At 42.2% G+C, this 144,179-nt stretch overlaps 3 protein-coding genes, 1 long non-coding RNA gene and 1 pseudogene across 4 annotated transcripts; 2 read left to right on the top strand and 3 right to left on the bottom strand.

Annotated features, from left to right (window-relative positions):
- Window positions 1–11,756: 11,756 nt before the first annotated feature.
- On the bottom strand, window positions 11,757–17,205 carry LOC134037927 (von Willebrand factor A domain-containing protein 3A-like). Its single transcript, XM_062483500.1, has 6 exons — window positions 17,090–17,205; window positions 14,381–14,520; window positions 13,917–14,044; window positions 13,623–13,677; window positions 12,040–12,141; window positions 11,757–11,863 (listed from the first exon to the last, which is right to left on the bottom strand). Exons 1-5 carry the CDS (start codon window positions 17,109–17,111, stop codon window positions 12,109–12,111), a joined length of 378 nt encoding a protein of 125 aa, XP_062339484.1. The 5' UTR covers window positions 17,112–17,205; the 3' UTR covers window positions 11,757–11,863; window positions 12,040–12,108.
- Window positions 17,206–36,878: 19,673 nt separating this feature from the next.
- LOC134037922 (uncharacterized) lies at window positions 36,879–37,972 on the top strand. Its single transcript, XR_009932604.1, has 3 exons — window positions 36,879–36,997; window positions 37,637–37,783; window positions 37,912–37,972. It is a non-coding gene; the product is annotated as an uncharacterized LOC134037922 (long non-coding RNA).
- A 5,797-nt stretch (window positions 37,973–43,769) lies between these two features.
- On the top strand, window positions 43,770–47,560 carry LOC134037054 (uncharacterized protein K02A2.6-like; annotated as a pseudogene).
- A 2,887-nt stretch (window positions 47,561–50,447) lies between these two features.
- mosmoa (modulator of smoothened a) lies at window positions 50,448–91,648 on the bottom strand. Its single transcript, XM_062453985.1, has 3 exons — window positions 90,743–91,648; window positions 74,731–74,943; window positions 50,448–56,096 (listed from the first exon to the last, which is right to left on the bottom strand). The coding sequence occupies exons 1-3, from the start codon at window positions 90,846–90,848 to the stop codon at window positions 55,912–55,914; spliced, it is 504 nt and encodes a 167-aa protein (XP_062309969.1). The 5' UTR covers window positions 90,849–91,648; the 3' UTR covers window positions 50,448–55,911.
- Window positions 91,649–91,865: 217 nt separating this feature from the next.
- Window positions 91,866–129,656, bottom strand: LOC134013924 (cytochrome b-c1 complex subunit 2, mitochondrial). Its single transcript, XM_062453701.1, has 14 exons — window positions 129,480–129,656; window positions 125,324–125,419; window positions 121,858–122,007; window positions 120,844–120,908; window positions 120,649–120,705; window positions 111,362–111,486; window positions 111,071–111,168; window positions 110,549–110,606; window positions 100,967–101,062; window positions 100,607–100,806; window positions 97,573–97,653; window positions 97,392–97,468; window positions 93,527–93,680; window positions 91,866–92,764 (listed from the first exon to the last, which is right to left on the bottom strand). The coding sequence occupies exons 1-14, from the start codon at window positions 129,510–129,512 to the stop codon at window positions 92,681–92,683; spliced, it is 1,374 nt and encodes a 457-aa protein (XP_062309685.1). The 5' UTR covers window positions 129,513–129,656; the 3' UTR covers window positions 91,866–92,680.
- Window positions 129,657–144,179: the final 14,523 nt, after the last annotated feature.

The following is a 144,179-nucleotide window of genomic DNA, read 5'->3' as shown; positions in this document are numbered from 1 at the left end:
CTGTTAGTCTGTATGTATACTAACATTGTCTTGGTCTTGTAATACTAACCTCCCGCTCTAAGCCTGTACCTTGACGTGGTGAGTGGGCTTTAAACTAAAACAGGCTCTCTGTTGTTGTTGTTTTTTTGTGAACTTTGTTTCACTAACACTAATCCATCTTCGTCAAACGAGTGGAAGGACGGGGACCAAACCCACATCTACCCTTTGGCTAAGTATCACCTTCTAATTTAACTCAGTTATTGTGCCAGTTTCCCAGTCATAACCCTGTATTAACAATGTGTATGTCACCCATCTCTGTTTGCATCTCTCATAGACCTCGCAGGAAAGTTACATGCCCTCTACTGTCTCCTCAATCTCTAACGGTGATGCTGCCATCTCAACAAATGCTCACACTCCCAAATCAGGGAACTGAGAAGGGAGCACAGGTTTGATTGTCTCTACCAAATGGCACTTTTCACCACCTACACTTCCCTATCTCAATGTATCATTATTAAAATGCCATGCTGTCACCATTATTCATCCTCCAAAATGGCAAACACATTAACTCATATTTCCCTTCCCAAGTCTTCCAGTCAACTATACTGATCATCTTTAAAATACCTTCTCTCTGCCATCAAGACAGTATGTGTGCCAAGCTACCTCAATATTATTTAGGTACATGTCTCATTTCCAATGGTTAGGGTAGTGTTCTAACGTTTCCAATAAGCAAATAAAATGCCAATTTATAAATTAAAGGCCTAATTTACTTAAGCCAAATATTGTTGCAATGCTAGATTTTAGTTTGGACACACTAGTTTCCAGCTTGTGCATGGATGTGTATTGGGGCGTTGAGTGCCAGACAAATGGCATTTAGAGAAGGGGGTAGGGGTCTTGGCTTTGCCACTTGCGGCCATGGAGACCTCAGGATTGGCTAGAACTCTTTTGGTTCATTAATTCAGAATACACCTTTCGCGAGTCTCGAAAAACGTTCACATACCTGAGTAGAGTACTTGGAATACCTGCGCATTGACATTTATAGAACAAACGGTTAAAACGGATATATTAAGGTAAGCTTAAAACATTGTTTAATATAATTTTCATTAAATGTGTTTAACAAATCTCGAGACATGGACTTGAACACACGCGAGCAGGGTTTGTTTAGTATTGAGATTATAGGCCTATCCTTATCTTCTGTAGTTCACGATATAACGATGACACCACAACATGACTACACTGGAAAAATTGCGCAGCGACATCAGCAAAATGTATATACCGTATTTCTTCGAATAAAGGCCGCCCTCGAATAAACGCCGCCCTCGAATAAACGCTGCACCAAAAATTAACGTTGTGTAATAAACGCCGCCCTCGAATAAACGCTGCACCAAAAAAATCTAAAAAAGGGTTACTTAATTGGTTAAATTCAACCCCAGTATTTATTACACATGTATACCTTTCTGCACAGCTTTCTGTTTGAAAGCTAACGTGTATGAATGTTTAGGCATGCTGCTTCAGATTTCTACACAATGTAGAACACTTGTATTTGAGACAGTTGTATCACCAACGCACACCTAATTGATAGCCAATGAGAAAGGCAGTTGCCGCACTCATAGACAAACAAATAATAGACAAGGAGGTCAGCGGTAGTAGTCTAAATAAAACCTGCGATTTTAGCTGCATGATTCATTTGTCACAATGCCAGCAACAAAGTTGTCTATGGCTGCACTGCAGCTACAATTCACGAAATCTCTCTTACTAATTAAACGCCGCCCTCGAATAAACGCCGCCCTCAAATAAACGGCGCTTCAAAAATGAACGTGATTTAATCATTGTGAGAATGCTTCTCACTATTGCTTTTCAACTTCTCAGTTCTTCCGCCGTTTTTTGGCCTTTAACTCGTTCTGCATACTTTAACCGATTCCTACAACTTTTGTATCAAAACGTTCAGCTCCTTCAGGAGATGATGGCTATGACTTTTGGTATTTCTCACTTTTATACTTTTTAAGACATTAAGGTTTTTGTGCAAATTATTCTCCCATTAAAAGTAATGGTAAATCCTTTCAAATCATTAAAAAGCTTCCTCCTCTTTCAAACGTAACTACTTCAGCTTACTTTTAGCTAGAGACACCATTCAACCTTTAAAATGTTCACAAGACATTCAGCTATTCCCAAATGATTCAGCTTTTTCAAATGTTCAGCCAATTTTGAATTATGACAGTTTGAAATACATTAAAATGTTTGCTCCTTCTTGATTTTTATGAATGAGCAGCAAGCAGAGTGTCACTCTGCTTGCTGCTCTTTTTCTGATATTCAACTAATTTGTCAAACAAATTCCTCTAACGTTCATATAGTTTAACTTACAGAAACAAGTTATACCTTAAAATGTAGGAAACATTGTCCTCTTTCAGCCAATGTAACTACTAAAGAGCTCACATTTACAGATTTTCAGCTATGAGCCTTGAAGCGAGAGCAGCCTTTCAAATTCTCTCACTAACTTCAATGGAGAGGTGAGTAAAATCAATCAGAGAAAGCAAGAAGGAACACGATTTTGAAACTGCCGATAGAGTCGTATTTCTGACCGCACAGACATATAAAGGACATCTCTGGTTTCGGCAGAGTCTTGGGTCTCGGAAAATATCCTTATATTTTGGATTGGACGTACAGTTTTGCGCCTAGGTTAACTTGTTTGAGGTGTGGATTCTAGCTACATTTCTCTTATTCTCTGCCCTCAGCGCGTTAGCAATCATAGCTGCACCATCACCGTAACGACAGACACGCACCACTCAGTCTCTCACACAGGTGATTGGTACGTTTACTTGACCATGAGAAACACGATTACTAGCAATTGTCGGTTTATGCCAATAATACGATTACTCCGTTTACATGTGTAATTAGTTATGCGATTACTCAATAAACACGTCTACATGATTCTTTTTTATTAATCGTTGTATGCTCCACGGACAAAACTTGCACCATCATCCTTCTGCAACAAAGTGTCGCCGTGTCTTCCTGTATCGGCCCTACTGCTGTATGTTTCATTCCATCAACACATTGAATCCAACTAAGAAAGCCGAGTAAACGCATAGGCTACATCTGCTACTGCTAATACTATCCCAACTATAATTTAATCTGTTAAAACGATAATATTCTTGTTACGACTAGCTAGCCTACTTCTTCTTCTGTTTAACAGTTCAGCTTTCAGCTTCTCCCACATTGTAGGCTATTTTAGCTCTTAGCTTTGTTAAGATGATGCAGTTCAGCTTCCACACTGCCTCTTTTGTGTGACTCACACATTTTTGAAATTAATTTCAGCTTGCGGGTATTTTCTCATTTCTCACTATTATACTTTTTAAAATATTAAGGTTTTTGTGCAAATTATTCTCCCTTTAAAAGTAATGCTAAATCCTTTCAAATCATTGTTGGAATGCTGCTCCAGCCCCTTTCAAAAATACCTTTCGGTTGCTTTGAAGCTTCAGCGTATAAATTTCTACTAAATTTTCACTATTTTCAGCTTTTTTAGCATGGTCAGCTATCCCCATTCAGGTTTTCAGCATTCTCACTGCTGTTTCGCAGGAACAGCCTTTTCTAGTTATTATTATTATTGTTGGAATGCTGCTTCAGCATTCCAAGTATTGTTCTTTGAATCTTTATTCAACTTATTTTTATTATTATTATTTATCTTCTATTTCTTCCGTGGCACCTTTCATCGCCTTCACATCTTCAGCTATTAAAACCGTTCAGCTATCAAAAAATTCAGCAGTTTCAGGCCATGGGTGCTATGACTTTTCAGCTTTGTACCTATTATGCTTGAATTAATATAAATCAATATTCATAATATTCTTTACATGGGTTTCCAATGGAGTTTTCTTTCAAATCCTCTCAAACTTCTTTAAACTTCTTCAACTTCCAAATCCTTCTTCTTCCTCAATCTTTCAGCTAAAGCCACCATTTAAACTTTAAAATGTTGACAAAACCCTAAACTATTTTTAAATAATTCAGCTTTTTGATATCTATTCAACTTTTTTCAATATCACTGATTATGTTTCATGACTTTTTCAAGTCGTTTCTGAGATTTACATGGGTGTTTACGTGAAACTCTAGAGTGCAGACTGAAACGCTTAGAGTGGAGGGCAGCTTCGGATGTCGTTGAAAAAATATTTCTAGTTTGCCAGCATTGCCACAATTTTCGCTCTTCATGCTTAATTTTTGGATCAATAGATAGCTAATTTTGTGCTGGTCGTAGACAGTTGTCTGTTGAATCCAACAGATGTACACATTTGTTCAGAGCCCCACGAAAGCGAGACAAAGTCCAACTCTCGCCCCATAGAGACCAATGCAAATCTGGTGACAAAATCGTCAGAGAAAGCAAAAAGAACAAGATTTTGAAACTGCCGGTAGAGTCGTATTTCTGACCGCACAGAAATATGAAGGACATCTCTGGTTTCGGCAGAGTCTTGGGTCTCGGAAAATATCCTTATTTTTTGGATTGGACGTATAGTTTTGCGTCTAGGTCAACTTGTTTGAGGTGTGGATGCTAGGTAAATGTTTGTTTTTCTCTCTGCCTAGCTCGTTAGCCATCACAGCTGCGCCATCACCGTGGCAACCAAACAAACACGCAACAGGAAAGAAAAAGGAACACGTTTTCGAAACTGCAGGTAGAGTCGTATTTCTGACTGCACAGACATATAAAGAATATCTCTGGTTATATCTCTTGTTTAGGCAGAGTCTTGGGTCTCGGAAAATATCCTTATTTTTTGGATTGGACGTATAGTTTTGCGTCTAGGTTAACTTGTTTGAGGTGTGGATTCTAGCTACATTAGTTATTCTCTCTGCCCAGCTCGTTAGCGATCACAGCTGCTCCATCGCCGTGGCTACCAAACAAACAAGCACCAGGAAAGCAGAAGGAACACGTTTTTGAAACTGCAGGTAGAGTCGTATTTCTGACTGCACAGACATATAAAGAATATCTCTGGTTTCGGCAGAGTCTTGGGTCTCGGAAAATATCCTTAGATTTTGGATTGGACGTACAGTTTTGCGTCTAGGTTATCTTGTTTGAGGTGTGGATTCTAGCTACCTTTCTCTTATTCTCTGCCCACAGCGCGTTAGCAATCATAGCTGCACCATCACTGTAACGACAGACACGCGCCACTTAGTCTCTCACACAGGTGATTGGTAGGTTTACTTGACCATGAGAAACCCGATTACTAGCAATTGTCGGTTTATGCCAATAATACGATTACTCCGTTTACATGTGTAATTAGTTATGCGATTACTCAATAAACGCGTCTACATTTACATTTATTCATTTAGCAGACGCTTTTATCCAAAGCGACTTCCAAGAGAGAGCTTTACAAAGTGCATAGGTCACTGATCATAACAACGAGATAGCCACAAAACATTGCGAGTAGCCAAAACAAGAAGCACACATTGTGAACAACCAAAAATAAGTGCCAAAGGGAAGAACCATAAGAGCATGTAGTTAAACAAGTTACAATTAAACAACATGAACTGCTATAAGTGCAAGTGTACCTGTGGAAAAAGCAAGCAACAATAATAAAAACAATATATCACAGCGAGTACAAAAATTTAAGTCAGTTACCACTAACCACAAGAGCAACAAGTCTCTAAGCAAGAGTCATTGTGATCCTTGAGGAAACTAACATCGGGTCAAGCGAACCATTCCTAAGTACCGTTGTACTCCCGGAACAAGTGCGTCTTGAGCCTTTTCTTGAAGGTGGAGAGACAGTCAGTGTCTCTGATGGAGGTGGGGAGTTGATTCCACCACTGGGGGGCCAGACAGGAGAAGAGCTTGTGTTGGGACCGGGCGGTCTTGAGCGGTGGGACAACCAGGCGGTTGTCTGAAGAAGACCGTAGGTGACGGGTGGGGGTGTAAGGCTGCAGGAGAGACTTGATGTAGACGGGTGCAGTCCCGTTCACTGCTCGGAAGGTCTACATGATTCTTTTTTATTAATCGTTGTATGCTCCACGGACAAAACTTGCACCATCATCCTTCTGCAACAAAGTGTCGCCGTGTCTTCCTGTATCGGCCCTACTGCTGTATGTTTCATTCCATCAACACATTGAATCCTACTAAGAAAGCCTAGTAAACGCACTCAATGCGCACATCTGCTACTGCTATTACTATCCCAACTATAATTTCAGCTGATAAGACTATAATATTCTTTTTATGACTAGCTAGCCTAGGCCTATTTCTTCTTCTGTTTAACAGTTCAGCTTTAAGCTTCTCCCGCATTGTATTTCAGCTCTTAGCGTTGTTAGATGATGCAGTTCAGTTTCCACACTGCCTCTTTTGTGTGACTCACACATGTCTTGACATTCATTTCAGCTTGTGGGTATTTTCTCATTTCTGTATTTTCTGCAATTTAAGAAAAATAATTTCATCTTTCAGCATTCCAACGCATTTTCAGCAGGAAATGCCTTTCTAGTTATTAAATCAACTTCTTAGTTCTTCCGCCGTTTTGTGGCCTTTAACTAGTTCTGCATACTTTCACCGATTCCTACAATTCTTGTATCAAAACATTCAGCTCCTTCAGGAGATGTTGGCTATGACTTTTGGTATTTCTCACTTTTATACTTTTTAAGACATTAAGGTTTTTGTGCAAATTATTCTCCCATTAAAAGTAATGGTAAATCCTTTCAAATCATTAAAAATCTTCCTCCTCTTTCAAACGTAACTACTTCAGCATACTTTCAGCTAGAGACACCATTCAACCTTTAAAATGTTCACAAGACATTCAGCTATTCCCAAATGATTCAGCTTTTTCAAATATTCAGCCAAATTTGAATTATGACAGTTTGAAATACATTAAAATGTTTGCTCCTTCTTGATTTTTATGAATGAGCAGCAAGCAGAGTGGCACACTGCTGGCTGCTCTTTTTCTGATATTCAACTAAATTGTCAAACAAATTCCTCTAACGTTCATATAGTTTAACTTACAGAAACAAGTTATACCTTAAAATGTAGGAAAAATTGTCCTCTTCCAGCCAATGTAACTACTAAAGAGCTCACATTTACAGATTTTCAGCTATGAGCCTTGAAGCGAGAGCAGCCTTTCAAATTCTCTCACTAACTTCAATGGAGAGGTGGGTAAAATTCGTCAGTGAAAGCGAAAGAAACAAGATTTTGAAACTGCCGGTAGAGTCGTATTTCTGACCGCACAGACATATAAAGGACATCTCTGGTTTCGGCAGAGTCTTGGGTCTTGGAAAATATCCTTATATTTTGGATTGGACGTATAGTTTTGCGTCTAGGTCAACTTGTTTGAGGTGTGGATTCTAGCTACCTTTCTCTTATTCTCTGCCCACAGCGCGTTAGCAATCATAGCTGCACCATCACCGTAACGACAGACACGCGCCACTTAGTCTCTCACACAGGTGATTGGTACGTTTACTTGACCATGAGAAACCCGATTACTAGCAATTGTCGGTTTATGCCAATAATACGATTACTCCGTTTACATGTGTAATTAGTTATGCGATTACTCAATAAACGCGTCTACATGATTCTTTTTTATTAATCGTTGTATGCTCCACGGACAAAACTTGCACCATCATCCTTCTGCAACAAAGTGTCGCCGTGTCTTCCTGTATCGGCTCTACTGCTGTATGTTTCATTCCATCAACACATTGAATCCTACTAAGAAAGCCGAGTAAACGCATAGGCTACATCTGCTACTGCTAATACTATCCTATACTATAATTTCATCTGTTAAAACGATAATATTCTTGTTACGACTAGCTAGCCTACTTCTTCTGTTTAACAGTTCAGCTTTCAGCTTCTCCCGCATTGTAGGCTACTTTAGCTCTTAGCTTTGTTAAGATGATGCAGTTCAGCTTCCACACTGCCTCTTTTGTGTGACTCACACATTTTTGAAATTCATTTCAGCTTGCGGGTATTTTCTCATTTCTCACTTTAATACTTTTTAAAATATTAAGGTTTTTGTGCAAATTATTCTCCCTTTAAAAGTAATGGTAAATCCTTTCAAATCATTGTTGGAATGCTGCTCCAGCCCCTTTCAAAAATACTTTTCGGTTGCTTTGAAGCTTCAGCTTATAACTTTCTACTAAATTTTCACTATTTCAGCTTTTTTAGCATGGTCAGCTATCCCATTCAGGTTTTCAGCATTCTCACTGCTGTTTCGCAGGAACAGCTTTTTCTAGTTTATTATTATTTTCGCCCCCCTAAGGATCAGTCAATATTTGGACTACATACACAACGGCGGTGTCAAAAGGTTCGTCTTGTTAGCGATTGCGTTGGTTGTATTTTTATTTACGTTCCGTTGCATGGTTTAAGTAGAAATTGCGTTTTTGTGGTGAAAAGTGAAGCTAACGGTGGCTAATTTGCTAGCCACAGTCACTGACGTTACTAACGTCACTACGTCACGAAAACACGCGTGACTACCTGTAGCAGAACATTCGTTTCGCATCTGTTAACTTGGGGGATAGCTAGGCTAACTATAGCTTTACTGCAAGGCAGCTGCAGAAACGCCACAAGCAAAGAGGCCAGGGTGATAACTATTTACAAATTTTACTTTGTGATGTGAAACACAATTATGAAATGTAATGTACAATATTAGCTGATATTATTAAGGAAGTAGGCCCACATCTACTTTCGGAAACGGTAGTCTACTATTTCACTGAAGCATTAGCATGGCATTAGCCTCTGTTGCCCGGGCAACACATACCACAGTGGTCTATGATGCATCTGTTTTCAATCGTTAAAATAAACATTCCTCACAAATACATTTTCTTTGTAGGATTTATTATGACATTACATTACAAGTAAACGATTTGTTGGTGAAATTATCATTACCTGTGGTTTCAAACCAGTGTTGCTCATTGCAAAAAAGATGCTTTTAAATCTATGTAATATTTATACATAATAAGTAGGCCCTATGCATTTTTATATAAAATATACAGGAATATCAGTTGTAAAAATTGCATTAAAATCCCTGTACAACCGACGCAAGCAAGCACACCCTACAATTTCCCCAGAAATTGTACCCTCTCTAGTTGGGTGTGCTCAAGCCTTCGGCGAGAGCACAACCTTTGTTCTCTCACATATATATTATTATTTATTTATTGTTTATTTTCGCCCCCCTAAAACTCAGTCAATATTTGGCCTACATACACAACGGCGGTGTCAAAAGGTTCGTCTTGGTAGCGATTGCGTTGCTTCTATTGGAATTTACGTTCCGTTGCATGGTTTGGGCTTAAGTTAAGTTTTTGTGGCGAAAAGTGAAGCTAACGGTGGCTAATTTGCTAGCCACAGTCACTGACGTTACTAACGTCACTACGTCACTAACGTCACGAAAACACGCGTGACTACCTGTAGCAGAACATTCGTTTCGCATCTGTTAACTTGGGGGATAGCTAGGCTAACTATAGCTTTACTGCAAGGCAGCTGCAGGAACGCCACAAGCAAAGAGGCCAGGGTGATAACTATTTACTAATTTTACTTTGTGATATGACACACAATTGTGATGTGTAATGTACAATATTAGCTGATATTATTAATGAAGTAAGCCCACATCTACTTTCGGAAACGGTAGTCTACTATTTCACTGAAATATTAGCATCATGACATTAGCCTCTGTTGCCCGGGCAACACATACTACAGTGGTCTATGATGTATCTGTTTTCAATCGTTAAAATAAACATTCCTCACATATACATTTTCGTTGTAGGATTTATTATGACATTAGATTACAAGTAAACGATTTGTGGGTGAAATTATCATTACCTGTGGTTTCAATCCAGTGTATCACTGCAATGCTGTAGCCTACGCGAGACACACGACAAAAACATCTACAGTACACAGCTGTTTAGGAAGTCAAACGGCGACAGAACATGTTCGGCACTCCCCTTACTTAAATCAAAAGTCTATCTAACTACTAACCTGAACTTCATTGCTACAGCCTAAACTTTGTCAATCTGTTCATGAAAATAATTAATTTCAGCCTAAACCGTACAACTGAACGTTTAATCGAATTCAACCAACGCAATCGCTACCGAGAGGAACACAGCAGTAGTCTAGTACTGTACCGTAGTAGTAGAATTTACCGGGACAGCTTCTCCACACGGCTATATCGCATTTTGCGTTGTTACCTTACAATGATCGCTACCAGTGAGCTTTTTATGAATGAGCGATTTTCCACTAAATAAATGTCAAGCTTATTTACGTTTTGGGGGGCATATTTTCAGTTAGCAGATGGTACTGTTTGAATCGCGATTCCATCTTCTACTGCCGGGAGCGTCGTAGAATAATCTTCAAAGGGGGTTCTTGAATGAATGCAATGAGTAGGCTAAATGCATGAAAATATCACGAGAAGGGAAAAACTTTAAAGAAGAGATTAGGTCAATTTGTACACCGGTCTGCCAAATTTATTCGTTTTGATTCAACGATGAGGCTGCCTCTTGCAGGGGAAATGAGAAGACATCCATTTCATTCTACACTTCACTCGTATTTTCAGTTGTAAATGAGCAGCAAAAAAAAATGCTTTTAAATCTATGTAATCTTTATAAATAATAAGTATGCATTTTTATATAAAATACAGAAATATCAGTTGTAAAAATTTAATTAAAAAACGGACCCCTGTGCAACCGACGCAAGCAAGCACACCCTACAATTTCCCCAGAAATTGTACCCTCTCTAGTTTCTATTACAATTGAAATAGTTTGGGGAATGGTAGTCTTATTTTCTTATTTATCTTTTGACTAAACTTGTCTCACCAAAGACAATAGAAAATCAGTGCACTTGTATTGAAGTATTGTATTTGTATTCAAATTACAAATGTTATTGTCTTAACCCTTGTGCTGCCTTCGGGTCACATGACCCAAAGGTTCATAACAAACCATCGTTGTGTTTACCCAATTTTACCCAATACAAAAACAATTATAAAAATAATTTTCTTTTAACCTTCGCATGTGGGGGGTCTGAGACAGCCCAACGGTTAAAAGAAAATGCTTCACTTTGTTTTTGTAGGCGGTAAAGTTGTCGCAATACGACGGTGGGTCACAATGACTGATGGGTCAGAATGACCCGAAGATAACACAAGGGTTAATTTCATACTAATGCAAACGAAAACCACGCATTTCGACTCATCTGAAATAACACAAGGAATATTCAATCGAAATTAATACCCCTACTAAAAAATAAACAGAAGGATGAAGATAAAACAAACTGTGGGGACAGTGCTGGTGTCTGCGCAGTGGGACTATGTTACCCAGGAGCCTCAATGCTCTGCCCCACCTACTAAAGTACCCAGGAGCTTCTCCCCTTCAGCTCCCTCATGTTGCTGGTGTCTGGGCCATGGGGCTGCATACCCAGAAGCCTGTCCCCCAGCACCATGCTGCATAACAACACAACCCCTCTGACATCCACAAGGGGAGAATGCTCAAGTGGAAGTGGTAAACTCAGCGGTTTATAATGCTGCTTATGAATAATGGGTGCTTTCATTTGAAGGACATGTGTCAGCAATAACATCCTGACGATGAATTCAGGAGTTTGAATGTTTAGTGTAAAGTGCTCTGAATCAGGCATGCCATAACTCATAACTGATCTACAGTTAGGTTAGTTCATGAGTAATTAAGTAGGATTTTTGTTGAACCGTCAACTGTGTCCGCATTTGCACCATTACCTCAAGCCAATATTATTATGCTGTAGAATGATTGTATCTCAAAACCATCCAGTTACCTAGCTAGCTCATTGTGACTTTTAACCCCAATCTGACCTCCTGAAAGTGACCTTTCTTTCTCACCTGAAGGGATTGACATCTACGGGGCTGTCCCAAAGACTGTTGGTCTCAGTGCCAAAGGACAGCAGGTACAGCTGCCTCTTACAAATGAGCTGCTCCTCAATCAGGACCTGGCGAGAACACACACGTATGCACGCACACACACACACACACACACACACACACACAAAGAAATATTGTTCAAGTGTGTTGTTCAAGTGTTTTTCTGTGGAAAAGCATCTAACTCAAGCGCAGTTGTTGAAGATATTGACTATGAAGACAACAGGACACGCACACAGTCACCTACCAGAAGGTTCACCTGTAGATCAGCTAGTCTCTCCTCTGTGCAGTTGGCATCAGAAACATCAACAATGACTCAGACTCTAGACCCTTTTACCAGCCCAAACACCTGGCACACATAATACATTACAGCTGAAGAACCAGTGTAACCTATAGTTGTTTTTTTCCTTTTTTTCTTCTTCATTGTGCTTTTCAAATAAAAGAAAGTAAACATTAGATAAGACACCTGACATGTCGGTCCGTGTACTTTGCGGCCAATGGATTTTTGTTTAGAAATAGGAAAACGGAAAACTACCCATTTTCCGTTTTTTGTTTCGATAATAGAAAACGAAAAACGAAAAAACAACCCGTTATCTGATTTTCTTTGATGTGCTTAAACATGGAAATCGGGAATTAAAATAGTGTGTGGAAATCTCCTTTCTCAATTTTGCATAGATTTTAGTGTTGTGACCCGGAAGTTGCTCCCACGAGCTTGACAGTCACATATTCAGGATGTCAGCAGAGGACGCGCTGCCATTTGTATGGAAGCAAATCAGTGACATAATGTTTTGAATTTTAAAAGGCATTGAATACTTTGAATAATTTAAACAACACAGAATTCACATATTTCAATGAAAAAAAAAAAATCTGACACAAAAATTCAAGACTCGGAAATTCAGGTAATCATTGTAATCAATAGGAAATCATTGTTTCAATATGATTGGTATGAAAAGGGCATTGTGTTTGTGAATGATGTTATAGATGTCTGGTAACCTTTTGTAATATATAGCTTTCTTCGACAAATATAATTTAAACTGTACTTATAGAGAATACAACAAGATCTGTAAAGCAATACCGATACCATTATTACAGTTAGTTCAAAGCACATTGTTATATGTAAGAATAAGACCCTTACCAACTTTACCAAATGTTTTTATTAATGATTGTACTTTATTTTACAGTAAATGTAATAATACATATATTAGTGATGCTTTGAAATCTAACTATTTTTTTGATAACAGAGGATTGTGTGTACAGGTTCCGAATATGGTTGCATTGTCCATAAAAAAAAAACTAACATTTAAAATTCATTAAATGGCCCATTTCCCCAAAAGTCAAAGAGACTCACTTTAAAATAATTTACAAAATATATCCGGTCGCTGACTTTCTTAGAAAAATATTCAAATTTGGTGTAGAACCTTCTTTATTTTGTGAGGTGGCTGATGAGACTCTGGAACCATGCTTCAGTCCGATGTAATCCAATTTTGCATTGAGGCTCGATTGCTCTGTGAGCAATTTTATCGTTCATCTGCTCTGCTATGCGCCCTCTGCTGACATCCTGAATATGTGACTGTCAAGCTCGTGGGAGCAACTTCGGGGTCACAACACAAAAATCTACGCAAAATTGAGAAAGGAGATTTCCACACAATATTTTAATTCCCGATTTCCATGTTTAAGCACATCAAAGAAAATCAGATAACGGGTCTTTTTTTTTTTCTGTTTTCCTATTTCTAAATGGTAGTCGGAAAACAGCTCGTTTCCCAATTTTGGTTTTCTTATTTCAAAACGAAAATCCATTGGCCGCAAAGTACACGGACCCATGTCCTGTACCTTCATGCTTCCTTGGTTGAGCCACCTCATCTTACCATGGTACAACTCAAAGGCCCTGTAGAAAGTGCACGTATACATGAAAAGGCACACTACAGTATTTTTCTGACAAGTTCTGTGCATTTAGTACTCACTGGTAGAGCTCAGATTCAAATTCTCTGACCACATTGTCGCTGATTTCTAGCTGTCTAGTAAGGCTTCCATCACTTCTAGCTCTGCAACCAAAACACACAGCATAATGTAGGAGACGTAAGATTGTGCAGATATACTTGATGGCACAAAGAGCCACACACTTACAGGGTATTGATGGTCCCTTGATAGCGGAGCTGTGAAAGGGAAAGCCCAATGCTCTGGAGACTGTGGGTCTGGAGCCAATCAGAAGAGCTCTTCCACTTGCCCGAGTGACCTTGTGACCTATGTAGTCTCTGGGTTACAGGCAGCACAAACATTACAGACAGTTCAGTCAGAGTATTATACTGCTGCAGGTCAGGTTCTACATTTGTTAAATGGAACTCTGTAAACTGTATTCAAGCATTCTATCACAGACAAGATAGCAACAAGTGTGCAACAGTACATAAATACCAAACCTAGATTTATCCTCTAACTCAGTTCATCTGGCATCTAGTTGTGCATCAAATAAGACACACCACACATCAATTGACTCTTGTAAGAAGCATGTACAAGCCTTCTTACTAACGTTGTAACATTGTCTAGATATGATAGTTATTGAGGTTAAGGTACTACATCTTGCCCCATCTCACCAGAAGGTCTTGTGTGTGATTCACACTGGTGGTGACCAGTTGACCATCATCATAAAAAGGAGAAGACATAGGGGGGTCTTCAGCCCAGGGAGGGCTCTGACAGAATGAGGAACTGGCTGCTTCCATTATACTCCCAGAAACTATACAGATCACAGAGAAACAGTTAGGTCCATAAATATTTGGACATTGACACAATTTTCATCATTTTGGCTCTGTATACCACCACAATGGATTTGAAATGAAACAATCAAGATGTGCTTTAAGTGCAGACTTTCAGCTTTAATTTCAGGGTATTTACATCCAAATCAGGTGAACGGTGTAGGAATTACAATACATTTTATATGTGGCCCCCCCCTTTTTAAGGGACCAAAAGTAATTGGACAATTGGCTGCTCAGCTGTTCCATGGCCAGGTGTATGTTATTCCCTCATGGGAGTTCGTTATTTCATTGACAAGGAGCAGATAAAAGGTCTAGAGTTCATTTCAAGTATGGTATTTGTGTTTGGAATCTGTTGCTGTCAACTCTCAATATGAAGTCCAAAGAGCTGTCACCATCAGTGAAGCAAGCCATCGTTAGGCTGAAAAATCTAAACAAACCTATCAGAGAGATAGCAAAAACATTAGGTGTGGCTCAATCAACTGTTTGGTACATTCTTAAAAAGAAAGAACGCACTGGTGAGCTCAGCAACACCAAAAGACCCGGAAGACCACGGAAAACAACTGTGGTGGATGACAGAAGAATTCTTTCCCTGGTGAAGAAAAACCCCTTCACAACAGTTGGCCAGATCAAGAACACTCTCCAGGAGGTAGGCGTATCTGTGTCAAAGTCAACAATTAAGAGAAGACTTCACCAGAGTAAATACAGAGGGTTCACCACAAGATGTAAACCATTGGTGAGTCTCAAAAACAGGAAGACCAGATTAGAGTTTGCCAAAAAACATCTGAAAGACCCTGTACAGTTCTGGAACAACATCCTATGGACAGATGAGACCAAGATCAACTTGTACCTGAATGATGGGAAGAGAAGAGTATGGAGAAGGGAAGGAACTGCTCATGATCCAAAGCATACCACCTCATCAGTGAAGCATGGTGGAGGTAGTGTTATGGCGTGGGCATGTATGGCTGCCAATGGAACTGGTTCCCTTGTATTTATCGATGATGTGACTGCTGACAAAAGCAGTAGGATGAATTCTGAAGTGTTTCTGGCAATATTATCTGCTCAGATTCAGCCAAATGCTTCAGAACTCATAGGACGGCGCTTCACAGTGCAGATGGACAATGACCCGAAGCATACTGCGAAAGCAACCAAAGAGTTTTTTTAAGGCAAAGAAGTGGAATGTTCTGCAATGGCCAAGTCAATCACCTGACCTAAATCCAATTGAGCATGCATTTCACTTGCTAAAGACAAAACTGAAGGGAAAATGCCCCAAGAACAAGCAGCAACTGAAGACAGTTGCAGTAGAGGCCTGGCAGAGCATCACCAGGGACGAAACCCAGCGTCTGGTGATGTCTATGGGTTCCAGACTTCAGGCTGTCATTGACTGCAAAGGATTTGCAACCAAGTATTAAAAGTGACAATTAGATTTATGATTATGTTAGTTTGTCCAATTACTTTTGGTCCCTTAAAAAGGGGGGGGCCACATATAAAATGTATTGTAATTCCTACACCGTTCACCTGATTTGGATGTAAATACCCTGAAATTAAAGCTGAAAGTCTGCACTTAAAGCACATCTTGATTGTTTCATTTCAAATCCATTGTGGTGGTATACAGAGCCAAAATGATGAAAATTGTGTCAATGTCCAAATATTTATGGACCTAACTGTATGTCTCACAAAAGCTCCATTGAAACGGTTGATATGAGAAGTAACAGTTTGTCCAGGCATCTGTGTATGGATGTTTGTGATAGAGTGAGTGTAATTTACCCATTTTAAGTGACTTTGTAGGACTGTTTCTACAGTAAATATTCTAGATAAAGGACTCAGGTTGAACCGTTTTGGGTCAGAATCCTTTAAGTGGTCCAGTTTAACAGATTTAGGTAGAGCTAAACATATAAGGATTTTGATGAAACCCAATAGGCTACAATAGTGTAGTGAGTGCATGGCTTACTAAGAGCAGTCTAGGCCTGCACCATTTTAGTCACGTTAACAGGCAGAAAGGGTCAAATTGATCTCGTCTTTCTCTTTCGGTGGTCTGTCTAAGGACTATTGTGACTATGGCAGTGGAAAGGGAGTCAAAATAAATAAACAAATTCACATTATAAGAAAAGAATATCAATAGTGCTAATGTTACAGTGCTGATTTGCACAACAGTCCCGCATGTCTACAGTTTTAAGTAAACTCTATTAGCAGCGAATTTCGTTTGATATCAGTGCATAACACTACTTTGGAGATATCGATTCGTGCTAGATGACGTACCCGTAACCAAGTGGCGTCCCATTTCTTAGGGATATGTAGCCCTTACCCCTCAGTTTCGAGGGCCAAGGGCTAGGGGTAAACTAAGGGCTAGGGGTAAGGGTAAGGGGTAAGGGGGAGTAAATGTTGTCTGCAAGTCTGAACATGAATATGTGATTGCATAGGCCTATTGATATATCAATAAGCTCTACCTGCACATCGGCTACGTTAGGCTATATCCAGTTTCAGAGTAGCTTGAGCTTGTCACAAGGTGAAAAATTTCAGAAATTTGAAAATAACCTATCGTTTCCTACATACCTTCCATTTCCCGTGTTCTCATATGATTTTAATAAAACTATGTTGACAAAATGCTTAGAAGAGAAAATTCCAGGCCCCCTCTCCAATGTTTCACATCTCCAGGGAAACGGAACGATAAGACAAGGCAGCCGCATGGGGGCGCATTGTCGAGGCATAGATCTCTAAAGTCCAAAGAGAAAGTCTTTTATCGACAGATGAATGCAGGAAAATGGGAGCAAATAACCTACGGATGAGAGTGGGTCCAATGCCTTCAGGTTAGACCAATGAACCAGCTGTAGACACATTTCAATTGAGCAAAAATAAAAACAAGATGGTAATCAGCTAACCATAAAAAACTAATAACATTTACACTTTAACTATATGTTGTAAACTTCCACAATTGTATGTTGTTTACCAAATATTATTTGGTACCTTAAAGATCCTGTAAAGTAAATTCCATGATTTGCTTCTCAGTACATTATATACGTGTGAAATGAGTTCCTTAAAGCATGTGCAAAGCGCGAAAACGCTGTCGCACTGAAATGTGGAGTTAGACCGTAGAACATTTTCTCTTCCGTTTTCAGCTCAGGTTTTGTAATAGGCCATAAGGTGAACTTGGAAAAAGTGGCTAGAAAGTGATTTTCGTTCCCACACCTGGGCACTACTTTTTAAATGCATTCTTTGCATAGATAACACCCTTATGGACTTTGTTAAAAGTTCTCCGCAAAATATCCTGCAGTTTTTCGTCACGATCCATAAATGTATAGAATTGTAAATGTAAAAAAATATATTATAAAAATATTATTCTACTTTACGGATTGGCACCAAGCAAAATTAAACATACACATAGTAAATTTAGCGAAACTGTGATGTTTTATACATCAACATTTTCAGTAGGCACAGTGTTATCAGGCACAGTGTTGTGTTATCACAGAAAGATAAAAAGAAAGAAGCACACTGGCCCAAGTTGGCTGAAATGAGTCAAAATGCCACCCCGTCCCCCTTAATTCTGAATAATGCCCAAATTTGACAATTCTACATTAGATTAATTACAGCTCAAAATCTGCCTAAAATACAACACAGCGCATCTTTACTCATCAGTATCATCCCTAATCATCAGTAACATCTTTACTCATCAGTATCATCCCTAATCATCAGCATCATCCCTAATCATCAGTATCATCCCTAATCATCAGTATCATCCCTAATCATCAGTATCATCTTCACTCATCAGTATCATCCCTAATCATCAGTATCATCTTTACTCATCAGTATCATACTTTATCATCAGTATCATCCCTAATCATCAGTATCATCCCTACTCATCAGTATCATCCCTAATCATCAGTATCATCCCTAATCATCAGTATAATCTTTACTCATCAGTATCATCCCTAATCATCAGTATCATCTTTCCTCATCAGTATCATCCCTACTCATCAGTATCATCCCTAATCATCAGTATCATCTTTCCTCATCAGTATCATCCCTAATCATCAGTATCATACCTAATCATCAGTATCATCTTTCCTCGTCAGTATCATCCCTACTCATCAGTATCATCCCTAATCATCAGTATCATCCCTAAGCATCAGTATCATCCCTAAGCATCAGTATCATCCCTATCGCTATATTCAGAGCTGTCATCCCATGTAGCCCTTTCCTCTGTTTCCTCGGTACAGTTGGGTACAATTTTGGCACCGATAAATCAGTACAAGAAAGTCTTGCAGACATACAGGAACATCTTCCAGACTCACATTTGCCTTGCTTGCAACTGCAGTGGACTACCTGCAACACACTTTCAGGGGCAGGATTTCTAGTCAAGTTCAAGTTCAAGTCTTTTATTGTCAGATGCACAGAACAACACAGGGTCAGACTGGGCACTGAAATTCTTAGGACAAGGCAACGCAAAGCAACCTGGCATAACATAACATATAAGTACACAGAACATAGATTACATCTATGATAAGCAGAAATATAATAAACTTCTTAATATATAATAATATACAATATTCAATACAGTATACGTTCGTTCGTTATCTGCCGCTTGTCCGGGAGTCAGGTCGCGGGGGCAGCAACCTAAGCAGGGAGGCCCAGACTTCCCTCTCCCCAGCCACTTCCACCAGCTCTTCCTGGGGGACCCCGAGGCGTTCCCAGGCCAGCCGAGAGACATATTCCCTCCAGTGTGTCCTGGGTCTTCCCCGGGGCCTCTTCCCAGTGGGACGTGCCCAGAACACCTCACCAGGGAGGCGTCCAGGAGGCATCCTGATCAGATGCCCGAGCCACCTCAGCTGGCTCCTCCTCTCGGTTCTACTCTGAGCCCCTCCCTCACGAGCTTCTCACCCTATCTCTAAGGGAGAGCCCGGACACCCTGCGTAGAAAGCTCATTTCGGCCGCTTGTATTCGCGATCTCTTTCTTTCGGTCACTACCCACAGTTCGTAACCATAGGTGAGGGTAGGAACGTAGATCGACTGGTAAATAGAGAGCTTCGCCTTTCGACACAGCTCCTTCTTCACCACGACGGACCGATGCAGAGCCTGCATCACTGCGGACGCCGCACCGATCCGCCTGTCGATCTCGCGCTCAATTCTTCCCTCACTCGTGAACAAGACCCCGAGATACTTGAACTCCTCCGCTTGGGTCAAGATCTCCTCCCTGACCCAGAGATTGCACTCCACCCTTTTCCGGTCGACAACCATGGCCTCAGATTTGTAGGTGCTGATTCGCATCCCAGCCGCTTCGCATTCGGTTCTCCAGTGAGAGCTGAAGGCCGCGGCCCGATGAAGCCAACAGGACCACATCATCTGCAAAAAGCAGCGACCCAATCCTGAGGTCACCAAACCGGACCTCCTCAACGCCCTGGCTGCGCCTAGAAATTCTGTCCATATAAGTTATGAACAGAATCGGTGACAAAGGGCAGCCCTGGCGGAGTCCAACCCTCACCGGGAACAAGTTCGTCTTACTACAGGCAATGCGGACCAAACTCTGGCACCGGTCGTACAGGGACCGGACAGCCCCGATCAGGGAATCCGGTACACCGTACTCTCTGAGCACCCCCCACATGAGCCCCAGAGGGACACGGTCGAACGCCTTTTCCAAATCCACAAAACATGTGTATACTGGTTGGGCGAACTCCCATGTATCCTCCAGGACTCTGCCGAGGGTATAGAGCTGGTCCACTGTTCCACGGCCAGGACGAAAACCACATTGCTCCTCCTGAATCCGAGGTTCGACAATCCGACGGACCCTCCGCTCCAGGACCCCTGAATAGACTTTCCCAGAGAGGCTGTGGAGTGTGATCCCCCTAAAGTTGGAGCACACCCTCTGGTCCCCCTTTTTAAAGAGGGGAACCACCACCCCGGTCTGCCAGTCCAGAGGCACTGTCCCCGATGTCCACGCGATGTTGCAGAGTCGTGTCAACCAAGACAGCCCTACAACATCCAGAGCCTTAAGGAACTCCGGGCGGACCTCATCCACCCCAGGGGCCCCTGGAGATTTTCAACCACCTCGGCGACCTCAGCCCCAGCGATAGAAGGGCCCCCCCCCCCCCCCCCCCCCGATGTCCCCAGACTCTGCCTATACGTCGGAAAGCGTGTTGGTGGAATTAAGGAGGTCTTCGAAGTATGCCTTCCACCGATCCAGGACGTCCCCCGTCAAGGTCAGCAGCGCACCATCCCCACCATATACAGTGTTGACAGTGCACTGCTTCCCCCTCCTGAGTTGCCGGATGGTGGTCCAGAACCTTTTCGAAGCCGTTCGGAAGTCATTCTCCATGGCCTCGCCGAACTCCTCCCATGCCCGGGTTTTTGTTTCCGCAACCGCCAAAGCCGCGTTCCGCTTGGCCTGCCGGTACACATCAGCTGCCTCTGGAGTCCTACCAGCCAATAAAGTCCAATAGGCCTCCTTCTTCAGCTTGACGGCATCCCTCACCTCCGGAGTCTACCACCGGGTTCGAGGGTTACCACCGCGACATGCACCGACCGCATTGCGGCCGCAGCCTAGGTGACCCGCGTCCGGGCAAGGGCAGCTTTGTTAGCATTGTTGTTTTTCTTCATGGTGAGTTTTTTGAGCCACGCTTTGTCTGGTCTTTCACCTGGAACCTGTTTGCCTTGGGTGACCCTACCAGGGGCATAAAGCCCCCGACAACATAGCTTCCAGGATCATTATGACACGCAAACCCCTCCACCGCGATAAGGTGGTGACTCAGGGAAGGGTATTCAATACAGTATACTAAACCTCTAAATACACAATACACATAAAAACCTATACTTACCTTATAAACCTATACTAACCTCAACCTTCAGAACGCAGCGGCCCGTCTGGTCTTCAATCTACCCAGACGTTCCCATGTTACCCCGCTCCTCATCTCCCTCCACTGGCTTCCCATCAGTATCCGTATCAGATTCAAGACTCTGGTACTGACCTTCCGAGCGGTGAACGGGACTGCACCAGACTACATCAAGCCTCTCCTCCAGCCTTACAGCAGCACCCCCCCCCCCCCCCCCCGCCACATACGGTCTTCTTCTGACAACCGTCTGGTGGTCCCACTGCTCAAGACCGCCCGGTCCCAACACAAGCTCTTCTCCTGTCTGGCCCCCAATGGTGGAATCAACTCCCCACCTTCATCAGGGACACTGACTGTCTCCCCACCTTCAAGAAAAGGCTCAAGACGCACTTGTTCCGGGAGTACAACGGCACTTAGGAATGCTTGGCTGGACCTGATGTTAGTTTCCTCCAGGATCACAATGGCTCTTATTGAGAGACTTGTTGCTCTTAGTTAGTTGGTAGTTTTAAATTCTTGTACTCGCTGTAAAATATTTTACTCTTTATTATTTTTCTACAGGTACACTTGCACTTTTTGAGTTTCATGTTGTTTAATTGTAACTTGTTTAACCCTGAAAGACCACATTTTCATTAGCCTGGCTCTGCCCTCCTACGTACTTCCGCTCAATTTTGATTTTGCTTCTGTACTAGGTCTGGCCATGAGGTACGTAAGTCAGATGTCTCCTGTAGATTGTCTACCGGCGAATCAGCGAACAGAGAGAGTGGCTGAGAACGATGACGTTGATGTCGTACGCTAGTTTGTGTTGTAGTTCCGTAATGGCGGCGGAGAAAGATGCGAGCGAAGCCATTCGGTCTGTTGTGGCAACACTGCCGAATATCTATAAACTAAAGCCGGAGCAAGAACAAGTTTTGCTGAGTTTTGTTGGTGGCCATGATGTTGTGGCCCCCCTCCCCACGGGGTTCGGAAACAGTTTGATTTTCAAGCTACGGCAGCTAGCTCTGTTACAGTAGTGGTGAAGGAATTGGCGAACGCTAGCAATTGGTTATGGCAGATCAGAGTGGCTCTGGGCAGATCCAATAGTTTTAAACTTCAACAGAGTACCCGCCTACAAGGAAGTCAACGCTTTTCAATGGAGCGAGGCCAGACTGCACAAGGCAGATACTGTTTGTGGAATGCTTTGGAGGATGGTTGTTCAGGGACAAGTGTAAATGTTTTGGAATGTGGGGGTTGCATGTATGGTGCATTGTTCAGGGACAGGTGTGAATGTTCTGCAATATGGGGATGTAAGAGGTCTGGGAGGTTGTATCTTCCTTTTAGAATGTTAAGTAGAGAGCACATTAGGCTAGCCAGTCAGTATTGTGTGCCTTCAGTGGAATTTATTGCATGAATAAGATTCATTTGCATTGGAATTAGGTATACTTGAACATACTCTACCTATTATTTCCATTTCAGAATGACACCAGCAAGGAGAGTTTACTTCAGTATGCATGATGTCATTGATGCTACCCACCTCCAAAATGGAGAAAGTGATGTTGACATGGAATCAGACACCAGTGATTCGAGTGATGAGCAGGTGGTTGAAAATGTTGAGGAAGTGGAAAAAGAGAATCAGAGACCCACTGATTGTCCAACTAATGACGATGATGGTAAGGACATTGAGCAAACCAACACAAGCCAACCAAACCACAACATATGCGCTGTCAAGTGATATGACAACAGGGCAGTCACACTTGTGTCATCCTTTGCTGGCATTGATCCTGTGCAAAAGATGCAATGCTGGAACAAAGCCACCAAATCTTACATTGAAGTTGAGAGACCTCATATTGTGGGTGCATACAACAAATACATGGGCGGTGTGGATTTGCTGGACTCATTTGGAGCCAAATACAAGTTCCTCATGAAATTGCGCCGCTGATAGTTACATCTTCTGGCACACTATTATCATCGCTGTGATCAACGCCTGTCTCCTCTACAAACGGGACTGCAAGGCTCTCACTATTCCCAAGAAAAAGATGTTGAACAGGAGACTGTTTCAGGCGCAACTAGCTTCCTCTCTCATCCTGACAAACACAGCTGTCAACACATCAAGGAGAGGGTGGCCATCTTCAGCCAGTGGGAGCCCTTTGACATCGATAACTGTGACACCTCAGAGACCTGTGACTGCTCAGAAGAGACTATCCTCAGGTAATGGGGACCACCAAATGGGTCCCAGCCAAGAGGGCATGTGAACCACCAACGGATGTGTGCAGGGACATGGTCGCACATTTCCGGGGAAGACAACGAGAGGACGCTGCAGACACTGCATAAAAGGATATTCTAATACGCTCTGCAGAAAGTGCAATCTCCATCTCTGCTTTTCAGAGTAAAGGAACTGCTTTTGGGACTACCATTGCACGTGAACAATTGACCCCGGGGTCTTTGAAGTTTTCATTCTGTTTTTATAATATTTATCCAGTTTTTTTTTTTTCATAAATTCTGAGTCATCCAAATATGAGTGTTGGGTGATTATTATTAATGAAATGTACTGTTAAAGTGCTATGTAAGCAATCCACACTCCAAATTAACCGTTAGTTGTGTTGTGTATTTGTTCTTACAGTTTGAGAGCAAATGCTGAAATTCTGCTCCCAACTAGGCCCAACGTTGCATTATTACAACGTTTCCCTAAAAACGTAAAAAACATTTTTTGAATGAATCATTCTTTATCTTCATCAGAAGACTCTCACAACATCATCTGCCAAAAAAAAGAAGAAAAATTGACATTTTTATGTTTGGGTCTTACAGGGTTAACTGCATGCTCTTATGGTTTTTCCTTTTGGCACTTATTTGGTTTTTCACAGTGTATGCTTCTTGTTTTGGCTGCTCGCAATGTTTGGGGCTATCTCGTTGTTATGATCAGTGACCTATGCTCTTTTGTAAAGCTCTCTCTTGGAAGTCTTTGGATAAAAGTGTCTGCTAAATGCATAAATGTAAATGTAACCTAAGTAGAGGTGGGCCGTTATCGGCGTTAACGCGTTGCGTTAACGTGAGACTCTTATCGGGCGTTTAAAAAAAAATATATCGCCGTTAATTTATTCTCAATGTTGGGTTGGGAGCTGGGTCTATACTACGCAAGCTATGATGACTTTCACCTTGATATTTTAGCACGGATGTATACCTAGCCGAATTGCACTGTAGGGTGCGAGAACGAGTCTTCGAACCTGTGTGTATGCCTTGTGTATGAAATTATCACATCAAACGTGACGTGCTAACATGGATGCAGCTATGAAGCCGCCTGGTTGGCTTCAGGGAAAATGTATTTTTAAGAAGCTTCCCAATGGAAACCTCGACAAGACTAAGGTTGTTTGCACCTTGTGCTATGCGGAATTAGTTTGCTGTAGGAGTTCTTCCAGTCTGAAATACCACCTAAACGCAAAGCATCCCTTAGCTAATGCGGAAGATGCCGGGCCAAGCACTGATGTAGCGCAGGGGAAGAGTCGTCGTCAAACTACGATGTTTGAGTGCAACTGAGGCAAGCCCGTCAGCACAGCTCTATCAGCCAAGCTAACTAATTTAATAAACACAAGTACATCTTATTGAACATAATTTATTTTCATCACCAATTATCATAGTAGAACAGCTTTCTCAAGCAGTTTGTGATGCATTTTGGAAACAGGAGATGAGCTCCTGGTCTAATGCGCCACCTGGCTTGAGAAACCCGTTCTCAAAGACTTACTTTTAGTCATTATTAGTCATATATTAGTCATTATTTGGGTAGCACACATATTCTGAATGCCTTCGGCGGAATTCAAATGAGCCATTTTAATCTAGATTGAAATGATAGAAATGGAGACATGAAACATGGTGAAATTGATGAGGGGACTGACCCAGGGTTCTAAATTAACACCCGGCAACCCGCCAAATGCGGGTTAAAATTCATTTTGGCGGGTGTTAATAAAAACTCACTAGCCAGTTTGGCCGGTGATACATGAGGCATTACATGAATGATACATACATTGACCATTCACGCTGCTCATTATTCTTATTTTTAGATATATTTTATTTTATATTTAAATTGTTGTATTCTTAGATTGTTTAGTTCTTAGAAATAGTTAAACTTTTGTACTTTTACTTAATTTAAGATCTGTATATGTTTAGTGTTTTGCACCTCCCTGCCACAGTAAATTCTGTGTTTGTATAACATACATGGCGAATAAACCGAATTCTGATTCTGATAAGGCTTTGTTCTCGGCATGGTTCTCGGTCATTTATCCCCCTGACAGTACTTCCTAAGTTTCCCATGAACACTGTGCCGTAATGCTACGTGATAACGTTTTATACGGCCATTGCCTGCGCGCAGTTAGAAGTGAAACCAGCGCGAGAAACCGTGGAAACGAACGGAGCGTCCACCAGAAAACACAAGGAAGTAAAACGAAGCATAGAGGATCATTGGAGGTAATAAGAGCTAGCTAGAGTAGTAAAGTAAAAAGTTAACGTTAACTTAATACGGCGGTGGTTAGGACAAACTTCTGGGAGCGAGAAGAGGAACGAGGCAGGGGATGAGGATATTGATAGCACTACTTTTGTAAGGATTGCCGCATGTAGTCTACGCGAAAGAAAAATTATGTTGCTTACTGACAGTCTTCTGTAATGTAAAAACACTGTTCTTATTAAATAGTATATTAGGTCGGTTTAATTAATAATAATAATAATAATTTTTTATAGCGCTTTTCTCAATACCCAAAGTTGCTTTACAAGTGTGAGGAAGCAGAACAAGACAACAGTAAAATATAAAGACAAAGGATTGAACAAAACAGACAAACAGAATATTATACAGAAAAAGAAAACTAACATATAAGTCTAATAGTGGAGGGGAGGGAGCAGGGGATGTTCAGGTGAAGGCGAGGTTGAAAAGGTGAGTTTTGAGGGATTTTTTAAATAGTGCTATATTGGGAGCCAGACAGATATGGAGAGGGAGGTCATTCCAGAGGGAGGGTGCGGCAGCAGAGAAGGCCCTGTCACCCCAGGTCCGGTGCTTAGTCCTGATGGTTTTTAGAGTGTTTGCGCCGGCGGACCTGAGGCAACGGGTAGGGGCGTGCTTAATGGCTGCTTAGGACAAAAACGTTACTGTAAATGCATGGGCAGGAGTCAATCTCATGACGCGAATGGACGTTTTAGCCATTTACAATAAATTGTGTCCTTACTTAGTCACGTGTTGGTGATTTCAGATTTTTCACACCCTTGCATCATACTTCTGTGCTTTGTTTTACTTCATTTTATGTGTTTTTCATGGCAACAATATTAATAAAATGATCAAATGCATTCAGTGAAACTCATAATTGTTCTTATTTTCAACAGAAATAATTTGGCAAGTGGAAATTCTGGCTTCACCAGCCAATAAAAAAAGTTCATTTAGAACCCTGGACTGACCCCAAAGAGTGTGCCAAATTTCACAACTTCTGACAATACGGTTCTAGGGGCTGCCATAGACTCCCATGGCAGAAGAAGATGTATAAATATAGCTGCAAGTGATGAAGAATTATCAACACTGTTTGTAAGGATGAGATCTCTCAGCAGGCAGGCCGGAAAGAGTCACGACAATTATAAAAAGGGTTGACTCGGTTTTATTAGCTCGACGTCGGATCATGCCACCAATCCACAAGAGTGGCTAGCATGAGTGAGAAAACATGTCTCTCAGAAGTCCTTTGTGTTGGCTGGACTGTACAAATATAGTTACCACCACAACATCTCCTTAAACGGTACACATTCCACAACTTGATGCACAGAAGAAACAACACACAGGTGATGCGGTCATCAATCATTGCTTGTACTATTCTCTGCATCTTGCACTTAACCTAAGTTGACCAGAGCACATTCCTTGATCTATATGTGTATTGTCCAAGGCCTGCTCCGTGACCTCTTGACCACAGCAAGAGACAACCTCACACATGTATAGAAAATCTGCGTATCACTGTTGTAATTATGAAGATGGAGAAATTATCATGGTTTATATGATTGGTATAGAACCACTTAATCACCTTTTTCACTTTTATATGCTATATTATTGAAAACCAGATGCAAAGCTGTTGATGGATTAGAATTGCCACTAAAACTTAGAAGAAATAAAGGCCAAATGTGGAAGTCCAGATACATGGGTTTGAGTGCCAGAGAGAGAAGTATGTGTGTAGGCCTCTCCCATGAAGGACTACAAGGCCCAGATATTGAGAACTACAAGCGCCTGAGATCAGGGGACAGATTTATGTCCTTAAACTCAGTGTCCCTGTGCAGCTGGGCGGCAAGGCCTCTCGAGGGCCCTGGAAGGGGAAGATAGAGGACAAGTACTGGCAATGTAAATTTTGTGACCATTGACCAACCGGGTGTCAAATACATAAATGCATCTGTGACCAGAGATAATGTACCAATGACAAAATATCATAAAATAATGGAGAGTACATATGCAAATGTTCGGAGAAAAATTCCAGTCTGATCTCGAGACCACTCTCACGTTTTTGGGAATCAATCCTTTGTGTTAGATTCGAATAAACACTTTGCATCTTACTTTGCTGCCGTTTCCGTGCTGTTTTAAAACTTGGATTATTGGATAAAAACTTGGATTATTGAACCACGACACAAGCAGCAATGAAGTGGCCAAGCAGTCAAATGACCCAGAAAACATTTTAGACATCCTCAGAACAGGGTTCCGAGTGCATGCAGCAAGTTTGGTGTGAATCCATCAAAGATTTGCTGAGATACGACCCAACTTCCTGTTTACTGGCTTAACGGCACATTTTGATTGGCTGTACCGGGCAAACGGTTTAAAAAAAAAAATCAAAAAAACATGTGATGGCCTTTGTGAGGGAGGGAGTCAGGAGGGAGCCAGGTGACTAAGAGGTTAGGGAGTCGGGCTAGTAATCTGAAGGTTACCGGTTCGATTCCCGGCTCTGCCGAATGACGTTGTGTCCTTGGGCAAGGCACTTCACACCCTACTTGCCTCGGGGAGAATGTCCCTGTACTTACTGTAAGTCTCTCTGGATAAGAGCTTCTGCTAAATGATTAAATGTAAAATGTAAATGTGAGGCTTGGTCTGAAGATAATCTCTGCCAAATTTGGTTCAGATTGGACACACTTTGTAGGAGTAGTAGAGAAAAAACGTTTTTTCATGAATTCAAAATGGCGGCCGCATTAATTCGGCTGTTATCACAAGTTATCATGAGACAAAGGAATCAATTAATAAAAGGCAAACAAATCAACAGTTATTGGCCAAAACACATTTTTGCATCCTGCGGCCACGCCCAGTGATCACATGACATCAACTTGTTTGGACATCCTCAGATGAGGGTTCCGAGTTATTACACCAAGTTTGGTGTTGATTTCTCAAGGATTGGCTGATATATGACCCAACTTCCTGTTTGGTGTCTCTGATGCCGATTTTGATTGGCTGTACCGGACAAACGGTTTTGAAAATCAAAAATCCTTTCAAATTTTTAGTGAGAGTTTCTGTGACGATGATGTGTGCCAATTCTGGGGAAGATTTGACAAAAATTGAAGGAGGAGAAGCGAAAAAACGTTTTTCCTTAAAATTCAAAATGGCGGACAATCTATATAACCGGAAATTGACCTCATAGGGTGTGTTGAACTCGTCTTGATCCAGGGAATCGAACGGTACCTCATTTTTGAAAATCGGTCATACGGTTCAAAAGTTACGTGTGTAAACACAAGTCCAACTTTGACCCGTTGGTGGCGCTAGAGTGCTCCAATGGGTGACATGAAACTTGGTGAAAATAAAGAGCGGACTGTCCTCAAAGAGTGTGCCAAATTTCACAACTTTTTACCATACGGTTCTAGGGGCAGCCATAGCCTCCAATGGGAGAGGAAGATGATTAATAATAATAAGAAAAAGAAAAGGTAGAAACACTTAAGTGGCTTCGCCGCTTCGCAGCTTGGCCACCAAATATAAAGCAGTCATATGACCCAGAAAACATTTTAGACATCCTTAGAACAGGGTTCCGAGTCCCTATACCAAGTTTGGTGTGAATCCATCAAAGATTTGCTCAGATACGACCCAACTTCCTGTTTGCTGGCTTAACGGCACATTTTGATTGGCCGTTTGATTGACTCCCATGGTACAAGAATAAAAATAAATATAGCTGCAGGCAGCAATGGCGGGTTCCTCTTCGACATTGCAAACCATTACAAAATTGACATGACACAGACACGTATTTCATACATGTACACAACATTTCAAGACAATTGGATCAATGGCTGATTTTAAGTCATTTTTTGAAATTCTTCACAAATTGTCACTGTAGAGAAATATCCATGCTGTTGACATTATGGGTTCTTGAGACTTTTTTGTTCCCCATTGGCAATAAGGCATGCATACCAACTTTCTGAAATCTTGGCCTGATGGGGTCAAAATGCCACCCTTTTGAAAAAGTGACAACTTTGAAGCGTGTTCTGGGGGGAGTCAGGTGGCTGAGCGGTGAGGGAATCGGGCTAGTAATCCGAAGGTTGCCAGTTCGATTCCCGGTCATGCCAACTGACGTTGTGTCCTTGGGCAAGGCACTTCACCCTACTTGCCTCGGGGGAATGTCCCTGTACTTACTGTAAGTCGCTCTGGATAAGAGCGTCTGCTAAATGACTAAATGTAAATGTGTTCTGTCAGGCCATCTGTACTCTGGTCAGGCCCATAATGCAGAGATCCATTCTTTAAAAGCTTTGATTACAACAATAACTTTATGAAAGTCAGAATACACTTTAGTAAAGGACGTGTGTAGTTTATGTACTACTACTGCTTGCTCTGCCCACACACTTTCCCCATCCATGCTGTTTCCCTCTTTCCCAGTGCAGGTGGTGCGGTGGCCGCATGAGGTTTAGGTGTAGTCCAAAAGTTGCCTCTCACAATCAAAACATTAACCGCAACATTGTTTTCAAACTTTCTCAAAGATGGCTTGAAAACCACAGATATTGACTCTCTCCTTGAGTAGATCTCTTTCCAGAATCTCAGTCAATCCAGAATCAAGATTAGCCTCATAGGCAATTGGTCTGGTCTAGGGCACAGCCCACGTTTAGCTCCTTGCAAGTATAGCCTGTGATAGTAAAATGGCCGACTCTCTGTTCCCATTAAACTACACAGCATGCACACTCAAGGTGACCAACAAGATTATATTAACTAACAAACAATAACATTACAAACATCTAACTGAACGAACACAACAACTGAAATCCCTTGCGTAGTTGTTGTTTTTTTACATGCCGCACTGCATGCTGGGTACCCAAGAGCGCTGACGCTGATTATCTAGCTGTGCTCCGACTGCGTGATATGACGAGATGCTAGTGGCGCGCTGAGGTCTCAGAGTCTCCTGCCCGAGTTCAAATTCTGCCCGATTAGCAAGCTATTTTTACTAATATTTTGTTAGCAATTGAATGGTAATGCAAGCTAGCTAAAAACAATGTTAGTTAGCTTGGCTAAACTGGTTTTCATAGCAACAGAAATCAACAAATCAGATCAGTCGAACTTTATTCCGAAATGGGGGGATGGCGGGAACATTAAAGGTGTAGGACAGGTACAGTAAAAGTGAAATGGAACGCGTCTTTCTGCCTTGAAGCTGCATGCACATCAACAAGACCCCATCTATATGTAAAGATAACATCCAAGCTAACAATTTCGCCAAATCTGACTGCAGCTTTGTATACCATATGTACCGTGTTATGGTTGTTTGAGTTAAACAACTTGCTAAATGAATTAAATGTCTGTTAAATGTCAAATCCAACTATAAATGTATAAAAGAGAGTTCCAATAAAATCTGAATTTGTTTTAAACCTAGAGGTTTAAAAGGTTACCTTTGCCTAAACTGACATGCACCAACTCAGAGAACTGAGTTTCAACAGCCATTTACACATTTAGTCTCTATTTGTTACTCTACTCTTAAGGCATGTTTAACTTAATGTCTGCACCTCTCTGTCACCAACTGTCTCTGGAGTGGGGGGTGGGGGCTTCACAGGGTGTCTACAGGTATAAACAAGTTAAATGTAAGACCTTTTAATACCACTTCCAAATGAAATTAAAGACCAAACTTACGATGGAAATACAAATCAAAAGTGGAAATATACAGTAATCTTTCCAAGTAAACACTGATGTCTGTTCAATATGAACAGTATGGTAAAATGACAATAATCGGTTGAGTTTAAGCACATTGACTAAATGTGTCTAATGCGGAAGGATAACACAAAAATGTAATTGCTGTCCTAAATTATACTTATTATTACACTAGGGTGGAAATGGTGGAGCAGAAACTAACAATTCCATGAATCCCATGGAAACAAAGGCAAATGTGTGAGATGTACTGATGTGGAGCACAAATGATCCAAGAAGCAGTACTTCTCTTGAGTGGTTTTTATTCAGATGAATAATCATTGGATTCAGGTCAAAAGTCTATCACTTCAACTAGTTTCATCACTTAAGACACAAAGTCGGCAGCTTGGCATACTGGCACATGGAAAGGATTAAACATTTAGACTTTCATCAAAGTAATGCTGGCTTGTCTTCATCAATGTCCTCAAAAAAGCAGGCTGCAGAGCTACTGTGTCTGTGGGGTGACTGTCTCTGGAGGGCTGGCAGGCAGGGGCAAGCAGGGCCTGCAGGCAGGCAGGCAGGCAGGCCAGCTGGATGAAGCTGTCCTGGGGTCAGGGCTGAAGAGAAGCTGTCCAGCTAGAGAGGGGTAGTCCAGCAAGGGGTCTGTGTGGATCTCACCATCCTCGAGTCGGTTGCATCCTCTGTTGAACTCTGTTGAGCAGGCCTCTGCATGACCCTCCAGACCTGTCAAAGTGAAGAAAGGGTCCATGTCAGTTGTGAAAAATGAAGCTTTTCCCATCTACACTTGATACAGACTTGCAATGCAGTGGCATTACTTGAACTTGAATCCAAATGTGTTGACCTCATGGAGACCCATGCAGTCACTCAAAACACGGGTTCGATTCCAGGCTCTGGCAAGAGTATTTACCTCTAAACTGGTCAATATATACACATCTGACAAAAGACCAGCTCGACCTTTGCTTGTAAACAGTGATTCTGACTGTCAGAGACCTTTAAATAGCCTGACTTACCGAAATTGGCAAAACTAGCCTGGCTAACGTAGGTTGCTTTCTCAGGGCATATGACGAATGAAACAGGCTCGCCTTGAAAAATCAGATATACTGACTATCTTTAGCAGGCCCTTGTCTACAAAAAGCAGTCCTCCCTGATGTTTTTGGAGTAGAATTGAGTGAAATACAAAATTGTTTACACACTGCCAGTGGGCGAGCCGAGCCTGACTGAGGCTAACGTCAAAACAATGTACCCCCGGGACGCAGTATCACTCCAATTGCAAGTCCACAAATGACAAAAATAATCGGAGCATCTGGCTAAAAGCACAATTCCCACATCTCCTAAAGGCTTCCCTCCTCGACCTTTTTCGTGTACACCTAACTGTAAAATGGTGAACTTATGAACATGACGCGACCAAAACATGGCTACCGCCTAACAGTGCGTTCACACTGCAGCGGAGCACGGCGTCGGCTTCCAATTCATTTTAAATGAAACCAGGCGTTGACGCTCGCGTAGGGAATTGTGGGAAGGCGAGCGGAGCGGAGCGTTGCAAGTTGGATGTTCTCAACTTTATGTAAATGAGGAGCGTGAAAACGCTAGCGTTGGCCAATCGGATTGGTTTCTTGTAACGTAGCAACCGTTGGTCATGATAAACATTTCTAGGTTTCACAATTTCAAGATGGAGGAGAAACTTTTCGTATGTGTCTGCACATCCAGTTCTGTTCAGAACAAAGTTACTAATGTGACGAGCCTGAATTTAAAGATTACATTAAACTAACTAGAGAGGGTACAATTTCTGGGGAAATTGTAGGGTGTGCTTGCTTGCGTCGGTTGCACAGGGGTCCGTTTTGACATTTTTACAACTGATATATCTGTATATTTTATATTAAAATGCATACTTATTATTTATAAACATTACATAGATTTAAAAGCATTTTTTTGTGCTGCTCATTTACAACTGAAAATACGAGTGAAGTGTAGAATTAAATATGTCTTCTTATTTCCCCTGCAAGACGTAGCCTCATAGCTGAATCAAAACGAATAAATTTGGCAGACCGGTGTAAAAATGGACCTAATCTCTATGACTTAAATGTCCTTTTAAGTTTTCCCTTCTCGTGATATTTTCAGGCATTTAGCCTACTCATATTGCATTCATTCATTAATAAAGAACCCCCTTTGAAGATTATTCTACGACGTTACCGGCAGTAGAAGATGGAATCGCGATTCAAACAGTACCATCTGCTAACTGAAAATATGCCCCCAAAAATGTAAATAAGCTTGACATTTATTTAGTGGAAAATCGCTCATTCATAAAAAGCTCACTGGTAGCGATCATTGTCAGTAACAACGCAAAATGCGATATAGCCCTGTGTGGAGAAGCTGCCCCGGTAAATTCTACTACTACAGTACAGTACTAGACTACTGCTGTGTTTGTCTTGGTAGCGATTGTGTTGGTTGAATTGGATTTAACGTTCCGTTGTACGGTTTAGGCTGAAATTAATTATTTTCATGAACAGATTGACAAAGTTTAGGCTGTGGCAATGAAGTTCAGGTTAGTAGTTAGACTTTTGATTTAAGTAAGGGGAGTGCCGAACATGTTGTGTAGATGTTTTTGTAGTGTCTCGCGTAGGCTACAGCGTTGCAGTGAGCTACACTGGTTTGAAACCACAGGTAATGATAATTTCACCCACAAATCGTTTACTTGTAATGTAATGTCATAATAAATCCTACAACGAAAATGTATTTGTGAGGAATGTTGGCCGCCGAAAAATAATTTATATTCGTAACGACGAGCTGCGATTGGAAGCGAAATGAAACAGGGGCTAAAAAACGAGGGTGGGGGCTTGGTCAGCACACAATTTCAAGAAAGCATGTGTGTGTCAAGGGAAGGCTGAGTCTGTGAGAATTTGGAGCACGCGCGGGGATCATTTTTGGAGATATGAAGTTGCCTTTGCACATGGTAACATGTTGTAGTGTCTTCCACCGATATACCAAGTTTAGTGTTGATATCTCAAAGATTTGCAGAGATTTGCCCCAAATTCTTGTTTCGTTGCTTTGTTGCCAATTTTGATTGGCTGTACCGGACAAACGGTTTTGAAAATCAAATATCTAAATACTTTTTGAGTGAGGGTTGCTCTGACGATGATGGTTGCCAATTCTGGGGAAGATTGGAAAAAATGTGTAGGAGGAGTAGGCTTTCAAAGGTTTTTGATAAAACCGGAATTGGCGGAAAATCTATATAACCGGAAATTGACGTCACAGGGTGCATTGAACTCGTCTTGATCCAGGGAATCCAATTGTACGTCATTCATGAAAATCAGTCATAAGGTTCAAAAGTTGCGTGTGTAAACACAAGTCCAACTTTGACCCATTGGTGTCATAATAAAACTAACAATAACAACAGGTTTCCTCCTTACGGAGGAATCCTAAAAATAACTAGAAAGGGTACAATTTCTGGGTGTGCTTGCTTGCGTCGCTTGCACAGGGGGGTCCGTTTTTTTATGACATTTTTACAACTGATATTTCTGTATATTTTATATAAAAATGCACTTATTATTTATAAAGATTACATAGATATAAAAGCATATTTTTTTTGCTGCTCATTTACCACTCAAAATACGAGTGGTAAATGAGTGTAGAATGAAATATGATGTCTTCTCATTTCCCCTGCAAGAGGCAGCCTCATAGCTGAATCAAAACGAATAAATTTGGCAGACGGTGTAAAAATTGACCTAATCTCTATGACTTAAACGTCCTTTTAAGTCATAGAGAAGTTTTTCCCTTCTCGTGATATTTTCAGGCATTTAGCCTACTCATATTGCATTCATTCATGAATAAAGAACCCCCTTTGAAGATTATTATACAACGTTACCGTCAGTAGAAGATGGAATCGCGATTCAAACAGTACCATCTGCTAACTGAAAATATGCCCCCAAAAACGTAAATAAGCTTGACATTTATTTAGTGGAAAATCGCTGGTAGCAATCGTTGTCAGTAACAACGCAAAGTGCGATATAGCCCTGTGTGGAGAAGCTGCCCCGGTAAATTGTACTACTACAGTACTAGACTACTGCTGTGTTCGTCTTGGTAGCTATTGCATTGGTTGAATTGGATTTAACGTTCCGTTGTACGGTTTAGGCTGAAATTAATTATTTACATGAACAGATTGACAAAGTTTAGGCTGTGACAATGAAGTTCAGGTCAATATTTAGATAGACTTTTGATTTAAGTAAGGGGAGTGCCGAACATGTTCTGTCGCCGTTTGACTTCCTAAACAGCTGTGGAGATGTTTTTGTTAGCTACTCACTAGTGTCTCGGGTAGGCTACAGCGTTGCAGTGAGCTACACTGGTTTGAAACCACAGGTAATGATAATTTCACCCACAAATCGTTTACTTGTAATCTAATGTCATAATAAATCCTACAACGAAAATGTATTTGTGAGGAATGTTTATTTTAACGATTGAAAACAGACGCATCATAGACCGCTGCAGTATGTGTTGCCCGGGGAACAGAGGCTAATGTCATGATGCTAATGCTTCAGTGAAATAGTAGACTACTGTTTCCGAAAGTAGATGTACTTCCTTAATAATATCAGCTTATATTGTACGTTACACATCACAATTGTGTGTCATATCACAAAGTAAAATGAGCAAATAGTTATCACCCAGGCCTCTTTGCTTGTGGCGTTTCTGCAGCTGCCTTGCAGTAAAGTAGTTAGCCTTGCCATCTCCCAGAAGTTAACGAGCTGCTAAACTAATGTTCTGCCAGAGATAGTCATGCGAGTTTTCGTGACGTTAGTGACGTTAGTAGCATCAGTGACTGTGGCTAGCAAGTTAGCCACCGTTAGCTTCACTTTTCGCCACAAAAACGTAATTTCTACTTAAACCGTGCAACGGAACTTAAATACAAATACAAGCAACTCAATCGCTACCAAGATGAAACTTTTGACACCTAGGTTGTCTATGTAGTCCAAATATTGACTGAGACTTGAGAATAATAAGAATACGTAGAAACACTTAAGGCTTCGCGGCTTGGCCACCAATTAGAGGTCTTCAGAATTAACAAAAAAAAAACTTCCAAACTCACATAGGTTGTCAAAAACGTACACAGCGCCTCTTCTTGGCGCAGGAATCCTCCTCCTCTCCAAACCCCACATACCACCTAACTGGCTCTCCCTCTTATACAAAACCCCTCAGGTCATCAGGGTCTGATCAGTCCCAGGTGTGCGGGAACGCCCCGCTTTGAGGGAGGGATGGAGCCCCCGACTCCCCCAGCAGACGGAGCCACAGCTGCTCAGGGCTGCAGCCACCTCCGGGGAATGTAGCACCCTTCCAGCACCCAGCCTCTCGTGACGTCACAATATCCTGTAGGTCAGGGGTGTTCAATCCTGGTCCTCGAGAGCCCCTGTCCTGCATGTTTTAGATGTTTCCCTGCTCCAGCACACCTGATTCAAATGAAAGGGAAGCTGGCTGCCCTGGCCCTGGAACATAACACACTTGTCCAGCCATCCGAAAGAGTGGAGTCAGTGGAGTTAATCTTCCAGCCGGAATACATATTCCCCTGGCAAGTTCCAACATCTGGTATGTAGCCTATAATTGTCATAAAAGTGAGCAAATCAAAGTAGTGCTTTTTGTGTTGTCCAGCACTTTTCGCTCATGCTTCTTATGGTTACTTGAATTAAAGTTTCCTTGAAATTGTAATGTATTTCATGATGTTTTTCCGATGAACTGTGTTGACGTATTTTTTTTTTGTTTTTTTTCCTGAGTGCATTTACATTACATTTAGTCATTTAGCAGACGCTCTTATCCAGAGCGACTTACAGTAAGTACAGGGACATTCCCCCGAGGCAAGAAGGGTGAAGTGCCTTGCCCAAGGACACAACGTCATTTTGCACGGCCGGGAATCGAACTGGCAACCTTCAGATTACTAGCCCGATTCCCTAACCGCTCAGTCACCTGACTCAACCTGAGTAGTAAGTTATTTCCTAACTGCTTTTAAATAAAATGAATAGAAATTGGCGAAAAAGGTTTGTGGGTAGTAATAGCCACTTTCGATACTTTAGAGGCAAAAGCAATTAGGAAATAACACTTAATACTTAAGAAATAAAATAGTTTAACAAAATGTTATCATTGTATTGTATTTACGTATTCCTATTATTTTGTGTTCTTAACAACATAACTGTCTTTTGTACTTATTTTTGTAATTTCTTTTTGCTTCAGATATGGACATTCTCACAAAAAAGGTCTTTGAGAAGGTCATGGGTATCCGGAGGCTGGAGGAGGAAGAAGTGGTCCTCGTCAAAGAGATGAAGCAGCACTGGGAATACCTGAAGCGACGTGCTGAGGTCTTGGAGCAGTCAATCTCTGGTAACGAAAAAGTGTTCATGGACACATTAACTCATTTTACATTGTTGCGATTTAGTAGCAGTTTCAATTAGGCTACTCTGGTGTTTTCCGTTGAGGGCGCAAATGTTTAAATAAGCTTATTTATTTAGGTGACTGTTGGAACCTGTCACCAAAAGGGAGGAAGGGACTCCAAAGTTTGCCCCAGAGGAAACTTACAGAGTTGAAGTCAGATGTATCTCCAACACCTTCACCTGGATCTTACAGAACCTGACCTGGACCTGGAAGAACTCCTGGAAGAGGGCCAGGAATGTTTAAGCTCAGATGATGACGATGTCAACATCTAGGCATCGACAGAATGTCAATGTTATGCATTTCAATTTGGGTATTGAGACAAATACATTCTTTTCTAGAACAATTTCTTGCCTGGACATCGATACATTTGACTTTTCTTGCTTCAGGTCTATGTACCTGTTTTATCAACAACATGCTCCAAATCAGATCATGTAGCCTACCAGGGGTATCCCTGTTATCCCATAACATCTGCTACCCAAAAATTCATTTCAATATATTTGTATGTTTCTATTCCCCTTATTTCAGCCGCACCCAATGGAGACAATGTCTCGAACTCGAAGCATGAGAGCGTTACGCATCCCCCCTTGAAAGAGAAAACACAGAACCAAGGGTGGAGGCTGGGGTGTCATGAACTCATCGCTGAGTTCATGACACCCCATATGACGAGATGCTGACTGACAGCGCTCAGGTCTCGGAGTCTCCTGCATAAACCAGCGCCGCCCGATTATTTTGTGCACTGCTTTCACAGCCCTCTGTAAAGCATTCATGTCCTGTGCGGTGGTATTATTTTTAGAAGTGAAAGCAATCCTTTAAGCAGCACGAGCCATGGTCTAAGCCTATAGGCCGACATAGGCTAAACCAAATCAAACCATTTATCAGTCAATGCTGGGAGCGACAGATTCGTTCATGTTCAATGTTGTTGTGACATCATGCCTGGAATGTCTTAGGCTACTGGAGCAAGTGCTAAATTCAGCCAGGAAGCAGCATATGTGTTATAAGACACACAAAGTGTTAGTGTATTTTAAAGTCACCTAGACCTAGGCTACACCTGCTTAATTTCCCGCCGGGAATAGGCATTACCGCAATGTCGGATGCGCTGATGTGTGCACTCGTCGTGCAGTCGTTTGGGTGGTGTTGGCAGGCCTAGGCCTACTTGTTCTTGTCTGTCATTAAACACGGTTTGGTGTTGTGTTCTGGAGCCTTCATCACCCCGGGACCAAACCGAGTTAACAAAAGTGGTTGCAGTAGGCCTATAGGCTTTTGCAATTGTGCAATGTTGACTAAAGCTAAAAGTTTATTTTACCCTGAATGCACAGCTGACAGAAAATGATTTATACATGATAGTGATGTGTCCTGTAATATAGTTCCCACAAAGGTTTAATGTCTATCAGGTTTAGTTGAGAAAGGTTCCATGCACATAGTTGGACTTCTGCAACTCACTGCTTGCCGGTCTCCCAGCATGCGCAACCCGCCCTCTCCAGAGGATTCAGAACGCGGTGGCCCGCCTGGTCTTCAATCTACCCAGACGCTCCCATGTTACCCCACTCCTCATCTCCCTCCACTGGCTTCCCATCATGGCCCGTATCAGATTCAAGACCCTGGTACTGACCTTCCGAGCGGTGAACGGGACTGCACCCGACTACATCAAGTCTCTCCTCCAACCTTACATCCCCACCCGCCACCTACGGTCTTCTTCTGACAACCGTCTGGTGGTCCCACCGCTCAAGAGCGCCCGGTCCCAACACAAGATCTTCTCCTGTCTGGCCCCCAATGGTGGAATCACCTCCCCACCTCCATCAGAGACACTGACTGTCTCCCCACCTTCAAGAACAGGCTTAAGACGCACTTGTTCCGGGAGTACAACGGTACTTAGGAATTATTCGCTGGACCTGATGTTAATTTCCTCCAAGAACACAATGACTCTTATTGAGGGACTTGTTGCTCTTGTTGGTTAGTTGTAACTGATTTAACTTCTTGTACTCGCTGTGAATTATATTACTGTTGCTTGCCTTTTTTCTACTTTCTACACTTTTTGAGGTTCATGTTGTATAATTTGTTTGTTTGTTTGTTCGTTCGTTATCTACCGCTTGTCCGGGGGTCGGGTCGCAGGGGCAGCAACCTAAGCAGGGAGGCCCAGACTTCCCTCTCCCCGGCCACTTTCACCAGCTCTTCCTGGGGGACCCCGAGGCGTTCCTAGGCCAGCCGAGAGACATAGTCCCTCCAGCGTGTCCTGGGTCTTCCCCGGGGCCTCTTCCCAGTGGGACGTGCCCAGAACACCTCACCAGGGAGGCGTCCAGGAGGCATCCTGATCAGATGCCCGAGCCACCTCAGCTGGCTCCTCTCGACGCGGAGGAGCAGCGGTTCTACTTTGAGCCCCTCCCGGATGACCGAGCTTCTCACCCTATCTCTAAGGGAGAGCCCGGACACCCTGCGGAGAAAGCTCATTTCGTCCGCTTGTATTCGCGATCTCGTTCTTTTGGTCACTACCCACAGTTCGTGACCATAGGTGAGGGTAGGAACGTAGATCGACTGGTAAATAGAGAGCTTCGCCTTTCGACTCAGCTCCTTCTTCACCACGACGGGCCGATGCAGAGCCCGCATCACTGCGGACGCCGCACCGATCTGCCTGTCGATCTCGCGCTCAATTCTTCCCTCACTCGTGAACAAGATCCAAGATCTCCTCCCCGACCCGGAGATTGCACTCCACCCTTTTCCGGTCGACAACCATGGCCTCAGATTTGGAGGTGCTGATTCGCATCCCAGACGCTTCGCATTCAGTTGCGAACCGCTCCAGTGAGAGCTGAACGTCGTGGCCCGATGAAGCCAACAGGACCACATCATCTGCAAAAAGCAGCGACCCAATCCTGAGGTCACCAAACCGGACCCCCTCAACGCCCTGGCTGTGCCTAGAAATTCTGTCCATATAAGTTATGAACAGAATCGGTGACAAAGGGCAGCCCTGGCGGAGTCCAACCCTCACCGGGAACAAGTTCGACTTACTACCGGCAATGTGGACCAAACTCTGGCATCGGTCGTACAGGGACCGGACAGCCCCGATCAGGGAATCCGGTACCCTGTACTCTCGGAGCACCCCCCACATGAGCCCCCGAGGGACACGGTCGAACGCCTTTTCCAAATCCACATGTGTATACTGGTTGGGCGAACTCCCATGTACCCTCCAGTACTCTGCCGAGGGTATAGAGCTGGTCCACTGTTCCACGGCCAAGACGAAAACCACATTGCTCCTCCTGAATCCGAGGTTCGACAATCCGACGGACCCTCCTCTCCAGGACCCCTGAATAGACTTTCCCAGGGAGGCTGAGGAGTGTGATCCCCCTAAAGTTGGAGCACACCCTCTGGTCCCCCTTTTTAAAGAGGGGAACCACCACCCCGGTCTGCCAGTCCAGAGGCACTGTCCCCGATGTCCACGCGATGTTGCAGAGTCGTGTCAACCAAGACAGCCCTACAACATCCAGAACCTTAAGGAACTCCGGGCGGACCTCATCCACCCCAGGAGCCCTGCCACTGCGGAGCTTTTCAACCACCTCGGCGACCTCAGCTACAGAGATAGAAAGGCCCCCCCCCCCGATGTCCCCAGACTCTGCCTCCACGTCGGAAAGCGTGTTGGTGGAATTAAGGAGGTCTTCGAAGTATTCCTTCCACCGATCCAGTACGTCCCCCGTCGAGGTCAGCAGCGCACCATCCCCACCATATACAGTGTTGACAGTGCACTGCTTCCCCCTCCTGAGTCGCCGGATGGTGGTCCAGAACCTTTCGTACACATCAGCTGCCTCTGGAGTCCTACCAGCCAATAAAGTCCGATAGGCCTCCTTCTTCAGCTTGACGGCATCCCTCACCTCCGGAGTCCACCACCGGGTTCGAGGGTTACCGCCGCGACATGCACCGACCGCCTTGCGGCTGCAGCTCCGGTCAGCCGCTTCAACAATGGAGGCCCGGAACATGGCCCATTCGGACTCAATGTCCCCGGCCCCCCCCGAGACATGATCGAAGTTCTCCCGGAGGTGGGAGTTGAAGCTCCTTCTGACAGGGGGTTCTGCCAGCCGTTCCCAGCAGACCCTCACATTACGTTTGGGCCTGCCAGGCCTGACCGGCGTCCTCCCCCACCATCGTAGCCAACTCACCACCAGGTGGTGATCAGTTGACAGCTCCGCCCCTCTCCTCACCCGAGTGTCCAAGACATTTGGCCCCAAGTCCGACGACACGACTACAAAGTCGATCATCGGACTGAGACCTCGGGTGTCCTGGTGCCAGGTGCACATATGGACACCCTTATGCTTGAACATGGTGTTCGTTATGGACAAGCTGTGTCTAGCACAGAAATCCAACCCTACACAGAAGGCTACCCTCTCGTCCACCGGGGTGAACCCCAATGTACAGGCGCCGAACCGAGGGGAAACAAGTATTCCCACCCCAGCTCGGCGCCTCTCACCAAGGGCAACTCCAGAGTGGAAGAGAGTCCAGCCCCTCTCAAGGAGACTGGTTCCGGAGCCTTTGCTGTGCTTCGAGGCGAGGCCGACTATATCTAGCCGGAATCTCTCTACCTCGCGCACCAGCTCAGGCTCCTTTCCAGCCAACGAGGTGACGTTCCACGTCCCTAGAGCTAGCTTCTGCAGCCGAGGATCGGACCGCCAAGGCCCCCGCCTTCGGCCGCCGCCCGTCTCACACTGCACCCGACCCCCATGACCCCTCCTATAGGTGGTGAGCCCTAAATGTAAATGTAAACGCAATGCTGAAAAATTAAGGTTTACAGACATGCAGTTTTGGACAGAAATGAGGGTTAGGGTTAAGAGTTCCCTTTATGGTACATAGTCATTGCTTGGTGAATAAGTTGGGTTCCTTCAATAACATCTTTCAATTTCATAACCCTAGCCCCAACAGGGGATCGACAGCGCCACCTAGAACTGTACTTAAAAAATATTCAATTGGATTTTTCATTTAATCTGAAACTACAATCCACCTGAGATTTTGTATTCACACTCAAAATGACTTTATTTACGTATGATGTCAGAACCACGTAAGAAAAAAGTGAAATAATGATGTTAAATAATGTTAAGTAAAAGTGACATTTAGTACATTTGGACTGGTCGAAAACTGATAAATTATGGCTTTCTTACGAGACTGATGTAAGTATATATTTCATAATAAGTGAATTCGATACTACCTTTGGGCGAAATTAAGTATAAAATATATCTGAAAATACAGAACTACAATTCCCAGATATCCAACAACGTGTTCAGACGTCAAATGTGCACCATATTTGTAGTCTGCTTAAGTTTACAATCATTCACATTTTAGATTAGCCTACGTATAACGTCCATGACATAAAACTATTAAATATAGAAACAAATTGTACCCACTCCCATCATTCTTTATGATTTAACATGGGGCCCATATATAACTTATAGGCTACACAAATGTAGGCTACAATCCACTACAATCCAAATATGGGAATGCTAAAAGTAACTTCCTACGGTGTTACTTACGGCCTTTTTCCACCGCTTGTTATGTAAGAATTTTGTACTTTTGTAGTGTGAAGAAACAGCCATTTTCTTGCCAGCTACTTCGTGAAATAGTTAGCTTACTCTTTTTATTTTTTGAGAGACGGATCTCTTCAGTATTGTTGTAATGGTTCTTTTGTTATACCACCAGGGGGGAGCTCTATAATAAATTAACACCAGTTTAGCACTTCCTCGGATTCTCGTATGCACGAGGAAAGTACCTGAGTATACCCTGTATGGCAACCTCGGCTCTTTCATATAAAGCTACCGCTTGATATATCCTTCTTCGTGGTCCGTGTCTTTGGCTAGGTTACCACATATTTTGGCGACGAGGTAAATTGGAAGATGTTTTTTTACATTCCGTTTTGTTTGTTAGCGTTAGCTAAAAACAGTGTGCGAGTTAGGCGGCTATCTCCATGAGTGAAAGCAGTGAAGAGGAGCTTGGAGACGGGAGCCAACAGCTCAGAGTACCAGTGGCGGCAGGAGAGCCTCATGTTCAGATGGCTACGTTTGGGACGATCAGTGAATTTGTGGAGGGGGACGAGGACTGGACGGAGTATGAGGAAAGGTTGGGACACTTTTTCGCGGCTAATGGAGTAACAGAGGAGGCTAAACAGCGCTCAATTCTCCTGAGTGTGTGTGGGGCAAGGACTTACAAATTGATAAGGAACTTAGCCACACCGAGGAAACCGGGGGAAATTCCATATGCTGACCTGGTCAGGCTCGTTTGGAACCACCACAATCCAACGCCATCGGTAATAGTCCAGCGGTTCAAATTCCACAACAAGTTTAGGAAGTCAGGTCAGTCTGTAGCTAACTTTGTTGCAGAATTACGGCAGCTATCAGAACATTGTGATTTTGGCGCAGTTTTAGATGACATGCTCCGGGACAGATTAGTGTGCGGCATTAACAATGACGCCATTCAGCGCCGGTTGCTGGGGGAACCCCCACCATTGAGTTTCAAGAAGGCAGTGGAACTGTCGCGAGGGATGGAAGTGGCGGCGAATAATGCCAAGGACATTCAAAGTGGTCAGGTGGGATCGCCATCACAGGCTGTGCACCACGTCAAGAGAGAGGCTGTGAAACCAGCAAGGAGAGTTGAATGTTTTAGGTGTGGAGGGGCACACTATGCAAATGATTGAAATTTCCAAGAAGCTGTATGTCATGCCTGTAATAAAAAGGGACACTTAGCGAAAAAATGCAGGGGTGTTGAAAATAGGCCAAAGATTGAAAGATGGAAAAGCCAGCAGAATCAAGCGCCCACCCAGTATCTTGAAGGAGATGAAGGAGAGGCAGCCTGTGCCTTCAACATGTTTGCTGTGGATACCAATGAGGAACCGTCCATGCCCTATTATGCAACAGTGACTGTCGAAGGAAAGGACATAATGTTTGAAATTGATTCTGGGGCTACAGCATCAGTCATCAGTGAGGAGACCTACAGGAGGACATGGGGACACGAGCCACCTCCTATTAAGCCATCAACACTCCGACTAAGGACATACACAGGTCAGGCTATACCTCATGTGGGGGTGTTGGATGTGAACATTTCAGCTGGAGGTCAGAGGGCTCAAGGCAGATGTGTAATAGCCAAGGGTAAGGGGCCTAGTTTATTGGGTCGGGATTGGCTTCGCAAAATTTAACTGAATTGGCATGAGGTTAAGTATGCTCACACGACAGAGGACATTTTGCAGCGCTACAGTGAGGTGTTCAGAGAAGAACTGGGCACACTTAAGGGCGTGGCGGTGAAGTTGCATGTTGACCCCGAGGCAGCGCCAAGTTTCTTTAAGCCCAGAGTGGTGCCCTATGCCATGAAAAGCAAAGTGGAGGAGGAGCTGGAATGTTTGCAGGTGCTTGGCATCGTGGAGCCTGTCCAGTTTTCAAGGTGGGCAGCGCCCATCGTTCCTGTTTTGAAGGCAGATGGAACAGTAAGGATTTGTGGAGACTACAAGCTGACCGTGAATCAAGTCTCAAAGCTGGAGGAGTATCCGTTGCCACAGGTGGACGGCCTGTTTGCAACACTGGCTGGAGGTCAGCTGTTCACGAAGCTGGATATGAGCCATGCGTACCAGCAACTACTCCTAGATGAGGATTCAAAACAGTATGTCACCATAAATACGCACAAAGGATTATTCAAGTACAATCACCTAGTGTTCGGAGTGGCGTCCAGCCCGGCCATTTTCCAAAGGACAATGGACACTCTATTGCAAAGGATTCCCCATGTAGCCGTGTACTTAGGTGACATATTAATCACAGGGGCTACTGAGGCTAGGCACCTTGAACACTTAGAGCTGGTGCTCAAGAGACTCTCAGACGCAGGGCTGCACCTGAGACGGGAAAAGTGTGTGTTTATGGCGGAGGGGGTGACTTATCTGGGACATGCGATCAACGCAGAGGGGCTCCGTCCAGTTGAGGACAAAGTGAGGGCTATCAAGGAAGCTCCAAGCCCTATCGAAGGTGTTAGCCCCACTGTACAAGCTGCTGCACAATGACACAAACTGGCAGTGGTGTGCGGAGCAGGAGAAAGCGTTTGCCGAGGTGAAAGAACTCTGATGATCACTAATCACTATGATCCAGATAAAGACATGGTGCTCTCATGTGATGCCTCGCCCTATGGAGTGGGGGCAGTCCTTTCGCATGTCATGGAAGAGGGCTCAGAGAGACCTGTGGGATGTGTTTCAAGGACACTGACAGCTGCAGAGAAAGGTTACTCACAGTTGGACAAAGAAGGTCTAGCCATTGTTTTTGCAGTAAAGCGGTTCCATCAGTACTTATATGGGCGTGTTTTTAAGATCTATACTGACCCTAAACCCCTGATGAGCCTGTTCAGTGAAACGCGTGGCATTCCGCCGCTAGCATCAGCAAGGATCCAACGGTGGGCACTCATCTTGTCAGCCTACCAATACAGCATAGTGTACAGAGCAGGGAAGGACAACGCAAACGCTGACGCGTTGTCGCCTGCCATTGCCTGAGACACCGGTCTCAACATATGTGCCTCTGGAGACAGTTTTTTCATTAGAGAAGTTGTCACAGACACCAGTAAAGGCCGCCCAAGTCAAGCAGTGGACAGAGAGAGACCCGGTGCTGTCCAAAGTAAAGACTTACCTGCTACAGGGCTGGCCCAGGGTGGTGGACAGTGAGGAACTGAAACCATATGCCACACGCAAGACTGAACTCAGCCTACAGGATGGCTGCATTTTCTGGGGTGCGAGAGTAGTCGTCCCTCCCCCAGGTCGCTGGTAGATTGTGGAGGAGTTACATGAGACCCATCCGGGGGCGTCGCGAATGAAGAGCCTAGCGAGGTCCTATGTCTGGTGGCCAAAGATGGATTTAGACCTGGAGACCAAGGTGAAATCATGCACACAATGTCAGTCTAATCAGCGCATGTCGCCACCAGCCCCTTTGCATCCCTGGGAGTGGCCAGACCACCCCTGGTCTAGACTACATCTGGACTTCGCTGGCCAGTTCATGGGGGAGATGTTTCTCATAATGGTGGATGCCCACTCCAAGTGGATAGAAGCGCACATCATGAGCAACATCACAGCCCCCAAAACCATAGACCAGCTTAGGCAAATATTTGCAATTTATGGGCTGCCTGTGGTCACGGATAATGGTCCGACGTTCACCGGTGAGCTGTTTGGGGAGTTCATGGAACAGAATTGAATTCGGCATGTTCGTACAGCTCCTTTCCACCCAGCCTCGAATGGATTGGCGGAGCGAGCTGTCCAGACGGTGAAGGAGGGTCTGAAGCGAATGAAAGGTGACACGCTAAGCACCAGGCCTTCCCGTTTTCTGTTTAAATACCGTCGGACGCCACAGACCACTACTGCTCGGGCTCCAGCAGAGTTGTTGATGGGGCGTAGGCCTAAGTCAAATTTTGACCTGCTGCAACCATACATAAAGGCCACGGTGATGAGGAAGCAGGAAAAGCAGAAGGAGGGACATGATCAACATGCACAAGAGAGACATCTGAAACCAGGGGACAATGTCTGTGAGAAATTTCAGCTGCAACTCTAGTCAGAAATGGCTGCCTGGGGGTATCCTGACGCAGAGAGGTCCTCTCTCCTATGTTGTTGAGCTGACTGATGGACGAGTGTTCCGCAGACATCAAGACCATGTCCGCCTACGTCATGACATCAGCCCAGAGATCATCCGCACCTCCGAGTGCCCCCTGGTGAGCCAGCCTACGGTGGGAGTATCACCAGAGTAAAGGTCACTCGGGGAAGGGTCGGCAGTCCCTGGGGGGGACGGACAGTTGACTATGGACCCACAGACCCTTTCGGTGACCCCGTCACCTGAACCACCCGAAACACCTGCACCGGCAGTGCCAGCTACAGCCCCGGAGATGGTGCGCAGGTCACAGCGTGCTCGAAAGCCTCCAGACAGACTGATTGTGGGTTAATTGACTGTGCCAGTTCAGAATCAGAATCAGAATTCGGTTTATTCGCCATGTATGTTATACAAACACGGAATTTACTGTGGCAGGGAGGTGCAAAACACTAAACAAATACAGATCTTAAATTAAGTAAAAGTACAAAAGTTTAACTATTTCTAAGAACTAAACAATCTAAGAATACAACAATTTAAATATAAAATAAAATATATATAAAAATAAGAATAATGAGCAGCGTGAATGGTCAACATAGTGCAATCGGATAATGAGATAAAGTGGCTTATGCATACTGAATTGCCATTAGATGAGGGAGCTAATGTTCAGTTCCCACTTGAGGTCCTGGGAGAGGATGGTGCCCAGGAAGCGGAAGGACTCCACAGTGTTGACTGGGGAGTCGCACAGGGTGATGGGGGTGAGTGGGGCTGTAGTCTTCCTGAAGTCCACAACCATCTCCACTGTCTTAAGAGCATTGAGCTCCAAGTTGTTCTGGCTACACCAGGTCACCAGGTTGTCAGCTTCCCACCTATAGTCAGACTCATCCCCGTCAGAGATGAGCCCAATGAGGGTGGTCGTCCGCAAACTTCAGAAGTTTGACAGACGGATGACTGGAGGTGCAGCTGTTGGTGTACAGGGAGAAGAGCAGAGGGGAAAGGACGCAGCCCTAAGGAGATCCGGTGCTGATGGACCGGGAGTCAGAGACTTGTGTTCCCAGCTTAACGCACTGCTTCCTGTCAGACAGGAAGTCTGTGATCCACCTGCAGGTGGAGTCGGGCACGTTCAGCTGGGAGAGCTTGTCCTGAAGCAGGGCAGGGATGATGGTGTTGAAGGCAGAGCTGAAGTCCACAAACAGGATCCTGGCATAGGATGCTGGGGAGTCCAGGTGCTGTAGGGTGAAGTGGAGGGCCATGTTAACGGCGTCATCCACAGATCAAGTAAAAAATCACATCAAACACAGACTATGCATGCATTAGCAGGCAGCTGTGGTGGCGTATACGGGGGCCGGTTCTGGTGGGCTGGTCTGGATAAAAGTCCAGGGCCTATTTTTACTCCCAGTCCGTCCCTGCCGCCCTGCAACATTAAGCCACCCCCCTGATAAAATATGTTCCCGAGGCTATGCATTTATGTTGTTAATAAATAGGTTAACAATAAATTGTTGTTGTACCAGCAACATCTCCAAGTTTTGTTTTTCACTGTAGAAATCTCAAATTTCATAATGATTTGCCAATGCTAGAGAGTACCGGCACCTTTTTTTCTCCACTTCAAGCACTGTATACAACCCTGCTTCTCTCAAATGTGACTTCAAAGTGCTTATGTATAAGCACTTTGAAGTCACAATCACAATCATTCTTAGAAATAGTTTAGGGCCTAAGTATCTTCGGGAGTAGTCATGTTTTCAAAATAGGCGCTTTTCCGTGTTTTTCACCTCTTCTTCATGTTAACCCTTGTGTTATCTTCGGGTCATTCTGACCCATCAGTCATTGTGACCCACCGTCGTATTGCGACAACTTTACCGCATACAAAAACAAAGTGAAGCATTTTCTTTTAACCGTCGGGCTGTCTCAGACCCCCCACATTGTTAATTGGTTAAAAGAAAATTATTTATTATTTTTGTATTGGGTAAACTTGGGTAAACACAACGGTGGTTCGTTATGAAACTTTGGGTCATGTGACCCAAAGGCAGCACAAGGGTTAAAAGACAGACAGTCCATCAGAAGGGTCCCTCCTCTGCTAGATAAGCTCTACCTTTTCCGGTAGAAGTTAATGTCGTTGTGTTTTACGATTTGTTGTTGAAGTGTTTTCATATTTGCTGTTGTGTTTTTCTATTTGCCGTTGTCCTTCATGATTTGTTGAAGTTTTTTCATATTTGCTGTCGTGTTTTCATATTTGCTGTCGTGTTTTCATATTTTTTGTTGCGTTTTTCTATTTGCTGTTGCATAGCTGCCAACTCTCACGGTTTCGCTGATGGTAAGAAGCAGATAGTCTACATCTGTGGTTTTCAAACATTTCTTTTTCGGCGACCCACATTTTCAAAATGACAAACCATCGCAACCCAAATGATATGAAAAAGGGTGTTTGCAAATATAACATTTTACTATCGTTATTATTTATTTGTACACGTTTTAACAGAATAATTTGTTCTAATTGTCATCAGTAATAATATACGCCACCACAGCTGCCCTGCATGCACAGTCTGTGTTTGATGTGATGATAGTTCGGGAGTTCGATACTTAATACCCCCGCGCACAGCGCGCGAGCCAACAATTTGGGCCTTTATTTGAGCGCAAAATATTTTTTTGAGCTTTATGTAAAATAAACCAGCAATAAACCAACATGGTAAAACCTTGTCTAGTGGAGGTGATGTATTTTTGTCCCTTAATTTTTAAGCCCTACCCTTACATTTCTTAGCCTGGTTTTCCATAGTTATTCTTCTCCTGGTGCTCCCGATGGCCAGTCCGCTACTGCGGGGCTGTGCCGCGGTGGTGGATTTTCAAGTCATATCAGTTTAAATTCTCGTGCTGTCATGCAATAACATGAACTTAGTGTGAACTGGGTTAAGGAAGCAAATGACTATTGGCTATATCTGCAAAAACACCAAAAAACTTCACAGGTTTTTAACTGTACACCATTAAAGACTACAATAAATGAAAACAACAGAGTTGATTTAATCCTTTAGCAATAATTTATTTAGGTAAATTTGCTAAATAACAGAACATGTAAGAAAAAAAAATTGTTTATAAAGTTTAACTTAACAAAGCGAGAAACAGAAATAACTCATTAAATATATAATCAACAATACAGTCTGTGATAATTTGCAGACTACAGCAAAAAAAACATTTATTGTGAGTATAATAATCTTCAGACATTTCAGGATGGAAAACTAAAATAATACAAAATAGACAAAGTCCCATTTTGAAATAGGAAAATACTTTTATGTGACTTTGTTGAATACTTAATTTGTTAAAACCTTATTTGCCCCACTAAAGAGTCCATGTATACAGTGAAATCATAACTAAATCTCAGTGTTTTAATATAAATCTGAAAACACAAATGTTGTGTGTGTTTGTTGTAGGGACATGTGAGATGGCAAATAAAGAAAAGAAATGTCCAGAAATGAATTTATTCATCAGCATGAGTTAGTCCAACAGTTGCCCTAACACTAAATTATACAGATTTTGATCCACAGCATTGACTATGAATGAATGTGCTTAAACAGTAGGACCACGTAAAACTCTTAATGTATTTTACATGATGCAATTTGGTCAAGGATTTGCTCATGAAATGTGTATTATTATGCATGGTGAAGCTGGCTTTCGGCATAACTACGTTTGAAACCATGTAATTATTCTTATATTACCCCTCAGTTGGCATTGAGTTATCAATTTGAAAACATAATCACTTTTACCAAACAACGCATGACACCTAGTCAGCCTGCCAGCAACTTGTTTAAATTAATAATTCATTCAAAATTAGTACTACAATTAAATAACCTGCATGGCTAGTCAATGTTGGAAAGATGTGCAAAAACGTTAAGAATGACTGTGTTCTATAAACTATTCAAAATTGTAATAACTTCCTTCCCTCCTCAAACAATCAATAAACGTATCTGGACAAATGGTCAAATGTTCCTCCTTTCCAATGACTCTGAAAAGGTTTAGCTGTAAAATGTATTAAGTGGATGAATTAGCTAGTCATAGACAGGCTGTGGGACCAGAGAGAGCCAGCCCCATCTGGACAGAGCAGTCCTCCTAGGACTGTCAGAGCTGATCAGGGCCCTGCTAACTCAAGCCACGCTACCAATGTACCCAGGGGAGCCCGGCTAAATCAAGTCAAGCACTTATCTGTGCAGGCTCCAAGCTGACTTCATAACATGTCACCTGAACCCAGACATACATAGGTACAAACTCACATGCACTCCAACAATATCAAGATATGTCTTGATAAAGACGTTTTTTACATCAAGAATATAAAGGTGTACCAATTGTAAAAACAGGACAGAGAGAAAAAAAACAATGCAAAGAGGGAGGGAAAACCTAGAGTCAATGTGTGTGCTCAGAAAGATCTACTGTCAAACTATGAAATACACAGAGGTACCAATAAATAATGTATTGTTCAACAGTTTTAAATTGATCATTGTAGATCGAATATATTTTACTGTAGGAAAGTATTTGTCTGGGTTCTCTATCTATATGTAGACAGTCTTCCTGTTTGCCATATATAAATAGAATTGTTAGAATGACGTCACCAGGAGAGAACGATGTGTGCACCCTCTGCAGATGGCAGAGAAACGTATCCACCAATCTTTGTGTAGGACAGTACAAGGTCTAGCTAGCCAACCATCGCTGTTGAAAGACAGATGCATTACAAGCTGCAATAAAAAAATACATTGTCAGAACTATCCATATTAACTGGCCAATTAGGGTAATGCATAAGCAAGAACCTGTCTGCGTCTTTGTATGCAAAGAGACAGATGGGAGATCCACAACATATGTTGATATGATCATTTTATTTTTAAGGGTTGGATAGAAGTGGGTAGCACCTGTTGCTTTCTGAAGAGAGTAGAAAGTTTCACGGCTGAACTTTGTTATCAAACTCTCAAGCTATCACTCTACTGAAAACAGGTGCAGACTTAGTTCTGGCTGGCACCAACACCAAAACATCTGGCCCCACATGTCCTGTCATCTGGATCCAAAAGCCCAAACTACTCCCACTGGCTCGTTCCAGGTCCACCACAGACCTGGACATGATGGTGGTTGGTCAAATGTTACTGGGCGCTTGTGTAAATTGGCCTGGTGTGCCAGATGAATGAATGTGTACCTTTGGGACTATTCCTTAGTTTTCCTGATACTAGGCAGGTTCAGGCAAACACAGACCATACTGACCAGGTCTAGAAGATGAGCCTTTGTACAGCAGTCAAGTAGAAACTTGCCTGCTTGTTCGACTGTAAGTATGAACTTTGTCTATTCTACATTTTGAAACTTCATGTACATTGTGGTTTAATATTTGTAGTTCATGCACGTTCTTCCATAATATTACAATACAATAGATCAGCAATACCACTATTGTACAAAAAGGTTAGGGTACTGTTTTAAAGTTCATACATTTCTTTATTGTAACTAAAAATTCTAAAGCAATTTTGGGAAAATCCAATGTTGATTCAGGTGAACACCATGACACAGTCATTTCAAATACAGTACATTGTAAACACGGAAAGCAAGGTCTCTTGTAGGTTTCACACACTAAACTGAAGGAGGGTGAGTGCAAACTTGTAAATTTGTCATGAATACTGTTTATAACTTTTGGCAGCAAATGAAAAATTATATAAATAAACAAATATAAATAGTTAAAAGATGGAAGGTTTCACTTTTCTACACAAGCAACTCTGGGGCCCACTCCCCCCCCCCAAATAAAATAATAATAATTTACAAGCAGTTTGACCACAAATAGCCCTTTTTAAAGCAACCTGTTTGGCTGCAGATACATCAAAAGTGGATGAAATACAAAGCAGGGAAGGCTATTGTGAAAACATGTCCCTATATGTTGATTTGGAAAAGAAAAAGGGAAAAAAACACATTTGAACAATATTGAGGTAAAGTTAATTTAAAGATTGTGTAAAGCAAATTCCATGATTTGCTTCTCAGTACATTATATACATGTGAAATTAGTTCCTGAAAGCATGTGCAAAGCACGAAAACTTTATTGCACTGAAATGTGGAGTTAGACCGTTGAACAGTTTCTCTTCCGTTTTCAGCTCAGGTTTTGTATAGGTGGAGCCAAAACCCGACCGATCTACGTCACAGCGACATATCTACGTCATATCACAGACGGTTGCATTCTGTTACTCAGCTGGTACGATAGAAAGACAAAGTAATTAACCCTCGTGCTGCCTTCGGGTCACATGACCCAAAGGTTCATAACGAACCATCATTGTGTTTACCCAATTTTACCCAATACAAAACCAAATAAAAATACTTTTCTTTTAACCTTCGCAATGTGGGGGGTCTGAGACAGCCCGACGGTTAAAAGAAAATGCTTCACTTTGTTTTTGTATGCGGTAAAGTTGTCGGAATACGACGGTGGGTCACAATGACTGATGGGTCAGAACGACCCGAGGAGAACACAAGGGTTAATACATAAAACACTAAGAGACTGCAGGTAGGTCTGTTCTGATATCTGCAATTGATTTAGCTAGAGTTCATTCATGCCTGTGAATGTCCTACCCGGCGGAAGTAAAGATTTCTTATTTTTCCACTCATCTACAGTTTTATATCATATGTTTTTATGCCTTAGTGACCTACGCAGCTGGGAATGGCTGTATTACATCTCTATACGTAGCGAACAGAGTGATCGTGTCAAACACGCGCCCTTTTTTCAGATTTTATTCAGTGATAAATCATTTGCAGTGATCAAGGGCTTTCTGTGTTAAAGTCTGACCAAGGCAAGACACAATTTATAGGGCAGGCGTTGCCATGTCTGGACAAAAAATAATAACAATAGGTTGAATAAGAAAAAATAAAATTAAAGAATGAGGTAAGAAGTTCTCTTTTCTCTATGTTTTGGGTGCTTCTTCGGCTATTGGTTAAACTGTTCAATACACAGTGTTTCCTACAACAGAATAGTCTCCCTTTGAATCTACACAGAAACAAACTTGTCATGGCACAATCACAAACCAAGGCAGAAAGCGCAAGCGGCCTGCAGATCTTTACTGAGCATCACACAGACTGAGAGTAAGAAAAGCTTAGTAGCAACTAAAGAAGGACAACAAATACTTCTCACGTGTTTGGATTGAGATTTCCATCTGGTTGAATGCTCCCCTCAATGAGTTTGTGTGTATGCGCATGTGTTGCTACTTGGATCAATTCTGTGTGAGTGTGTTTCAGTAAGCGTAAGTATGAATGCTTGTATTAATTTGCAAGTATGAGAGAGTGTATGTCGGTGTGTTCAAGGGCATTAAGAGCAGCAGAGAGGCACAGCCCCACAAACGGACCTGACCTGCGGTCCTCGTGCTGACCTACGCAGGCAATTTTACAACAAAACAAAAACTGGACTTCTGCTTCATTCAAGTTTGACATAGCCAGATTACTCTCAGTCCTCTTCTCCCTGTCCACTCTGTCCTGAGGGAGCAGTGCATAGGTGCTGCCCCGCTCGGCTAATCTGTACAGTCAGCTACAGAGGGGAGCCTTGCTCTGAGGGGGGGGGTTGAGTCTGAGGAGTTCTCCCTCTCTCTTTCTTCCTCCTCTCCACCTTAATCACTTGCTCCTTGGAATCAGGGCTGTTGAGCGAGATATAGGGGGCACACCTGCGATCACTACCCCAACCCAAGACAGCTGGGTTGCCACCACTTGCGCGCATCCTACGAGGTGTGGGGTGGGGGTTGGAAAGGTCACACAATGAGGTCCAATCCAGACCCTTTTTCTTCTTCAGTGGATAGTGTATGGTGGTGGATGTACACACAAGTGGAGTGATAAAAAAAAAACACAACTAAATTAGCTAGATGCCAAGGATAGCAACATAAGTGGTTGTGGTGGCAACAGTTCTTTTTTGTAGTGGGGGGAAGGAAGGAGAAGGCAGAGAAATGGGTAGGGGATTTTTCAGGGAGGGTAGTCAGAGTGAGCAAAATGCACATGATGATGTCACAGTGCCAGTCACCTGGAAACGGTTGGGGGGGAGAGTAGCTTTCATCTCCCTCCCTCTTTCTCAGCCTCCCTCACTTTCTCCATCACCATGTCAAACCTCCACAGTGCAACACCATCAGGTAAGAAGGTTTCAGTTAAAAGACGCTGAGTTGGATAGACTCTGTGGTCCTCAGTCCCCCTTCTCTTCTGCTCCTCCATGTATCCCTCCTTCTCCATCACGCCTACTTCTCCACTCAGTGTCTTTACTTTTCGTTGGTTCTTTAAAAAAAGTGTTTAAGTACATCTTAACCCTCCCCCCTCTCCCTCTCAACCTTGCAGACCAACAGTCCACCAATCCACCCTTAAAGCCATCCATCTCTCCGTCCAACTGTCAGAAAGACAAACATCTTATCTGGTCTCTTGCTGCCAGTCTTCATGTTTAGTTATTCAGTCCTTGTGAGTGTGTGTGTGTTTTTTTCTTCTTCCTGTATTCCTGTACGTTTTCCCAAGCCTCCGGGGTGTGTCTCTCCACCCATGATGACAAAGCAGGCCTACTCAGCCTGGTAGACACACCTTACCGGCAAACAGGAGTCCCACTATGGTGAAGAAGATGGAGAGGACGAAGAGCACGTAGGAGGAGCCCACAACAGTGTTGTTGGGCAGTTTGTAGGGCTGGCCCCCTACCTCATTGATGTAGAAGCCTATGGGAAAGATGAGCGCCGCCATGCAGAACAGGATCACTGTGAGACAGAGAGAGAGAGCCAGAGGGGGGAGAGAGAGTGAGAGTGAGAGAGGGGGGGATGAGAGAGAGGGAGAGAATGAGAGACGGGAGAGAATGACAGAGAGACAGAGATGGAAGGGGGGAGGAGACAATTAGTATTCCTTCCTTTAGGCACTGAGACACAAGTCAAGGACAAGAAAAGAGCAAACCGAGTGAAATGGAGTGATAGAGAGAAAGGTTTACTTTGATCCTACCAGGCAGGACCGACAGGAAGATAAACTGTAGAATAGAGAGAGAGAGAATGCGAGGCAGATGCAGATAAATAAGTGAGTTGGCCCTGTAACAGAAAGAGTCATCTAAAGGGAATGGGAGGTGCCTCAGTAAGGAAGCAAACACTGTGACATGCATTCGAACCACTCTCTGCCTCTCTCTGCCTCTCTCTGCCCCTCACACACACAGTGTAGAGCAGGGCATCAAGACAGGGGCTTTTCTGTGGAGGTCTCTGTTTGAGGTAATTTTCAAATTTTCCTACTTTTATTTTTTTTTCATCTGTGAGGGGAAAACACAGCCTCATTGAGAGAGAAAACTATGTCAAATGACTCTAATCCCCAACAGTGAGCTACACATCACGCCCACCAACCAAAACCCACACATGATCATTTTCCACTCAAAAAGGACTGAATTAGCTCAAAAAGCTCATTTTCTGTCTCTCTCCATCCGAACAGATGGGATGTCTCCACTGCCAACTAGCTAACCAACGTTGTCTGGCTAACCCACAGGGTTGGGTAGACACAGAGGTAATATTTACGTCTTTCCTCTTCCCAGACTTCCCCGGGAAGTCAACAGCCGACTTGGCGGCCATGACAGTGACACATAATATAGGTGTATGAGTACACCCAGAGGTGTACCTCTGACTCTGAGTGTCAGCTTGCTTACCTTAGCTGAATTTGTATCTTACAAGGCCTCCACAGTGCACGTGTTATACTACACCTCCTATCTGAGTTTCTAATGTCAGCTGGTCAGATAGGCTACATTACTTTAAAGTTAACTGTCTACCAATGTATTGTATGTTACAGTAATACATGGTTTTGAGGGCTTTATGACCAAATGATTCATTTTCTGCTTCCACTGATAATCTATGACTAGGAGATAATGTATCAGAAGATGTGTGTTTTGTTTTGTTACATTTTAATTTTGTATTTATTTATTTGTATTACTTTTATCACTTGTATTATTGTTTTTAATATTGTTTATATTTTTTATTGATTTTATGTAAAGCACATTGGGCTGCAATTCTTGTATGAAATGTGCTATATAAATAAAGTCTTATTATAAGACAGAGGGGGACCTTGCCAAACAAAAGCTACCCATTCAGGTGGCAGTGGCCCAGGGTCAGTTACACCTACTGGTACCGACAGACAACCATCCCCCAGCCGCCGTGACCTGGTAGACCACCATCTGCTACAACGTCTCCCTGCAACACAGTCGACTTGTAAGTAGTGTTGTTTTTGGCGGCCTGTTTTAATTTTAGTTTTAGTCTAGTCTTTGTGTCAAGCTGTCATTTTAGTTTTTATTCGTTTTAGTCACGTTCATACTCTTTTTAGTCTAGTCAAGTTTTAGTCGACTAAAAGTCTGAGCATTTTAGTCTTATTTTAGTCAGACTTATCCATGACTATTTTCGTCTAGTTTTAGTAGACAAAAACTGATGAAATTTTAGTCTAGTTTTAGTCGACGAAAACTGATGACATTTAGTCAAGTTTAAATCAATGAAAATGGTATTTTAGTGTATTTTTAATCAAAACATAAGTAGTCTAAGCAGTAGTCTCAGGAGGCATGTTAATGCCAAAACCATTTGTTTAATGTATTGGTCTAGATAGAATAAGGTATTCAAAGTCATGTTGTTGATGCCAAATTCAGTTCAGTGTGATTGCTATGTGAATGACAAAACTAGCTACAGTATTTGGTCAACAAGGAATGCTTAGTACACATGCAGTCAGTCAGGTCGGAACTAAGAATCCACTTTACACTGTCTCATACAAATACACACGCACACACACAGTACACACACTAGTCACACATGGTAACCCACTTTACAGTCTCTCACAAACAAACACACATTCGCTAGTCACGAACGTTTGTCTCAGACTCTCAGTCGGTTTCAGCTCAGTAGCTAACGTCTAAAGCTAACGTCTAAAGCTAACGTTAAAATTAGACACATTAAGCATAGCCTCATGAGTTAGCTAATAATAATAACGCGACTAAACGAGATGAAATAACGTTATAACATTTCGTCTTGTTTTATTTTGTAAACTACATTTCGTCTCGTTTTTATTCGTCAACGATATTGCATAATACATTTAATTATAGTCATCGTCACATGACCAACATTTACGTTGCGTCTCGTCTCGTTTTCGTCACTTGATAAAGGTTTGTTTGTCATAATTTAAGACGAAAGCAACACTACTTGTAAGTCCCTTTCTGTTCCCCCTCTCTCCACCACTCCTTCTCTCCTGAATCGTCGTCCCTCTTGCTCCAGTAGACCCCTGTTCCCCCCAGCACCCAGCCCTCTATGTAAACCAATATGCAGCAGCCTCGGGAGGTCGGGTGTAGCGTTCAGATAGGCACTGCTGCTTAGTTCAGCAACGTCACAAAAAAACATCTAGCCTCTTCCCTCCCTTTCAGAATCAGAATGGGTTTTTATTCGCCATGAAAGTTTGCACAGACAAGGAATTTACTTTGGCCGAAAGATACCGACCGAGGCAGCCATTATCACATACATTGTACAACATTACAGAACTCATGACATGTAAAGGGGGTGGGAAGCCAGCGCAAACAAGCAGCATCTGGACCTGCGGCCGAAAAGGCACTGGTCACAGACCCCCCTGCCACACTGGGGGAACGAAGCAGGCGAAGGCGTTGGATGGGGGTGGGGGGGTGATGGCATATCTGTAGTAGGTGAAAATTAGTGTATGAGTAGGCCTGGGCTGAGGCCTTCGCCTAGGCCACAATCAGTCAGATTCACAGTTCGCAGATTGTATTGCCATGGAGACATCCTTGGTTGTGACCCAGACAGAGACCGCAATCCACAGGTGTCAGTGGGAGGGGGGAAGGGAAAGACTACAAGAGAGTCTCACTGCAGCGCTCTCCAGGGGAGTTGTTGTTCCAGCAACGACCTTGGCCAAGGCCTGTGCTGGTTATGGGGCCAAAAGCAGATAAGATTGGGGTTATTGTTTGGTCGAGAAGCCGCATTCAATATCCACGTCTACACATTATGGTCTCCAAGTCGGTCCACTTTCCTTTGCAGAGCCGCTAACTTCTCCATGATGTTATCCATATTGCGTTGTAAAGTCACAGTCTGAGCGCCAACAGCTCTGCCCATCGCATCAATCATGTCGGGCAGCCTTAGGGGGCTTTTGACAGCTGTAGCCGTTTCATCAATTTTCCGATATACCAGGGCGCAGCGCCCAATCCAATCAGCAGAAAGCCTGTAATCATGGTTCCGAATAGGTAGATGTCTTCCACGTCCTCCATGGAAAGCCCCGCTAGGCACACGACACGCCAATTCTCCCACGCGTCCATCGAGTAGCCAGCTGCGAACGTCCTGTCAGGACAGTTAGGTTTCCCTGAACCCAAGCTGCTCTTCGAGAAGATGGTGTCAATTGCGTTGAGAGACCAGCTAATCAATTCCATGTTTCTTGCTTCGGAGAGTGATGCGGAGAGAGTCTCTCGAGTATACAAGACAAGACAATACGATAGAAGCCAAGCAGGGAAGGTCAGGGGAGGGGAGGGAGAGAAAAATGCGACCGCCTTCGTCGAGAGCCAAAAGAGGCCTGAAACAGGCTCTTAGGTTATGAGAGATGTTCTGCCTTGACACTATGGGAATATTTTTCTCTCCCTGTCTTTTATTCAAGTCCCACAGTCCACTTTTTTGTTACTCTATCCACTTCATTAACATCCTGGCTCACACCTAGCAGTCTAAAGGGGACTTTTCCATCAGAAAGGTACAAGGCCTTTTTTGTGTGTCAGTACTGAATTGCTTATACACTGATTATAATGATCCTACATGGGATCAGGGGGAGAGAGAGAAAGAGAGGAAATTATTTGGAACCTGAGATGGTCAACAGAGCCTCACACAATAGTGACAAAATCCCCTTGTCAACCTTGTCACATTGCTGGCGAGCATGAGATGTTATAAATGACTAAATCATTCCACTTCAGTCTCTGACACACTGAGTACTGAATGCATCGACAGCTTTTACACAGGTTCGAGTTTGGTAATTGTGTGATTCACAAGTATTTTTGAGTGATTTACATTGAGCTGAATCATGATGCATTAATTACATGGTAATGATCCATTGGTGTAAAACAGTGAAACCACCAGGTAAAGACCTTACCATAGCTGCCAGGGTTCGAATCCAACCTGGGCCCTTTTCTGCATGAATTGCCCTCTCTCTCCCTGCCTTTCCTGACACTCAACTTTAACTGTTTAATAAAACATCAATATGCAAAAAATATATCTTTACAAAAACAACAAATATAGCTGCAAGCAATGAAGGGGCCAAGCAGCATTCGATATGGAAATTCAGTAGCTAAAGAAGCAAAGCAAAACCAAAAAACATTTGCAACGCGGTGGCGCTACCCCAAAACTTTCGATTACCTTCACGGCGTTGCGCAAAAGACGTACACCGAGTTTTGTAACGATAAGCATTTGGTAAATATGTCATTTTGAGACAAAATGCACTGGCTAGATGTAGCAGCGTTATATCTACAAAGGACAATGAATCCACTTCTTCTTGACTATAAATCCCCTGACAATGAAACGTTATCGTTACCATTGTGATTATACTGCCAGACAGCTACTGTGGCGTACCTGGCTTCACTAAACAGATAATTCTGTAACACGACATGCTTGACGACTGTGGCTGGATTCGATCCTACGACCTTGCGTTTCAAAGGGGCCCGTCTTATCCCAGTGGGCTATTCTCGCTTCTGGGAAATGCTGTGTTCGGTTACTTTATAAAAAAAGGAAGCCGTTTCTCCCGCGGCGAGCTTTGTCAGATTTGACCCAAGTATAAACAGCTGTAATTCAGTCATATTTTGACATATCAAGGTGATTGTGGTAGGAAGATGATTAGATGACATGCTCGCGATGAAATTTCCAAAGTTTCGTCTCCATACGGTAAACCGTCGCAGAGACAAGGCCTCACGTCCGCTATGGCGTGCTCTTTGTCAAAATCTTTGAAAGGTTTGAGTTATCGATGCCATTTTGATAAATTTTTGTCTGCATGGTCTGAAGATGATCTCTTACAATTTTCATGAAAATCGGAGCAACGGCCTAGGAGGAGTTTGAAAAAGTTGGCATTTCTTAAAATGCAAATCACGGAAAAACCTTTGACTGCTTGTCATTTGACAAGCAGTCAACCGACCCAGAACACTTCTAGACATCCTCAGAACAGAGTTCCGAGTGCATGCAGCAAGTTTGGTGTGAATCCATCAAAGATTTGCTGAGATACGACCCAACTTCCTGTTTGCTGGCTTAACGGCACATTTTGATTGGCTGTACCGGGCAAACGGTTTCGAAAATCAAAAAACCATGTGATAGCTTTTGTGAGGCTTGGTCTGAAGATAATCTCTGCCAAATTTGGTGAGGACAACATTTGTAGGAGGAGTAGAGAAAACACTTTTTTTCAGTAATTCAAAATGGCGGCCGCATCAATTCGGCAGTTATCATGTGTCACACACGGGATGTCCCAAGATATCATGAGACAAACAAATCACTTAATAAAGGCAAACAAATCAACAGTTATTGGCCAAAACACATTTTTGCTTCCTGATGATTGGCTGTACCGAACAAACGGTTGTGAGGATCAAAATTCTTTTCGATTAATTTTGTGAGGCTTGGTCTGAAGATCATCTTTGGTAATTTTAAAGAAGATTTGACAAAAATTGTAGAAGGAGTAGGCTTTCAAAGGTTTTTGATAAAACCGGAAATTACGGAAAATCTATATAACCGGAAATTGACGCCATAAGGTGTGTTGAACTCGTCTTGATCCAGGGAATCCAATGGTACCTCATTTTTGAAAATCGGCATACGCTTAAAAAGTTGCGTGTGTAAACACAAGTCCAACTTTGACCCGTTGGTGGCGCTAGAGTGGTCTAATGGGAGACATGAAACTTGGTGTGAATAAAGAAGGGACTGTCCTTAATGAGTGTGCCAAATTTCACAAAAAGTTACCATATGGTTCTAGGGGCTTCCATTGACTCCAATGGTACAATAATTAAAACTAGAGAGGGTACAATTTCTGGGGAAATTGTAGGGTGTGCTTGCTTGCGTCGGTTGCAGGTGGGTCCGTCCTCTAAGTTTTTCCCTTGTAGTGATATTTTCAAGCATTTAGCCTACTCATATTGCATATTTCATTAAGAACCCCCTTTGAAACAGCTGCGAACCCCCTTTGAAACAAGCTACTGTAACAACGTTGTCACTGGCAGTATGGAATCGCGATTCAAACAGTACCGTCTGCTAACTGAAAATATGCCCCCCAAAACGTAAATAAGTTTGACATTAATGTAGGGGGAAATGGCTAATTCAAAACTACAGAGGGTACAATTTCTGGGGAAATTGTAGTGTGTGCTTGCTTGCGTCGGTTGCACAGGAGTCCGTTTTTTAATGACATTTTTACAAATGATATTTCTGTATATTTTATATAAAAATGCATACTTATTATTTATAAAGATTACATATATTTAAAAGTATCTTTTTTCTGCTGCTCATTTACAACTTGTAAATTGTACTACTACGGTACACTACTGCTGTGTTCGTCTTGGTAGCAATTGCGTTGGTTGAATTGGATTTAACGTTCCGTTGTATGGTTTAGGCTGAAATTAATTATTTTCATGAACATATTGACAACGTTTAGGCTGTGGCAATGAAGTTCAGGTTAGTAGTTAGATAGACTTTTGATTTAAGTAAGGAGAGTGCCGAACATGTTCTGTCGCCGTTTGACTTCCTACAGCTGTGTAGATGTTTTTGTAGTGTCTCGCGTAGGCTACAGCGTTGCAATGATACACTGGATTGAAACCACAGGTAATGATAATTTGACCCACAAATCGTTTACTTGTAATCTAATGTCATAATAAATCCTACAACAAAAATGTATATGTGAGGAATGTTTATTTTAACGATTGAAAACAGATACATCATAGACCACTGCAGTATGTGTTGCCCGGGCAACACAGGCTAACGTCATGATGCTAATACTTCAGTGAAATAGTAGACTACTGTTTCCGAAAGTAGATGTACTTCCTTAATAATATCAGCTTATATTGTACATTACACATCACAATTGTGTGTCATATCACAAAGTAAAATGAGTAAATAGTTATCACCCTGGCCTCTTTGCTTGTGGCGTTTATGCAACTGCCTATAAGTAAAGCAGTTAGCCTAGCTATCTCCCAGAAGTTAACAAGCTGCTAAACTAATGTTCTGCTAGAGGTAGTCACGCGAGTTTTCGTGACGTTAGTGACGTAAGTAGCGTCATTGACTGTGGCTAGCAAGGTAGCCACCGTTAGCTTCACTTTACGCCACAAAAACCCAATTTCTACTTAAACCGTGCAACGGAACGTAAATAAAAATACAAGCAACTCAATCGCTACCAAGACGAAACTTTTGACACCTAGGTTGTCTATGTAGGCCAAATATTTACTGAGTTTTAGGGGGGCAAAAATAAATAATAATATATATGTGAGAGAACAAAGGTTGTGCCCTTGCCGAAGGCAAAGCACACCCAACTAGAGAGGGTACAATTTCAGGGGAAATTGTAGGGTGTGCTTGCTTGTGTCGGTTGCAGGTGGGTCCGTCCTCTAAGTTTTTCCCTTGTAGTGATATTTTCAAGCATTTAGCCTACTCATATTGCATATTTCATTAAGAACACCCTTTGAAACAGCTGCGAACCCCCTTTGAAACAAGCTACTGTAACAACGTTGTCACTGGCAGTATATTTCAGATGGAATCGCGATTCAAAAAGTACCGTCTACTAACTGAAAATATGCCCACCAAAACGTAAATAAGTTTGACATTAATGTAGGGGGAAATGGCTAATTCAAAATAAGTTTGCTAGAGGCAAGCTAGCTGCTGTTGCTCCACATTTCACTGATTGTTTGAAAGCGCCGGAAATGAGAACATTTCTTTTGACATAAAGTTTAGCTGTGGCATTGAAGACAGTACTTCCAGTGGCGAGCCGAGTCTGACTGAGGCTAACGTCAAAACAAGCCGCGGAGTCACTCAAATTCCACGTTTTTTGCCATATCTTTTAAACACTGCCCTCCTTCTGATTTTTGATGTAGAATTGACCCTGGTACGAAATTAAGAAAATACTCATCAGAGATCAACAACAGCTGACACAAACGTCAGCGGAGGCTGACGTAGCAAACCAATCAAAGTTTTTACAGCAACCTACATTAAAATCTCACCATCTGGCTGTCTTCACAATAGTTATATCATCATAACATTGCCCTCCTTCTGTTTTTTGGTGTAGAATTGACCGAACTATAAAATTACAAAAATACTAGACTACTATGACGCTTGCATGGCTGCCGCCTAGGCAGTCTCATGGGCGACCCGCACTCGCTCAAATTACAAAGACTCACGACCTAAATCAAAAATCCCGAGATTGCAGTTCCACTCGAAATTGCTTTCTCAACAAAGCCCAATGGTTGGTAATTTTGGGGGTTGGCATTTTTCACTCATAATCCAAGCTCCAACTTGCGTGCTAGAACGTCTCTATCACGTTGTATCCATGCGTCGTTGCTAACGTGTGCTGACGTAGTGACGTAGGCTAGCACTGAGTACCCTTTGTTGACAGAAGGCACTTTTTGGCACAAAAACCCAATTTCTACTTAAACCATGCAACGGAACGTAAATAAAAATACAAGCAACTCAATCGCTACCAAGAAGAAACTTTTGACACCTAGGTTGTCTATGTAGTCCAAATATTGACTGAGGCTTAGGGGGGCAAAAATAAATAATAATAATAAATATATATTTGAGAGAACAAAGGTTGTGCCCTTGCCGAAGGCAAAGCACACCCAATAAAACCTACAATAACCTCCTCCTCACGGAGGAATCCTAAATATAGCTGCAAGCAGCAATGGCGGATTCCTCCAAACATTGCAAATCATTGAAAAATGTATATTTTTCACAAATTGGCACTGTATAGAAAAATCCATGCTGTAGACTTACCAATGGGATACCAAATCTGAAATGCAATACTATCAAGATCCACAAGGACCTTCGCTTCAAGCCAAGGAATGAGTGGGGGCTTTGTCAGCCCACACTTTCCTGAAATGTTGTGTGTGCGTCTCGCCACGCTTGCACGTGTGTCAAGGGAAAGGCTGAGTGTGTGAAAATGTGAAGTGCGCGCTGAGGAGGAAAGGGAGACTTTTCATTGGAAATATCCCTAGCAATTAGCCAAGCATGCATGTTTCAAATATTCACAATGAATCTATTTTTCATCTTACAGTCAACTTTTTCTGAGATTTGGGTACTAAAAATTCTCAAGAGTTTTCATATTTACATTTACATTTAGCAGACGCTCTTATCCAGAGCGACTTACAGTAAGTACAGGGACATACTCCCCGAGGCAAGTAGGGTGAAGTGCCTTGCCCAAGGACACAACGTCACTTTGCACAGCCGGGAATCGAACCAGCCTAACCGCTCAGCCACCTGACTCCTCCTGACTCCTCCTCATATGAACTTGTGATTGTATCAGAGTATCAGTTTTGCACCGGCGGATGTGTAAAGCATTATTTTAGCATTAGCGATAAATTCAATTCATATCATATCAATCATTTTTGGAGATATGAAGTTGCCTTTGCACATGGTAACATGTTGTAGTGTCTTCCTCGTGACATACCAAGTTTGTTGTTGATATCTCAAAGATTTGCTATGATCCAACTTCCTGTTTGGTTGCTTTGCTGCCGATTTTGATTGGCTGTACCGGACAAACGGTTTTGAAAATCAAATATCCTTTGATAACTTCATTGAGGGTTGCTCTGACGATGATACATGACAATTCTGGGGAAGATTGGACAAAAATTGTAGGATGAGTAGCGAAAAAACGTGTTTCATAAATCTTTATTGTACAGAAAAACCAATATGGCGGCCGTTATAGGTTCTTGAGGTTTTTTTGTTCCTCATGAGCTGTACGGCATATTTACTCAATTTCAGAATTTTGGGACTTACGGCCTGCAAATGGCATCACTTCGAAAATTGCCATTTTGGGGCGTGGCCTGTAGCGCCACCTATTGTCTTACATGGCCCATGTTTGGTATGGTAGTTCCTAATGGTCTGCAGTTTCAACATGCCAAATTTCTCAACTTTTTACCATTCTAGTCTAGGGGCTGCCATTGACTCCCATGGAACAACCGTAATACTAACAATAACAATAGGGTTCTCCTACTGGAGGAACCCTAATAATAATAATCCTACCAACTAGAGAGGATACCATTTCTGGGGAAATTGTAGGGTGTGCTTGCTTGCGTCGGTTGCAGATGGGTCCATATAATAAACAAGCTGAAACCCCTTTGAAACAAGCTATTCTAACCACGTTGTCACCGGCGGTATTTTTCAGATGGAATCGCGATTCAAACAGTACTAGTACCATCTGCTGACTGAAAATATGCCCCCAAACACGTAAATAAGCTTGATATTTATTTAGGGGGAATGGCTAATTCAAAAAAGTTTGCTGGAAGCGATTATTGTCAGTAACAAAGCCAAAAGTGACTTTTTGGTCTCAGTCTAGAGCCCTGCCTGAAGAAGCTGAATTGTGCTACAAGCAAGCTACTGTAGCCTAGTGCTAGCTGCTGTTGCTACCCAAACTACACTGAGGGGATTGTTTGAATGCGACGGAAATTAAAAACTTTCTTTTGACATAAAGTTTAGGCTGTGGCATTGAAGACAGCGACGCACCACACGAGTTTAAATGCATTCTTTAATGTGACATTACTTACTGTACATGCAAGTCTTGAATTGCTTAAATGTATAATGCTGCTAGTACACCACGGCACAATACGATACTTGCTGTGCAACAGTCTCTATGCACATCGTATCTAATGCGTCGTTGCTAACGTGTGCCGACGTTGTGACGTAGGCTAGCACTGAGTACCCTTCGTTGACATTAGGCACTTTTTTGCCACAAAAACTTAATTTAAACTTAAACCATGCAACGGAACGTAAATAAAAATACAAGCAACTCAATCGCTACCAAGACAAAACTTTTGACACCTACGTTGTCTACGATACGATACGATGAACTTTATTGTCCCGCTCAGGGAAATTTGTCTTGGTCTCTGTGGTGCGTCATAAATGCCTTGACAGTCACAATAACAACAAACAATACATCCTCAGCCAAACATTATCAACAGTTACATAACAGTATTGCACATATCCCATAACATAACACATACATACAACTCATAATAATACATGCTAAAAGATCACCGTAATAAAGGCACTATAACAATTATTACATATATTTCATCCTCAAGCAGCATTGAGAAATTTTATGGAAGTTGGAACAAATGAGTTCTTAAAACGGTTGAATTTGCAGTAAGGGACTCTATATCGCCTCCCAGAGGGTAGGAGGTCATACTCTGAATGGAGAATGTGAGAAGGGTCCCTTGCTATTCTCTGGGCTTGACTAAGAACAGAGTGTTCATAAATAAATAGTCTATGTAGTCCAAATATTGACTGAGGCTTAGGGGTGGGAAAAGAAAGAATAAGAATATATATGTGAGAAAACAAAGGTTGTGCCCTTGCCGAAGGCAAAGCACACCCAATTACAATGGGTGCCCCTAATTACAATAGCAGCTTCGCTGCTTGGCCCCAAGCAGTCCAGAGCAGGACATGAAAATGGGCAAATTGGGGCGTGGCTGTAGAGGTTTAAAAGGCTACCTCTGCCCAGTGGCGGATCTAGGGGAATACGTGGGAATCCCTATATGTGAATGGCTTTAACAAGACAAAAACAAGACCAATTTTCAGCACGGAGTGTAATGGCCCAAACCAGCCCATCCCCACCATGGGCCGAGCCATACGTTGAACATTCGGGGCTTAACCCAAACCTAGGACCTAGGTTTTGATGTGATTTGAAATCGGAACTTCACATTAATGCGAGCGCGCACAGCGCGTGAGCGAAATTTTTAGCATTAATTTCAGTGCAAAATAGTTTTTTTAGCTTTATGTAATATGAACATTACGTTGGACTCATATTGTTATATTTCTGGAAATTACAACCAAAACTTTTACCTGAAAGATTCGGGGCTTTTGAGAAAACATATTTTTCCCACCCTTGCAGGAACCTAGATTTATGAAGTGACAGATCTTTCTTTTTTTACCTGGCTTTTTCAGTTCCTCCTGGCATCTTTTTCCCATCCATTTTATTCTTTTCGCATCATCTTAATCTTGCTAACTCCCTCCACAACAATAAATAACGGTTTAGGTTTGTCTCCATGGAAACAACCTTGGTACACGCATTGTGAACGGAAAACGGCACTTTTTAATGCACGGTCTGATCATGGGTTTATTTAAATTAAAACCTAGTGTAGCTTATTAGCTTACTTATCAGTCACATAGTAGTTAACAAACTTGACACATATAGTTTTATTCGGTGTGTGAAAAAACAAAGAGAACGCAGGCGATCTGCTGGTCCAATTTATGAGCGGGCAGAGCGGCCCACCCGGGAATTCTCCCGATTCTCCCGATGGCCACTCCGGGCCTGAGCCCAGTGTTCAAACAAAACAAAACTGTGCATCTTTTAAAAAGTCAAAGTATAAAAAGCTAAATGAAGATTCAAAGTACAATATTTGTGTCCAAGATGCAGTGGACTACAAGTATAGCCTATAAAACAGCAGACAAGCCTACTCAAGTAGCCTAGGGGAGAGCAGGGGCGAAAGTAGCCTACCATTCTTCAGAAATACGTAAATTTAAAAGACAATGTTTTAGACATAGATATATTTTTGCTTGGGTCAATAACTCACAAGTGTGGTCTATCAATACCAGGTGGTATTTTGTACAAATGTCAAACAACTTCAGTATAATTTCATTTTGAACACAAGTTGCATTGTTACTGTCGACACCGTCAGTTGGGACGAAAGTAGCCTAACACACGGGTGGGTCAAAAGTAACACAACCATAAACCTAAATGTTTTGTGTTACTCTGGTTTTTATTAAATATATGTAACTATGACAGGGTTTTTCCTGGGTCAAAATGGGTCTTCGGTGCTATATTCTTTTTTTTCTTTTTTCTAATCAATGTATTTATTAGTGTTTTGCATCTCCCCCCCCTGTAATATTCTAATAGCTAATGTAATATTGCACATATTTTCGTCCTATTTCCCCTAAAGCAATAAAGTTAGGCTACTTAAAGACACCTTACACTCATAAAGTATGGCATAAATGCTGCCAATAAATAATTGACGTAAGAACTTATTGTAAATGGTCAGTAGCCTAGCCCAGTGTTTCCCAACCTTTTTTGAGCCGCGGCACATTTTTTACATTTACAAAATCCTGGGGCACACCACCAACAAAAATGACACAAAATGACACTAACACATTACATATATCATACCACTCATACTAGGGCCTTCATCTGGGTCAGAATTTTGTCCAGGGCCCTGTTCGGAATTTGCATTTTCTCTTCTCAAAAACTTCTCCATCACTGTCACTTGCTTGTCTTGCTGTGATCCCAAACTGCCACTGTCACATGTTGCGACAAGGATTACCCTCCTTAACCCGTTAAGGAGTAGCGTTGCACATATGTGATCGTTCGAAAGCGGGCCCCACAGAGTAACGTCGCACGTGTGATTCTGAACATTCCAACCGACTATTTTCCGATAGACGAACACTATATGACAAACGCTATAGTATGGCTTCAAAATTTAAAATCAGGAGGCTAACTAGCAGGTAGTAGCATTGGTACGAGTATTATGCTAGGTTGCTAGGTAACGGAAGCTAACTAAAGCTAGCTAGCTTCCGTTTTGGAAAAATAACTCACTCTGATGAAGCGTCTGTAATATTTAGAACTTACGCGAACCAAAGCACTCACAAAGTGTATAGTAGGCAAAAGCCAAAGCATGTAGAACTTTTTTTGGGGGAAATATTTGTTTTCTGTTTTTTAATAAATGCATTTTTTTTTATCTGCCACATGCCACACTTTATTATAGGTTAATTAGGTGATATTAGATAATTTCCCACGGCACACCTGACGATCTCTCACGGCATACTAGTGTGCCGCGGCACACTGGTTGGGAAACACTGGTAGGCCACTCTGAAGCATGTACACTGCCTGCTTCATTTGATCTTGATAAGCTAAGAATTCTGTAGCAAATAATAACAATAAACCCACGTTTTATTAATTAAAACTACTTCAGCATAATAATGCACCTAAAATACAAACCTGAGCAAGGGCAGCTATCGAATCAACAGACAATTTAGCTAGCAGGGGAAGAATACAAACAACGAAAATCACCAGTTAACTTGATTTAAATTTGCAAGAACTATAGACTTATACAATAATAGGCTTAAATGAACTGACAACATAAGTTATACGACTTACAGTTCTCAAGGACGCACACACGCAATCTCAACTGCGGTGTGAAGCGTGTGTCCGTGCAATTCTCCGACATGCACTCTAACAATCCCTGCTGATAGACTGCCAAAAATGTTGTACAGCCTGATTTCTGATACCGTGGCGGCAGAAATGTAGCCATAGAGGAAACACTGCACTATATATTATCATTCCAGGTTAAGAATACCAATGGAGGCTGCGTTGGAAATCGTAAATCAAACTTTTGTCAGCATTTTGAGTGGAAATTTAATTTGCATTTGTACAGGTGTATTCGTGCACGTCGGGCTGGCCCTCGCAGCGGAACAACAGTTTACTCCGCTCTGTCCATTCGCGCACCTCAAAGTTGCACTATATATTATCATTCCAGGTTAAGAATACCAATGGAGGCTGCGTTGGAAATCGTAAATCAAACTTTTGTCAGCATTTTGAGTGGAAATTTAATTTGCATTTGTACAGGTGTATTCGTGCACGTCGGGCTGGCCCTCGCAGCAGAACAACAGTTTACTCCGCTCTGTCCATTCGCGCACCTCAAAGTTGCGTATTGATCAGACAAGAAGACACGCTTATCAACTCGATTACTATTGATAAAAACGGAACGAGGGTTCGGCTGTAGCCTACTTGAAAAATACTATTGAGAACATATTCGCTGACATGCATTGCACGCGTGATGAACACAGCTTTTTTTTTTTATCGCAGACTTTTTTTTGCCTTTGGCGCTCGGGATTTGTCATTGGCGCTCGGGAAAAAGGCTTTGGCGCGAGCCAAAATGTTCTCTATGTAGGAAAAACCCTGAACTATGACCTTGTTAATATGTAACGGCAAACATATTTAGTCCTTTATTTTTGCCAAAAATTAATTAATTACATTTTTCATTTTAAATTTCAGTTTCATCAAATATTTCATTTAATTTCTTCTGAACCAGACCTCTGTCTGTCTTTCAGATCCTCACTCTTGGCATATTATGTTGGTATAATAGCCTATGACATAAACATGTTTTAATAAATGCTTTCCACAAACAGAAAGTCACCACACATACTATATTGCATTAGCGGCGGGACAAAAGTAACGAGTGTTACTTTTGTCCCGACAGGAACTCCTGACATTTAAACCAGATTTACTTTTATACTGAAAAACTCTGACAAGGCAACCTTCAGAATGTGTTACAGTACTAAATAACCTGTAGATTGATCATTACTGTGAAACGGGAAACACAACTTGTAATTAGTAAAAGGATTGCTTCGGTAATTTACTTTGCGCACTCGAAAAGGGCTTTCCTCACCTAACCGCATCAAACGATGACGACATGACGTGAAATTTGGCAGTTCCATCAATGGTTGCGTGCTAAACGTGCCGTCATTGCTTGGAATGCAAATGTACTGGCACTGTATTATTGTTTTTTATTCTTTACGAAAATCTAAACTTATCAAAGGGCAGAGTGCTCTTACAAATGAAGCGATTTGACTTTTGGCTAAGTAATAGACTCGCTGTTTTTGCTGATGCTGAATCGTCTTTAGCATACATTACATTCATTACCAATGTAACTTTAAGTTAAACGTGTGTTTAAACTTCACCTGGGGAAACTGACTTCACCTTCAGAGGCTCGGGGGCAGCTCAGTTGCTCCAGTCTTTGCCGGGCTGCAATGCCACCGCAGACTCGCTGTGTGCGAGCCAGACTTTGTGAACGCCGCTCTGCACATTTGATGCAGGGACGTAGTTATTTGAGGGGCAGGGGGCTAAGAATACGTTTAAAATAAAACATTTAATTGTTAAATTTCAGTAAATGTATTGTTCAGTTCAATGTTTTGTTTACAGTTTTTGGATCACCAAAGTTAGGGGGGCAGCTGGGGGGGGCAAGGCTCTAGAGTGGGGGGGAAGCTGCCCCCCCTTCCCCCCCTGTAGATACTCCCATGCCTCTGCCTAAACTGACATGCACCAACTCAGAGCATTGAGTTTCACATCCTCCTCATTGCATTCACTTTTATTCCCATAGCTATTGTGGTCTCAAACAAGCATAACTACATGTGGCCTACACATCAAACCACATTTTTAGTCAATTGGAGTCATGGTTCATAAAAAGATATTTGTACGTTTTCAAAATGTTCACCGTACATGGTGGACTGTATGGGTCACCACTGTATAGTTTCCCATGATAAATAAGGCATGTGTAGTTTCCAACATTTTAGACTGATGGGGTGGAAATGCCATCACTTTGAAAATGGACAATTGGGGCGTGGCCGTAGCGCCACCTATGGGTAATGGTGGGTCATTTGTGGTGTGGTAGTTACTCATGGCCTATACTATCAATGTTTCAGGATTTTGAGAACTTTTTACCATTGCATACAAAATCGGAAATGCAATGACACCAAGGTCCCCATGGGCCGATGCTGAAAATCAAGGAGTGAGTGGGGGCTTGGTCAGCCCACAATGTCCTGAAATGTTGTGTGTGCGTCTCGCCAAGCTCGTGCGTGTGTCAAGGGAAAGGCTGAGTGTGTGGGAATGTGGAGCGCGCGTGCTGAGGAGCAAGGGGAGATATTACATTAGAAATATCCTTAGCAATTAGCCAAGCATGCATATTTCAAATATTCACAAAAAATCTACTTTTCATCTTACAGTCAACTTTTTCTCAGATTTGTCTATCAAACATTCTCAAGAGTCTTCATTTGAACTTGTGATTGAATCAGAGAATCAGTTTTTGACCAGTGGATGTGTAAAGCATTATTTTAGCGTTAGCGGTTGCCTTAGCACATGGTAACATGTTGTAGTGTCTTCCTTGTGACATACCAAGTTTGGTGTTGATATCTCAAAGATTTGCTGAGATTTGACCCAACTTCCTGTTTGGTTGCTTTGTTGCCGATTTTGATTGGCTGTACCGGACAAACGGTTTTGAAAATCAAATATCCTTTGATAACTTCAGTGAGGGTTGCTCTGACAATGATGTTTGCCAATTCTTGGGAAGATTGGAACAAAATTGAAGGAGGAGTGTTTTTTTTAAATTCAAAATAACAGAAAATCTATATAACCGGAAATAGACGTCATAGGGTGTGTTGAACTCGTCTTGATTCAGGGAATCCAATGGTACAACATTTTTGAAAATCAGTCATACGGTTCAAAAGTTGCGTGTGTAAACACATGTCCAACTTTGACCCGTTGGTGGCGCTAGAGTGGTCTAATGGGAGACATGAAACTCGGTGTAAATAAAGAAGGGACTTTCCTTGATGAGTGTGCCAAATTTCACAACTTTTTACCATACGGTTCTAGGGGTCGCCATAGACTCCATTGGCGGAAGAAGATGTAATAATAATAAGAAAAGGTAGAAACACTTCGCTGCTTGGCCACCAATAATAATAATAATAATAAAAAGAAAAGGTAGAAACACTTAAGTGGCTCCGCAGCTTTGCTGCTTGGCCACCAATAAGAAAAGGTAGAAACACTTAAGTGGCTTTGCAGCTTCGCTGCTTGGCCACCAATGATGACCGTTGACTCCATGACTAACATGTTGGTAAGTCAACCTGCTTCATCTCTGTGAGGGGGTCTGCTCCCATTGATAAGCAACCAATCAGAATACACACGCCCACGTGTGAAAGCAGCACAGCTAAGAAAGGCTGCTTGTTGATCTGCACAGAGAGAAGGAAGTGCGCTTTCTTCACTGAATTCCTGTCTGAAAGGAGGAGGGATGAGTGTGCAAAGATAGTGAGTGGCAGAGATTGCACCTGAATTCTGAATCAATGAGCCTCGGTGACCAGCGAGATCATGACACAATCCCATGCATCATTAGTAGCTTCTACCTGACTCAGCTACACCAACTCTGTGTTAGCCGAAGGTCTAGTCTAAAACAAAGAGAGAGAGAAAGAGAGAGGGGCAGAGGGAGAGCAGAAAACTGGCCCAGTGATGAACTACAAGAATGAACAGCAAGAATGAACTACAACAATGGACTACAAGAATAAATGGCATAGTCATGAAAATCTGGAAAGTGTTGTTTTGCAGTCACAAGCTTCTCTTTCACCATTAACTGCTCAACGAACTGTCACTTACTGCCGGTGAAGGCGATCCAGCGGGCGTACTTGGTGGCCTCCCGGCGCCAGTGCGATGCCACCAGCAGCCCGCAGGTGACGGTGAGGGAAATGATGCCCATGATGATGAAGAACAGCGTGGTGACCCACTCTGGCGGCAGCCGCGGGGGGATGCATGTGCGGTCGCGCCCGTGGATGGTCTGGCACTGTCGGACCAGGCCCACCGTCAGTGCACCTGGAGAGAGGGGAGGAGAGGGAGGAAGAAAGTACGATAAGACAAGTCATTCGTGTTGGGTATCAAATGGTCCACACATGCTTGTACTAATTACTACAATGCCAAATGCCAGAACTTTTCCTGATCGTTTTTGTCATATACCTGGAACACACACAAACACACACACGTCAGTCTTACACACAGAAAGCAAGCCTTGTCTAAATATGACTTCTCAGTAGGTTAGAAGACCTCCCCCCAAATATCCAGCTCTCAAAGTTCCAATAACTTATGAAACAACATGAGCCCATATAAGTCAAAGCCAGCTGAAGAGCTCCGCTAATGAACAGAGCCAGTGTTCTCTGCCCTAGTCTGATCTTTCTATTGATGATCCCCAAAACACCCCAGAGCACCAGGTCACCACAGAGAGATGTCTTATCACAGTACTCAGGGTGGGACAGACAACTTGATCCTACACACTGAACTGCAGTCTTACAGGCACCCACGCACAAGTGGAGCCTGAGGGGGGAAGGGGGGGGAGAGAAAGATAGCTGGGCTGCAGGCTTAACCCTTGTGTTATCTTCGGGTCATTCTGACCCATCAGTCGTTGTGACCCACCGTCGTATTGCGACAACTTTACCACATACAAAAACAAAGTAAAGCAATTTTGTATTTTTGTAAGCATGCGTCAGACCCCCCCCGCCCCCCACATTGCAAAGGTTAAAAGAAAATTATTTTTATTTGTTTTTGTATTGGGTAAAATTGGGTAAACACAACGATGGTTCGTTATGAACCTTTGGGTCATGTGACCCGAAGGCAGCACAAGGGTTAAGAAGTGGAGAGATAAAGAGAGCAGGGAAAGAGCAGGGGATTTTGACCAGTTAAGAGAGAGAGATAGTGAAGTGGCAAAGAGACTCGTCGCTGACAAAGCCTTGGGAGTCTGGCCCTCAAACACTGTGCCTCCACTGACACTAAAGAGATCTAAGGGTGACTCAGAGTCTGCGAGCAGCTCCACTCTGCAGCCCACTCGGTGCAATTATGTTAGAGGTTGAGACTTTCTCACACCCAGCGCTAACGCCTTCCTGTCAATAATCAAATCAATCCTAGACATACATGTGTTTGCACAAAACACCCACACAGCATCAAGGTTGATGAAACCAGACATTCCCCTGAAGAATGTGCCATTTCATTAAGAATCAATCAATCAATCAAAGTTTATTGTCGCATACACCAAATTGCTTCAGTGCAGCGAAATTCTTAAGACTTGGCCAGCAACATCTACAGTAGACAGTAGATACAATAACAAAGTAACATAGTAACATATACCAAACATATAACATGTAACATATACCAAAAATAACATTTAACACTATAACATATAACACTGTAACATATAACATTAACCAGACCCTCCAGGAATTCGCGATTGCACCAATTCACGCGAATTCAACGATTCCCCGCGAATTCAGCGCAACGTTGCAATTTTAACCAATCACCCCAATTTTCCCGCAACTTTGACCAATCATCGTCGTCTCCCAAAACTCTCTCCAGTAGGGGTTAAATCCAGTGTTGCGCCTGAACGTGTTCATTGAACGAAAGTTCATGAACTCGTTGATAATTTTGGTGAACGTGAACTGAACGTACTGTATTACTGCCTGATGAACAATACTGTGAACACATTCATTCTGGTGTCTGTTCACTTTTTTATTTAGTTCAATAAGGTGACAGATTTCTAGAGACTTCCAGACGAAAAACACACAGTTAATTAACAGTCCTGTATCCAGGGTTGCCCAACCAGTCAATCGCTGCGTGTGCTTTCTTCTACTGTCTATGCCTGGCAAGCGTGAGAACACCGAGTTGCGTAGAGGCCGACAGCGGTATTGCAGACAGAGATTTCAATCTTTTTTGTTAAAAAAGGGAGATTCCTCCCTTCAATGCATGCGACTGTAAATCCTGGTTGGATAAGGATTAAAAATTCGATATGATGAAAATTGGCATGTTGGTAAGGTTATTTAGGGGACCATTTCTCAATGGTTTTATTCTTTGATGAATGTTTGTTAATTACTTCATTTTCAACCAATAACCCAATTAAAATTACAAAGAGGGAAATTCGCAACTTTCACTTGCTCCCGCAATTTCATCGCAACAAACACCTAAAAAACACTGCAACTTTCATCGCAACTTTTTGGAAAAGCTCCCGTGTAATCAGGAATTGTAGCCCGCAACTATCACAAAAAAGGCCCGCGAAATCCTGGGGGGACTGATTAACAAGTACATTTAGTAATTTACAACAAGTAACAACAACACAAGAAGAGCGAGCAGCAGTTTAAAATGTGAGAAATTAGGAATATTAAATTAAGTAAAAAATTGTGCAAATATATGTAGGAAGTGTGGTTGTATGAATGGGGGAGCAGAAAGTGAATGGTGATGGCGACTGTTCAGTGGATCAAAGTTGCTGATTCAGAAGCCTTACAGCCTGGGGGAAGAAGCTGTTTGTAAGTCTGGTAGTCCGTGTTCGGATGCTCTGGTAGCGTCTACCAGACGGCAGCAATGTGAATATTCCATAGCCTGGGTGGCTGTGGTCCTTTACATTGTTCCGTGCTTTTCTCAGGCATCTCGTGCAAGGCATCTATAGATGCCTTGCACGGAGGGGAGATGGCTGCCGGTGATACGAGAAACGACGCTTGTGTGAAATTGAGATGCCAACGTGACTGCAGTGTGTCTCTACTCGTCTCCCTTTCTATTCCTGCTCATGCCATTCTCAGCCTCACTGTCACATGCACCTATCCAGCTCTCTCTCTCGCTCTCTCGTCCCATATCATCCGCTGAAAGATCTTTATCCTCTATCAGTTTTGAGGAGGCTCTCCTCAGATGGTGGAGAATGTACTTCTTGAGTCAAGACATGAGTGCTGGCAGGATGACACCAGCTCAGGGTAGGAACATGCTTGAGTCAGTCCACTGAGCTTCGGATTGGTAGGCCTTTCAAATAGTGAGTCCACTTCATGGGGGATTTCTACCTGAGTAAGCATGGAGTACCACTTCACATGTTCTGCTGGAGAACTGGCCTGGGATGACGGGAGCTTGACTCAGTCACAAAACTCTGCCGGGGGGGAGGAGTAGGGGTGTGCAAAACACACATTCTAGCACCTGCAATTAAGGCTTCCATGGGTTGAGACTGGGCTGAGACTGACATTCTGTAAATGTAAAAATCTTTGTCGTCAGAGGACCCTGTCTCTGGGGTTTAAGATGGACCTCTCCTAGGATATGAGACCTGGTATAGGGATCACCTCCACGGTCAAACAGTCGAGCAACACACTGTCCAGAGGATATCCTGCCTCCTTTAGAGTCACTTCACAAAACACAGTCTCTGCAATAACAACCAATCAGGGGCTCAACCCTTCCCACACAACACACACACTAACAATGGCTGCTGCTTGAGAGGAATGCATGACAGGCACACCTAGAACCACAAAATGGCTTGCCTCAAATTATAGAAAGCCACCTAGGACTATAATACTTGAAATGATGTGCTGAGTACTGCTTGGGACATGTCTTGTGCTGTTGAGTCTTGTCCGGGTGTCTTTTTCAAAATTTCTGCCGTTCTCTGTGAATGACTTTCTAACGGAAAATCTCTCCTGTTCAGTCCTCAAAAAGAAACAAAAGAGATGACAGCTCACACGAGAGCACTAGAGCCAGCTAAATATCCCATTAACAAAGTGAGCCATATATTTTCGTGCAACCTTGAACCCGTTTGAGGACAGGCGGGTTGAGAGTTGAGGTGTTGGAGGGGGGGGGGGCTGTGATGTCCGGGCTGGGTGCTGGGAGGAGAACATTAGCCAGGGTTTGATAGCAGCACTAATGGCACTGTTTTATGACAATTTCCCCTAGATCTTCTAGCTCCTGCTGCTTCACTAGCTCTCGATGGAATTCCTGTCTTGCGACAGGCTGGCACGCCATGGTTCACAGGCGGGATGAGGCAGATACACACTTGGAGATAAAAACCACAAATGTACGCACCCAAAACATGTTTGTTCTACTCCCAGAAAAAAAACGCTCCCAAAAAATACTTGTGCATATTGACTTGTGCTGCAGACAGTTCTGCAACACACAGGCAGGCCCAAACCGTTTCTACCTCTTTGGAAAACAAACACACCGACTGACATGCTCAGTAAAATTACACATCTGGATAAATAAACCTCTCAAATCTCAAAATGACTATTGCAAGGACACAATGTCTCGTTTCCTGTCCCCTTGACTGGTGAGGGGCCTTGGAGGAACAAGTTGGGTTTGCTTCTGATGTTGCCAGGGCAATCACAACCATCCACACATGCAGTCTGGGCATTCAACACAGAGCACCACAGCACTGGCTCCCAAACACTCCTCTTCTCCTAAAAGAATGACCCTTTCCCTGTCTGTTATCCAATCCCCATTCATTGATCTATTCGTAGACTCATGTTCACTACTCCGCTCCCTCCAGATCCACAGAAGACTTGCCGGCAAAATGTGCCGGCAAGTCTCCTCTCTCCCTCTGATGTTTTCTCCTGCTCTGGGTCTAAATGAGAGGAAATTAAGGTAGTGTGCTTGTCCAGAGTCTAGCAATGCTGTCGTTTGAGGGGTGGAGGTGATGCTGCAGGCCCAGCACTGGAGGGAAGCTGGAGGGATGAGTCAAGCCGACCCCTAAACTGTGGTGGGTGGACAACAGTGTGGGCGGACGCAGCTGTAACAGCGGTGGCCGTTGTTGCTGCTGCAGGCTTAAATACAGTTGGCTGCATCAGAGGGACACACAAGCTGTGTAGTGCCCAAACACAAAGTACAGACACAGCCACCTGTAATCACTGAAGATATAGCCCACTTCTCACACACTGACCGAACCTGTGAGCAGACTACGCCACGCCAACCAAAAAACACAATCACCAACTTAAGCACAAAATAAATCACAAAAAGTATATTTAACCACAGACATGTCTAAAGTTACAGTTCAACGTTTCCCAAACCATCTCCTTTCGGCTTTAAAACATTTTTTTTTAAATCCTGTGTCACAAACAAAAACTAAAGCGTGGTATTAGAGGCCTGAGTAAAAAAAAGAACGCAGACACTTACATCCAGTTTCACCTGCCCAACAAGATAAATCAACTTGGTAAGGTTTTGTCCATGAAACTGTTACACTTTTCAATAACCTACCAGTTCTCTCTCCCGTGCCCATTACTATGTACTAAAACAGGATTTGGCCGGGCAGAGTTGACAAAACTGGTGGAGGACTGCAAGATGCTGCATTGCAGTAAAGTAGAGCTAAAAAAAAGTGACATTTTGTTTAACAAACTACAATGCCAATGGTCTAGCACTCCTTAAGTCTTAATCGAAATAGTCTCTCAACAGTCCAGCAGGCAAGCTATGTGGAGGTGCAATTCTACAAGCCGTTTACTGCAGTAGCGTGCGTTGAAAGATCCAATTTTAGATGTAATTGCTTTGTTTAAATAAAAACATTTGCACAACTGTTTTTATCAGCACAGACGGTTTTGACAAATAATCCCTCCCTCTGTGAGGACAGAACACTTTCACAACAGTAGGAGGCCTTGGCACTTCTTCGCAGTATAGCCATTTCGCCAACAACAGAAATCACTCATTCAAATGTCAGACACGACCATGGAGAGAGACAATCGGACCCCATGTAAAAACAGATGAATAGAACGGAGGAGGGAGAGCGAGTCTCTGTGTGGTAAAGAGTTGGCTCCTTGTACAGCAATAAATCAGGCACAAAATTTCCATGTGTATTGATGGCCTTGAGGGCTGCTCTCTTCATTCTGAAAATGTCACGACTCACGACTACCCCTTCACCAACAGGCACATTATTCTCTCCAGTACTACTCATACCAAAAAGTATGATTGGATTGGACAGTGTATAGTTCTCTCAGTAAATAGCAGAATAGTGTGAATACCCAATTAACTAGGCTACTTACAGTAAGGAAAGATCACACCTGTGACCTTAAGCTCTAATAGACCTGACAATCCCTCTCCCATTTGTGTGTGTGTGTGAATCACAATTCTGAGACACAGTTACTCTGGTAACAAAGATATAGACAGGAAATCAGAGTAGGGCTCCTGGCTGATTCATCGGTTCTCCTTGACACCGCAAAAAAATTGCTTTGTGTTAGGAGCCCGGCAGGAAATTAACTTAGCTGTTACTGCCTTGGGACATCACACAAAGGTGAGGACAATGTCAGGGCTCCAAAAATCCTTCTTTTGAAGTCTTTATCTGGGAGGACAAGGTCATTTCTCATATTGAGGGTTGGAGATGGGTAGAGGAGGTCCCTTAGCTGTGAATCCAGTTCAGATAAAAATGTTTCCACTCATAAATAACAGGCATCGTTAGGATTGAAAGTTGTATGAGCTGAGCAGAGTTAGGGGTCAGTTTTAAGTCGTTATACTGGATGATGTTTTACCTTTACCTACAATGCCCCAAGCATGAACTGTTTAACCCTTGTGCTGCCTTCGGGTCACATGACCCAAAGGTTCATAACGAACCATCGTTGTGTTTACCCAATACAAAAACAAATAAAAATAATTTTCTTTTAACCTTCACAATTTGGAGGGGTCTGAGACAGCCTGACGGTTAAAAGAAAATGCTTCACTTTGTTTTTGTATGCGGTAAAGTTGTCACAATACGACGGTGCGTAACAATGACAAGAGAACACAAGGGTTAAAGGGGTCATTGACTGGGTTTTTAGGGTATGTACATTAGTTGGGCTGAAAATGGCCCGGGTGCTGTTGTATGCGCCCATATGCACCCTGTGAAATGGCCCTGGGAAAAAACTCGAGGTTTTCTCCCTTTTAAGGTATGCTCATGAATATATAGGCTCAAGACGCACTTGTTCCGGGAGTACAACGGCACTTAGGAATGCTTGGCTGGACCTGATGTTAGTTTCCTCCAGGATCACAATGACTCGTATTGAGAGACTTGTTGCTCTTGTTGGTTAGTTGTAACGGTTTCAAATTCTTGTACTCGCTGTGAAATATTTTTACTGTTGATTGTTTTTTCTACAGGTACACTCTTGCACTCTTGTGGGGAGTTTCATGTTGTTTAATTGTAACTTGTTTAACTGCATGCTCTTATGGTTCTTTCCTTTGGCACTTATTTGGTTTTCCACAATGTATGCTTCATGTTTCGGCTGCTCGCAATGTTTGGGGCTATCTCGTTGTTATGATCAGTGACCTATGCTCTTTTGTAAAGCTCTCTCTTGGAAGTCGCTTTGGATAAAAGCGTCTGCTAAATGCATAAATGTAAATATACATCAGCTGCGCGCTGATTGGTTGGTTTACAACGAGTGAAGCTGCGGAGCAAAGACGCAACACGGCCAACAGCACTCGAAGGTGGAGACTTGAAATAAAAACTTACAAATAAATCTATTGTGTCTACACAACACTGTTTTCAACAGATTGACTAGATATCATTTGAAATGATAACATTAGTTGTTTCCATTTCTGTTGTCGAAGCAAAAGGGATCGACTTAGGTGGGTAACGTTACAGCTTAGCAACCAAAATATCGTGCATATCGTGATTCAACTCAGCTTCAGTTAGCTATCTTGCTAGCTCTAACTAATAACAAATTACCTGACAAAGATCTGGACAAACATGCATTGTGAATTGTAGATTTACATTACAACACAGGTTATTTATTCAAATTAAACAGTCAGGAACATGAAATAACGTTAGCCCCATTGCCAATAAACTAAATCATCACACATTCTACCTATGATAGATACAGCATACGTCAGCATTTCTAATAACTGTTAGCGACAAAATCATACTACAACTTGCGGTTGTGATGAATATAAGGTCGGAACAGCACCACTTTTCAGCAACAGCTTCATAGCAAATCCTGCTTTACATTGTCCCAGGTTTGTTGTCGGTGAAATGGTTCAAGCAAATGTGTAATTGAGGGTCGAACTGCACAGGGATCTTCTCATAGACAAACATCACAGCTCGTCGAGTGTTTGGTTCCTTGGGAAGACTCTGAAAAGTATCAGCATTCCCTGTAAAGGCTGGAACACTGCATTTACGACCGTAGTCCATTTTCAATATCCTTGAAAAACTTTCTTCTTTGCATTTCCGTGGAAGTACATAGAGCAGCGTGCAGCAAATTTTGGGGCGTGACAAAGTTACAGACAAGAGCCCAAAAAGGTGGAGCCACCAAACTGATGTCAGTTTGTTGGCTTTTTCAAAACCTACAGTTTTACAGCTACATTTTTTAATTGTGAGATTTGCATAGGAAAGAGGTGTCAATGGACTTTGAGGTTGACTGTATGTCCATTTTACCAACTGAACTGTCGTTATTCAACTGTGACAAGGTAAAGGGGGGGGGGGGGGCAGATGGCTGAGCGGTTAGGGAGTTGGGCTATTAATCAGAAGGTTGTTGGTTCACCATATTTCAGATATGTCAATCAAGTCCACAGAATGGTCACTTTCACTTGTCTGCTTGCAGAGAGCTATATGAAACTGTAGAGGGTTATAGGGCATACAACTATTGATTCTTCAGAGAATATGTATGCAGATTCAACTGCAGAACTGTAAAGGTACGCTAAATGAAACCTAAATGCTTTAGGTCCTAAAGCACAACAGGTAAATCCAACAACAACCTAAGAGTACTGTTTAGTTTTTATAACTACTTCTTACAACTTGCATCTAAGACCTGACATCCTCAGAGAAAGGAGAGAAAGACAAGAGGAGGAGAAATGTTGCTCTATTTCACATGTCCCACAAAAGACCCACCCCCATCAAAGACAAGTTAGAAGAGGGAAGGTGTGAATGATGGGTATCCCAGAGTACAACTTCCTCCCTCACAAATAAAAACAAATGGTCTGACAGCGCAGCTATGCTTTCCACCTTGCAATGTAAAAACAAAAATTAAATTTTCTATAGTTAAAATGGGAACATTATGGTGTGTGGTACACACAGGCATGCAAACAGGTCAGGGGTAAAAAAGGTGAGAACGATACGGCAAACCACCGACCCTCTAGGGGGGTCCGGGGGTATGCTCCCCCGTAAGAACATTTCTTAAATTTTAAAGTTAAACGCATCAATCTAGTTCACTTTGAGAGCAAAACTAGAGAGGGTACAATTTCTGGGGAAATTGTAGGGTGTGCTTGCTTGCGTCGGTTGCACAGGGGTCCGTTTTTGAATGACATTTTTAAAACTGATATTTCTGTATTATTTTATATAAAAATGCATACTTATTATTTATAAAGATTACATAGATTTAAAAGCATATTTTTTTTGCTGCTCATTTACAACTGAAAATACGAGTGAAGTGTAGAATGAAATAGATCTTCTCATTTCCCCTGCAAAAGGCATCCTCATCGTTGAATCAAAACGAATAAATTTGGCAGACCGGTGTAAAAATTTACCTAATCTCTATGACATAAACGTCCTTTTAAGTTTTTCCCTTCTCGTGATATTGTCATGCATTTAGCCTACTCATTGCATTCATTCATGAATAAAGAACCCCCTTTGAAGATTATTCTACGACGTTACCGGCAGTAGAAGATTGAATCGCGATTCAAACAGTACCATCTTCTAACTGAAAATATGCCACCAAAAACGTAAATAAGCTTGACATTTATTTAGTGGAAAATCGCTTTCATGAAAAGCTCACTGGTAGCGATCATTAAGTAACAACAGTAACAACGCAAAGTGCGCTATCCCTGTGTGGAGAAGCTGCCCCGGTAAATTGTACTACTACAGTACAGTACCCACGTAGGAGGGGACGTTATTGGGACTTTGCATAACGTTCCCTAAAAGTTATCTAAATGTGACGAACGTCCCGAACCTTTACAGAACATTGGGGACGTTTTTAAAACGTTCTCATTTGGTTCTGAACGTACTTTTTAAAAAGTTTCCTGTATGACTTTATGGAGACGTTCCATGTACGTTATTTTGTGGTCACACCACAAACATTACAAATATGACATTTGGGACTTTTAATGAACGTCCCCATATAGTTCCCTGATAGTCACATGGGGACGTTCTGTGTATGACATTGGGGGAACGTTGTTTTGGTTATTTTATGGTCACATACAACTTTCGCTATATTCACGTGTGTCGTACAATTTTAAACCAAAACGAGGCCATTACGAGATGGATGGAAGATCTTGGTTGCTTTTTTATGGTAAGATGTGAAAGCTTACGGTAAATAGGTATATACTAATAACATGTGTCATCGGAACACATACTAAAATCAAAATAAGCATCGGCAAATGATTTCTTCTAATCTCTGTGCACTATTTCAAACGTCGCAGATTCGTCGGCTCATCACTGTTTGAGCAAGAACGTTCCATAACGAGCAGCCAGAGACTCGCGAGTCAGAGGCGCTCACTTTTTAAACCGTCATTTATCTTCACATTAGAAGGAGCAGTATTATTTGTTGTTAGGTAAGTAAATGGAAGTAGAAAAATATCAAAATGTTTTGCGATAACTATTGCTTGTAGCCTATGCCTACAACAATGTGTAAATGTACTGTAATGAGCTAGGTTTGAGTGAACTAGGCTATCTAGAGCTAGCGCAAGGGACCCCAACCGGCTACAGTACAGTAGGCTAGCTCTCGACACACTGGTCAGAAATGTTAAAGGGATGTAGCTAGCTAATAGAGCAAAATAAACATATAGCGTCACTGTGTCCAATCCCGACCTGTTTTTAGCTAACATTCTGATAAAATGCCACTTCAAATATTGATGAAAATAATCGTATCACGTTTTCAGCTGATTTACTGATTTCACGTTAAGCTTTAACTTCTTACCTTTCGAGCTAAATATTGTTAAAAAATTTAGAGTTAGCTTAGCCTTTACTAGAGCCAGTCAAAAGACGCTGGCGCTGGTAAATTTAGCCGTGCGCTACCCTTGTCCAAACCCGACCGCACTTCTAAACACTGGCCGCTGCTGTTTTTCCGGCGATATTAACTTGATCCAGGGTCACCAAACTGACCATCAATGCTGTCAACATATCCGGGGATGTAGTTATGTCCTCCACAATAAGATATCACCAGAGAATGTCTAATATCACGCTTCAACATCTCCAAACTATACGATAAAATCTCAATTTGACTGTATACCACCACCTGCTGGATGTTTTGTTGAACTCTTCTCAAAGTTTGCTAGCCCCCATCCCTTCCTCCCCTCGACTACAGATCACGTCACACATGATCGTGTATTTTCATTGGCAAGACAAAGTAGTGTTAAGGGAGTCAGGTGGCTGAGCGGTTAGGGAGTCGGGCTAGTAATCTGAAGGTTACCGGTTCGATTCCCGGCTCTGCCGAATGACGTTGTGTCCTTGGGCAAGGCACTTCACCCTACTTGCCTCGGGGGAATGTCCCTGTACCACTGTAAGTCGCTCTGGATAAGAGCGTCTGCTAAATGACTAAATGTAAATGTTTAGCTAGTGTTGAAATACACTCATATGCTAACCCATAGTAGCAGTACGATGACAACACAGACACACTTGTCAGAGTAAAGATCGTCGCCCAAGCGTCGCCGAGTGGTCTTTCGGCCAAAGTAACTTTCCTATATTATTTAGACATGTAAACGTCTATATATGTTCATGAAATTTTACACGTAGATTGTTTGGTATGCCTAAAATAATACTACTTACACTTTGCTGGCGATAGCAAAAGAAAATGCTGGCAAAAAGACCGGAAACTGGTTTGGACACTCGTAGTTTACAGCGGTCGGGATTGGACACAGTGACGTTACATGTTATGTCAAAGCGTTGTATTGTAATAAGTAACTAGGCATACATACACATAGGCTAACACATTCTGGTTTAACAGTGATGTCGGATTTTTTCTTCTTCTAATTTCGGCAGTCGGAGGGCGGCGGAGACCAATGGAAGACGCGGAACTGTAGGCAAAACTTATGTTTCTCTGTTCCGTTGTTCTCTCTTTTCTGTGTTGGAGTTCTTTTAAGAGCTTGATGGCATCAACATCCAGTCTGATAATAAAAGATCATTAACTTGAATTGTATCTCTTCATTTTAATACCCACACACGAAAATCCAGGTTGAATCAAGTAGCTACAGTACTGCTAATAGCCCATGGTGGTCTCCTTATATTTCTATCAAAGTTGATGTAGCCTATACGTGTTCATTTTCTATAAAGATGAAGCAATATTGTTCCAATAGTAGTTCAGGTAACGGGATAAGGACCGAAAACACATTATAGGTTGGTCCACTGAAGGTTTGATATGTCACTAAAAGGTTCTGCAAAGGTTAGCATTGATACAGAGGAAAGGTCCTATAATGGTTCCCTAAACGTTCCCAGAACGTCCTGAAAGGCCCCGAAATAACGTCCTCCTACCTTTTAAAGAACTCCACATTGAGACCAATATGGGACGTTCTGGGAACGTTTTAAGGCGACGTCCTTTACACCAACGGGAACGTTCTGGGAACGTTCTTGGAACGTACAATTTCTAGCTGGGTAGACTACTGCTGTGTTCGTCTTGGTAGCGATTGCGTCGGTTGAATTGGATTTAACGTTCCGTTGTACGGTTTAGGCTGAAATTAATTATTTTCATGAACAGATTGACAAAGTTTAGGCTGTGGCAATGAAGTTAAGGTTAGCAGTTAGATAGACTTTTGATTTAAGTAAGGGGAGTGCCGAACATGTTCTGTCGCCGTTTGACTTCCTACAGCTGTGTAGATGTTTTTGTAGTGTCTCGCGTAGGCTACAGCGTTGCAGTGAGCAACACTGGTTTGAAACCACAGGTAATGATAATTTTACCAACAAATCGTTTACTTGTAATGTAATGTCATAATAAATCCTACAACGAAAATGTATTTGTGAGGAATGTTTATTTTAAAGATTGAAAACAGATGCATCATAGACCACTGTAGTATGTGTTGCCCGGGCAACAGAGGCTAATGTCATGATGCTAATGCTTCAGTGAAATAGTAGACTACCGTTTCCAAAAGTAGATGTGGGCCTACTTCCTTAATAATATCAGCTAATATTGTACATTACATTTCATAATTGTGTTTCACATCACAAAGTAAAATGAGTAAATAGTTATCACCCTGGCCTCTTTGCTTGTGGCGTTCCTGCAGCTGCCTTGCAGTAAAGCTATAGTTAGCCTAGCTATCCCCCAAGTTAACAGATGTGAAACGAATGTTCTGCTACAGGTAGTCACGCGTGTATTCGTGACGTTAGTGACGTTAGTAACGTCAGTGACTGTGGCTAGCAAATTAGCCACCGTTAGCTTCACTTTTCACCACAAAAACGCAATTTCTACTTATACCATGCAACGGAACGTAAATAAAAATACAACCAACGCAATCGCTACCAAGACGAACCTTTTGACACCGCCGTTGTGTATGTAGTCCAAATATTGACTGATCGTTAGGGTGGCGAAAATAAACAATAAATAATATATATGTGAGAGAACAAAGGTTGTGCCCTTGCCGAAGGCAAAGCACACCCAACTAGAGAGGGTACAATTTCTGGGGAAATTGTAGGGTGTGCTTGCTTGCTTCGGTTGCACAGGGGTCCGTTTTTGAATGACATTTTTACAACTGATATATCTGTATATTTTATATTAAAATGCATACTTATTATTTATAAAGATTACATAGATTTAAAAGCATTTTTTTTGTGCTGCTCATTTACAACTGAAAATACGAGTGAAGTGTAGAATTAAATATGATGTCTTCTCATTTCCCCTGCAAGAGGCAGCCTCATAGCTGAATCAAAACGAATAAATTTGGCAGACCGGTGTAAAAATTGACCTAATCTCTATGACTTAAACGTCCTTTTAAGTTTTCCCTTCTCGTGATATTTTCAGGCATTTAGCCTACTCATATTGCATTCATTCATTAATAAAGAACCCCCTTTGAAGATTATTCTACGACGTTACCGGCAGTAGAAGATGGAATCGCGATTCAAACAGTACCATCTGCTAACTGAAAATATGCCCCCAAAAACGTAAATAAGCTTGACATTTATTTAGTGGAAAATCGCTCATTCATAAAAAGCTCACTGGTAGCGATCATTGTCAGTAACAACGCAAAACGCGATATAGACCTGTGTGGAGAAGCTGCCCCGGTAAATTGTACTACTACGGTACAGTACTAGACTACTGCTGTGTTCGTCTCGGTAGCGATTGCGTTGGTTGAATTGGATTTAACGTTCCGTTGTACGGTTTAGGCTGAAATTAATTATTTTCATGAACAGATTGACAAAGTTTAGGCTGTGGCAATGAAGTTCAGGTTAGTAGTTAGATAGACTTTTGATTTAAGTAAGGGGAGTGCCGAACATGTTCTGTCGCCGTTTGACTTCCTACAGCTGTGTAGATGTTTTTGTAGTGTCTCGCGTAGGCTACAGCGTTGCAGTGATACACTGGATTGAAACCACAGGTAATGATAATTTCACTCACAAATCGTTTACTTGTAATCTAATGTCATAATAAATCCTACAACGAAAATGTATATGTGAGGAATGTTTATTTTAACGATTGAAAACAGATAACGCTACATCATAGACCACTGTAGTATGTGTTGCCCTGGCAACACAGGCTAATGTCATGATGCTAATACTTCAGTGAAATAGTAGACTACTGTTTCCGAAAGTAGATGTACTTCCTTAATAATATCAGCTTATACTGTACATTACACATCACAATTGTGTGTCATATCACAAAGTAAAATGAGTAAATAGTTATCACCCTGGCCTCTTTGCTTGTGGCGTTTCTGCAGCTGCCTTGCAGTAAAGCTATAGTTAGCCTAGCTATCCCCCAAGTTAACAGATGCGAAACGAATGTTCTGCCAAAGGTAGTCACGCGTGTTTTCGTGACGTTAGTGACGTAGTTACGTTAGTAACGTCAGTGACTGTGGCTAGCAAATTAGCCACCGTTAGCTTCACTTTTCGCCACAAAAACTTAACTTAAGCCCAAACCATGCAACGGAACGTAAATTCCAATACAAGCAACTCAATCGCTACCAAGACGAAACTTTTGACACCTACGTTGTCTATGTAGGCCAAATATTGACTGAGTTTTAGGGGGGCAAAAAAAAAAAATATATATATATATATGTGAGAGAACAAAGGTTGTGCTCTCACCGAAGGCTTGAGCACACCCAATTAAGAGGCTAGATCAATGTAGAAAGCCTCTCCCCACTCTGCCCCTGATTGGCTGTGAGGTTTAGACATTAGGAGTGACAATTGGTTCCAGAGCCAGTTGTAAAGTTGCGAAGCATGGGTAAAATGCTATGTTGGCCAAGTCCACGACCCCCCCTCCAAACTATTTTCTCATCGGATCTGCACAAATCAGGTGACCCATTTTGATTTCAAAAAGTTGAGTCTCACCTAAAGGTGAGAAGTTTGCCTGCCTGTACACAACTGTGCCCTTAGCTGTGGCAAGCTAATTAAATATGCGTGTTTAAACATCAACCAGATCGTAGAGGGGTAGATTGAGACTGTACAACATATCATGTCATGGACACATGCTTAGACAAGACAGGAAAGAAGTCCCGTCTTGTTATTGTCTTTCTTATTCTGCGTCTTTGCTTTGAATGTCATGAAAAGACTAGTCACACAAACTATAGGTTTCAAACAATATGTTACATGACGCTCTAATCTCAAAATATGTGAATAGTACATGATATGTTAGGCACTTCAAAAGTAATCACAGAATGTAAACATGAGGGGTGGATCTAAGTGGTTGTTACAAATTTTAGGGATCTGATTAAGAATACCATGCAGTTCTAAATTAAGATTTGGTATTTCCAGTGGTGATGCTAAAATTCAAAACAGATAACACCTAAAGACATTTAACACTTGATCAATTACCTGCAGATTCACCAGTGTTGATCCAATCGGGGTTAGCAATACTAGCGATTGCAAAGATATCCGCAGCCAGAAAGAGACATCCTGATATAATCGTTAACTTATCCATTTCTTTAGTTTGAGTCTTAGTGTTTAAAGGTTATATATATCGAGAACGTGATTGGGGAAAAATGGGTGCAATCCCGCGAGCTTCAGTGTTTAGATATCAGATTGTTATCAGTCTACCTCACCCCCATCAAAGGCGATTGTTGAAGAGATTCTGTCATTTTGTCGGTACGTTGCCGCAAAGAGGCTTTCCCACCAACAGAACAGACCTCCCCCCCCCTCCCCCCTCCGCTCATGTATATAGTTGAAAGACGTCATGCGAAAATAAATCACTTCATCTCCAAACCTTGCTGTTTTACCCGAATCTTCCTCAGATAGAGCAAAAGGAGCTCGCGCAACGTAAGGGCCCAAGACTCCAGCCGCTTGTGTATTCGCTCGGATCCGCTCAGTAGCAGCAGCATTTGGTAACTGCGGCTAGCAAGACAGCTAGCAGGTTATTTCTCACGTTCGGACTCGATGTTCCGAACAGCGGCCCAAGGGGAGCTTAATGCCCGAATGTGTCCCTTTAAAGCATTTCATGTGTCAAAGTCAAACAGCCGTGCAACCAAAAAACGGATCTATTCCCTTCACAATATCCTTGTAAATTAAGCTCTAATGTCACCAGTCAGGAAAACGAGAAACCATCCTCCTCTTGCTTATTCATGCCCCCATCCTTCTCCGCTGAAATATCATCTGTAGAGTCCACTACGGAGCGAGCCTACTCGCTCTCCATGCCAAATATAAAACCGGTTTATAAATGCAAATATTACATATCTAGAACAATAACGATAGATGTAGCAAGTCGATTCGCTTGCTAGCTTTGCCCCCCATCCCATCGCAGTTAACGACATCAAGCTGACACCCCAACGCAGTGTTCTACAGATACAACAGCCCTCATTGCAACCCTCACACATTCGCGTTCATGAGGCATCCGCTCTCGTATCGCGAGATATATTCGCAAGGGTTGCAGACTACGGTGGCACTTCGGGCATCAATTCATTACTATACCAAAAATAAATCTTTGAATTAAGAAAAACATAACTGTGAAGGCATACTTTTTATTTCCAAAGTTAATAGCACATTGTTTACATTGCTTTCAGGTAAAGTGGTTCTCATTATTCCATCTGAAGACAGACCAGAATGATTACCTTTTTTCATCCGGCTACCTAATGTAAATTACGTTTCTTTTCATATATGACTACTATTCGTAGTGTTAGTAATTATCAACAAGATCTAGCATTTTTTATTTATTTTTTTACTTTGGAACTCAGAGGGATGTTTGATTAAATGGCAATATCCATAAGCAGATGCCAGGGTACGGTTTGCACACTTCAAATCCTTGTCAAACATTCAGCTGTCGGCTAGTGTATTTGACAGATTTGTCACGTGGAGTTACATATTATTGAAGTTAAGCTACCAGCAGTGTGATACCTGCATGTATGTTGCTTTGAAATGTATCAAGTCTCCTCCAGTATAACGCAAACATTCTCCTTTGCTTAAACGTTTGGTATAATAATAGATTAGTCTTTGCATTGTCGCCTCCTGTTGGTCATGACTGTACTAACATGCAATGTAAATTTGAGCAAATACCATTACCTTTGTTTACCTTATATAGATCTTTTAATGAATTTACATCAGATATACAGTGACATGGACAGAAAAACATTACTCCAGATCCCCATTTACAGTTATTTGTGAACAACCTTTAAACGATTGCCACCAGAGGATTATCATTTGCAGAGGGAGGATATGGTTTAGGGGATCCTCCTCCTCTTCTTCGGTAAGCAGCTAGGCACAACCTTCACAGGTTCAAATGTTAAATAAAGGTGTATTAGTTGTTGTAGTTAAATCGTAGTTTCATAATTCATCAATGAAGGGTGTGTTAAAGAGGTGTCCACTGGCTGCCATGGATTTATTGCTGTCCACAAACTTTTTTGCAGCCTGGAAGACAAGAAAAAGGAAGAACGAAAATGAATTAACTTTAACCTCATATCTACATAAAAGACCATAATACCGTATTTCTTCGAATAAACACCACCCTCGAATAAACGGCCCACCAAAAATGAGCGTTGTGTAATAAACGCCGCCCTCGAATAAACACCACACCAAAAAAAATCTGAAAACGGTTATTTAATTGGTTAAATTCAACCCCAGTATTTATTACACATGTACATAACTTTCTGCACAGCTTTCTGTTTGAAAGCTAACGTGTATGAACGTTTCAGCATGCTGCTTCAGATTTCTACACAATGTAGAAAACTTGTATTTGAGACAGTTGTACTACCAACGCACACCTAATTGATAGCCAATGAGAAAGGGAGTTGCCGCACTCAGACAAAGAAAGAATAGACACGGTAGGTAGTAAATGAAACCTGCGTTTTAAGCTGCATGATTCATTTGTCACAATGCCAGCAACGAAGTTGACTATGGCTGCACTGCAGCTACAATTCACGAAATGTCTCTTACTAATTAAACGCCGCCCTCAAATAAACGCAGCACCAAAAATGAACGTTATTTAATAAACGCTGCAGCGTTTATTCGAAGGCGGCGTTTAATTACCAGGTCTGGTATTACCCAGAAATACGGTAAAGCAAATATTAACTTAACATGACCAGTGACTGATACAATTTTACCAGGAGTGAAAATATTGGGGCCATTTCAAGTGAAACAATTTGACTGACTGTTGGTATGGTGGCTACTCACATTGACCACATCAGTGTGGGTGACTGTGTCAATGCACTGTGTGATGTTCTCTGGTGCCTGGTAGGCCCCGCTGGCCAGGACCTGAGCCCCCAGCTCCTCCAGCACACACGCTGAACTCTCCATGGACATCAGATACTCTGCTTTCATCTGGTTCCTAAGGGCAAGGGGTGAGACACATGCCAGGGGTAGGCATGGACTGGTTTCAGATTTTGACGGTATGATAACCTTGAGAAAAAATACCACGGTATCATGGTATCGCGATTACATCTCTAAAATATTTTTGTTTAACACAATATATTTTATTTTTAAACAACATTAAATTGTTTGAACAGCAGTAAACATATAACATAATATATAACAAAGTTAAATACTTAGATTTTTTTAATACTAAAAAGAACAATGCATAAATATTGTTTTAATTTAACTTGTACACACACAGACGGTGGAAGACTTAAATAAAAGTATATACGTGAAACCAGCTAAATGTAGGCCCTAATTTGTGTACTAAATCGCAGAAATGTAGTAGCAGAACTCTGAAGTGTTATCAAAAATTGGCGATTACCATACCATGTTTCTTATTATCTGTTTTTTTTAACTCTGTATAACTCGAGACAACTATCAACTCTGCAGAAATCTGCGCTTCTCAGCGTGAGAAATGGTTGAAATATGTGAGTCTCACAGCAAATGCGTGAGATTTGAGAAACCTGTTTCCCCAAAAAAACATTGCAGGAAGCCAAAACATGAGCATACATTGTGATGAGCAACCAAGTGCCAATGGGAAGAACCATAAGAGCAAGTAGTTAAATATGTTACAAATTAAACAACAACCTGAACTTCAAAAGCGCAAGTGTGTACCTGTAGGAAAGCAAGCAACAATAACATAATTTACAGCGAGTACAAGTAGTTAACTCAGTTACAACTAATCAATAAGTAACAACTAACCTAACCAACAAGTAACAACTAACCAACAAGTGCAGTAAGTCCCTGAGTAAGTGTCATTGTGTTCCTGGAGGAAATAAACTAACATCGGATCCAACAAATCTTTCTTAAGTACCGTTGTACTCCCGGAACAAGTGCATCTTTAGCCTTTTCTTGAAGGTGGTGAGACAGTCAGTATCTCTGATGGAGGTGGGGAGGTGATTCCACCATTGGGGGGCCAGACAGGAGAAGATCTTGGGTTGGGAGCGAGCGCTCTTGAGAGGTGCGACCACCAGGTGTTTGTCAGAAGAAGACCGTAGGTAGCGGTTGGGGGTGTAAGGCTGGAGGAGAGACCAGGATCTTGAATCTGATACGGGCTGTTATGGGTAGCCAGTGAAGGGAGATGAGGAGCGGGGTCACATGGGAGCGTCTGGGTAGGATGAAGACCAGGCGGGCTTGCTGCCTTCTGAATCCTCTGGACAGGGTGGGTTGCGCATGCTGGGAGACTGGCGAGAAGCGAGTTGCAGTAGTCCAACTTGGAGAGGACAAGTGCTTGGATTAGCAGCTGGGTGGAATGCTCAGACAGGTATCTCCTGATCGGATGTTATAGAGGGTGAATATACACGACCGGGAGACTGCAGCAATGTGGGCCGTGAGGGAGATCTTGTCATCCATGGTAACCCCGAGGTTCCTGGCAGAGGATGAATGGGTCACAGTCGCAGATCCCAGGGTGATTGAGAGATTGTGGGAGATGGAGGGTTTGGCTGGGATGATGAGAAGTTCTGTTTTGGCTGGAGGTGGTGCTTGGTCATCCAGGCGGAGATGTCTGTGAGGCAGGCTTCGTTTCTGGCTGAGATCCCCGGATCAGTCGGTGGGGAACGACAGGTACAGCTGCATGTCGTGCCAGAACTAGCCGTGTTATCTGCCTCAGTCGGTAGCATGCCAATAGTACTGTTCAAAGTTTATCTCACCAGTGCTTAATTTGCTAACTCTCTTGACTTGTTGCAAATGTTCATTTCAAGACACCGTTATCTTGATTTTTGCAAATAGTGATGGGTGGTGCTCCCGTAGATGGGATATCATACGTATTGCCTCCTCTAGCAACCACTCTTAAACACGTACAAGTTGTATTTCTTTTATCCATGGCCGTCAATGTTTTCGGTATCCGAAAAATTCCCATACTGCAGGGAAAAGTTCCAGGTGTGCACCTCCTTCTGCTATTCTATACACCTGGTAGTGACTGACTGCTTGCCGAAACCGGAGGGTTACTTTCTCCGCTGCATAAAACCTGAGGGCAGGGCTCTAGAGTGCAACCAAATTGGTCGCACTATGGGACCAAACTGTGTACGGGTGCGACTTTCCTAGGTTGCACCGGTGCACCTAACCTCCTCGCATCAGCTGCCTCTCCACGAACGTGAAGCGTTTGTTCTCCTTTGACGGAATGTAGTGTAGAGTTTTTAACAAGACATGGACTTCTATGTATCTGTTTACTGAGGTCAAAGTCAAAGCTGTGTTCTTAGTTTGTGGAGAACAGGTCGCTGTGTTGAAGAATTACAATTTGAATCGGCACTAAGGGACTAAAGAAAAAAACTAACGCGGACATAATAAGAACTTGACTGATTCAGTGGGCGCAGGCCGCTGATGGTTTGCTAGTTAAGCTGCACACCCTGATCATCACCTGTCAGCTGTCCTTCACATATCCAACTCAGACATTCAGCCAGATTTCGATGCACTTGTTCAAGCCCACTGGATTTCTCAGAACAAAATGAACTGAAAAAAAGTATTGTTTTTTGATCAAGTTGATCAATTGCATATCTTTAACATACTGCAAAACAACTTTTCAGTGTTTGTGAAGTTAGTTACAATTAAAATGAAACACTGATGTAATGATTGTTTTTGTTTTTACTGTTTATTACTTCTATAGTCTTTTCCTATTTGACCTACTCCAACATTTAAAATATTTATATAAATATTTACAGAATATCCTTATTCTTCTGATAACCAGTAGCAACTATTTAAAATATATACTTTACTGCTTTTTACAATGGAAGAAAATGAATAGTGAGCAGAATTAAGTTCAAGTTATCGTTGATGCGGCCCTCCTACACATTTCAGGTATCTCGTGTCCCCTTGTAAAAATTAATTTCCCACCCCTGAGTTACGGAGCTCGGCCATGGAGCTATGCTGGCTGATGCTAGGGAGAGTGTGGCAAGCTGGTTTAGCCAAGGCCAAAGGGCAAGAAGGCCAAATTACAGGTGTTGGCCATCTGAAGGGCATGTGACAGCAAGGGGGGACCCACTATAAGACTTTGAGCCATGAAATGTTAGGTCTCAGTTCAGGGAATATTATTTTTATATACAGTATAATTGTGCTTCAAATAAAAGTATTTACCTACACCTTATTCTTGTTTAAGATCATTTACATAATATATATGAATGTATATGGAGTGTGATAAAAAGGTGACCTTATAATTGTGGCGACGCAAGAAAAAATTTGGGTGCACTTAAATTTTGTGCTGGTGCACCTAAATAAAAAAAGTTAGGCACACCATTGCAACCAAGGAAAAAAGTTAGTATGGAGCTCTGGAGGGATTCCTGCACTGTCTTTGACGAGACAAAAAAAACGCGACATGTTGATTGATTTACAACAATATACATACATTTGCATAAAGCAAGCATTTTTTCCTTACTAAAGAAAGTAAGAATGTCCCTTTACGGTAAATTGAACAAATACAAAATTGTGAATAATTTTCCATTTACTATGCACAATCATTCAGGATTTAAAAAAATATAATTTGACAGACATTGCGATTACATAAATGTATTTAATATAAACAGAGACTGTCTGTTTGACCAACATACAGTATAAAAACCAGAGGATACAGTACAGGTACAATTAGTAGTTCATATCAGATCAATGACTCCCCACCCCCCCCCAAAAAACTCACTTTGCTCTGTTCACATCCTCTTCAGACAGGTTTCCCTGGGCTATGCCCACCACCTGGGCAATACTGGCCTTGATCACCTGGGGTAGTAGGGACATTCAGATACAGGGAATGAAACACTGACTGCACCTTGATGTACTGTAACAGAGGAATTTGAGGCTGAGTAATGCATTCTGTGCTGTACCTCTCCGGCAGAGTCTGCTTGGGCAATGGTGTAGACTCCAAAAAGGCCAGAGTCAGAGTATGTGGCATTGAAGGCTGTAGCCTGCAGATGATAGTGTAGTTAGAAGTAGGGATGCACCGATACCAAGCTCAAGTCAGAATCTGAATCAGGTTTATTCGCCATGTATGTTATACAAACACGGAATTTACTGTGGCAGGGAGGTGCAAAACACTAAACATATACAGATCTTAAATTAAGTAAAAGTACAAAAGTTTAACTATTTCTAAGAACTAAACAATCTAAGAATACAACAATTTAAATATAAATAAAATATATATAAAAATAAGAATAGAATGAGCAGCGTGAATGGTCAACATAGTGCAATCGGATACTGAGATAAAGTGGCTTATGCATACTGAATTGCCATTAGATGGACTTATAATAGTTAAATAAGTGAATGAATGTCAATGGGAGTCCTTGGCCTTGTTGAAGAGGCCAGTAGCAGATGGAAAGAAACTGTTCTTATGGCGTGAGGTTTTGGTCCTGATGGACCGCAGCCTTCTGCCAGAGGGGAGTAGCTGGAACAGGGAGTGACCAGGGTGGGAGGGGTCGGCCACGATCTTCCTCGCACGCCTCAGGGTCCTCGAGGTGTGCAGGTCCTCGAGGGTAGGCAGATTGCAGCCGATCACCTTGTCAGCAGTGCGGATGATACGCTGCAGTCTGCTCTTGTCCTTGGCAGTGGCAGCAGCGTACCAGATGGTGATGGAAGAGGTGAGGATGGACTCAATGATGGCTGTGTAGAAGTGCACCATCATTGTCTTTGGCAGGTTGAATTTCTTCAGCTGCCGTAGGAAGTACATCCTCTGTTGTGCTTTTTTGGTGAGGGAGCTGAGGTTCAGTTCCCACTTGAGGTCCTGGGAGAGGATGGTGCCCAGGAAGCGGAAGGACTCCACAGTGTTGACTGGGGAGTCGCACAGGGTGATGGGGGTGAGTGGGGCTGTATTCTTCCTGAAGTCCACAACCATCTCCACTGTCTTAAGAGCATTGAGCTCTAAGTTGTTCTGGCTACACCAGGTCACCAGGTTGTCAGCTTCCCACCTATAGTCAGACTCATCCCCGTCAGAGATGAGCCCAATGAGGGTGGTGTCGTCCACAAACTTCAGAAGTTTGACAGACGGATGACTGGAGGTGCAGCTGTTGGTGTACAGGGAGAAGAGCAGAGGGGAAAGGACGCAGCCCTGAGGAGATCCGGTGCTGATGGACCGGGAGTCAGAGACTTGTGTTCCCAGCTTAACGCACTGCTTCCTGTCAGACAGGAAGTCTGTGATCCATCTGCAGGTGGAGTCAGGCACGTTCAGCTGGGAGAGCTTGTCCTGAAGCAGGGCAGGGATGAAGTACTTGTACTCGTAAAAATACCCCCGATACCAAGGACCGATACCTCACGTTTTTAAATTTAATTTTATTATTATGACAATGGTGTAGGGGAGAAATGAAATCTATATATATATATAGCTGGTTGGTGCATTGTTTTAGCTCCCGGGGTGTCTGTTAGAACACAATTCTTGGACACGGCTTTCTTTTGTAGCTCTAGATCTATTGCTAGGAAATTAGCTAGTTTTCCATTTCTTAGCCTAGTGTGGTGGTGCTGAAACAACACAGAACGTAGACAATTAACATCACACTCCCGACACAGCATATTACAGAATATACAACAAATAATATGTTACCAATGCCATCACAATTAAACAAATATTATACAGTCTATTAACATTAATAAATCCGACCACTGTCGAAAACGAAACTAAACATTCCACAGCGCTGGTCCGACCGCTACATAGACTATTTATAAACATTACAAAATGAAATGAGGTTAAACAATCAGAGGACTAAAAACAACAACCAAACAACTTTTATCATAAACGCACCATTTCACTAAATTAAAGATTGCGAGCATAAAAAGAAAACTTAGTGCGGTATTGGCCTACTGCAGAAGACCAACTGTCATTTCTAATAACTCTAGCTGATGAAAGTCTGTTGACAAGCGTAGTCGGTCTCCTATTGGCTGATCCCACCAGTCTTTCTTAATGGTAATTATGAAATTTGTGCTTTCGGTTTGTGATAAGCACATCAAAAGTATACTTTTTAAATTCGAGTAATAATAAAGAAGCTGTCCTACATTCATTAGTCTCACTGTGTTGTGCTTGGAAAACTGCTACATCACCAACATATTTTTTTATATATATATTCATAAATGTATCGGTATCGGCGAGTACCAGAAAAAAAATATTGGTACTCGTACTCGGTCCTTAAAAAAATTGTATCGGTGCATCACTAGTTAGAAGGATTATGGTACCTCATTGACATACACAACCCAATCAAAATCCATCACAATGAATCAGCACTGGTCCAAATATTTAGAACTCACTAAGTAATGACTTTAGCATAAATGGTCCTCCCAAATACTCAGCCCAATGGTTCCTTCCACAGGAAATAAAAGCAGTTATATTTCGAGAGACAATTTATCAAGCCATAACAGAATTCCGCAGACAATGGGCCACTACTGAGAAGTTTTGTTTTGTGAATTACCCCCATTACACATAACATGTAAGGCAAGCCAGAGTATTTCCAATCAGTGTCTGATGAGCTACAACCGAACAACCATTTCTCAGCAGCAGTGTCGGTTATGCTGTCTTTGGGGGTAGTATAGGTAGTCCAAGCAGTTACTTGAATGTAGTGAGTTTGTCTGTAACACTTTCACAGTTGTCTGTCGTAAAAGAGGTGTAAAAACGTAATCTTTACTCTGGACAAGGAATCCAAGTTCTTTACAATTCTAAATTATTAAATTAACTGACAGTTAAATTGGAAATGTTTAGGTGACATTTGTCACAAAATCTAAATTAAATTGTCTGCAAAAATTGCTTGACTTAACACCATGTGAGCGGAACACTTGTGTGCATACCTAGAGTTAGGGTACTGACCAATCACAAACTGACACCAGAAAAGCATTCATGAAACCATAACAACAGACATGGCTAGGGCTTGACTGGTCACTCACGTCAAAAGGTTTTGTGGTTGCCTTGGCAATGCCCTGGCTCAGTTTGCTAGTGACGTTGGAGCCTCTCTTCACATGCGGCCCAGCTCCAAGAACCCTCTGCAGCACACTGAAGGCGTTGGCCTCCGACGATCCTGCAATGCCAGCTTCGCTGGCGATCAGTGCATGAACCAGATTGTCGCCGTTCTGCATTCGCAACTCGCCTGGTACACACAGGGAAATTATTAACCACCGTGTGAGCACACACAGGCCATTAATGCTCACTGGGACAAAGCTACCCAAAAAGTAGGAAAGCAACCTTGCCATTCCATGACACTCTCCCAAATACACCACCCAGGTCGACAAGTGATGCACACGCCTTACCTCCGCGATAGTGAGCCTTGGCACCAGTTGCTCCGGCCCCACTGCGTCCGCCAAGAAACAGTTCCCCCACCTGCCTCAGCACCGAGTGTTTCACCCCTGTGAAGGTCAGAGAAGGTCACAACACAGAAATCCAAAAACAAATATTTAAGTCTATCCTCAGTCCAATTTCCAATAATGTTATTTTCCTCCAAGTTCAGGACCATTACTGGTATTCAATATGAATATGCACGTGTGTATACACATAGGTGTGTGTACAAAAGTATGAATATATGTATGGGTACAAAAGTGATGTGTATCAACCGGTGTTGGCATATCGTGTGTATGTGTGTGTGTCTATAGATTTTGTTGTTTATTTAAGAGATGGATTGTTGTTATTTCCTTTCAAGTGTGTGTTTTGTGTCTGGTTGACACATCACTTTTTGTTCATCAGTGTTCCTTAACCCTGTAAGACCCCTTGTTGTAATATTACAACGTCACCTTTAGTTGTCCAAAAAACACATTTTCCAAAAAAATTGTTTTTGAAAGACCACATTTTCATATCCATTGGGTCTGTTTCACCCCTGTGAAGGTCAGAGAAGGTCACAACACAGAAATCCTAAAACAAACATTTAAGTCTATCCTCAGTCCAATTTCCAATAATGTTATTTTCCTCCAAGTTCAGGACCATTACTGGTATTCAATATGAATATGCACGTGTGTATACACATAGGTGTGTGTACAAAAGTATGAATATATGTATGGGTACAAAAGTGATGTGTATCAACCGATGTTGGGATGTTGGCATATCGTGTGTATGTGTGTGTGTCTATAGATTTTGTTGTTTATTTAAGAGATGGATTGTTGTTATTTCCTTTCAAGTGTGTGTTTTGTGTCTGGTTGACACATCACTTTTTGTTCATCAGTGTTCCTTAACCCTGTAAGACCCCTTGTTGTAATATTACGTCACCTTTAGTTGTCCAAAAAACACATTTTCCCCAATTTTTTTTTTTGAAAGACCACATTTTCATAGCCATTGGGTCTTATTGTATTGCCTTGCAATGCCTTTGGATACTAAATGTGTATATAGATCTGGCAATAAGGCCATGAACTCATTCCACCAGCCAACTTTCCTGGAAGCGAATCTCCTTGTTTCATTGGACTGGATATATCAACATTAAAGTAAGTAAATTCCATGATTTTTTTTTTGGGTGATTGTTAGAATATGTAGTTCATGTAAATACTAAGTTATTGTGGAATTCTTGCATCACATTTGATTTTCAGCTTGTTTTGTCTTTGTTGTAATTTTACAACGTTGGGTCAAAATGGTAGCAAAAATAGAAATTGCATCTTGCACTCTACATGGAGACCATGCTGCTTCAGCATTCCAAGTATTGTTCTTTGAATCTTTATTCAACTTCATATTAATTAGGATTCCTCCGTAAGGAGGAAACCTATTGTTATTGTTAGTTTTATTAGGATTCCTCCGTAAGGAGGAAACCTATTGTTATTGTTAGTTTTAATATTGGGTGTGCTCAAGCCTTCGGCGAGAGCACAACCTTTGTTCTCTCACATATATATTATTATCATTATTATTATTATTTTTATTTCTTTTTGCCCCCCTAAAACTCAATATTTGGCCTACATAGACAACGTAGGTGTCAAAAGTTTCGTCTTGGTAGCGATTGAGTTGCTTGTATTGGGATTTACGTTCCGTTGCATGGTTTAAGTGGAAATTACGTTTTTGTGGCGAAAAGTTAAGCTAACGGTGGCTAACTTGCTAGCCAGAGTCAATGACGCTACTTACGTCACTAACGTCACGAAAACTCGCGTGACTACCTCTAGCAGAATATTAGTTTAGCAGCTCGTTAACTTCTGGGAGATAGCTAGGCTAACTATAGCTTTACTGCAAGGCAGCTGCAGAAACGCCACAAGCAAAGAGGCCAGGTGATAACTATTTACTAATTTTACTTTGTGATATGAAACACAATTGTGATGTGTAATGTACAATATAAGCTGATATTATTAAGGAAGTACATCTACTTTCGGAAACAGTAGTCTACTATTTCACTGAAGTATTAGCATCATGACATTAGCCTGTGTTGCCCGGGCAACACATACTACAGTGGTCTATGATGTAGCGTTATCTGTTTTCAATCGTTAAAATAAACATTCCTCACATATACATTTTCGTTGTAGGGTTTATTCTGACATTAGTAAACGATTTGTTGGTGAAATTACCATTACCTGTGGTTTCAAACCAGTGTAGCTCACTGCAACGCTGTAGCTTACGTGAGACACACTACAAAAACATCTAGCTTACACAACTGTAGGAAGTCAAACGGCGACAGAACATGTTCGGCACTCCCCTTACTTAAATCAAAAGTCTATCTAACTACTAACCTGAACTTCATTGCCACAGCCTAAACTTTGTCAATCTGTTCATGAAAATAATTAATTTCAGCTTAAACCGTACAACGGAACGTTAAATCCAATTCAACCAACGCAATCGCTACCAAGACGAACACAGCAGTAGTCTAGTGTACCGTAGTAGTACAATTTACCGGGCAGCTTCTCCACACAGGGCTATATCGCATTTTGCGTTGTTACTGACAATGATCGCTACCAGTGAGCTTTTTATGAATGAGCGATTTTCCACTAAATAAATGTCAAGCTTATTTACGTTTTGGGGGGCATATTTTCAGTTAGCAGATGGTACTGTTTGAATCGCGATTCCATCTTCTACTGCCGGGTAACGTCGTAGAATAATCTTCAAAGGGGGTTCTTTATTAATGAATGAATGCAATGAGTAGGCTAAATGCCTGAAAATATCACGAGAAGGGAAAAACTTAAAATGACGTTTAAGTCATAGAGATTAGGTCAATTTTTACACCGGTCTGCCCAATTTATTCGTTTTGTTTCAACGATGAGGCTGCCTCTTGCAGGGGAAATGAGAAGACATCTATTTCATTCTACACTTCACTCGTATTTTCAGTTGTAAATGAGCAGCAAAAAAAAAATGCTTTTAAATCTGTCATCTTTAGAAATAATAAGTATGCATTTTTATATAAAATATACAGAAATATCAGTTGTAAAAATGTCATTTAAAAACGGACCCCTGTGCAACCGACACAAGCAAGCACACCCTACAATTTCCCCAGAAATTTTACCCTCTCTAGTTGGGTGTGCTCAAGCCTTCGGCGAGAGCACAACCTTTGTTCTCTCACATATATATTATTATTATTATTATTTTTATTTCTTTTTGCCCCCCTAAAACTCAAGTCAATATTTGGCCTATCTAGACAACCTAGGTGTCAAAAGTTTCGTCTTGGTAGCGATTGAGTTGCTTCTATTGGGATTTACGTTCCGTTGCATGGTTTAGGCTGAAGTTAAGTTTTTGTGGCGAAAAGTGAAGCTAACGGTGGCTAATTTGCTAGCCACAGTCACTGACGTTACTAACGTTACTAACGTCACTAACGTCACGAAAACACGCGTGACTACCTTTGGCAGAACATTCGTTTCGCATCTGTTAAGGGATAGCTAGGCTAACTATAGCTTTACTGCAAGGCAGCTGCAGAAACGCCACAAGCAAAGAGGCCAGGGTGATAACTATTTACTCATTTTACTTTGTGATATGACACACAATTGTGATGTGTAATGTAACTACAATATAAGCTGATATTATTAAGGAAGTACATCTACTTTCGGAAACAGTGGTCTACTATTTCACTGAAGTATTAGCATCATGACATTATAGCCTGTGTTGCCCGGGCAACACATACTACAGTGGTCTATGATGTATCTGTTTTCAATCGTTAAAATACACATTCCTCACATATACATTTTCGTTGTAGGATTTATTCTGACATTAGTAAACGATTTGTTGGTGAAATTACCATTACCTGTGGTTTCAAACCAGTGTAGCTAACTGCAATGCTGTAGCTTACGCGAGACACACTACAAAAACATCTAGCTTACACAGCTGTTTAGGAAGTCAAACGGCGACAGAACATGTTCGGCACTCTCCTTACTTAAATCAAAAGTCTATCTAACTACTAACCTGAACTTCATTGCCACAGCCTAAACGTTGTCAATCTGTTCATGAAAATAATTAATTTCAGCCTAAACCATACAACGGAACGTTAAATCCAATTCAACCAACGCAATCGCTACCAAGACGAACACAGCAGTAGTCTACTAGTACTGTACCGTAGTAGTACAATTTACCGGGGCAGCTTCTCCACACAGGGCTATATCGCATTTTGCGTTGTTACTGACAATGGTCGCTACCAGTGAGATTTTTATGAATGAGCGATTTTCCACTAAATAAATGTCAAGCTTATTTACGTTTTGGGGGGCATATTTTCAGTTAGCAGATGGTACTGTTTGAATCGCGATTCCATCTTCTACTGCCGGGTAACGTCGTAGAATAATCTTCAAAGGGGGTTCTTTATTAATGAATGAATGCAATGAGTAGGCTAAATGCCTGAAAATATCATGAGAAGGGAAAAACTTAAAATGACGTTTAAGTCATAGAGATTAGGTCAATTTTTACACCGGTCTGCCCAATTTATTCGTTTTGTTTCAACGATGAGGCTGCCTCTTGCAGGGGAAATGAGAAGACATCTATTTCATTCTACACTTCACTCGTATTTTCAGTTGTAAATGAGCAGCAAAAAAAAATGCTTTTAAATCTATGTCATCTTTATAAATAATAAGTATGCATTTTTATATAAAATATACAGAAATATCAGTTGTAAAAATGTCATTCAAAAACGGACCCCTGTGCAACCGACGCAAGCAAGCACACCCTACAATTTCCCCAGAAATTGTACCCTCTCTAGTTATTATTATTCTAGTTCCATGGGAGTCAATGGCAGCCCCTAGAACCCTTGGATAACTTTTTGTGAAATTTGGCACACTCATTAAGGACAGTTCCTTCTATTTCTACACCAAGTTTCATGTATCCCATTAGACCACTCTAGCGCCACCAATGGGTCAAAGTTGGACTTGTGTTTACACACGCAACTTTTGAACCGTATGACTGATGAGGACTGATGAGGTACCATTGGATTCCCTGGATCAAGACGAGTTCAACGCACCCTATGACGTCAATTTCCGGTTATATAGATTTTCCGCCATTTCCGGTTTTATCAAAAACCTTTGAAAGCCTACTCCTCCTACAATTTTTTTCCAATCTTCCCCAAAATTGGCATACATCGTGGTCAGAGCAACCCTCACTCAGGTATTACTTTTCTATTTGATTTTCAAAACCGTTTGTCCGGTACAGCCAATCAAAATCGGCAACAAAGCAACCAAACAGGAATTTGGATCAAATCTCAGCAAATCTTTGAGATATCAACACCAAAGTTGGTACATCGGTGGAAGGCACTACAACATGTTACCATGTGCAAAGACAACTTCATACCTCCAAAATTGATTGATATAAAGCAAATCGAATATATCGCTAACGCTAAAATAGTGCTTTACACATCCGCCGGCCAAAAACGGATACTCTGATTCAATCACAAGTTCATATGAAGACTCTTGAGAATGTTGAGTACACAAATCTGAGAAAAAGTTGACTGTAACATGAAAAGTCGATTTTTTGTGAATATTTGAAACATGCATGCTTGGCTATTTGCTAACGAAATTTCCAATGTAATGTCTCCCCTGCTCTTCAGCGCGCGCGTGCTCCACATTCTCACACACTCAGCCTTTCCCTTGACACACGCGCGGGCTTGGCGAGACGCATACACAACATTTCAGGCAATTGTGGGCTGACCAAGCCCCCACTCATTCCTTGGCATGAAGTGAAGGCCCTTGTGGATCTTGATGGTAATGCATTTTAGAAAAAGTTCTCAAAATCCTGAAACATTGATAGTATAGGCCAGGAGTAACTACCACACCACAAATGACGCACCATTATCCATAGGTGGCGCTACGGCCACGCCCCAATTGTCCATTTACAAAGTGATTCCATTTGCATCCCATTTGTCCCAAAATTCTGAAATTCATTAGATATGCCTTATTTCTCATGAGGAACAAAAAAGCCTCAAGAACCTATAACAGCCGCCATATTGGATTTTTTTGTACAATAAAGATTTAGGAAACACGTTTTTTCGCTACTTCTCCTACAATTTTTGACCGGTACAGCCAATCAAATTCGTCAACAAAGCAACCCAACAGGAAGTTGGGTCAAATCTCAGCAAATCTTTGAGATATCAACACGTAACTTGGTATGTCACAAGGAAGACACTACAACATGTTACCATGTGCAAAGGCTATTTCATATCTCCAAAAATTGTTGATATAAAGCAAATCGAATTTATCGCTAACGCTAAAATAATGCTTTACACATCCGCCGGTCAAAAACTGATACTTTGATTCAATCACAAGTTCATATGAAGACTCTTGAGAATGTGTAGTACACAAATCTGAGGAAAAGTTGACTGTAACATGAAAAGTCGATTTTATGTGAATATTTGAAACATGCATGCTTGGCTAATTGCTAACGAAATTTCCAATGAAATGTCTCCCCTGCTCTTCAGCGCGCGCGTGCTCCACATTCTCACACACTCAGCCTTTCCCTTGACACACGCGCGGGCTTGGCGAGACGCATACACAACATTTCAGGCAATTGTGGGCTGACCAAGCCCCCACTCATTCCTTGGCTTGAAGTGAAGGCCCTTGTGGATCTTGATGGTAATGCATTTTAGAAAAATTTCTCAAAATCCTGAAACATTGATAGTATAGGCCAGGAGTAACTATCACACCACAAATGACGCACCATTATCCATAGGTGGTGCTACGGCCAAGCCCCAATTGTCCATTTACAAAGTGATGCCATTCGCATCCCATTTGTCCCAAAATTCTGAAATTCATTAGATATGCCTTATTTCTCATGAGGAACAAAAAAGCCTCAATAACCTATAACGGCCGCCATATTGGATTTTTTTGTACAATAAAGATTGTACAAAGAGCCAATCAAAATCGTCAACAAAGCAACCAAACAGGAAGTTGGATCAAATCTCAGCAAATCTTTGAAATATCAACACCAAACTTGGTGTGTCACGTGAAAGACACTACATCATGTTCCCATGTGAGAAGGCAAATTGATATCTTAAAAAATGATTGAAATAAAGGAAATCTAATTTATTTCTAACGCTAAAATAATGCTTTACACATCCGCCAGTCAAAAAAATCTGATTCAATCACAAGTTCATGAAAACTCTTGAGAATGTTTAGTACACAAATCTCAGAAAAAGTTGACTGTAAGATGAAAAGTTGAATTTTGGTGAATATTTGAAAAATGCATGCTTGGCTAATTGTTAAGGAAATTTCCAATGAAATGTCTCCCCTGCTCCTCAGCGCGCGCGCTCCACATTCTCACACACTCAGCCTTTCCCTTGACACACGCGCAAGCTTGGCGAGACGCATACTCAACATTTCAGGCAATTGTGGGCTGACCAAGCCCCCACTCATTGCTTGGTCTTTAGCAAAGGCCCATGTGGATCTTGATGGTATTGCATTTCCGATTTTGTATGCAATGGTAAAAAGTTCTCAAAATCCTGAAACATTGATAGTATAGGCCAAGAGTAACTACCACACCACAAATGGCCCAATATCACCCATAAGTGACGCTACAGGCCACGCCCTGATAGACAAAGATACAAGGCTTTCTGGAATGGGTAGGCTCACCAAGCCCCCTCCCTTCACTCCTTGGCTTGAAATAAAAGCCATTGTGAACAAATATCTGCTTGTTGCACAAGGCAGATACTGTTTGTGGAATGCTTTGGAGGATGGTTGTTCAGGGACAAGTGTAAATGTTTTGGAATGTGGGGGTTGCATGTATGGTGCATTGTTCAGGGACAGGTGTGAATGCAATATGGGGATGTAAGAGGTCTGGGGGGTTGTATCTTCCTTTTAGAATGTTAAGTAGAGAGCACATTCGGTTAGCCAGACAGTATTGTGTGCCTTCAGTGGAATGTATTGCATGAATAAGAATCATTTGCATTGGAATTAGGTATACTTGAACATACTCTACCTATTATTTCCATTTCAGAATTACACCAGCAAGGAGAGTTTACTTCAGTATGCATGATGTCATTGATGCTATCCAAAATGGAGAAAGAGATGTTGACATGGAATCAGACACCAGTGATTCGAGTGATGAGCAGGTGGTTGAAAATGTTGAGGAAGTGGAAAAAGAGAATCAGAGACCCACTGATTGTCCAACTAATGATGATGATGGTAAGGACATCGAGCAAACCAACACAAGCCAACCAAACCACAACATATGCGCTGTCAAGTGATATGACAACAGGGCATTCACACTTGTGTCATCCTTTGCTGGCATTGATCCTGTGCAAAAGATTAAATGCTGGAACAAAGCCACCAAATCTTACATTGAAGTTGAGAGACCTCATATAGTGGGTGCATACAACAAAAACATGGGCGGTGTGGATTTGCTGGACTCATTTGGAGCCAAATACAAGTTCCTCATGGAATTGCGCCGCTGATAGTTACATCTTCTGGCACACTATTATCATTGCTGTGATCAACGCCTGTCTCCTCTACAAACGGGACTGCAAGGCTCTCAATATTCCCAAGAAAAAGATGTTGAACAGGAGACCGTTTCAGACTGTTTTAGCTTCCTCTCTCATCCTGACAAACACAGCTGTCAACACATCAAGGAGAGGGTGGCCATCTTCAGCCAGTGGGAGCCCTTTGACATCGATAACTGTGACACCTCAGAGACCTGTGACTGCTCAGAAGAGACTATCCTCAGGTAATGGGGACCACCAAATGGGGTCCCAGCCAAGAGGGCATGTGAACCACCAATGGATGTGCGCAGGGACATGGTCGCACATTTCCGGTGAAGACAACGAGAGGACGCTGCAGACACTGCATGAAAGGATATTCCAATACGCTCTGCAGAAAGTGCAATCTCCGTCTCTGCTTTTCAGAGGAAAGGAACTGCTTTTGGGACTACCATTGCACGTGAACATCCATTTATCCATTTTCTTTTTTTTTTCTTCATAAATTCTGATTCATCAAAATATGACTGTTGGGTGATTATTATTAATGAAATGTACTGTTATAGTGCTATGTAAGCGATCTACACTCCAAATGAACCATTAGTTGTTTTGTGTATTTGTTCTGACAGTTTGAGAGCAAATGCTGAAATTCTGCTCCCAACTAGGCCCAACGTTGCATTATTATAACGTTTCCCTAAAAACGTACAAAAACATATTTTTGGAATTAATCCTTCTTTATCTTCATCAGAAGACTCTTACAACATCATCTGACAAAAAAAAATTCCCTCACACTGTAGAGCTCAAACTGCATACAGTGCTGATGTCTCCCCCATACAGATCATCTCTAGGTCTGTAGACGGAGGCCAAAGGAAATCTGATCCACACATTCTAAGAAGAGAATGCACAGTGGCGAGGAAGGGGGCATTTACAAACTGAAATAACCCTCCTTGTCAGGCCGTCAGCCAATAGAGCCCAGGGCACCCCTTAGGCTTGCACGTGACAGGGCCAGATGAGAACTAAGATCAGGGTGCCCTTGGATAATCAAAGAGATGAGACACAAACTCACCTAGTCCTACTAGGGCCATTCTCGCACTGGTGAAATTGTTCTCAATGAAGGACCGCAGCTATAGGAGAGGGGGATAAAACAAGACACAATGACGTTACGTTTAGTCATTTTTTAGTCATTTAGCAGACGCTCTTATCCAGAGCGACTTTCTATTCTGAATGGCCTCACAATAACAACGTAGAACTGTGGATCTGCTAAACTGGACCATCTTCAAATACTGTGAGGATTTACAGTTGGGCATAGAAAGGTATTTGGTTATGAAAGGTAACTTTTTAACAGCACATACTCCTATCACCATTTAACCACATTCTATACGAATGCTTTCACAAACTGAGCAAGGTTTGACAGTTGGCCATCAGCATCATGGCAAACCAGTCCTCTACACCTGAAATCCAAGCATCAAACAAAACAATAACAACTTGCTCACCCAGAGGTCTGTAGCAACCCATCCAGTAGAAGCTTTCAAGAACTATAAACCCATTTCTGCCTAGGAGAACAAAGAACAACCACACTGAGCCTTACCTTTTCCGGAGTGATCCGGCCGACCATGTAGTCGGGACAGTATAGGGAGTTGGAGAGGGCGTTCTTGTACGCAGCTTCATGCAGCTTCTCAAGGACACCTGCAAGGAACAGCAAGAACGCCAAACACATTCGGATGTGAGGCGACAAACAGATAGTGAACGTCTTGACTTGAAATCTTCTCATAGTTTACACTGGAGCATCAGTTGTTATTTAAAACAAAACCTAATGATAAGTAAACAAAAATCTGAAATGTCAGAAATGAGGTGCGCACAATTAAGAAGTGGAGCAGACCTATCTGTGTGCACTGCTGGGCCAGGGCCTTGTCTATCTTCACCCTGGAAGTGAGGTCTTCCACCTCCCATGGCCTGAACTCTGGGGCTGTGATCATATTAATCAGGTACTCCATAACAGAGTCTCTGATGGAGAAGGACACACACACACAAGGCCCCCATTCACCATCACACACAGGATATTGTCATTATGATGATCAAATGTTAACACAGTTTAGGTGTAAACATGACCTAGTAAGTTTATGCACTTTGTTATTTATGTAAGTCTGGGTGTGTCACCCCGCCCCCCACCTCTCATATGCTAAAAATCTGGAGTTGCTGGACAATCTCTATTTGATGGGACTCACACCTCATTGCATAACTTACTGTTACATTGCTATTCATATTTTGACAAGTAAGCGTCATGATGTGTTCTGATTGGTTGTTTTTGTGTATAAAGGAAATTGTGAATCTCTCTCTCAAGAGTTAAAACCTTCATTTTGTAACATGTTTGCGTTGTAATTCATTCATGTTCATTCATGTTCATTCATTTGCAATTTTATTAAATATACATTTCAAAAGTTTGTCTTGTTAGCGATTTCATTGCTTGTATTGGGATTTACGTTCCGTTGCACGGTTTAAGAGGTTACGTTTTTATGGCAAAAAGTGCCTTGTGTGCACAAATGGAACTCAGTGCTAGCCTACGTTGACGTTGTGTCCTTGGGCAAGGCACTTCACCCTACTTTCCTCGGGGAGAATGTCCCTGTACTTACTGTAAGAACTGGGAAAACCGCTAACATTTTCCAGTTGGGACTTTTGAGATATTTGCGTTTATGCCCGATGAGTGCCTGCACCCATTCACTCCAACGTAATAGCTTCATGGAACTCCGACTCGGAATCTGAGGGACGCTTGACAAAAAAAGACAACATTTGGCGTGTCGGGCGTTTTAGAATTGTTAATGTGATGTGTTCCCATCGTATTTAAGACGAAATATTTGACAAACAAGAGGTTTGTCAATGTAACTGTAGATATCTCACTCATACTGGCTAATCAGCTAACATGTTAAAGTAGTATACATCCAAAGTCACTGTCGTGAAACTAGCCTCTTTTTCACAATGCTGATTAACGGAAGTAGCTTTGTGGTCAAATTTAAAACATCTACATTTAGAAAATATTGTTGATATTATTGTGCACAAATATTTTTGTATAGTTGATATGTAATTTAATTCCACAATTCAGGAAATGTCAGTAAAAACGCTTAAACGGGTTTGTCCTCCCTATCACTATTCCCTCTTGCAGGGGAAATGAGAAGACCACCGTTTCATTCTACACTTCACTTTTTGTATTTTGAATTGTACATGAGCAGCAACAAATGTATGCTTTTAAATCTATGCAATCTTCATAAATAATAAGTAGACATTTTTATATCAAATATTTAGAAATATTAGTGGACAATTCCATGTAAATGTCATCCTCACTATGAAAAAAAGGTTAAACTTTTCATAACAAAATCCCTTTTAAATATATCATGAAACGTCTATATTTTGGGGGTCATACTTAATTTGGCCACATTATTTAAGAAATTGCATATTTTACCACACTTTAACAGGAATCACAATCTTAAAAAAACGACCTTATCAATAAACCTAATTACATTATTTTTTGAAGTGGCACATGAGGGCTTAATTTTTTGTTCAAGCGATCCCACTGCCTACCTTGTGAGGAGGAGGGACAGGTGTAGCAATATGTACATCATTAGTGTCATTCGACTTACTCCATCAGCTGTTGGAACCTTGTTAAAGTGTGTGCTTTTACAGGACTGCCAATGTCACGTCCGTAACTATTTTCGGGAAAAGTAGTTATAAAAAATGCATTTGAAATGCAATATTACCCAAACTTTCTGTACAAAGCTAACTTTTACCGAGGTTGAGTGTGATCATCGAATGGTCCTTCTATTTTCTTGGTGTCATTTTTCCGCGTTACGGATGTTACTATTAAACTACAGAATCACGAATACCAATGGAAATATGTGTCAGAGAGAAACTCCAGTTTACCGAAGTGTAGATGATAGTCATCAAGCATAACTAGCAGCATGCAGGCTACAATCGCCTGACTGTATCCTACATAAGAAACATGCTACTGGCTACAGTCTCGTTATCCTGCAGAAGAAAACAATACCGGCTTCACGTTGGTAGGCCCATTTTCAAAGCGCAGAAATGAAATCTAACATTTGGATTATGTATCCATTCTGATGTGTTTCCACTGAAACTGTTCCACATGCACCAATTGTTTACCTATTTAGGCTATAGTCTGGTACGGTAAGTATATTGTTTGGGTATCCGCGAGGAAAACTAGCGATGTCTTCGAGATCAGTCGTGACGCGCGAAACTACGTCACGTCAAAGTTCGTGCCATCCCCAGGGATTCCTCAATGTCATATTTAAAAGGTAAGTGAGTAACAATCATTGGATATAATATTATTATTTTAAGTAAGCCAAATAAAAGGTTGGATAAAAGTGTCTGCTAAACGAATACATGTAAATAATACAAAAGTGTAGGGATGAACATAAATGAATGAAGGAAAGAATGAATGAAAGCTCTTAATTTAGCTAACCAGCTAGCTAGCTATCCAGCCAACTATAAAAAAAGATTAACAATCAATTCAGAACTAGTTGTTTCAATATATAGAACCATTTCAATATAGCAAAAATGTATTATATAACTAACATGAATAGGTTTTCGTGGAATAGTGTTGTCAAAGTGAGTTGATGAATTAATTAATGAATTGATAAGAGGACTATCCTCTTAAATAACATTTCATTACTGTGTGTGATTTACACTGAGTTTAATTAAACTGCCCAGTCAATGTATTTTTTGATCTTAACTTCAGGAAATGACAAAAACAGCTGCTGAGAGGCAGAACGCCTTTCGTGAAAGAAGAAAGGATGACCAGATATTCAAAGAGAGAGAGAGATAGGAAGAAGGTTGGGTGATTGAGAAAAAAAATGACAAACTAATCAGGAGGCACAGAAGGTACGGGAACAGGCAAGGGAGCGGCAGAGACAGCGACGTCTCCGTCTTAAAGCCTCAGAGTCAACACCACGCAGTCCATCGCATCCATCATCCGGCTTTAAATCCAGGCAATCTTTTGGGAAAGCACTTAAACGTGTGTTGAAGGCACTTCCTACAAGTCCCAGAAAGAAGAGTGCTGTGGTCAACAGACAATTGGCAATTAAGATGGATTTTTATTGCGATAAAAAAGGAGAAAATCTGCACTATCGGATGAGGTAACTTCTTCCATAAACCAATTCTACAGCAGAGACGACATCTCCAGGAAGGCACCAGGTAAAAAGGATGCTGTCACCATCAGGAAGGGAGGGCTAAAAAGTAAAGTCCAAAAGCGCCATATGACCATGTCCTTAATGGAGGCTTAACGGTTATTTAAAGAAGAGTACCCTGAGGCTATAGTGGGGAAATCAAAATTTTCAGAGCTGCGCCCTCCATACATGCTCTCAAGAGGAGACACTCCACAAAATGTTTGCCTCTGCAAATATCACGAGAACACCAAGCTCTTCCTCGACTGTGCCCACAAACATGTCCCCGGGCAGGCATTTAGAAGTGTGGAGAACTACATTGATGCTGTGGTCTGCAATCGCCACAATGCAAAATGTATGATGAATGACTGTGATGAGTGCTGTGATGGACGCAAGTTCCTGCAGCTTACTTCCAACATCCCAGAGGAGGAGAAAGAGATTGCCACCAGTTGGTACACCTGGGAGACTGCAGGAGGAGTGCAGGCGAAGAGCCAGAAGACTGGACTGCTCAGTGATGTCCAATCTGTTCGAAACTGCCCCCAAGTTCGATCGACATGAGTTTATAAAACAACAGCAGAGTGCCTTTTTTCAGGAGAAGAAGAGGGGGGGGAATGAGAGGTGTGCTGTCCTTCAGGTGGACTTCGCTGAAAATTACACAGCAGGTTACCAAGATGAAATCCAGGCTTCTCACTGGAATCAGAACCAGATAACCATTTTCACGGCTGCATCCTGGATCAAAGAAGAAGCACAGTCCTACGTCATAATAAGTGATGATCTGCACCATGAAAAAAGGCTGTCACTACTTTCCTCTCAGAAATTGTGAAAGATGTGAAGAAACATCCAGCACTAAACGAGCTACACATTTTCAGGGATGGGGCAGCATCACAATTCAAAAATACATTTATCTGGTTCTTCCTCTCAACTACCCTAAAGCAGATGATCCCAGAAGTGAGTGTTCAATGGCATTTTTTTGCCACCAGCCATGGCAAAGGTGCAGTGGATGGAGTGGGGGGCACGGTGAAGAGAGCTGTCAGCACTGCTGTGCTTAGCAGACAAGTGGTGCAAGTAAATGCAAAGGAATTTGCTGAGACAGCCAAAAGGATCTGCCCAAAACTGGAAGTGTGTCTCATCAAAAAAGAAGACATCTTAAAGTTCTGTGGAGAACATGCCATTGAGAAGCACTGGGAGATGGTGGCACCTCTCTCCCAGGTACACTAAACGTGCACCACGTTTCTCCACTATCATGGGGCCAGGTGCAATACAGAGCATACTCCTCTGCAACAGTCAGCTGTCCATACATTGGTCCAGAGCCCTGATTCCTCAGACTCAAGTGATGAGCATGAGCTCCAAGCCCACCCATGTGAGCCATCAGAAGAAATCAAAACTGGGGATTGCCTGCTCATTACATACAAGGGCAAGAAGTCCAGCAGGGAGTTTGTCGGGCTTGTAACCGATACCGATTCAGAGGGACTGGAGGTCCAGTTTCTGAGAAGAAATGATGAACTGGGCTTGGTCTATATCCTGCCAACAAAGGAGGACAAGTCGTGGGTAGTGACAGGACAAGTTATCCAGTGTCTCAATCCTTTTGTAGACAATAGGGGCAGGCACCATTTCAAAGATGCTGTACTGGCAGAATAAGGGAGCGCGAAAGGTACCTGAAAGTACAAGCTAAAGGTTAAAAACAATGTGTTCAACATACAGTATAATGATAAGTATAACAGTGTTTAATAATAAATTACTTTCTTCAATTTTGAGAAATGTCCCATTGTCTTTTAATTTACATAATGTGTTACACAAAAAAATCTATGCTATTTTGGCGGCCATCTTGAAAATCTTCAGAGCCATTTTGCATGGTTTTATTAATGTCAAAACTAACATTCAGAGTAATGTTAGATGTTGACAAAAGTGCTGTGAAAGTTTTATTGTTGATTTTCCAAACAGATTCTGTGTGTATTTCAGACACGTCACATCCATAACAGAATGTCACAACCATAACGCTGGTTTTTCCTCATAAAATTCTACATAAAAGACTACATGTTTTAAGAATAGCTATTTTTATGTTCACTCCATGATCATGTCAATATCAAACTTTCTACATTAGACTTAATGGTTCACAGTTACAGAAAAAAGTATAGTCTCCAGAAAATGACTGTCATTTCTGTGTTTTTGTAATAATTTTGTGTCTGTAAAATATTTTTTTCTAAAAATTATTTTCCTCCTCTATTCTACCCATTGAGTGCTTTCAGAATATGCATGACTAATTTAAATATTGTAAGAACTTTTGTTTTACTGAGTCATTTTGAGTACAAATGTCACATCCATAACGCTGGAATTGCCCCAAATTACAGTTAATAAACTGACCCATCTGCAACCGACGCAAGCAAGCACACCCTACAATTTCCCCAAAAATTGTACCAGGGCTCCAGACTAACTTGTTGCCTTGGTTGCACTGGTGCGCCTAACTTTTTTATTTAGGTGCACCAGCACAAAATTTAGGTGCACCCAAATTTTTCCTTGCGTCGCCACAATTTCAAGGTCACCTTTTTATCACGCTCCATATACATTCATATATATTATGTAAATGATCTTAAACAAGAATAAGGTGTAGGTAAATATATTTTTTATTTGAAGCACAATCATACTGTATATATATAAAAAAAAAAATTAAGTGCTTCACTGAGCTACCAAACTAAAACATTTTAAGCAAAATAAAACATTTCAAAATAGAAAGTGCTACAGTTTAAAAGTGCTTCCCTGAACTGAGACCTAACATTTCATGGCTCAAAGTCTTATAGCGGGTCCCACCTTGCTGTCCCATGCCCTTCAGATGGCCAACACCTGTAATTTGGTCTTCTTGCCCTATGGCCTTGGCTAAATCATCTTGCCACACTCTCCCTGGCATCAAAATCCTAGCTCCATGGGTTAGCTCCATGGCCCAGCTTTGTAACTCAGGGGTCCGCAATTCATTTTTACAAGGGGCCACATGAGAAACCTGAAATGTGTTGGAGGGCCTCATCAATTTGCTCACTATTCATTTTCTCCCATTGTAAAAAGCAGTAAAGTATATATTTTGATTAGCTGCTACTGGTTATCAGAAGAATAAGGATATTCTGTAAATATTTATATAAATATTTTAGATTTTGGTGTAGGTCAAATAGGAAAGATTATAGAAGTAATAAACAGTATAAACAACAACAACAGTGTTTCATTTTATTTGTAACCAGTTAATCTTCACAAACACTGAAAAGTTGTTTTGCAGTATGTTAAAGATGTGGAATTGATTAACTTTATACAAAAAGCAATACGTTTTTTCAGTTCATTTTGTTCTGTGAGAGAAATCCAGTGGGCTTGAACAAGTGCATCAAAATCTGTCTGAATGTCTGAGGTGGATATGCGAAGGACAGCTGACAGGTAATGATCAGGGTCTGCAGTTCAACTAGCAAACCATGCGCCCACTGAATCAGTCAAGTTCTTATTACGTCCGCGTTAGTTTTTTTTCTTCACAGCTTTCACTTTGACCTCAGTAAACAGATACTTAGAAGTCCATGTCTTGTTAAAAGTTAATCAGTGGCAAAGTTTTTCATTTTCGAGGGCTAACCAACAGCTAACTCTCCTGTCGGTGAGGTTGCGCAAGCGCACATATGTAAATCGCCTGATCACTGTAGTCTTTCAGGACTACATATTTACTACCGCTCAACACATTTATTTATTTTAAATTTTTGATTTACCTCACGTGGGCCGGATTGAGACAGCCTGTGGCCGGTTATGGCCCGCGGGCCATACATTGCCCAGGTCTGCTAAACTGACTCTGGTGCTCAGGTCGTAATTTCAATCACACAGCACGGAGCTACAGGAATATCTGGACCACAGCCAATCAGAGGCAAAGACCCGCCCCATCTCTGTCTCTGATTGGTTTAGACCACGATATGATCCAACCATGAGTGTCAGTTCCGTCTTAGGATAACAAACGCTTCGTTTGTGGAGAGACAGCGGATGCGAGGAGGTTAGGTGCACCGGTGCGACCTAGGAATTTTTTTTGTCGCACCCGTACCAAATTGGTCGCACTCTAGAGCCCTGTGTACCCTCTCTAGTTCTTTCTTTTCCCACCCTAACTCGTCCCTCAATATTTGCACTACATAGACAATGTCGGTTTCAAAATGTTCGTCTTGGTCACGATTGCGTTGCTTGAATTGGATTTTACGTCCTGTTGCACTGTTTAGGTTTAATTTAAGTTTTTGCGGCGAAAAGTGACGCTAACGGTGGCTAACTAGCTAGCCACAGTCATAAACATCACTAATGTCACGAACACACGTGATTACCTATAGTAGAACATTAGTTTAGCAGCTCCTTAACTTCTGGGAGATAGCTAGCTAATTACCTAAAACAGCAATTAATTTGGGTCACATGACCTCACTGTAGTTTTGCGCCGCCATCTTTCCGACCAACTCGGTCTCAGTCATGCCTGCAATGTGCCGTTGGCTGTAACAACAGCCGAAAGAGGAACCCCGGACTATACTATTGTTGTAATGGATAGCATAATAATAGTTGTCTTCTGTAAACCTTCTGTAGGACAATCCAGGTAGCAGCTAGCACTAAAACTGAGCAGCTAAACCTCTAGCAGAAAGCTGAAGTGCTCACTAGCAGCACTGACATCCACAAAGATCAGAGTAACCCGCCACAAACTGTTCACATAGTCACAATTGCCTCGTTTCCCTTCCCTTCATATTCTTTCAATGAGTATAAACACATCTGACAAGAAAGAACATTATCCAGATTAATTACAGCTAGCCATGAGCTAAGTGGCACTAAGATGAGTGCTAGCTAGCTGTTAGCCACTTAGCTAACAACTTGCTACCTAGTCAGAGTAAACTACCACCAATATCATACTTAAAAAAAAAATATATATATATATATATAAAATACTTATATTTCCCATGAATAAATATAAATCCTTGGTGGCCACGTGCCGCACTTTCACGTCTTTCACCCATCCAGCCACAGCATATTGATAAGCATCCGTACTCTTGAAAGCCTATCCCCACTGTATGGGGAGGGGTTATGCACAAGATAAATGTATACATCATGGAAAGCCAATTGGGGCAAGCCTGGGGCAGATAATAAGGGACAAAAGAGAACTGGGGGTAACATAAGGATCGGAGCCTAAAATTGAAATTTTCTCCAGCCTTTCTCTTATTCAAATGGGCAGTGTGGGCTATATTTACTGGGCGAGATCGGTCGTGAATATGGCGGCGTTCACAATTGTGAAATTGCATTCATTCATTAATAAAGAACCACATTTGAAACAAGCCTTTTCCATCCACACATGATACAAATGATAATTTTAGCTTTGAAGTATAGTTGCAGTAGTTCAACATGAATCAAATTGTTTTATCTGATGGATGCCTATGTAGATCACAAGAATCATCAGTTCAATCCCCATGTCTGGCAAAAGTATTTAGCTTGAAGCTTAGGCTGCCTAAGCAACACACGCCTGCCGCCTAAGCAATACACGCCTGCCGCCTTAACTACGTTGTCGTTTTTTTATTATTATAGCGATATCCGCCGTGTTACTCTATCCCGTTTTTCTCCCTTCCATTCCAAATAGCCAGTCTCCATTCTCTGCAGAACGCATTAGTCTATCGCACAAACTAGCACAAAAGACACTTAGTACGCAACAAGATACTAATTGACGCTAACGGCAATTTTGAGGCCGAAAAGATACAATTTCAGAGCATATGCGACCAAAATGGTCGCAATTTCAAGCCCTGGTCTATGCAGTGCAAAAATGTATGGATCTTTAAGCGTGGGAAAATAATAATATAAAGGAGAGAGAATATAGGTAAGTGCCTTGCAAAAGGCAGACACACCCAATAAAACAAATCACAACACTTCACATTAACAGTACAATATTTAAAACGGCATGTTTTGTAACATGGAATTTATGGGGTACTTATACAGTAATACCAGGTGAACAGGGCAAAAATAGGTGACTTACAAGTGGTCTCTCAAGCACTCAACCGAGTATACCATGGTCTCTCTTGATGACGTTACACTGTGGATACAGAGGTGTGACACGATTAAGTGTGAGTCCAACATGAGCCCTCAAGGTTATTAATAGAGGTTCACGTAGGGACACTGGGTATGTGGCCTGTGTGTGGAGAAATTGAAGGGGGGGACTACACCGACTGACCTCAGACTGCCTCCCACTGCCTCCACGCCCCGACATATTCTTAATGCAGACGCACCCTTAGTAGTCTGTAAACAACAACAATGGTCATGCACGAGCAGTACTCTTTAGTACTTCAGTCGGTGGTAAAGATGCGAGTAGGGGGTGGAATATAGACATTTAAAGTCCTTGTAAAGTGACAATAAAATGTGTTTAGAGTTTGTTACACCACAAAAGAAAAACAATCCTAACCACCCAGATAATTTAGAATGATTTAAAATATTGCCAAGTAACTAAAGTAAGTTATCAAAATCTTTACACAAATGGATGCTCCTAGCAGGATCCAAGGACCCAAATTCAAATTCAGAGGACATTGATTCCCGGGTAGCCGGTCAATCTCATCATTCTCAGTCTGCAACCAAATTGTAATTTTTTATCTCCCTTTATGCAAGTTAGCAAGCTTGAGTAGCATGTTATTGATATGTAACTAGCATGACTTAGCCAAATAATGTTAGGCTATCAATAAATATGTTTATTAGTATTAATAACTGCTTGTGCGCTCTAGTTACTACAGTGTTAGGCGGAGGGGCTATGCTCAGTGCCTCCATTGCGTTAAGACATGGTTTCAGCCCCGCCCAATAAATCCTGAACACAAATTTTGAAAAACTTTAATGGTCTAACTCAGTTTAATTAAGTACTACATAGTTCAAAGTCTTTTTGATGTGTTTATGCAATACATTTAAAAAAAAGTGTTTAGACAAAACTCGAAATTCACTTTATAGGGACTTGAACTAGGCAGTAAGGGCAAACGTATCCAGTCAAATCTCTAAAAAAGATAGACTAAGCTTAATGGTCATAGAATGTAATGTACATACATTTGAAATAATCCATTGTTGAGCATTCTGGAAACACACCTGCGGTCAGGTAAAGTAACTAGTACAAAATGGTAGCAGCAAATACAGAACGCTAGCTAATATAGGGCACTACCTAACACAACGATACCATGGCTGAATGAAGTGAACACAACAGATAACTCACAAGGTTAGCTGCCAACCGCAGCACGTGGCTGACCCCCTGGCTCCCCACGGTCTCATAGCGACTGCCTGCCTTTACAAACACACCCACGTTGGACACAGGAGAGTAGTTCTCCAAGGAAGCAATCACAAGGCCATTTGGCAGCTTTGAAACCTGAAAAGCAAGCAAATATTTGAGGACTACTGAAATTAGCCTTCTATGTACAGGAAAGGGTCTATCCAATTGACCTTTCGCGAAAGCCACGCCCACCTTAGTTACCGTTGTTCGTCCATCAAGCTTTGCTTCTTTGTATAGCGGGTAGTGATGGGAAGTTTGGATCATTTTACGGACTCAGTTCTTTGAATCTCGTTCATTAAAAGTAACAAATCTTTTTTCGAGTCATTTATTCATTTCAACGGAGGTGGGGGGGTAAAAATACAATTTAAAACAATTCCTGCATTAAATACAAAGCATCATGACACTTTGTATGATTTGAAATGATTCATTATCACACTAGCATTTAGTCATCACGCCACACAATTACCCCGCAGTGAACTGTAAGTAAAGTTAAACAAAAGCTGCAAAAATGACCAAAATAACAAAACCTGTAATCAAATCAAAGATTGATGTGTTAGTTAAGGCGGTAGGGTGGGGGTGGGGCCATCAGACCGGGGCTAACGCAAGAGCATAGGTAATGTGTGATGATTTAGTTTATTGGCAATGGGGCTAACGCGTTATTTAATGTTCCTGACTGTGTTTCATTCGAATAAATAACCTGTACATGTAAATCTACAATTCACGATGCATGTGTAAATCTACAATTCACGATGCACTGAAGCTGAGTTGAATCACGATATAGTCTGGTTGCTAAGCTGTAACATTCTACCCACCTAAGTCGATCCAGTTTGCTTCGACAACAGAAGTGGAAACAACTAACGTAATCATTTCAAATGATATCTAGTCAATCTGTTGAAAACAGTGTTGTGTAGACACAATAGATTTATTTGTATGTTTTTATTTCAAGTCTCCACCTTCGTTGTTTCAGTGAGTGTTGGCCGTGTTGCGTCTTTGCTCCACAGCTTCACTCGTTGTAAACCAACCAATCAGCGCGCAGCTCATCTATATATTCATGAGCATACCATAAAAGGAGAAAACCTAGCGTTTTTTCTTGAGAAAATTTCAGAGGATGTATCAGGGGGCATAGAACAGCACCCGGGCCATTTTCAGCCCAACCAATGTTACATACCCTATTCGGAGACCTTAAGGAACAGTGTGAAATACCCCAAAAAAACAGTCAATCACCCCTTTAAGATTCCTATATGTTTAATGTATGCACCTTCCTGCCAAAGCAAATTCCTTGTCTGTGCAAACTTTCATGGCGAATAAAACCCATTCTGATTTGTGGATCTTGATTTACATTTGCGGAACCAGTTTTACATTTGTGAAACACGTTTTACATTTGCAGAACACGTTTTACATTTGCAGAACACGTTTTACATTTGTGGATCATCCTACACGCATTTGCAATACTTTGGCCTCGTTTTGAGCCCATAGGATTCGTTCAAAATGAACGAATCATTCATGAACGACACATCACTAATATCGGGTCCTACTGTACACTTCTGTAAGTAGCATACTATACCAGTCAGTGTAAGTGATTCTTTTTGAAGTAATACCTCGCGATATCCTCCAGATCAAGGGGAAGCGGGTAGCATTATGCAGTGAATTTATTCTGAATATTCAAATCAACAAGGAAGGGGACACAATAATAAAAGCAAAGGCACACATAATTCAACAGTGACTACTGTACTACACTTGCTAGTAGTACTAGTACAGGGTCAAGGTTAAACTGCGTCAGTGATTAAAGCAAATCAATTCGGAAGTGGTTGTTATGGCGTCATGTTCAAGTTTATAACCTACGATTCCGAAACGTAGGCAATGTGAAGTTTCCAGCACAGACCCACTTTTAATGCAACCCAAACTAGGTAGCCTAGCTCTGAATAACCTATAGTTTGTTGGTAATAGTAACAGCTAGCTACTATTGAGATAATATTAGAAGTACACACAATTTCAGCTACAACTAACGATTATTTTAATAATCGATTTAATCTGTCGCTTTTTTTTCTTTTCGATTAATCAATGAATCGGATAAAAAACTAAAACAAAAAAGCATTAATTTCCAACCCTTTATTCAAAAACAGAACTGACAGTGCAAAAAACCTTCAGAATGTGCACAAACAGGCACACCATTTTGAAAAAGTTATTAATATTAGCGTGGATTTAATGCCATTTTCCAAGATGAGCAATTTATTTGAGTTTTGTTTAAAACTTTATTGAAAATTGAAAGGTTGTGGAAGTAGGCCAGACTTTATTAGAATAATAAATGTATTGTATAGGTGTATATTTAAGATTTTTTTACACAATTTTGAAAAAAGATTAAGCTATTTTCAAAGATTAGTGATTTTCTATCATTTTATTTGAAACTTAATTGAAAAAGTAAAGGCTGTGGAAGTATATCAGACATTGTTAAGATACTCTGGTATCTGTTTGAGGTTTTATATTCCTAAAAATATTATAAAAGTCTACATTTTTCAAAATGGTATGGGTTGTTTTCACCTGGTCCCTAACGCGATTCGGAAGACGCAAAGTAGCGTCTTCCGAATGTGAGACGAATGTCGAATATGAAACTAACTTCACCTCGGTCAATTAACACACTGTTTCGATGTATTTAGTGTGAAATGCTCCCACACCTTGGATGACTTGGGTCGTACTGATTTCTCTGCCTCCGCCATGTGTTTCAGAACAACGTTACTCAACAACGTCTTTCCGATGGCCTTTCCTCTACCTCCGCTACGCGCTCAACTACATTTTTTTTTTCAATACTCAAACATCTCTGCGACATATTGAGTGGCGTAATAATCGCGTGACACAACAAATCGATAATGAAATTAGTTGCCAACGCTTTTAATAATCGATTCGTTGTTGCAGCCCTACACCCAATCATACTAGTAAATAGTAACTATGATTAAAAATATAGTTTTACGAATGTAATCCCACATCTACTATAGCGTTAGTTCTAGCTACACAATGAATGACAACAGATTAGCCAGCTACTCTGTAACAGCTAGGATTAGAGTACCCTTCAATTGGTACGTTCAAACAGACAAAAGTATGTTTGTTTATCTATAAGATATTCAGCAGAGAATGGGACATACCACATTGTTTTACTCTTGTATTTTGGGCAGTGGAAAGGGGAAAAATGACTCTCCCCTCTAAACTTCTGGGGTACTTGCTATCAAATTTGTATGTACCGTAATGGCATTTTGCGCCTTAACGACCGAAAGCTTGACAGAGGTTCTTCAAATAGTGACCGGTAGCTAAGGTAGGATTGATCAAAGCCGTGTTGGGGCGTGGCTTTCGCGATAGGTCAATTGTAAAGCTAATTAAAGACGTGGACAAAAGGACATTATGAAGGTGAACGATAGCCTACCTGGACATTCTGTGGAGGGAGAGAGACTGAGGCCTTCTTGAGGCCAGAATAGGGCTCAGTCAGGGTATCACTCCTCCTGGCTGCATAGCATCGTCTCTGAAGAACGAGAGGGCAACATAATATATAAATAACAACAAGCCATTTGCACTCCCATACAAATACTTGATTTGTTTTTGTACTCCCTAATACAGCAATGCTATAGTGTGAGGCATGAATGACAATTACTGTTTGCTTTAGGAACCGTGGTCTTAAAGTCTATAGGAGATGTACAGCAGGGCTCGACAATAACGATGGCCCGATGGCCAGTAAAAAGTAACGTCGGGACATTTACACTAGCAACTCACTGGCCCGATCGGGACACTGCAAATTATTGATTGAAAAAAAAATTAGCATTGTAAAAGTTAACATCCTTCATATGTTTTGCTATCTGCTAAATGCATAAATAACTTTGCAGCTCGTGGGGCGCACAGTTGGCAAATCAAGAGTTGAGTATTGAGTGACGAGTGGTTGTCAAATTTTAATTCTCTAATCTCGATACATTTTTTAACAACTGGCGCGAGACAAAGTGAAGATGGCTGCAAAGTCGAGCTACGAGCTCAAACGGAAGCAACTTTTTTATGGAACGAAGGTGCACTGTGTCGTCTGTTGTATGTTCCCGTCTAAAGCGGACAAAAGTAGATCTTTTTACACAGGCACCGACAATTTTCGAAAACAATCCCTGACCAGCAATGCTAGCAGACAGCACCTGGTTTGCGTGACAGCTAAGCGGATGGTTGACAATCCATCTTCCAGGCCGTTGACCATGCTGACCATGCTGGTCAGGAATTTAAATGTAGATGCCCATCGTGTTATTGCACGACTTATAACAACGGCATATCACGTAATTAAGACGGGCCAGCCGTTCGCCTCGTTCCCCCAGGCTATTGAACTGCAGCAGAAGAATGGTGTCGACTTGGGTACTTAGTATCATACTGATGAAATGCTATGGAAGCTTTTATATATTAGCATTGAGGGACCAGAGGTTTCAGTTTCTGCCAGACAGAGTTAGAGAGATGGCTGTCAGCAGTGAAGAGGGCACGTCATGTTTTAGGTTAAAAGTCAATTGTTTTGCTGACTATTACCTTTTTATTTTTTATCACTAGAAATGTGATTTCATTTTTGTTCTTTTTATATCCAGGATGTGTTTAATAAATGGTTAAACATGTTAACAGAATAACACAACTTAAAAGTCTTTGGTTTTGTTGTAACAATGATAAATTACAACTTTTGGAGGGGGGGCCTGTAAAAATTGTCTTGGGGCCAGTAAGTTTCAAACCCACTGGCCCGGTGGGGCCAGTGCCAAAAAATGTTAATGTTGAGCCCTGTACAGTAAACATTTGTAATACTATACACAGGCAGGGGCATCACGAGAGCAGAAAGTTCATAGACGTAAGAGCAATAAAGCCACAAACTAATCTTAGCCGGAAGACGTCTAGTCCAGTGTTTCCCAACCGTGGTGCCGTGGCACCCTGGGGTGCCGTCTGATGAGAGCAGGGGTGCCGTGTAAAAGTCCTTCAAAAAGTAGCGTACTGGCCATCGGGAGCACCGGGAGAATTCCCGGTGGGCTGAGACACGTCTGTGCCTTATAATTTTTTTGACTACTAATAATATGTCGGTAGAAGATTGAGCGACACGGTTGGCCGTCCACCGTTGGTCTATTCCAAATGAACGTCTGTGCGGCCATTACCGCGCCCCCTTTGTCTCGCTTACACTCGACAGTGACACTGAGATCGAAAGCTAGCTAGTAGAGACTATATAACGATCGAAAACCAGGCTAAGAAACGTAAGGGGCTGAAACAAAAAAACATCTTCACTAGACAACGTTTTAACAATTGAAAAACGGCTATGTTTATTTTACATAAAGCTCAAAAAACGATTTTGCGCTCAAATAAAGGCCAAAAATTGTGTCCGCAGTTCATGCGCGCTCTCACGAATTCTCCTTGTAGCTGGATGAGTCGACTGACATTAGTGGGCACGCACGCTCAGCTCCTGGCAAATGTTCGATTCGTAGATGGCGACAGCATAAGAGAAACTTTTTATTTTGTAAATCAATCAAAATGTTGAAACTTTTCTAAGGGTGACATGACTGAAAAAAGGTTGGGAAACACTGGTCTAGTCTATCGACAGTGTTGGGGAGTGACGGAATACATGTACCGGCATTACAATTTAAAAAGTTGCTATTTAGAATACAGTTACATTGTTGAAATCAATGGATTACATTACGATACTTATCTGTTTCACGAGTGTATTCACTCTAAATAAATTAAGGCAACTCCATGCATTTCTCAGAACTTCTATCTTGTGGTTTCTACACTGTACGAACACAACTACATCTATCGCTCCCATGTCATTGCCTCTCGTTCTTTCCTTCTGCAATGCTATTGGCTAAGCCAGGGGTTCTCAAACTTTTCAGCACACGACCCCTAAAATAATGGTGCCAGTGACTCGCGACCCCCGCATCCACGGAGGTGGTTTACGTATACGTGGGAGTAAAAATAGGCCCTGGATCTGATCCAGAACCGGCCCCCGTATACGCCACCACAGCTTACCTGTTAATGCATGCATTTCTTGATGTGATGCTAGTTCGGGAGTTCGTTAGTAAATGCGAGCGCTTGTAGCGCGCGAGCCTAATTTTTGGGCCTTTATTTGAGCGCAAAATATTTTTTGAGCTTTAGTGTAAAATAAACAGCTGTTTTTCAATTGGTCAAACCTTATCTAGTGAAGGTGATGTATTTTTGTCTCTTAATTTTTCAGCCCCACCCTTACGTTTCTTAGCCTGGTTTGCCATCGTTATTCTTCTCCCGGTGCTCCCGATGGCCAGTCCGCTACTGCGGGGCTGGGCTGTGCCGCGGTGGTGGATTATCAAGTCATATTATTTTTAATTTTCGTGCTATCAAGGGGTGCTTCAGCACCCTCATCGTCCCTGGTTCCCACGGCCATGGGTATTCCCTCTCCACTGAAATCCAAAACTCAGCCAGTGTCTTGGCTGAGAACGCCGTCTTTAACGTTCGGTCGCTTGACAGTTCAACTAATGCGTCCTCCAGCTTGGATGTCAGATGGTTTGCCGTACTTACAGTGAATGGAAAATCAAAAGGCTGATGGCTTTTTTATTTGCATGCAATAATTTAACTACTATTTTTAACTTAAAATTTTGGCTAAAATATGCTATTTCTAATTGTTTTACAATGTTCCTTGATTTCTAGAAATCATCTCGCGACCCCTCCCACTTTGAGAACCACTGGGCTAAGCCAATGCATGGCCATCGCATGCACGGGAATGCAAATTTACGTACCATGGTTGGCCAAAGCATGCCCGTCATCCACTCTAAAGTAGTTCTTAAGAGACAGGTAAGAGGATGCTCCTTATTAGCATGTTCGGGAAACGCACGTAAGAAATAACTAAAGTTCGTTATTTTGCTAGTAGAGAACCGTCGTAACAACTAAGATCCATCGTTATCGGGAAACGCAATTTAGTAAACAGGATTTGATGGCTTGGAAGTATTCCAAGTATTCAGAATACGTTACGTTACAAAATACATTTTTGGGCATGTATTCTGTATCGAAATACGTTTTTTGAAAGTATCCTTCCCTAAACTGTCTATCGATAATAGTCAACTGGACAACCATCTGCTGAGACATTTACCTTGAAAAGCAAAAACATTTATACAGTACATGACCAAACATGGAATCAGAATCAAGATGTTTTCCCTGTGTAGATTAAACTGGGTTAAACGATAATGTGCTATTCCTCTGAATGCCACGGGAACTTAAATGACCTTCAGTGGTTTCGCTGGCTCGCAGAAACCATCCTGCTGACAAACAAAAAAATACATACTGTCTGCTTTTACTAGTTGAGTGCAAACGAGTTACCCAATTTAACAGTTTCAGCGAGTCAGCCTTCGATAGTTAAAGCTAGCTGGGGGCTTAGGCATATGCTTGTTTTAACACAAGCTAGCAAGCTACTGAAACTAACTAACCTTGGCTAGTTAGCCGGCGAACAAGGGTATTTCTTTGACTAACGCTACTCCTTCACTGGAAAGAATCTACAAAGCCCGTGGAATATGCACGTCAATCAAACACATGTACAGTATAAGAAAGAGTCGACAACAGCAACTTACGGAGAGATGATTCAATGTTCGGATCCCTTTCATGACTCCCTTCTCTCTCCTTCAGCCGCTGAGAAAAGACCGATATGGCGGACCTGACGTCCTTACCCATAATACACTGCACTTCAGAGAGGATACAGTATGAATCTGTCGATTTATTCGCAGAAAATCTTATTTGAATCAAATAGTAGGGCATCTCCTGTCCTACCAGTTGCCCAGAAGCTTCGAATTGTCCGTAATTTATTGTGATTTCTATTAATTTCAATAGGTAGTTCATATATTAAAAATCAACCCATTTCTATCGGGATATATTAACCCATTCCATAAATCCCACGATGCATTCAGATCTGTATCTTTTCAACAGACAACTCGAGGTAGGCCCCATTTAATTTCCTGGTCAACCTCTAGGACCAATAAATTATGTGGTGAATTTGACTCGCTGTGGCCGCTGGTCAATAGAGGGCGCCATCCTATTGGTGAAAAGTATTTTAAAGTTTTGTTTTTCCATGTAGTATATTATGGAGGATTATAGGGCCAAAACTAAATAAATTAGTGCTGGGCAACGATTAAAATTTTTAATCGCGATTAATCGCATGATTTCCCTGATTAATCACGATTAATCGCATTTGTATACGCAAAATCCAATAATTAATTCAAAAGTAGTGTATAGCGCACTTTTATTTTAAATGTTCTGCCATATGAACGAAAGTGCCAAAACATTTGTTGTGCATTTGTAATGCAATTTCTGTGGTAACAGCAGAAACATTGTACTTTCTTCATGGAGCAGCATAACCAGTCTAGTACCAAATGTCCCTGTTAGAGTGAGACACCAGAAAACACTTTCAGTGCAGTTTGTCAATTCCTAGAACTTGACACTTATTTTAAATGTACTGCCATATGAACTAAAGTGCCATAAAATCTGTTGTGCAAACAAACACAACATCAGCATTTGTATATAGTAGCAGTTAAATAAAATAAATACTTTGTGCAAATCTCAATGTTAACAATGTTATCAAAACAAACACAAAACTAAAGCTTATTGCCACTGCCAGGGCATTACTGTTAAGAGTGTGGTGAAGCACCAAAAAATGTGATTACATTTACGTGAACCAAAAAACACTTTCAGTGCAGTTTGTAGATTCCTAAAAATTGATGTTTTTTACTCCTATGCACTAAACCAGTTGCTAAGGCACACCAGATTATTAACATTTTCAGATGATAAAGAAGCTCTCTTCTTCTGGACAATATGACCAGCAAGAGAAAACAACCTTTCGCAGGGGACGGAGGTTGCCGGTGTGGCCAGCTACTTCTGTGCACAGGGGGCCAGCCTGCTGTGTGAGCCTGCATGTTTGGACCACCACTCTAATGGACAGGAATCTGAACTGATGGCGGGCTTTGCATCGATGCACACTGTTCTCAATTGAGTCTTCTTCTTGTTCAGAATCAGACGCGGATGAAACAGCCAATAGGGTTAACTTTTTCTTTGGTGGTGAGTTTTTTTCTACCCTAGGTTCCTCTGCAATAACCCTCTGTTCCTTGACTAAGTTGGTGACTGAGGCCCACACCTCACTCCTCTCTGGAGGTCCTTGAATCTAGGGTCCAATGCAGTAGCAATCTTCAGATATGCAATGTTGGCATTTCCCTTGCATGTCTCCATGTCGTTTCTGAATGTAGACTTGAACTTGGTCACGTAGGCAGGGTCATCATCTGAGCTTTCCATCACCCGGGACAGATGGCAAAAAGCAGGCAGGGCCACACAGAATGAGACATACTTTTCTCCTCCCAAAAGTTCAGTCAAATACCTGCAACAGAAAATCAACTCCACTTCAGTCAAAAATAAATTGCATTCACTTACAGTATACACAAAAAATATCCTCTACATATTCATGCTGCATTTACACTATTTCTCTCTTACATGCACTCAGACAGGATAGTAAGAACTATGATGTAAAACATACCTGCAAGGCTCCAGTAGCGTTTCCAACCTCTGCAGTTTGTCCATTTCAGCTGTAGTTGGCATGACAATCTTGGTGTTTGTGGTGAGGACGTCCCTCAGTGGCTGTTCGTTTCTGCGGATGCTTTTTATCATGTCCAGAGTAGAATTCCATCTGGTTTGAACGTCTTGCATAAGCGACTCCTTCTTCTGTCCATGTTCAACTTGTTGTTGCTCTAATTCTGCTGCACTTGCTGGACTGTGTTTAAAGTGCCCCACAACCTTTCTGCACTTGGCCAGGACATTGTCAAACGCACTGTTATGCAGAGATACTGTGACAGAATGCTGGAGACTGTGCGCGAAGCAGGGGACATGATAAAAAGGCAGTTGTCTCGCAGCAGCGATCATATTTCGTGCACTATCTGTGCTAAGTGTGGTGACTTTATTTGACACATTCCACTGCTGTGCAACTTCAGTAAAGTGTCCCGCGCACGTTTCAGCATAATGTCTCTCCTCTGTTTTCATCAGTCAGGGCATGTGAATGCAGCGCCCACTTCTCATCAATATAATGCACTGTAACTCCGAGGTAATTAGGATTCCTCCGTAAGGAGGAAACCTATTGTTATTGTTAGTTTTATTAGGGGCCAAGCAGCGAAGCTGCGAGGCACCTATTGTTATTGTTAGTATTATTATTATTAGGATTCCTCCGTAAGGAGGAAACCTATTGTTATTGTTAGTTTTATTAGGATTCCTCCGTAAGGAGGAAACCTATTGTTATTGTTAGTTTTAGTATTAGGATTCCTCCGTAAGGAGGAAACCTATTGTTATTGTTAGTTTTATTATTATTATTATTCTAGTTCCATGGGAGTCAATGGCAGCCCCTAGAACCCTTGGGCATGTCACAAAGATACATCCCCAACTCATTAAATTGGTACACAGGTAAGGTGGAGGGGGAGTGGATAGCAGGAGCTAACAAGAAGAATGTCAGGTATTCCGAACAGCGTTACAACATCAAGAGATGTCCGGACTGGACAAAAGAGCAGTCGGTTGGATTCTTTGTCGACATGTTGGACATCTCGCTGAGTGTGGAAAATTTAAACTGCGGGCTGTTCCAATCTGTCTATGTCACAGTCAAACTGTATGACAAACACGTGGCAGGTGAGTTAAGGTTACACAACAGTCTCGATGTCAACTGTTTCTGGAAACCCATGTTGTTCCCTGCCTGCAATTGCATCCATTCTTTATTACATTACACCAACCCCAATGGCCTCTGCTCACCAACATGCATCACGACTCCTTTCGTACATCTGTCAAAAGGAGTTGAGGGTAGCAATAATGACTGGACACTGGAAATCACACAGGAGGACCCCGCCCGACACATCGTTCAGAAACCAGGGTCGGGTTCTATATGGCTCAGTCCCAATTAAAACTGAACGCTTCTGTCTCGTCACAACAAACATTTTTACCATCTCGCCTGGGCCGACACGAGACGCGCCCTCAGCTCCGCTAGATGTGATAAGATGTGATGTTATACTCAAAGACTTTCATGTCTGGATAGAAGACCCCTCTCAGAGTGTCGATGAGCAGTTCTTCAACATAGCTGTGCGATCTGTATTGAAGACAGCCAGCGCTAAACATTATAAATTGTATATACCACTAGCAGCCGAAGATACCCTGAAAACTGTAACACGTCAGGGCTGGAGAGGTAAGATCGGCATGAAAATAAACTTCTTACGCTCTCGCAAAGCAGCCCCCCGCCAGGAAGAGCTTGCTGCCGTACTGGACTGGATACTGACATTACAGTCCCAGTACAACCGATCGCCTCGAGTGGTAGTCATAGACGTGAACGTCGAGACCGTGAAGTCTTCAGACTTTGATGCTATCAACAACCTACGTATATGGAACAAAGTTTGAGTTGATACCCGGGCTGTTAGCGTACCATATTTCTGATAGTATACAGAGCCTAAGGTACACTGTCTACAATTACTATAAATGTACCAGTGACAAGGAGAGATGTTCTAGACTGGTTACAATACACGGGGATGATGGTAACCCACTCTACCAGCGAAACCCCACTCATCAGTTGCCAGTGTCATGATGTTCCACCCTTCTCCCATGATTGTGGTGTGTGTCGAGATGGAGACGTTGTCATTGTTTGCCCAAATAACTTTCAGCTGGACATTAAGGACAGTGTAGGAGAAATGCTAACTTATCAACATTATAGACCTCAGTTTAACAATCATTTAACACCTCAGCAGCAGCAAGCTGAAACCGTCTTACAGGAATTGGGGTTACTCGTCTCATCGCACGGAGCGTTTCTGAACTTGGACACCATATCCATCTTCAGTCACAATAGAAAAGGTTGTGAGCAAGTGATTCCTGGTCGCTGGTCAGTAGGAGATTATACCCTCGACAATCCTTATATGATCAGACTACCCCATGACGAAATGCACCCTGAGAGGGCTTTATTGTTTGTTTTCGAGGAGCTGTGCAAGAGGTCAAACAACCGTGCAGGAATAGTAGTTTCCATCCCCTCAGCAGACTATGTTGTCGATGCTGACTGTAGCAGGGTGAGGTTCCTCAACAGAAATCATAAAACGGATTCTGAGGGGTTTGATGAAATTACAGTACATTACTCTTCGCATAACCTCACTGGAATAATCTCTGACATGGCCAAGTGGGGTGTGGCTAGTGATGAAGAAAGTGTTTTGTCCGTCTCTTCATAAACGGAGTGACTAAGTTGAGTTCTGGATTTTAATAAGTATTATCAATCTGCAGATTGGGAGAGAAAACCAGACCTCTGACAATAAAATGACAACACGACACCAGGCTTAGGTCTCAATCATGTCTCTCTCAGCCCTGAAAGCCGGAGGACCATCTTTTATAGGGAACAAGAATGTAAACATAGATTGTGACAGTCAGGCAGTAATGACGTTTCAACAGTCTCAGAGAAAGAGATTCACTGCTCCCAACACATGACAACTCTCAGACTAGAGAGTTCATAGTTGGAGCTCTCCTTGTAGTCATGACAAGGAACGTTTAGCCAGTACTTTCTCCTGACCCCAAACATCTATTAACCCTGACACATAGACACAATATACTCTTATTAATAGCCAGCTTACATTTACATTTATTCATTTAGCAGACGCTTTTATCCAAAGCGACTTCCAAGAGAGAGCTTTACAAAGTGCATAGGTCTCTGATTATAACAACAAGATAGCCACAAAAACATTGCGAGTAGCCAAAACATGAAGCACACATTGTGAACAACCAAAGTAAGTGCCAAAGGGAAGAACCATAAGAGCATGTAGTTAAACAAGTTACAATTAAACAACATGAACCGCTATAATTGCAAGTGTACCTGTGGAAAAAACAAGCAACAATAATAAAAACAATATATCACAGCGAGTACAACAATTTTTAATCAGTTACCACTAACCACAAGAGCAACAAGTCTCTAAGCAAGAGTCATTGTGATCCTTGAGCTTACATGAGAACGTACTAACTAGTATCCAATGACTAGTTCTATTGATTAGTGAATAATGTAAGCACACAGGAAATCCCAATTTCTTCCACAGTCCCCCCTTTTGATGTTTAACGTCAACACAACAAACATTTATCAACTGTTTATCAGGGGGCCTGCTGTAGTGCTTTACATTTCACAAGTTTCATAACATTTCAAAACCTTAACAATCAAACAATACTTTATCTGTTACTACTCAGCACAGCATACATTATTATAGGATTTGAAGAAGTATTAGGTAGTACCCAATCAGGTGAAAAAGTACAAAGTCAATGAAGTGAATAGTTTTGTTCTCTAGATAGGACTCCTAGAAATGACCTTAACGCTCCTTCTATTTTCCTTGTTCAAAGTTGCATGGCATTATACACTTTCGTGATATTGTGACCTCTGATTCATCCTAGTAACACAGGCACCCCCTAGGACCTTACAAAAGAACTAGCTTATAGCTATTCACTTCATAAGCAAACAGCATAATGACAGTTTATCAATGATACTAGAAACATAGGAATATTTCTCTCCTGGACATAACCAAGGGTCATGCTGTCATGAGCTCAACACAGCATGGTATAGATCAAACACTGTTCATAAATTCAGATTATTTCAAACAGTATAAAAGTAATAAAGTAACCACTATCTTTAATTATTGTTCACTGATCTGTGGTTAAGGACAGATCTATTCAGATTGCATACAGCATTGTATATCAGTTGGAAAATAGAAGGAGGCAAATGGCCATCTTTATTACATTGGCAAAATAGTCACTTGGCACTTGAGATTACATATCAGACATTTCAATCATTCTCAGGGTAATGCAGTAATCCTCAGTCTTGCTTGCTTTTGTCTTTGGCTTGATTTGGGCTACCATAATCTTACTGGCAGCCTTACGAGAGCCTACTGCACAGCACTCTACAGAGCAGGCAGTACACATCTTCCAAGCACAAACCACAATCAGCACAACAACGATCAACATGCCCAATCCAGTGATTCCCATTTGAATGATAGTCGAAAAAGAAACCCCCAACAGAGGAGGCCAGTCAGCACAATTCCAAGCTTCAGGTTCCCCCAAAGCTGAAATTATATCTTTACAGTGAGCAGCCATATTTGTGATATTAGCAGATTCATCTGGCATAAAAGTACAACAGTTATGACCTATCACAGCACAGGTTGTTCCCTGAGCTGACAACAGATAATCCAGTGCCATACGGTTCTGTAGCACTACCTTATGGCCTTCATCTCAGAAGCAACCGCTGTTAAGGCATCGCCTGTCTCATTACCAATGGACTCCAACCCTACTGATAAGCTCCTAATATCTCTAAAGGCAGTGATAACACCATACAAAAGGCAGAATGGCATCTGAAAACTTGAAAAGTGACTGTGTACTATTGAATCCACGTGATGTGATCCCAGCTTCTTAGCATCTGCATTAATAATACTTCTCTTGTGGCGGTGCCACCAATGTTTGGGCAAGGGGTGCAGGGGCAACCCATCTACAGGTCTGAGGGCTCCTACAATAAACCCAAGGTAACAGGTTCCTGACCAGTCGGCCGGCAGGAAATAATAAGCACTCTTAGCACATACCCACATGGTGCCCTTGTTAGCTGCATGAGGAACCCAAAATGGTGATGCCCTTATACTTACAGGTCCATCTGCAACAGGCAAATCATGCAACAGGCTGTTAGCATACATACCACAGTGTGGTTACATGTATTTTTCCAAATACCTTCCCATAATTATTTAAACATTTAATCAACCATATACTACATCTTCTGTAGTATGCTAAAAGTGTATGAATAGCATAGTCAGCAACATCAGGAATTTATGTCACCCGCCCAAATGGTATACAGGACAAGTAACATTGAACTCAGATACAATTGAACTTACAAATCATCCAGTAGAGTGTGAGCATACATAGAAACCGTATCCTTGCATGTATTTTTTTTCTACACTCTCACTGTACCACTGTGCCATACACATAACCATGCAGGTGGGGCATATTCAAGAGATGACTGACTCGTTCGACAGAACAGTCACATGTGTTACATCCAACCCTACACAAGGCCACTTCTTGATCTTACACATACTATCAGCCATTTACAGAGGGACAGATATCCCTGGATAACCTCCAGAATGCTTGGGACTCTAACCACAAACTCTGCAAGGTCTGTCCCCTCTAATGCTGGTCCAGTCATTTTTCCGTCCACGGTAAGGTGTTGTTGTACAGATTGTTCTTCATGTGTGCTATCGGATGAATCTCAATGTTCACATCAGTATAATTGGGAGTGTGCAATAGTGACTCTCGGTGTGGCTCCTGTATGCGATGTCTGTGGACTCGTGCGTCCAGTATCAGTAAATGTCTGTCAGGTGTGTGCGTCAGTATGTCTGGATCTCATCTCTCATCGTAGCTCAGGCAGCGGCCTCGGTTTCCTTGAAACAACCGAGGGCCTCCGCCACAGTATCCTCTCGTCCCCGTTCTGGGTGCTGTCATCTGCTTCATGTAGAGGCCGGAGGAAGACTGAAAGTGTCTTCCCCTCTCCAGGCTCCTCTCTCTGGTTTCCCATCTGGATGCTGTCATCTGCTTCATGAATCACACATGGGGAAGAGAGGCATGGTAGCAACAGCAGCCCCTCTCTGGCTTTCTCCACATGTGACTCACCTTTCGACGTCTTCAACACCTCCGGGTGGGTGCTCTTTGGGACCTCCTTCTCAGTGCCCCTGGATTGGAGTGCTGGATGGCGGGGTCCTGGTTCTGGCTCAAATCGGTCCGCTGGACTGGAACCTGCTCCCGGATCAGCCGCTGCAAACGGGTCTCCACCCCCCTTGGTGTACTCCTGGAAGAGTAACCCAGTGGGAATGAGACAAATGGCAAGTTGGAGCAGGCACCATTTGGAGGTGCACCTGCTCCTCCACCGGCCCCTGGCTCTCCGTTGGGACCTTCCACCGTGTTGTTCGGTGGAGGGGCCGTTTTGCAGTGTGTCGCATGGATCCATGTCAGACGACCCTCCACTTTCACAGCTGTGTGAGTCACCAAGAGAAACCAGGTATGGAGAGGGCAGTCCTCCGTTTTTGCACTTTCACGTACACATAGTCTCCCGGTTGATAGGGATGACATGGCTCCCCAGCAGGTTCAGGCAGGGCAGCTTTCACAACCTTTCAAGGGTTTTCACAACCCTTGCTGCTCTAGTTAGGGCGTAACAAAAGTTTAACATTTTATCATCCATCTGGTGGATAGCCATCTGTTTCAATGATAGTGGGGGAGACAGGCAATCTCATTGGTCTCCCTAGAACTATCTCATGTGGAGAAAGTCCATTCCTCCTCTGGGGAGTGGACCTCATGGCCATTAGAGCTAGTGGGAGTGCATCAGGCCATCTTAGGCCAGTCTCTTCACATATCTTGGCTAGTTTGTTTTTCAAAGTTCAATTTTGCTTCTCCACTGCCCCCGCAGACTGTGGGTGGTAGGGACAGTGGAAATGCTGGTTGATCTGGAGCGCTTTACAAAGTTCCTGAACAATTTGATCTGTGAAATGTGAACCTCTATCACTGGACAGTCTTGTGGGTCCCATATCTACAGATCACATCTCTAATGAGAATTTTGGCTTCCGTGGTAGCATCAACTTTCCGACATGGGTAGGCTTCTACCCATTTCGAGAACATGTCAACAATTACAAGTACATATTCAAAATTACAACACTTGTTCATCTGCATAAAATCAATTTGTAAATGAATAAAAGGACCACTTGGTGGTGGGTGGGGTGCGTCTCTTCTCTTTGGTCCCTTTCCGGGATTATGCTGCTGGCAGGTATGACACTGAGCACAATGTTGCTCAGCCTTTGTGGAAAAACCAGGTGCAATCCAATCTGTATTTACTATTGAGACCATACCCCCCTTGCTCGTATTGGCACATCCGTGCGCAATGCGAGCCAACCAAGGGAACAATGCACGTAGAATCTTTCACACAGCCAACAGATAACCAACCATCCCTCTCAGTGTTATCAGCAGCGGCTTGAAGGTCCGCCACAACATGAAGAGAGGGAGTGCGTGTTTCCGGTTGCTGAGACACAAAAAAATATAGAGACCTGGAACACATCAGAGGATTTGGCCGCAGCCTTTGCTGCTAAATCAGCTCAAGCATTTCCTCTTGAAACATCATCTGTATTGTTAGTATGAGCCTCACACCTAACAATAGCTAGCTTTCTCGCTAGTAGTATTGCAGACAACAAATTATCAATCATCTTTCCATTCTTGATTCCTCCACCTGAGGAGTTAATGAAACCTCTTTTTCGCCATATGGCACCAAAATCGTGAGTAACTCCAAATCCATACCTCGAGTCAGTGTGAATATTTACAACCTTGCTTTCTGACAAACAACATGCCCTTGTCAAAGCAATCAACCCTGCCGGCTGTGCAGTGCATTGTGGAGACAGTTTACCAGATTCGAATGTCTCACTGTCCGTGCAGACCGCATATCCGGAGTCCCATGCTCGGGACAAAGATCTACGTACAACACAAGTTCAGCATTATCCATAGGTTTGCCAAGCAAATCAGGTCTGGGTGTTAGCCCTTTATCGACAACCATCTCACAGTCATGTGGTTCACCATCATCAGGGGTGGGCAACAATGAAGCTGGATTCAATGGGGAGCATCTATGGATCGTAATATTACTTTGAGTCAACAAAATCAGTGTCACGGCCACAGCCGTGCCGCCCTGTTGTTTTTGGTTTTGCCCTGTCCTAGTGTTTCCCTGTCATTGTCTTCACCTGTGTCTCGTTCTCGTTAGCGTCATTGTGTCCACCTGTGTGTCGTTTGGTGCTGTGTGTTTAGGTTTCTGTTTTGTGTCCAGTCTTTGTCTTGTCATTACTACCCATGTCCGTGTGAGTACCCTATCTATTTCCCGGTTTTGGATAATAAAACCCTTTGTTTCTACAATGCCTTGCATCTCGTGCATTTGGGTCCTACCCGACCTCACACCCTGACAATCAGTTCATACTTTGTAGCTCTAGTGGCTGACAGGCGTTGAGTTTTGGTGCATAACAGAAGAGAACTTACTGCGTGAGGAACCATCACTGCCAAGGGCAACCCCAGCACTATATCTGACTATTGCTTCCACACATGTTGCCGCAGCACAGACTGCTCGTAAGCATGGGGGGAAACCAGCTGCCACAGTATCTAAGGAAGAACTCACATAGGCGATAGGCCTCTTAAGATTACCATGCTGCTGGGTCAGTACACCCTGGGCAAACCCTTTGGCCTCGTGGCAGTACAGTGTGAATGGCTTGGTGTAGTCTGGCAGACCGAGAGCTGGCGCCTGGGCCAAAGCCTGCTTGAGAGATACAAATGATTTATCAGCTTCAATGTTCCACAACAAATGAGTATCAGTCTGGCCCTTCATTAAATCGAGGAGAGGTCTAGCTAACACAGCATAATCAAGGATCCACTGATGACAATACCCGGCTGAACCTAGAAAAGACTTGAGTTGTTTTGGTGTTCTAGACTTCAGTATCAATCGGATGGCCTCCACTCTATCAGGAGTCAATAGTTGCTCTGTACCATTAAGTGTATGGCCCAGATACTTGACCTCCTCAGACCATAACTGTAGTTTTGCCTTTGAGGCCTTGTGGCCCTTCTCAGCCAGTGCCTGTAGCACAGCAATAGTGTCCTGTTGGCAGGAGGCAAGATTCTTAGAACATATCAAAAAGGTAATCAATATACTGCACCAGAGTAGAGCCGGGTGCTAAAGTGACATCCTGGAGGTCCTCTTGTAATGCTTGACTAAACAACGTAGGTGATTCGGTGTATCCCTGTGGTAGAACTGAAATGTATAGTGGACCTGGCGAAACGTGAATGCAAACAGATACTGGCTCTCTTCTGCAATGGGAACAGAGAAGAAAGAAAACAATAGTCATTCACAGAGCATGAAAGTAACAGGGTTACTTGCTAAGTATCGTAACAGGGTTAGGCACAACAGGATGTATAACACAGGCATTACCTGCTTATAAACCCATAATAAACTTCCAAGTATTTTATTAGCCTTAAAGGATCAAATTGACCTTAAGTCTACCTATGACTCCTTGTTTCAACAAAGCATCAATAATTGGGACAATACCTTTCCCTACTTCTCTATTACTAGCATACTGAGGTACGGTTCTCAAGAGTCGTACTACAATCAATGATAATAACAACTTGGGTAGCATTCTTAATGAGCCCAATATGATTAGCGTGTGTGGACCACAGTAGCTCAGGCCCAGCTTCTAGCAAGGCCACATCTGCGGTCGCTAAAATCTCTGCATTCCACTGCTGGGGGATGTGTATGGGATTGCTAGGCCAAGTGTTCTTTATCCTAAGGAATAGATAAGAAAAAGTCAGTAGTGCATTTCATTTCGGTTCAGTTTGCACAACAAATTCCTTTCCAACAGATTTACTTGTTACTTACTTTTACATAGTTGAAAGAAATACATGTTCATCTTTCAAAGATCCATCTATCCACCCATAAGAGCTAACTGACAGTTGTGTCCACAGGAACCCCAGAAACTACCACTATCATCTCATTGATTTGGGTACTGTGTACTGTTGAACCGGCTAACCTAGTAGCTCTGTGTCTTACTTGAAAAAGAGAAGCTCTCTGCCTCCCCTATTCTTGATTATTATTATTTTTGATTGTGGTTGTTTACTGTCTGAGTGTCCTTGAGCAGGCCACAGCAAGCTCTTCGTTCTGAAGAAAACGGGAGGGGTTGAGTGCAGTAGTATGGAGTATGTGACTGAAGGGTACTAACTATTTTCTGTATACTGTGCCTGGACAATCACCTGCCCTGTGGCGTATCTGTTAATAGAGTATGCACATATCCCTGTCTATCTCTTACTCCCCTTGCTGCCTGCCCCTGGCTCTCCTTTTTCCTTTAAACATATTATTTTCTTTCCGTAAGACATTCATTTGCAATGTCATTAATTTCTCAACATTTTTTCTGCATTCTCCTGCATCAATGTACAATTATGTTTGACATAATCCATAATCATATCAACAGTTTTGTTCTCCCAATGTAGAACCTGTTTCTTAACTTCTACCTGGGGTTCAGGAAGCAATCCACATATGAACAGATGACAAAGTGGCATGGGGATGCAGCTGCTGTAAAACCAGAATGTTTTTCAAAAATGCACCCGCCTACATCAAGTCTCTCCTCCAGCCTTACCCCCCCCCCCCCTCCCCCCGCCACCTACGGTCTTCTTCTGACAACCGTCTGGTGGTCCCACCGCTCAAGAGCGCCCGGTCTCAACACAAGCTCTTCTCCTGTCTGGCCACCTCCATCAGGGACACTGACTGTCTCCCCACCTTCAAGAAAAGGCTCAAGACGCACTTGTTCCGGGAGTACAACGGCACTTAGGAATGCTTGGCTGGACCTGATGTTAGTTTCCTCCAGGATCACAATGACTCGTATTGAGAGACTTGTTGCTCTTGTTGGTTAGTTGTAACGGTTTCAAATTCTTGTACTCGCTGTGAAATATTTTACTGTTGATAGTTTTTTCTACAGGTACACTCTTGCACTCTTGTGGGGAGTTTCATGTTGTTCAATTGTAACTTGTTTAACTGCATGCTCTTATGGTTCTTCGCTTTGGCACTTATTTGGTTTTCCACAATGTATGCTTCATGTTTTGGCTGCTCGCAATGTTTGGGGCTATCTCGTTGTTATGATCAGTGACCTATGCTCTTTTGTAAAGCTCTCTCTTGGAAGTCGCTTTGGATAAAAGCGTCTGCTAAATGCATAAAAGGAAATGTAATGTAAAAATCCTAGTAAGTCTTTCCAGATAATCTGTAGGATCCTCATATTTTCTCTGTGTGCGATCATAGACTTTGCTCCAGTCAAGCAACACCCCTTCGGTATTACTGCCATTAAACACCATCAGGAATCTATTTCTCAACACACCGGGCTGGAGTGCAACCACTAACCCTTGATTCAAATCAATAAAAGTATGTGTGGCATTGATAACTATTTGCAAATCTCTTAGAAATGTTTCTGAGTCCTCTCATGTCAGGAAATCCCTTTCCTAGCTCCCTCAGCTCAGTCACTGACGATGGGCGATAAAGGTACATAGGCTGTCATACATCAGGACTTGGATATGCACACATAGGGCCCTATTTTAACGATCTGAAACGCAAGTATCAAAACGCAAAGCGCAAGCAACTTTGTGGGCGGGACTCCGGCGCGGTTGCTATTTTGCCGGCGGGATAAATGACTTTGCGCCTGGCGCAAATCTAAAATGGGTTGGTCCGAAGTAGCTACATTACTAATGGTTGTCGTTTGGGCGTAATGTGCAATAAACCAATCAGAGCGTCATCTCACGTTCCCTTTAAGAGCAGCGCTTGTTCCATGGTGGATTGCTATTATAACGGCGGATTTGCCAGGCGCACGCACGTAGCGGTTCACAGCCGAGGAGACCGACGTTCTAGTCCGAGCCGTAACAGATAGAGAAGTGACATTGTATGGGAAAGGCAGAGCAGTTTTCTCATTGCACTAAATTGCCCGCTCATGCTGCTCATTCAAATTCTTATTTTTATATATATTTTATTTTTGTAATTGTTATATTTTTAACTTGTTTAGTTCTTAGAATTAGTTGTACTATTGTACAATTGTACTTTTTTTACTTAATTTAAGACCCGTATATGTTTATTGTTTGCACCTTCCTGCCACAGTAAATTCCGTGTTTGTGTAACATAGCCTACATGGCGAATAAACCGAATTCTGATTCTGATGGAGATGGGAGAAGAAACCCACCCAAATTAGCTTCGGTTAAACAGGCGTGGGAGGAAATTGCCACAATTGTTACAAATCAAGTTCACATACATAGAGATTTCTCATGAAAATCTTTTTATAATCATTGAAGAAATGTAACACGCCATAAATCAAAACAATGTAACGTAGTTTCGCAGGAAGAAGACCCTGGCCTCGCCAGCAGTGCGCACGGACCAAGCTTGCGCCCTTAAAATAGCATCTGAATAACGCGCCATTGACTTTAGACTACGTTTTTCCTGGTCAGTGGCGGAATTGTTTTGGGATTGTTCTGACACTGCAAAATAGCAAAGTCATTCCCTAATTTACCGACGTGCGTCTGTGGAGGGAAAAGTCTGTTTTGCGTCGAGTGCAAACTAGGAATGATACTTGCGTCGTTGACAAAGTCAATTGCGCTGGGTGCAAGATAGGGCCCATAGGGTTCATTGATACCTGGGGGTTCAACTGATAGTTACAGGCCTTTCATGGTTGGGGCTCTCT

This window comes from Osmerus eperlanus, chromosome 2, assembly GCF_963692335.1.
Source record: "Osmerus eperlanus chromosome 2, fOsmEpe2.1, whole genome shotgun sequence".
NCBI classification, from domain to species: Eukaryota; Metazoa; Chordata; class Actinopteri; order Osmeriformes; family Osmeridae; genus Osmerus; species Osmerus eperlanus.
Note: the sequence above shows the minus strand (reverse complement) of the source record. Positions and strands in the feature narration are given on the sequence as shown.

Bases quoted from the DNA above. Each gene is read 5' to 3' on its own strand.
- mosmoa (XM_062453985.1), bottom strand. From the start codon at position 90,848: ATGGATAAGTTAACGATTATATCAGGATGTCTCTTTCTGGCTGCGGAT. The intron at 74,944-90,742 runs GTAATTGATCAA...CCCTCTCTCCAG, and splicing joins CAACACTGGTGAATCTGCAG to GTGCACTGACGGTGGGCCTG. The intron at 56,097-74,730 runs GTAAGTGACAGT...TCTGTCTCACAG, and splicing joins CTGGATCGCCTTCACCGGCA to TGATCCTGTTCTGCATGGCG.
- LOC134037927 (XM_062483500.1), bottom strand. From the start codon at position 17,111: ATGAGAACACGGGAAATGGAAG. The intron at 14,521-17,089 runs GTATGTAGGAAA...TGATCTGTATAG, and splicing joins GAGAACACGGGAAATGGAAG to TTTCTGGGAGTATAATGGAA. The intron at 12,142-13,622 runs GTACAGGACATG...TATGTGTGCCAG, and splicing joins TCAACCAAGGAAGCATGAAG to GTGTTTGGGCTGGTAAAAGG.
- LOC134013924 (XM_062453701.1), bottom strand. From the start codon at position 129,512: ATGAAAGGGATCCGAACATTGAATCATCTCTCC. The intron at 111,169-111,361 runs GTCTGCTCCACT...TGTTCCTTGCAG, and splicing joins CCAGCAGTGCACACAGATAG to GTGTCCTTGAGAAGCTGCAT. The intron at 101,063-110,548 runs GTGAGTTTGTGT...TGACCTTCACAG, and splicing joins AATGGCCCTAGTAGGACTAG to GGGTGAAACACTCGGTGCTG.